This window comes from Crotalus tigris, unplaced genomic scaffold, assembly GCF_016545835.1.
Source record: "Crotalus tigris isolate CLP2741 ecotype Arizona unplaced genomic scaffold, ASM1654583v1 scf7180000020484.104847, whole genome shotgun sequence".
Lineage (NCBI taxonomy): Eukaryota > Metazoa > Chordata > Lepidosauria > Squamata > Viperidae > Crotalus > Crotalus tigris.
The window spans coordinates 1-104,847 of NW_024098041.1; the positions used below are offsets into that span (position 1 = coordinate 1).

General features: G+C 37.6%; 1 protein-coding gene across 1 annotated transcript; it reads left to right on the forward strand.

The window, feature by feature from the left end:
- The first annotated feature begins 11,870 nt into the window (after nt 1-11,870).
- COMMD10 (COMM domain containing 10) lies at nt 11,871-74,624 on the forward strand. The gene is made up of 7 exons (XM_039366934.1): nt 11,871-12,066; nt 16,693-16,783; nt 19,566-19,676; nt 20,629-20,784; nt 27,513-27,623; nt 70,719-70,778; nt 71,341-74,624. The coding sequence occupies exons 1-7, from the start codon at nt 12,032-12,034 to the stop codon at nt 71,377-71,379; spliced, it is 603 nt and encodes a 200-aa protein (XP_039222868.1). The 5' UTR covers nt 11,871-12,031; the 3' UTR covers nt 71,380-74,624.
- The last annotated feature ends 30,223 nt before the right edge of the window (nt 74,625-104,847 follow it).

A 104,847-nucleotide genomic window follows, 5' to 3' on the forward strand; every position in this document is an offset into this window, starting at 1 on the left:
GAATTTTCCTCCAATGGGATTTTCCCATGTATTTTACCAGGAAACATAGATAGGGTAGTCTAGAAAGGTCAGTGCCCTCCTAACCATACCTAAGCACTCCGAATTCGTTGGTGATGTCCATTTTGCTCTATGAGTTCATGGTGACTTAACCCTAACCCTAAGTGGAATTTTAATCCAATGAGATTTTCTTCCAGGAAAAATTAAAAAGGGTAGTCTAGAATAGTCAGTGCCCTGGTAACCATACCCATGCACTCCAAATTTGTTGGGGATGTCCATTTTGCTCTATGAGTTCATGGTGACTTAACCCTAACCCTAAGTGGAATTTCCCTCCAATGGGATTTTCCCATGTATTTTACCAGGAAATATAAAAAGCGTATGCTAGAAGAATCAGTGCCCTCCTAACCATACCCAAGCACCCCGGGTTTGTGGGTGATGTCCATTTTGCTGTATGAGTTCATGGTGACGTAACCCTAACCCTAAGTGGAATTTTCCTACAATGGGATTTTCCCATGTATTTTACCAGGAAAGCTAAAAAGGGTAGGCTAGAATAATCAATGCCCTCCTAACCATACCCAAGGAACCTGAATTTGTTGGCGATGTCCATTTGACTTTCCATGGTGACCTAACCCTAACCCTAAGTGGAATTTTCCTCCAATGGGATTTCCCCATGTATTTTACCAGAAAACATAGATTGGGTAGTCTAGAACAGTCAGTGCCATAGTAATGATACCCATGCACCCCAAATTTGTTGTTGCTGTCCATTTTGCTGTATGAGTTCATGGTGACTTAACCCTAACCCTAAGTGGAATATTCCTCCAATGGGATTTCCCCATGTATTTTACCAGGAAACATAAAAAAGGGTAGTCTACAAATGTCATTGCCCTCCTAACCTTACCCAAGCACTCTGAATTTGTTGGTGATGTCCATTTTGCTCTATGAATTCAAGGTGTCCTAACCCTAACCGTAAGTGGAATTTTCCTCCAATGGGATTTTCCCATGTATTTTACCAGGAAACATAGATAGGGTAGTCTAGAAAGGTCTGCACTCCTAACATAACGAACACTCCGAATTGTTGGTGATGTCCATTTGCTCTTGAGTTCAAGGTGTCCTAAACGTCACCGTAAGTGGAAATTTTCCTCCAATGGGATTTCAATGTATTTACAGGAAACATGGATAGGGTAGTTAGAAAGTGTCAGTGCCACTCCTAACCATACCCAGCACTCCGAATTCATGGTGATGTCCAATTTGCTCTATGATTTATGGTGAACTAACCCTAACTCTAAGTGGAATTTTCCTCCAATGGGATTTCCCCATGTATTTTACCAGGAAACATAAAAAGGGTAGGCTAGAATAGTCAGTGCCCTCCTAACCATATCCAAACACCCTGATTTTCTTGGCGATGTCCATTTGACTCTCATGTTCATGTTGACCTAATCCTAACCCTAAATGGAATTTTCCTCCAATGGGAGTTCCCCATGTAGTTTACCAGGAAACATAGATAGGGTAGTCTAGAAAGTTCAGTGCCCTCCTAACAATACCCAAGCACTCCGAATTCGTTGGTGATGTCCATTTTGCTCTATGAGTTCATGGTTACCTAACCCTAAACCTAAGTGGAATTTTCCTCCAATGGGATTTTCCCATGTATTTTACCAGGAAACATAGATAGGGTATTCTAGAAAGGTCAGTGCCCTCCTAACCATACCCAAGCACTCCGAATTCATTGGTTATGTCCATTTTGCTCTATGAATTTATGGTGACCTAACCCTAAACCTAAGTGGACTTTTCCTCCAATGGGATTTCCCCATGTATTTTACCAGGAAACATAAAAAATGGTAGTCTAGAAAGTTCAGTGCCCTCCTAACCATATCCAAGCACTCCAAATTTGTTGGTGATGTACATTTTGCTCTATGAGTTCAAGGTGACCTAACCCTAAGTGGAATTTTCCTCCAGTGGGATTTTCCCATATATTTTACCAGGAAATATAGATAGGGTAGTCTAGAAAGGTCAGTGCCCTCCTAACCATACCCAAGCACTCCGAATTCATTGGTGATGTCCATTTTGCTCTATGAGTTCTTGGTAACCGAACCATAACCCTACGTGGAATTTTCCTCCAATGGGATTTCCCCATGTATTTTACCAGGAAACATAGAAAGGGTAGTGTAGAAAGGTCAGTGCCCTCCTAACCATACCCAAGCACTCCGCATTCATTGGTGATGTCCATTTTGCTCTATGCGTTTATGCTGACGAAACCCTAACCCTAAGTGGAATTTTCCTCCAATGGGATTTTCACATGTATTTTACCAGGAAAAATAAAAAGGTTAGGCTAGAATAGTCAGTGCCCTCCGAACCATACCCAAGCACTCTGAATTTGTTGGCGATGTCCATTTGACTCTCCATGGTAACCTAATCCTAACCCTAAGTGGAATTTTCCTCCAGTGGGATTTCCCCATATATTTTACCAGGAAAAGTAGTTAGGGTAGTCTAGAAAGGTCAGTGCCCTCCTAACCATATCCAAGCACTCCGAATTCGTTGGTGATGTCCATTTTGCTCTATGAGTTCATGGTGACTTAACCCTAACCCTAAGTGGAATTTTCCTCCAATGGGATTTCCCCATGTATTTTACCAGGAAAAGTAGTTAGGGTAGTCTAGAAGGTAAGTGCCCTCTCCTATCTTGCCCAAGAACTCCGAATTTGTTGGCGATGTCGATTTTGCTCTCCGAGTTCATGGTGACTAACCCTAACCCTGTGGAATTTTCCTCCAATGGGATTTTCCCATGTATTTTACCAGGAAATATAAAAAGGGTAGGCTAGAATAGTGAGTGCTCTCCTAACCATACCCAAGCAGCCTGAATTTTTTGGCGATGTCCATTTGACTCTCCATGGTGACCTAATCCTAACCCTAAGTGGAATTTTCCTCCAACTGGATTTCCCCATGTATTTTACCAGGAAAATTAGTTAGGGTAGTCTAGAAAGGTCACTGCCCTCCTAACCGTACCCAAGCACTCCGAATTCGTTGGTGATGTCCATTTTGCTCTACGAGTTCATGGTGACTTAACCCTAACCCTAAGTGGAATTTTCCTCCAATGGGATTTTCCCATGTATTTTACCAGGAAACATAGATAGGGTACTCTAGAAAGGTCATTGCCCTCCTAACCATACCTAAGCACTCCGAATTTGTTGGTGATGTCCATATTGCTCTATGAGTTCGTGGTGATTTAAGCCTAAGCCTAAGTGGAATTTTCCTCCAATGGGATTTCCCCATGTATTTTACCAGGAAACAGAAAAAAGGGTAGTCTAGAAAGGTAAGTGGCCTCCTAACCTTGCGGAAGCACTCTGAATTTGATGGTGATGTCCATTTTGCTCTATGAGTTCAAGGTGACCTAACCTTAACCCTAAGTGGAATTTTCCTCCAATGGGATCTTCCCATGTATTTTACCAGGAAACATAGATAGGGTAGTCTAGAAAGGTCAGTGCCCTCCTAACCATACCCAAGCACTCCGAATTCATTGGTTATGTCCATTTTGCTCTATGAGTTCTTGGTGACCGAACCATAACCCTACGTGGAATTTTCCTCCAATGGGATTTTCCCATGTATTTTACCAGGAAACATAGAAAGGGTAGTCTAGAAAGGTCAGTGCCCTCCTAACCATACCCAAGCACTCCGAATTCATTGGTGATGTCCATTTTGCTCTATGGGTTCATGGTAACCTAACCCTAACCCTAAGTGGAATTTTCCTCCAATGGGATTTTCCCATGTATTTTACCAGGAAACATAGATAGGGTATTCTAGAAAGGTCAGTGCCCTCCTAACCATACCCAAGCACTCCGAATTCATTGGTTATGTCCATTTTGCTCTATGAATTTATGGTGACCTAACCCTAAACCTAAGTGGAATTTTCCTCTAATGGGATTTCCCCATGTATTTTACCAGGAAACATAAAAAATGGTAGTCTAGAAAGTTCAGTGCCCTCCTAACCATATCCAAGCACTCCAAATTTGTTGGTGATGTCCATTTTGCTCTATGAGTTCAAGGTGACCTAACCCTAAGTGGAATTTTCCTCCAGTGGGATTTTCCCATATATTTTACCAGGAAATATAGATAGGGTAGTCTAGAAAGGTCAGTGCCCTCCTAACCATACCCAAGCACTCCGAATTCATTGGTGATGTCCATTTTGCTCTATGAGTTCTTGGTAACCGAACCATAACCCTACGTGGAATTTTCCTCCAATGGGATTTTCCCATGTATTTTACCAGGAAACATAGAAAGGGTAGTGTAGAAAGGTCAGTGCCCTCCTAACCATACCCAAGCACTCCGCATTCATTGGTTATGTCCATTTTGCTCTATGAGTTCTTGGTGACCGAACCATAACCCTACGTGGAATTTTCCTCCAATGGGATTTTCCCATGTATTTTACCAGGAAACATAGAAAGGGTAGTCTAGAAAAGTCAGTGCCCTCCTAACCATACCCAAGCACTCCGAATTCATTGGTGATGTCCATTTTGCTCTATGGGTTCATGGTAACCTAACCCTAACCCTAAGTGGAATTTTCCTCCAATGGGATTTTCCCATGTATTTTACCAGGAAACATAGATAGGGTATTCTAGAAAGTCAGTGCCCTCCTAACCATACCCAAGCACTCCGAATTCATTGGTTATGTCCATTTTGCTCTATGAATTTATGGTGACCTAACCCTAAACCTAAGTGGAATTTTCCTCCAATGGGATTTCCCCATGTATTTTACCAGGAAACATAAAAAATGGTAGTCTAGAAAGTTCAGTGCCCTCCTAACCATATCCAAGCACTCCAAATTTGTTGGTGATGTCCATTTTGCTCTATGAGTTCAAGGTGACCTAACCCTAAGTGGAATTTTCCTCCAGTGGGATTTTCCCATATATTTTACCAGGAAATATAGATAGGGTAGTCTAGAAAGGTCAGTGCCCTCCTAACCATACCCAAGCACTCCGAATTCATTGGTGATGTCCATTTTGCTCTATGAGTTCTTGGTAACCGAACCATAACCCTACGTGGAATTTTCCTCCAATGGGATTTCCCCATGTATTTTACCACGAAACATAGAAAGGGTAGTGTAGAAAGGTCAGTGCCCTCCTAACCATACCCAAGCACTCCGCATTCATTGGTGATGTCCATTTTGCTCTATGCGTTTATGCTGACGAAACCCTAACCCTAAGTGGAATTTTCCTCCAATGGGATTTTCCCATGTATTTTACCAGGAAAAATAAAAAGGTTAGGCTAGAATAGTCAGTGCCCTCCGAACCATACCCAAGCACTCTGAATTTGTTGGCGATGTCCATTTGACTCTCCATGATAACCTAATCCTAACCCTAAGTGGAATTTTCCTCCAGTGGGATTTCCCCATATATTTTACCAGGAAAAGTAGTTAGGGTAGTCTAGAAAGGTCAGTGCCCTCCTAACCATACCCAAGCACTCCGAATTCGTTGGTGATGTCCATTTTGCTCTATGAGTTCATGGTGACTTAACCCTAACCCTAAGTGGAATTTTCCTGCAATGGGATTTCCCCATGTATTTTACCAGGAAAAGTAGTTAGGGTAGTCTAGAAAGGTCAGTGCCCTCCTAACCATACCCAAGCACTCCGAATTCGTTGGTGATGTACATTTTGCTGTATGAGTTCATGGTGATTTATGCCTAACCCTAAGTGGAATTTTCGTCCAATGGGATTTCCCCATGTATTTTACCAGGAAATATAAAAAAGGGTAGTCTAGAAAGGTAAGTGCCCTCCTAATCTTGCCCAGGAACTCTGAATTTGATGGTGATGCCCATTTTGCTCTACGAGTTCATGGTGACGTAACCCTAACCCTAAGTGCAATTTTCCTCCAATGGGATTTTCCCATGTATTTTACCAGGAAATATAAAAAGGGTAGGCTAGAATAGTCAGTGCCCTCCGAACCATACCCAAGCAGCCTGAATTTGTTGGCGATATCCATTTGACTCTCCATGGTGACCTAATCCTAGCCCTAAGTGGAATTTTCCTCCAATCGGATTTCCCCATGTATTTTACCAGGAAAAGTAGTTAGGGTAGTCTAGAAAGGTCAGTGCCCTCCTAACCATACCAAGCACTCCGAATTCGTTGGTGATGTCCATTTTGCTCTATGAGTTCATGGTGACTTAACCCTAACCCTAAGTGGAATTTTCCTCCAATGGGATTTTCCCATGTATTTTACCAGGAAAGCTAAAAAGGGTAGGCTAGAATAGTCAGTGCTCTCCTAACCATACCCAAGCAGCCTGAATTTTTTGGCGATGTCCATTTGTCTCTCCATGGTGACCTAATCCTAACCCTAAGTGGAATTTTCCTCCAATGGGATTTTCCCATGTATTTTACCAGGAAATATAAAAAGCGTATGCTAGAAGAATCAGTGCCCTCCTAACCATACCGAAGCACTCCAAATTCGTTGGTGATGTCCATTTTGCTCTATGAGTTCATGGTGACCTAACCCTATCCCTAATTGGAATTTTCCTCCAATGGGATTTTCCCATGTATTTTACCAGGAAACATAGATAGGGTAGTCTAGAAAGGTCAGTGCCCTCCTAACCATACCTAAGCACTCCGAATTCGTTGGTGATGTCCATTTTGCTCTATGAGTTCATGGTGACTTAACCCTAACCCTAAGTGGAATTTTAATCCAATGAGATTTTCTTCCAGGAAAAATTAAAAAGGGTAGTCTAGAATAGTCAGTGCCCTGGTAACCATACCCATGCACTCCAAATTTGTTGGGGATGTCCATTTTGCTCTATGAGTTCATGGTGACTTAACCCTAACCCTAAGTGGAATTTCCCTCCAATGGGATTTTCCCATGTATTTTACCAGGAAATATAAAAAGCGTATGCTAGAAGAATCAGTGCCCTCCTAACCATACCCAAGCACCCCGGGTTTGTGGGTGATGTCCATTTTGCTGTATGAGTTCATGGTGACGTAACCCTAACCCTAAGTGGAATTTTCCTACAATGGGATTTTCCCATGTATTTTACCAGGAAAGCTAAAAAGGGTAGGCTAGAATAATCAATGCCCTCCTAACCATACCCAAGGAACCTGAATTTGTTGGCGATGTCCATTTGACTTTCCATGGTGACCTAACCCTAACCCTAAGTGGAATTTTCCTCCAATGGGATTTCCCCATGTATTTTACCAGAAAACATAGATTGGGTAGTCTAGAACAGTCAGTGCCATAGTAATGATACCCATGCACCCCAAATTTGTTGTTGCTGTCCATTTTGCTGTATGAGTTCATGGTGACTTAACCCTAACCCTAAGTGGAATATTCCTCCAATGGGATTTCCCCATGTATTTTACCAGGAAACATAAAAAAGGGTAGTCTACAAATGTCATTGCCCTCCTAACCTTACCCAAGCACTCTGAATTTGTTGGTGATGTCCATTTTGCTCTATGAATTCAAGGTGTCCTAACCCTAACCGTAAGTGGAATTTTCCTCCAATGGGATTTTCCCATGTATTTTACCAGGAAACATAGATAGGGTAGTCTAGAAAGGTCAGTGCACTCCTAACCATACCTAAGCACTCCGAATTTGTTGGTGATGTCCATTTTGCTCTATGAGTTCAAGGTGTCCTAACCGTCACCGTAAGTGGAATTTTCCTCCAATGGGATTTTCCCATGTATTTTACCAGGAAACATGGATAGGGTAGTCTAGAAAGGTCAGTGCACTCCTAACCATACCCCAGCACTCCGAATTCATTGGTGATGTCCAATTTGCTCTATGAGTTTATGGTGACCTAACCCTAACTCTAAGTGGAATTTTCCTCCAATGGGATTTCCCCATGTATTTTACCAGGAAACATAAAAAGGGTAGGCTAGAATAGTCAGTGCCCTCCTAACCATATCCAAACACCCTGATTTTCTTGGCGATGTCCATTTGACTCTCATGTTCATGTTGACCTAATCCTAACCCTAAATGGAATTTTCCTCCAATGGGAGTTCCCCATGTAGTTTACCAGGAAACATAGATAGGGTAGTCTAGAAAGTTCAGTGCCCTCCTAACAATACCCAAGCACTCCGAATTCGTTGGTGATGTCCATTTTGCTCTATGAGTTCATGGTTACCTAACCCTAACCCTAAGTGGAATTTTCCTCCAATGGGATTTTCTTCCATGAAAAATTAAAAAGGGTAGTCTAGAATAGTCAGTGCCCTAGTAACCATACCCATGCACCCTAAATTTGTTGGTGATGTCCATTTTGCTGTATGAGTTCATGGTGACCTAACCCTAACCCTAAGTGGAATTTTCCTCCAATGGGATTTTCCCATGTATTTTACCAGGAAATATAAAAAGGGTAGGCTAGAAAGGTCAGTGCCCTCCTAACCATACCCAAGCACTCTGAATTTGTTGGCGATGTCCATTTGACTCTCCATGGTGACCTAATCCTAACCCTAAGTGGAATTTTCCTCCAATGGGTTTTTCCCATGTATTTTACCAGGAAAAATAAAAAGGGTAGGCTAGAATAGTCAGTGCCCTCCTAACCATACCCATGCACCCTAAATTTGTTGGTGATGTCCATTTTGCTGTATGAATTCATGGTGACCTAACCCTAACCCTAAGTGGAATTTTCCTCCAATGGGATTTTCCCATGTATTTTACCAGGAAATATAAAAAGGGTAGGCTAGAATAGTCAGTGCCCTCCTAACCATACCCAAGCACCCTGAATTTGTTGGCGATGTCCATTTGACTCTCCATGTTCATGGTGACCTAATCCTAACCGTAAGTGGAATTTTCCTCCAATGGGATTTCCCCAGGGCAGTCTAGAAAAGTAAGTATCCTCCCTGTTTCGAAGCTATTCCGCAGTTTATGTGGCAATGTCCAATTTTGCTCTATGAGTTCATGGTGACCTAACCCTAACCCTAATTTCCTGGTAGCGAGCCTATGGCATGCATGCCACAGGTGGCACGGAGAGCCCTCTCTGTGGGCCCTCGCGCCCTTGCCCCAGTCATAGGTCTTTAGCTGGGTTTTATAAAACCTTTTTGCTTTAGGCTTCTGCCACCATGTGCAAAAAAAATATGGTTCAATTAATCAATACATTTCAACTTCTCCCGGGAAAAAAAAGATCTCGCAAAGTTGGGATTGTTTGAACTTTTTAGTCCCACTGAATCTTCCATTACCACTACAGCCATGCCCACCCAATGGGCCACACCCACCCAATGGGCCACGCCCACCCAATGGGCCACGCTCACCCAATGGGCCACATCCATCCAATGGGCCATGGCCTCCCAATTGGCCACACCCACCCAATCGGGCACGCCTACCCGGCACCCGACGATATATAAGTGGGTTTTGGGTTTCAGTTGGGCACTAGGTTTTCAAAAGGTTCGCCATCACTGCTCTATACTGTTGCTTCAAGTCAGAGCAGAGTTCAGTTGGAGATCTTATCCTTTATCTAGGGCAGTGTTTCTCAACCTTGACAATTTTAAGGCATGTGGATTTCAATTCCAGAATTCCACAGCCAGCAATGCTGGTTGTGGAATTCTAGAATTGAAGTCCACATGCCTTAAAATTGTCAAGGTTGAGAAACACTGACCTAGGGAATTTAATTGTAGTAAGTAGACTTCAATAAGAACACACACAGAGAATAAAATAATTTGGTCAGTGTTCTTTGTTTTAAAAAAGAAACAGGGTTGGAAATTGTTTTCCTCACTTGTTTCTCTACTACCCACAGCATAATCCTCACCACTGGAAACAGTAAAACTTGTAGAAATTATAGTCAACAACATCTGGAGAAACTCAGATCACCTTTGATCTAGGCCAGGGGTGTCAAACTGCCGGCCCACGGGCCAGACACGTCATCCGGAAGCCGCGCCCATCCCATTGCTAGCAATGTCAAAACTATCCTGATATGTTGTACGACATCACGTGACGTCGCGAGTTTGACATGTCTGATCTAGGCCCATTTTACAATCCTAAACAAATTTAGCTAGATAAGATAAATTGGGGTTACAATTAGATATACATGATCAAGACTGAAGCACTTCTACACTGACCTGGCGTTAATCTGAAATTATCAGATAAATTTAGCTGGAATTATTTATTCCTGAATAATCACAAATAGAATGTAAATAGCTTTTGTTGGGCAGATGTAGTATTTTCACCAACTAGTGGAAGCAAAGGAAAAAAGAAAAAGTGATTGCCCAAGACTTACAGTATTAAAGATCTGGAACTCAAGGGAGGCAGATGGGCAGAGAAATGAGAAAAAAAAAACAATGAGTTGTTTTGATTCTTGTTTATAATCATGAAGGCAATTTGAAAAATTAATGCAAGAACTATTTTCTCCTTTTTCTCTGCCCATCTCTTTCCCTTGAGTTTCAGGTCTTTGAAAGTGTAACCTTGGGCAATCTCTTTTTCATGACTAGTATCTGTGAATTGTACAGAGTTGTACAAATTGAATATCAAAACTTGCTCTGGTTGCAGAAGTGTTTTGCAGAGGTATGTTCAAAGGGAGCCTGATTACCAGCTGATAGCTAGGAGGCTTATGTATATGGGTTCAGCCATATTCTGGAACAGCTGTAGCCTGTGATCAAATACACCTTTTAAATACATCCTTACCAACACTTGCAAACTCATAATGAGTTTGATAGGCAGCTAAATCTGCTTCTCTTCTTTGTGCAAAGAGCTCCAATGTTTCCTGCCAGCTAATGACGCTTGGAATGGGGAGAGAAAAAGAATGCTGGAGGATTGAGAATTCCTTTCTTTAAGTGCTCTGCAAACTTATATTAGGGCATCATTTACAACTTCGTATCTGTTTGGAAATCCCATAGAAACCTATGGGAACAAAAAAAATGTTATGCTGGCATAGTTTTGTATAGGCTCAAAGACATGGCACAGCACTTTAGTTCAGTCAAGGAGACTTTTGTTTTTTGAGAAAAAGCCAGTGCTTGGTAGTCTGGAAAAAAGCAATAGAGGCAGGATGGGGGCAAAAATGGAGATGACACATTTTATGTCAATGGGCAGGGTTATTGGACTACAGTCCATTATTAAGTCAGTGAATATAACTTGATTCACAACCAGTGCTGATTCAAAGGCTTATAGTGCCTCTAGGCCACAGTGTCTGATGGCATCACTTCTTGCCAATGTGAACATTTCATTTTTAGAATACTATGTTTTTGGAAGGAGGGAGCCATAAACAATTAGGACAGTACCTACTGTGCCTTAGCCTAACCTTAAGAAACCTACACAGCATACACGTATACAAGATAAAATGCATTTTAATCATTCCTTTTTTGGCAAAGAAAAAGACCAACGACAAGATACAACCAATCTGCTCGTTAGGAATTAGTAATTACCAAAAAAAGCTGTCCCTTTAATTTTTTTGCAAGAAGCAAGAATCAAATTATCTTTTGCAGTTTCTGATTTGCTCCAACATCTGAAGATAGGCACCTAAAAAAGGATCTACACAGTAGCGTCGCTGCAGGGCATGTCCAAATTTGTCCTGCTTTGCTGTGAATAGCCTCGCCAAAAAGTGTCATTTTCTGTGAACTAAAGGATGGATGAGCAGCCACGTACCTCGGAAATGAATAAACACTAATCTCTTATGCAATGACCTAAATGATTATGACACTTAGCCAACGGAAGACAGCCAACACTTTGCAAGCGGCAGCTATCCACGCGCACGCTCGTGCTCCGTTGCGTACTATTCGCCGGCTGTGACGGCGGCAGCAGCAGCAGCAGCAGCAGCACATCCACTATCCGGGGTAGGCAACCTAGGCTCTTTTATGACTCGTGGACTTCAACTCCCAGAATTCCTGAGCCAGCCATGCTGGCTCAAGAATTCTGGGAGTTGAAGTCCACGAGTCATAAAAGAGCCAAAGTTGCTTACCCCTGCACTATACGCTCCTTCCTGCCCCTCTCCGGCGATAAACACCCGGAGAAGGTTTAGAAGGCGAAAGGCGTAGCTTGCCTGCCTCGCGCCGCTAGGATTAGCTTTTCCGGGACAAAGCTTTTTGAGCCCGCTGATTGGCTCTCCAGGAAAGGGGATGGTATGATTGACGGGGCTCAAAATGGCGGCGCCCATGGTTATTCCGGATACCGAGAGGTAAGGACGAGACTGTTCTGGTGTTTCCCCTCTTGCATAAAAGACGCTTCGGGTTAATACCATCTTGGCTGCGTTTGGATAGAGGACGCCCTTTAAAAATATATAAGTGATGCAGGATAAAATGTAAACGGAGGAGGAGAGGCGAGCTTCTCTTTCAATGTTAACGTTTGAACAAGGAGCAAAGAGAATAAGGAGCCAACGCAAAATCATTCCTGACTTTCTAAGAAGGGGTTTCCTTGCCTTGTGTCATCATATTTGATGAGCACAGTATTTTCCAGCTTTAGCAACTTTGAAATGTGCGGACTTCAAGTCCCAGAATTGCGGGACTCGAAGTCTGCAGAATTTCACAGTTGCTAAGGTTGAGAAACACTGGCTTAGCAGTTGGCTCTGCAGAGCATCATCAGAGTTACTTCTGAGGAGGCTTGTTTTCCTTTGCAAGACTAGTAAGGGAAGTAAAAATCACTTGATTTCTGTTTAGCTGGAGGTTGAGGGCTACAGAGGATGGACTTTGTAATACTTGAAACATGGTTTTTATATTACTGTTGCACTGGCTAATTAACATGGGTTTTCTTGTATTTTAATTTTCCTCTTTAATTTCCCATAAACCTTAACGTTCAAGAAAAAGCCCCTCTTTTAGAAACGAGGACTGGCAAGAGAACATTCAATACATTGTAAATAATAGTTTCGTTTTTAGCTGTTCTCAAGCCTCCATGAACAAATAGTCAAGGCAATCTTGAGAAGCACTGAGAATGTAATCCATTTCTTGAGGTTCCCCCTTTTCATAGGGAGACAACACTTTATCAGAGTACTCTAATAAATTGCTTTTAAATGATTTTCTGACTTGCTTCCTTATTGGAAAAAGTAAAACGAGGCAGAAGTTAGGGCCAGATTTGGGCTTCTTATCAAAGGGGCCTAGTCCCTTTCAGTCTGGGGGTGGAGGTCAACACACAGGCATGCAGACTTTTTACCATCAACGTACACATTTGTCCTCCAATCAGACTGCTTGTATGAACAATTTCACATACAAAATTTTCATTTCATGTTTTCTCCAGGCAAACCAATCATAATTGTTTCAGGGAGCTTTTCACAAGCCAATGAGCTCCATTTTCCAAATCTTTTTTTGAATACATTTTTTTGTATTGTTACTAGAGCAGTGGTTCTCAACCTATGGGTCGCGACCCTTTTGGGGGTCAAACGACGCTTTCACAGGGGTTGCATAAGACCATCGGAAAACACATATTTCCGATGGTCTTAGGAACTGAGACACTAGTGAGAATTTCTGCTCAAGGCTAGCTCTGCCAGCCAGCTCGGGCAGACAGGAAAGCAGCTGCCTCAGCAGCATGGCGGGGCTGCGCTATCCATCGCAGAGCAGCTACTGCCGTGTTGCCACGGCTATGAACCTCATGCTTGGTGTCTTTCAGGTCCTCTTGCCTGGCTTCTGTCTGGGAGAAGTGCAGGGCCAAGGTAAAAAACAAAAGCCTGGCGAAATACTCCCGAGGGGTAGCGTTGATCTGTAGCAGGAGGTGAAGGGGTGGATGGGTGGGTGGGAGTTGACCAAAAGGGAACAGGGTCTGATAAGGGCGAAGGTTGAGTGAGGTTTTCTCCCTCGCCACTCTCTCCGCCTCCTTTTGTGCAGCGGCATCTCTGGCTGCTGCCTTCCCAGTCGCCAAGAAAGGCAAAAAAAAAAAAAAAAAAAAAAAAAGAGCCATGAGCGAGTTCCCCTTTCTGCCTCGTTGCTTAAAGCTTTTTTTTTAAAAAACGACTGCTTGTTCAGAACTCCTCAGGGCCAGTTTGCATGAGCTTGTGGCAGATCAGTAAATAAAGGGATGGGGGAGCCAAACCATCCAAGACGTTTGCATCCTGAACGTGTGGACGCTGCTTTCATGACTTGCCACCACCGCCCCCTCTCTTTCCGCCCTGCTCTAGCAACGCGCTGCTGCTGCTGGCTGAGCTGAGCTGTGGTGCCGAGCCGGTCCCCACGCCTCCTGGTTACCCGGCCGCACTCCGCCCCCGGCCGCCCTCCACGTTGCGCTGGAGCCTTCCCCGCACCGCCCGGCCCGCCTCCCTCGCCGTCGGAGGGCATCTGTGTGTGTCTCCAGACCTTACTGGACTACCATCCCCAGCAGCCCTAAAAAGCACTGTGGAAGAATGGGGAATGCTGGGAGTTGCAGTTCATCACCATCTGGAAAAACATGACTCTCCAAAGATCAATCCTTCCTTCCTTCCTTCCTTCCTTCCTTCCTTCCTTCCTTCCTTCCTTCCTTCCTTCCTTCCTTCCTTCCTTCCTTCCTTCCTTCCATCTCTCCTTGCTTGCTTCCTTTCTTCCTTCCTTTCCCCCTCAATCTCCTTCCTTCTCCATCTCCTTCCTTTCCCCTGCAAGCTTCCTTCGTTCCATCCATCCTTCCGTCTCCATCCCTTCCCCTTCAATCTCTCTCTCTCTCCTTTCTTCCTTTCTTCCTTTCTTCCTTCCTTCCTTCCTTCCTTTCTTCCTTCCCCTTCAATCTCCTTCCTTCTCCATTTCCTTCCTTTCCCTTTCAATCTTCTTTCCTTCCTTTCTCCTTCAATCTCCTTCCTTCTCCATCTCCTTCCTTTCCCCTTCAATCTTCCTTCCTTCCTTCCATCCATCCATCTCCTTCCCTTCCCTTTCAAGCTCTCCTTGCTTGCTTCCTTTCTTCCTTCCTTTCCCCCTCAATCTCCTTCCTTCTCCATCTCCTTCCTTTTCCCTTCAATCTTCCTTCCTTCCTTCCAGCTCCATCTCCATCCCTTCCCCTTCAATCTCTCTCTCTCCTTCCTTCCTTCCTTCCTTCCTTCCTTCCTTCCTTCCTTCCTTCCTTCCTTCCTTCCTTCCTTCCTTCCTTCCTTCCTTCCTTCCCCCTTCAATCTTCCTTCTCCATCTCCTTCCTTTCCCCTTCAATCTTCCTTCCTTCCATCCTTCCTTCCATCTCCATCTCCATCCCTTCCCCTTCAATCTCTCTCTCCTTCCTTCCTTCCTTCCTTCCTTCCTTCCTTCCTTCTTTCCTTCCTTCCTTCCTTCCCCTTCAATCTCCTTCCTTCTCCATTTCCTTCCTTTCCCCTTCAATCTTCCTTCCTTCTCCATCTCTTTCCCTTCCCCTTCAATCTTCCTTCCTTCCTTCCTTCCTTCCTTCCTTCCTTCCTTCCTTCCTTCCTTCCTTCCTTCCATCCATCCATCCATCTCCATCCCTTCCACTTCAATCACTTTCTTCTTCCTTCCTTCCCCCTTCAATCTCCTTCCTTCTCCATCTTCTTCCTTTCCCCTTCAATCTTCCTTCCTTCCTTCCTTCCCCTTCCCTCCCTCCCAACATTTTTGAGCAAGGAAGAGTAAGCTTCTCCAGCGAGCATTGCTATATTGTTTTTGTGATTAATCACTATGCTTTAATTATGTTCAATTAGTAACAATGAAAATACACCCTGCATATCAGATATTTACATTACAATTTATAACAGTAGCAAAATTACAGTTATGAAGTAGCAATGAAAATAATTTTATGGTTGGGGGGTCACCACAACATGAGGAACTGTATTAAAGGGTCGCGGCATTAGGAAGGTTGAGAACCACTGTACTAGAGAGTCTCATTCTTCCTCCAGATCTTGGAAATAACTATACACAGAAACATATACAGACACATACTGTCAGGTCTCCAAATTCTTATTGTCTTTCTTGTTCTCTTGTTTTGGGGCCTGCAATTCTGGGGGGGGGAGGGGGAATAATTGCTTTTGCCTGGGATAATTTTCACTTTCTCCCGTCTCTATCCGCTTGAAAAAGGAATGTATCTCCCTTATCAGGGTGATGAAACTGGAGAAGACCTGGAGATGCGTGCCAACTGTGCCAGTTGCCCGCACATTGTGCCACTGTGGATTGACTGGATTTCAAATGGACATTATGACTCTGGTGGGAGGAGGAATATTGCTGGTTTATACCGTTTAAGCGGGATTTTCCCTAGATCTTGCCTTGACTTCCCTACTTTCACTAACCCCAAGAAATGGATTACATTTACTTTTATAGTTAACACAACAAAGAACTTCAAAGCAAAAGTTGATTGGTTTAGAAATAGTCACCTGTTACATCACAACAATTACAGCATAGCCATAGAAAAGAGCACTGTATTCTGAATAAAAGTAAAAGAAACATTTGTAAACTAAAACATCAAAATCGGTTTGGGTAAGATACATTCTCAGTGCTTCTCAAGGTTGGCTTGACTATTTTCTTTGCTCATGGAGGCTTGAGAACAGCTAAAAATGAAACTGTTATCTACAACCTATTGAATGCTCTCCTGCCAATCCTGGTTTCTGAAAGAGAGGCTTTTCCTTGACGGTTAAGGTTTATGGGAAATTATTAATGATACAATTAAAGAGCAAATTTAAAATACAAGAAAACCCATGTTAACTAGCCAGTGCAACAGTATTACAAAAACCATGTTTCAAGTGTTACAAAGTCCATCCTCTGGCCCTCAAGGTTTTCAGATTGCCTGAAAAAGCAGTCAACTACTTCATTTAATATTAAATTGCTGTTTGACAACTTGGTAAAAGCTGAGGAGATAAATTCATATATCTGCTGTTATCTATCTGTAAATGACTCGCTTTTAAAATTTTCATTCCTTTTTTAAGAGTTCAAAAAGCTGTGATCTTGATCAATGCTCTGGATACAGGCAGATTCTCTCGCCTTCTCTCCCGCATTCTTCAGAAGCTTCACATAAAGGTTGGTGTAGAAAGTGAAAACGACTCTAAATCATTGAATATTATCTGGGCAGCTTCCAAATATATGAGCTTCAATTGTCAGAATTCTAGAAGTAGCCATGCAGGCCAATAAATTCTGGGCATAGTTTACATCTCTGGAGGATTACCTGTTAAGGGAACGAGGTAAAATGATTATAATCATTAACTCTGTTTCAGAGTAGTTTAACATTCTTTTGATCTATTTTTGATTAAAACAGAATAAAATTTGTTCAAACATCAGATCAACTTCTGTCTCATGTTAAATGGTAATTATGAGTCATTAGGGAGACTAATAATAATTAGTCAGTGGCGTTCAGTGACTCTGGACAGTTTATAAACTGTTTAACATATTAAAAGCAAGAAAAACAAAAAGGAGGGTAAAGATGGCAGAATGACAAGACCAGATGGGAACAAAGGAAAACAACCTAATTAAACGGAGGCTTTGGGCATCCTTGTCTAATGCCTGGGTGAAGAGTCAGGTCTTCCAGGTCATTCAAAACCTCAGCAGGGTGAAGGGTGTTGGGATCTTGGGGGAACCTCATTCTAGAAGGCAGGTGCTACTACAGAAAAGATACTGTATATCTCCAGGGTCTTGGTAGAATGCATTGTTTAAATGATGGTTCCCATACTAATCTTGCCAGATTGAATTGGCTGGGCATGTACAATGGGAGATAGGAGATAGGTATTTCCTCAACCACGCCATTCCAAGTTTATAATATGATACAGTAATTCTAAAATTAAAAATGATAGCTCTCTGGAGACAACTAAACTGAAGGAGGTCCTCCTTTTGGGGTGCCCAAGAGTTGCATTGTCTAAGTCATCATAATATTAACCATTTCTAATTTACATTGCAAAAAATCCCTATTGTATTCAGCTAATATTTGTATTCCCGATATATTATTTGTATGTCCTAATAATGTAATAAAACAATTATTTGAAAAAAAATGAAAGGGCAGGTTTTTTTTAGTGGCAGCAGTAAGTTTTGTTTGTTTATTTTATAGCAGTGTTTGGTTTTTCACATCCAAATGGCAATTTTAGCAGTGTTTCGCTATCATGATCATAAGTACCTCAGAGAGCTGCAGAAAACAGATTTATATAAACAAAGAATACAGATAACAATATTTTAGTCAAGGATATTAGACATTATATAAAGTAAATAAGGAGGCTTCTTCATCTATAAAGAATCAAATCAGCACAAAGGAAATTCTTGTAAAGCATTCTGTTCTCTTGGATCTTACTTTTTATTTTATGAACATTAGAGAACAGACCTTTCTCCCCTAGTGACTTTGAAAGGAAAATTGCTAGCAAAGGAAACTTATTTATATTTACAGGTAAACTGTTTGCCTTTGCCTTTGTATTTAAGTTTGCATTTGTTTGTTTTTTATTCTTTTCATATTTACCTCGGGCAGCAGTTAGGCAATAGGGCATGGAGCAATCATTTAAATAATTTCCTTATTTAAAAAAATTAAACTGGAGAGTTTTTATAAGGTGACCAACTTTTTTACAACAAAAAGGAGGACACGAATAAATTGAAGAAAAAAATATCGTAAATAAAAGAAACATTGTATTTATTGCAACAATAATACAGAATACACTATAATATGATAAATGCATAATAAAAACCATTTGTAACAATAACATTTTATATTGTAATTATGCTTACATGCCTATTAATTATTTAAATGAGTACTTTTCCATTGAATGAATATTTTTTGTCAATGTATCATTTTTTAACAATATATTGGAAATATCTGAACAAGAAATATCCTTCATATTGAATTTTATAGCAAGTGCTGCAGCTAGAGTATCAACATTCTCGATTTCTCACTTGTCCAAAAATCCACACGGCTGGATTGCGTGGGGGTGGGCGGTGGAGACAGGTGTTGTGAGCCAGGTGCTCCAGGATGGCCATGTAGGTGCACAGGGTGAGGTGGTGGCAGCGCAGGTCAGCACTGTGTAGACCACCAGCTGGCGCAGCCCATGGAAGGTCAACTGCCCACCACGCCTGCGCCCATAGCCGTCCCGCCAGCACTGCTGCCCTGCCATGGAGAGCCGGCTCCGTGGCTCGCAAAGCACCAGCTGAGCCAGCTCTGGCCCTGCAGCCTCGCCCCAGCACCACCGCCCACCCTGCGCATCCCCGTAGAGCCGGCCCCACGGCTTGCAAAGGCAAAGCACCAGCCGCGCCGGCTCCGGCCCTGCAGCCACCCCCCCCAGCTGCCCCCCAGCACCACCGCCTACCCTGTGCATCCCTGTGTAGAACTGAACAGGGAAGATCAAGAGAAACTTACCACTCCAGTCTCCTCCAGCTATCTGCAGAACTAAGTAGGAGATGGTGTAGTTGGGTAGCAGTGAGGGGTGCAAAGTTCCTGCAACTTGCACATGCAAAGTTTGCCACCCGGGTGTTTTGGTGCACTCAGCAGCAATTCCTATTGATTTTCGAAAGCCAATGGGGGAGTAGCACAGCTCAGGCAAAAGTTGAAAAAAAACATCAAAAAAAGGTCCCAGAACGCCTTCTGAGCATTCTATGAGGAAAAAAAAGCCCTGCAGATAAGTCTTCAAATATAGAAAAAAGAGGACATTTAGGAGGACATTTTCGAGGGAGGACAGAACTCCCAAAAGGAGGACTGTCCTCCCAAAAGGAGGACGGTATATGGAAAAGGAGGACATTTAGGAGGACACTTTTTGAGGGAGGACAGAACTCAAAAAAGGAGGACTGTCCTCCCAAAAGGAGGACGGTTGGTCACCTTAGTTTTTATAAATTTCAGACAGAGAGTACTTTCACAGAAGAAGAGGAAGAAAAACTTCAAGCTGCGTTCTCAATAGAAAAACAAGACCTTCATCTTATACTTGAAACCATAACATTCATTTTGGAACAGGTATCCACTTTTTAACGTTATAATTTTGATATGTTTGTAAATATTTAACTTGATATAGAGAAAAAGATTTTTGAAAGTTTGACATTAAAAGATAATGCTCCAAATGTTTTTGTTTTGTTTTTTTTACATGGATGTGTTGATATATTGGAAAAAGTAGAGATTGTCACTATGCATTAAATAATTATTGCTACAGTCTTAACCTTTAGTATATAAAGAAGTATATTGCTTACAATTGAACTTCTAAGAAAATATGATTTGGATTGAACTGTATATTAAGATGATATATGGTTGAAATACATAGCTATGCAAGAATGCAAGCTTCTTGTTTCTTAGATTGCTGGTATAATTCTGTATGTGTCAGGATTTTCATGATTAGCTGAATTCACACAACATGATAAGCCAGAAGCAGACAAAGGTCATTAGATGTGTGAATCCATCCACTGTTGTTTCAACTATTTTTAAAGGCTTAAGATGTAAAGCAAATCTATAACTGCTGTGTCTTAAACCATAGCTTAGCATGGATCATAGCCATAGTGTAGCACTTGAGATTCAAGCAAATAGAAATCACAAAGAAAAATAATAGCATTGGAATCTCTTCCTTTGAATTACTTGAAGAGATATTATACAAGTCACATAATTTATAATTAATGTCATATTTTAGTACAGTAGAGAAATAATTTACAGACTGCTATATTTGCTATACAAATCAATTTGTCCTCACAGAATCAACTTTCTTTCTTTTTAGAACTAGCCTTCCTGTTTCGGGGATATTATTTTATGGCCATTTTATTAATGAACAATTTCCATTTTTCAATCCTATGCTCCTGTTCTTACTGAAAATCCTAGATCGCATTTGCACAGTTGTTCAGTGTTCTCTGGGTTCTTCATAATTGTCATTTAAAACAACATTTATGAAAGTATGTGCAGTACATTGAATATCTTTTTTTTACAGGCCATATATCACAACTTGAAACATACTATTTTTCAACAGCAGCTGCAGCATTCCAACTTGAATCATGATAAAATAGAAGTATTTGTTACTGTATGGACAGTTGCAGGTCCAGAAATAGTGGAAAAGTTTAGACAAAGAATTTTGTCACCACATAAGGTAATTATGATTGAAATTTATGCAACACATTAAATAATCAGAGATATAGATAGTTTCTTCTGAGCACAGAAGAGTTTGGGCAGAGTTATAGCAAGTGAGTATCATTTTCAGCAATAACTATCTGTACCAAATTTCTATTGAAAAAAGCTTATATTAAAAAGAGTCGAGCAATATAAAAATGTCTATGAATATAAATACATTGCCCATAAATCAGTTTGACAAATTTTAAATTCATATTATGCTTAAAAGAAACAATTGTGCGCAACATTTGTGATATCGGAGAGGTTCCCATTATTTTATTTATTGCAGAATTTTCTATTGAATAAAACCCTCTCCTAATATAAATATAATAACTTTATATTACTCATAAGACATTGAAGCAATTTCTGTAAAGGGAGTAGTTTTTGTACATTGTTTTGAATAATTTAGTTATTGGTTGAACATCTCACAGAGGACATACTTCACAAACTGTAGATTGATTCAAGTGTATGCTAAATCATTATTTAACTTTGTTTTTCCATGACATGCATGATCATAGTTTGAGGCAAACTGTGACTTGAAACTGGGTTTAAAAGCTGCCCAGAATTTGTTTAAATTAAAGTTTGGACCATATATAATGAAAAATCAGTTTTCCTGATATGAAAGAGTAAACTCTATTTGAATGCACCCTGGTGAACCATTATTTGCTTTTAAAGTGGAAGTAAAATGTACAATTAGAGTGAAGGATGCTGTGCATTGTGAACTGGTGGATGATTTCCCTTTTATTGCTGAGGACCTTATTCTCCATTGTACCTTGTCTTATTTTAATTGGTTGCCACTGTTTGAAGATTTACAGTTTTTTATGTGTAATTAAAAGATGTACACATCAGAAGAATACATTAAAGAGGTGGCATAAATTAGAATGCACTCAGTTAAAAATTTACATTCTAAAAAAAGAAACTCTGTGTAATTAAGATTGCAAATGAGGTTAGTTGGGAAGGTGATAGCAAAATTGAAGGTACTTATTTACTGTTTTTCCATATAATGCTTACTTATATACTGCACAGTCTGTATTTTGGTAGTCCCTATATAAGTTGGATCTGACTTACCATAAAGCTCACACTGGCTGAGGTTTATGGTTTATGGGTGGGATGGGTAGTGTGGTGTGTTCTATTCGTTATTGACATCAAATGTTTGTGGCTGCAATACATAACATTTTAAATATTTCTGTCAAGCAGAGGAAATTTTGAAAGTTGTGTTAATAGCTCCCTTGAAATTAATTGGAAGAAATCCAGGGCATTAAGCTTCATATTAACACCTTAATTAGAGCACTGTTAATGTCAGAAGTGTCAGAACTACTAGAAATAGCTCCTGATATGAGCCAAGATCTAACAAGTAAAGTTGCTTTTTTTCTACATTTTATTTAAATGCAGGAGTGACATCATGTGGGACTAGAATGGGCTGACTCATAGTGTATTATGAGATACTGTAATTCAAGAAACTTTTATTATTGTGCCCTAAACAACTTTTGCTGGTGGTTGTTTCACTTCAGTGCTGTACTGCATTAGGAAGCCCTTTTCCAAAGGAAATTATTTATTTGTTGTAAAAGATAGATTTAATCTATATTTTTCTTTTTTTTCTACTGGCAAGAATTATCTCATCACACTGAATAATAATCTCCAAAGCAAATATGCAACATTCTGAAGTTTGTTGATTTTAAAAATCTTATTACTGTATGTGCGGGATTTATATGTAAGCAACCAGATGTAAAGCCTCTTCATAGGGCATACAAGTAGTTCCTGCTTACCGAGAGCTTACTTTAGTGACTATTCAAAGCAGGGGTGTCAAACTCAATTTCATTGAGGGCCGCATCAGCATTGCGGTTGCCCTTAGGGGGCTGGGTGGGTGTGACCAGGGTGGGTGCAGCCTACTGGGTAGGCATGGATGGAGTGGATGTGGCCTACTGGGTGGGCGTGGCCAGGTCTACATTGTTCACATCAAGGGGGCTTGTGGGGGCCTGGGCAGGAGTGGGACAGATCTGAGGGTCTCTGGCAGAAGGAAGTGGGACCAGGGCAAGTGCCAAGGCATGGTCCACTGGAGGAGCCTCACTGTTCCTCTCAGGCCATGCGGGGGGGGCTGGATGGTGGTGTGGGCTGCCCGGAGCCCTGGGCAGCAGAGGTCAAATGCCCAGCTTCACCCTTGAGCACCCACGGCACCAAGCCTAGCCTCACTTCCTCAAGGCTGCTGCTCACGGTTCTCCTGGTTCCTTGCTGTTTCCAGAAAGCCTTGTGGAGCTAAGACTGAATGCGTTTCAGCATAGATGGCCACCACAAAATTGTACATTGGCTCCCGGCTGGCCTGGGCCAGGGCCAAGGCAGACGGGGCCATTCCCTCACTGTTTCCAGGATGGCTTTGTGGGCCACATGAAACCACTTCAGGGCCACATCCAGGCCCCGGGCCTTGTGTTTGACATGTCTGATTCAAAGTAACAAGAGTAAAATATCCCAGCTTTGTGACCAAAGTAAAATTGCAAGTCACAGTCATGTGTTGTTTTGTTGCTTACTGACCAAGTAGGAAGTGATATAAGTCTGTCGCAGTACATGGTTTTCACTTTATCATAGCATTGTCGTTGTGGTCGTGAAGTGACCTCTAGAAATACTGTATGATCCAATGGCTGGAATAATTTCATTTTTTTGACACCAGTAATTCTGGAAATAAGTTGTATTTGCTCAGATAAAATGCAGAACTTTTTAGTGCTAGTATAAAACATACGACTGATATATTATTTTCACCTTCCAAATATGACAGTGAGTTTATTGAATTGTTTTCTGTTTAACATAGTTAAAGTTTTAAATATTGTGTCATAAACCATCCTATCTTGATTCTTTTGAGAAATATAAAAAAAGACAAGAACTGAAGAAGTTTCTTGGATGGGAAGTGAAAGATTTTTCAAGATAAAAACCAAAGTCCAGTTGCCTTTTGAAAAACATCTTTGGGACAATTGTGACCTGGATGATTGAGAATCTCCATAGATATAAAAAAAGAAAAGCCTAGGTAAACACTAAACTTAGCGGAGAAGTGAACTTATCATCTGAGAGTGAATCTTCCACCAGAAAAGGAAATGCTAGTAGGTTTGGTTCTGTGCAAGTGAGTATAACAACAAACAGTCCCGAGTATATTAATTTGTTAATTTAGGGGCATAAAAGTTATTCATATTTATTAAAGATGTAAGGCCCATTCTTAATAAATTAAGCATTTTACACTTTTCAGAAATTATAAAGATATAATGTAACATTATTCCTTTTGGGAGGCATCTTTTTCCTGAGAAGACAGGATGTTTACTGGAGACTGAACATTATTGGTCTGACTTTTTTGTTTTCCTACCATCCTTCCCTGGTTATGTGATCTTTTAGGAGCTACTGGCCTTAAATGGATATTCCTGCTGTAATTTTTCATGGTGACTATCTTTAAGAGCTGCATGGAGCTTCAAAAGAATAATTGGATCAAAGTATCACTTAAACTGATTTGAGATATCAAATGTAATCATGTGGCTTCAAGCTGGAGCAATTTGTAGATGGTTTCAAGCTTTGAAGATTTTCAGTACTTCTAATTTTATAGACTCCCTCGGATTACTATCATGTGTTCAGTGACTGTTTGAAACTATGATGGGGCTGAATGAATGGTAATCATGACCAGTCTTTAATGTTCTGGCCGTTGCAGCATCCCCATAGTCATGTGATTTGGCTGCTTGTTGACCAGACTTCATTCATGACTAGTCACAGTGTGCCACAGCCATGTTCTCCTGCCCTGTGCAAACTGCCTCTACTTAAACTCCCCCTACCTACCTATCTTTCCTCCACCTCTGCCTTTTTGGCACTCTGCACTCCACTTCCTCCCTCTGCCACGGCAGCCTCCAGCTAATCTTTGGTATCTTCTTCCCCCTCCTGTGGGTCTGTGTTGTGGGCACCGGCTGAAGATGCAATTCAAGGACGTGCTTGGTGAACTTGGTGAAATGATAGAGAGGTGGAACCTTGTCTGTTAAAAGCAGTTTGCTGGCCTAGTCAAAAGTGATAGCCCACAGGCTATGGAAAGCACAATGGCACAGGATGGTGAGGTGCAACATGCTCATCATGCTGGCTGGTGTTCTCCAAGAGGCACTGTTCAGGCTGATGGCAGAATTGGATGAAGTGGAGGGTCAAGGGTTTCCTGCAGTTTATTTTGGAAGTGCTCCAAGAGAACTGGCTTTGGGCCTTCAGCAAAGGACGAAGCACCAATAGAGGCCATTCAGAGGCCATCTGTTCGCTTGACCCAGCTGTTCTCCTACAAAGCCTTCACCTGTTCAGCAGTTGAGACTCCGTTGTACTTGCCACACATATTGCAGGACTTCTCCCTTGATGGTTGCCTGAATCCTGAGCAAGCAAAAGAAGGGAGAAGATGACTTTCAGCTGGGGGCTGTAGTGGAAATGCGAGATAGGCAGGTAGGGAGAGTTGAAGCAGAGGCAGTTCATGCAGGGCAGGAAAAACATGGGTCCCTAGCCTAATGACCATGTAGTCCTGGCCTAACAACTGCAATCTGGATTGCTGGGACTGCCATCGTTAAGCGTTATGACCACATAATGTTTTGTTTAACAACTGCTTGCTTAAAATTCTGATCCAATTAGGGTCATAACCCAAGGATTACCTATATGGGCCAAGCTAAGAAGAGTGTATGGCTTGAATGGTAAGATTGGCCCTCCAGTAATTTAAAGTAACTGCCTGATGAATTTTATCAGCACGACAGATCTTGGTTGGTGGCTTGTTCTGGTTGTGGGTTTTTGTTTTGCTTTTTTCTACATGAGCCTCTGCCTTACACATATTTTTATCCTTATATTTGCCACAATTATTTTTAATACCTTCTGTTTTCTTTTACTGCATTTGTCTTGATTTAGTTTTGAGTTTTGTTCAAGGCATGAATTGGTATGAGAAGTGTACCTGCTGTTAGACTAATGCAGATTATTTATTTCCATTATACCACAGGTCGGCAACCTGCGGCTCCGGAGCCGCATGCGGCTCTTTGAGTCTTCCCCTGCGGCTCCCAGCCTCCTCTGCCTTTGCAGACAGAGACAGAGAGAGGCAATTGCGCTTCCCTGCTTCTCTCTCTCTCTCTCTCTCTCTGTGTGTGTGTCTGTGTGTGTGTGTGTGTGTGTGGTGTTTTGTGTGTGTGTGTGTGTGTGTGTGTGTGTGTGTGTGTGTGTAAAAGAGAATGCACTCATAGTGTTCTCCGAGGAGCTGAAAAGCTTACTGGGCGGAGCTCCTCCCTTTGCTGCGTCTCTGCAGGAAGCAGGAAGCAGGAAGGGCAGGAGAGAGCTAGCTAGCCCAGCTAGGCTGACTCAGGAATTCTGGGAGTTGAAGTCCATGAGTCATAAAAGAGACGAGGTTGTTGTTGGACAACAGCTTGAAGCTTTCCAGGTGAGCAGCAGATAGGAGGGGGGGGAGAAAGAGAGAGAGAGAGGAAAGAGAGAGAGAAAGAAAGAGAGTGGGGGAAGTGGCAGACCAAGGGCAGATAGAGAGGGAGGGAGAGAGAGAGACATAGAGAGAGACCCTTTTGACATCTAAAATGAAGATAACACTGCATATATCCTTTTTTTACCTGTGTGTGTATGTAATTTTATTCTCTTAAAGCATTCTCTTGGTGATCATTGTTTTAATAGTATGAATAGTTAAAAGGAAGAAACAGCTAAGACCACACATTGCTGCTCAAAGCACGAAGCTGAAAACACCAGCCTGAAGATGACGAATGGGACTTCGTCAAAACGTCGCCAAGACACTTCCAATTTTACGCGGGAGAAAACCCGAACAACCAAAGACCTACATATACATATACATATACATACACACACACACACACACACACACACACACCTATAATAAAGGTAAAAAAGGATATATGCAGTGTTATCTTCATTTTAGATATCAAAAGGGTTTTGCGGCTCCCAGTGTTTTGTTTTTGGTGGGAAACCGGTCCAAGTGGCTCTTTGAGTGTTTTGGGTTGCCTACCCCTGCATTATACCATACTAAATAATAGCGATACTGTGTACGCTTCTCAGGTTTTTTTTTTAGTTAGTTGTGCATTTAGTTGCACAATCAGCATGTAATGTATTATTTCCAAAAGAGGCTATTCTTGCCAATAAATCACGCCATCAAATCTTTTGGGCTAGAAATATAAGTAGTCAGGAAATCATAGCTTCTATAGTTTTAATACAAGACTACTTTTTAAACAGGTTTTAAAGCCGATTCCTATTATTTAAAAATTGGAATGCTTCTGTTTTATGGCTAAAGAAATCAGGGTCCCTTCTATTTATTATTGTCACAAATCGGTAAGGAGCACTGTTAAGGAGCAAAATCTACTGACTTAATAAGACCTTTCTTTACTCTGCAATAACTTCACCCTACTCACTTATTTTATGGCCTTGGGAGTTAATATGTATAATAACTGGAAATTTAAAAATATTTGTAGTTTGTGGGTTTTAATAACAACGATAATTGTAATTCACTTCATAATCATAAGTAATATTTGTTCTTTAACCTGATTGTAAAAGTAAGCCTGGCAGACAGTACAGAGAAGTGAAGTAAGATGGTAGAATTTTTTTTTGTTCCTAGTCTCCGTGCTTCATATTGGCTAACAATTGTTCCTAAGCAGTGTTGAAAAACAAAATACTGTCTTTCTTTATTTACTACACTAGTAATCGGTATGATACTGTGTTTTGTAGCTTGAGACAGTCGGATGGCAACTCAACCTTCAGATGGCTCAGTCCATGCAGGCAAAACAAAAATCTCCTCAAGCTGTATTAGAACTTGGAGTCAGCAGTGAAGATTCAACGGTAAGAGCAATATGTCACATATTTTTTTTCAATAGTGTTCTGGCAGCTTTGCAGATAATGAATGAATGAAGGATCGAGCAGAATTCTCTAGCACTCCACCTGTCATTCGTAGATGGTTGCATAGTTGTTGCATTCATACACCTGTGAATTTTAACATTCTGGCCAGGGGCACTCAAACAGCAAAGCCCAGAACAGGAAGTTGGATTGACCAATCAGCATGCAAGATGCGCACCTCTGCACAATATGCAGTTGGGATTTGGGAGGTGTTTGCATCTGCAAACCTATGGTCATCTGCAACCTATGCTTACCCATCAACCTCTTCGCAGCATAGGTATGCGGCAACAGTTATAGGCAGTTGTGGGCAATCCTAAGTCAGTCTTTATACTTCAGGAATTAGAAGCAAGGTGTAAATTTAAATAGGCCATTAAGTTATAGACAGCTGAGGCTACTTCTAAACAAAAGATTTACACTATTTTGGTCTAAACTTATAGTGTTGGTTTGTTTTGGGAAACTAAGATGATTTATTTCAGGTTCATTGGAAATTATATCAAAGGTAGTCTTTTGAAATGTTTCTTTGCAGAATTTTGTGTGGTCTTTTTTCTCATTGGTAGAACTTTTCCCTCATTTTGTCTCCATGCTCCTGGACTTAAGCTACTCATTTGGTCCTCTCTTTTAACTCCCTACCACATTGAGGTTCGGTGTCTTGTTCCTGAAACTGGTCTATTATCCATTGTTTTGCCACCTTAGCAACATGCAAAACTGCTTTTAATTATTTATTGAGGAATTTATACCTATGATCCCCTGGCATGCCGGCATATGGTGTTATAATTTTAATTATATTTATTAATGAAATTGCTGATATGCTGGTGTTTTATTTTACTTTCACAATTCTTTGGAGTTTTTAAATACAGTGGAATCATGACTGGGTAATTTTAAAACTTTCCCCTCTGCTAACTTTTTTTAAACTACTAGACAAATATATAATGGAAACTATATATACTACTAGGAATTGATTTGCCTTTTATGTAGAGAAGAAATGAGGAGATTTTTGTTAGTCCAGGATTGTGAGTAGAAAAACATTTGTTTGCATTCACTTATTAATATGTGAATATTGACAAGCTCATCATATTCTCTTTTATGTTTTGGGTGATCTGAGGTCAGCAGAACTGAGGATGATTGAGGGTCAGTTTCAGATTTTTTGACAGATTGGGGATGGAAACATTGATGTATGAAAGAGCCAACAATTAATATTGTCGTAGTAAAGATGGATTTTATTACACAATTTTCCCCAATTTCATCCCTTCTTTTTTAAGAGCAGGCAACAATTGTTCAGGATATTAATAAAATTATATAAAATAATGAAGGTTATTTTGTACCTGTTCCACCCTAAATACTGAATGTTGAGGAAAGCAATTTGATTTAAATGTTGATGGATGTTTATGCAAAAAAAAAAAAAAATCTGCAGATGTAGCAATAGCACTTACACTTATGTACCACTTTATAGTGCTTTACAATCCCTCTCTAAGCTGTTTACAGAGTCAGCATATTGCCCCCAACAATCTGAGTCCTCATTTTACTGACCTTGAAAGGATGATAGGATGAGTCAACCTTCAGCTGGTCAAAATTGAACTCCTAGCAATTGGCAGAATTAGCTGATATAGAGGAATTGGCAACACCTGCTCCATATTTACTATTTGAACTTGGCACACAGCTAAATCAAGAATCTTACCATTATAATAATGGTATGACTATAGTTGAACCTAAAGATAATGGAAGAATCTAGGAGTGAATCAGTATCAAAGTGTTACGTATAGTCCAAATTTTTAAAAGCTTTGTAAGTGAAATCATTTTAGGTTATGCCTGTGGCAGACAGAAACTTGTGCCAATAGTGGATCGATGGCATAATGTTCCCTATAACGTTTATTTGAAAAAATGAACAATTGTGTTATGAAGTCACAAAGAACAGCTCTACATGTACCTTCTTATTATATTGTGGCCTCAAGGGTTTTTTTTCATAGGTTGAAAGAAATTGCACTTATATGTAGCTATCACTGTAACTTGAACACCTAAAACATCTGTGGATTCAAAACATCTGTGGGCTAAGAATCTGATAACAAATGGCATGATGCAAATGTGTAGGTACTAAAGATTAATGACACATAGAAAGAAATCAAACACAGCAGCAGCTGTTAGTGCATATCCTTAACTCCTGACTGAAGGGGTAATAGTGAAGGTGGATAGCTGTATTTATTACTCTGATTGATTAAATAAATAATTTGATTTTGAGATTGCTTGTTGAGATTGATTTATACATCCAGAATCAAAAGGCTTGGATGGTAGAGAAATTATGCAAATGGAGACATTGTATTAAGTAGAAAATATTTTATTTTATTTTTTACTAATTTGTACTATGGGAATATCTTTGCTCAAAATCTTAAGATAAATGGACAGTGTAGCAACTTTGGTCTCCAAGGAAGAAAAAGCCCTAAAGCAGATTTTTCCATTATGCACCATTGGACCAAAAGATGGTCTTTGCATTATTGGCTGCGGCTTTGCTTAGCTCACTTATGCCTTATTGACACAGATGCTGATGATAAGCAAATAGAGCCTCTTGATTTGTACTCACATAATGGCTACTTTAAAGGGACTCTGCAAATACCAATTTTTAGAAATGATAAGTTACTTTATATTGGGAAGTATAAACATCCTAAATAAGTGGATTTACAGATTTATCAGCATTGGTGGATCATCACCTCCCCCAAGGGTGTCACTGCAAGTATTTTGTTTGCAAATGTTAGTAGCATCCCTTTGGAAATAATTTTTTCCTTTGATTTAATTCTTGCTTTTATGGACCATACACAACTTGTTTTCATATGTTCTTAGATACCTTTATCTTTCTGTAATTAAGATTAATTCTACCTCAGGGATATATTATAAATTCTAAAATGCATGGATTTACTAATATTGTAGTAACTTTTGTTTCAATACTCCTTGACTTAAATTCATTGCATTGGCTCACTAGAGGGCGATAGAGCTCTTTAAAGTTTCTTTGATGTTTTGGGTGTGTTTCCCCCCCCCAATAATATTGACTCAGTTGTTGATTTAAGTAGCTGAGGGAAACTGTATTTACGTTTCTAATCTGCATACAATAGGACAGTTGATAGTATTCAGATCTAATGTCTTTCGTTTACATGAAATTAAAATAGTAAATGTTTGTTTAATTTTTATTTGTATTTGAAATATAATAAATATTTCAAAAGATATTTAAAATTAATGTCTGAAAGGCAAAAACATTTTAATGTCTGAATTATATTTGTAAAAGGAATAAACTCTCTAACTGAAGGAATATCAAGAGATTGCAAATCTACAAATTTTTATTAGCTTAGATTTCTTCTTTTAAAAAATCTGTCATAGTTAATCTAATAAAATCAGTTTAGATTATTATTGCTGGATGGGAAAGAAAGGAAGGACCCTGCATCAGGCAAAGACAGTGAGTACTCTAAATCTTTGTACTATGCCTTTTTGGCATTGATATTTCCAAATTATGGTGGATAAGATATTGCTCACCCTAAAATACCTGAATCCTTTGAAAATGTTTTTGCAAAAGCAAATAGAGAGCAACACTTGTGTCTTTTGTTAAACCCCATCAATGGAGCAGCATTTTTGAGATGTGATGGTTGCAGTTTACAGTATGTATATTTGTGTGTTTTCTTTTCTGTTCCATTAGTGGGCCACTACTAAACTGAATAGTCTTAATACCAGAGATTTCTCCTCAGATGTATAATAATAATAATTTTAAAATCCAACATTGTCCCTTCATGGCTCACCTGTCAATAATCTCCCTATTTAAGAAATGTGAATTTGAATAGTTATGTGATAATTTATCCTGGCTCTATTGATAATAATTATTAAATGTAGATCCAAATGAGGAAACTAACTCCATGATAGCGTCTCTCACATGGTATTCCACTTCACAGTGTGACCACAAAAGCAGAAACTAACTATAGGGGTATTGATTCCCTTTCCTCTTTTGTTTTTGATGGGGGGACAGGGGACTTTAAGTCAGTTTTGATCCTGGGTGACTGCCTGCAGTTTTTTTGGCAAGATTTTGGAAGTGCTTTACCATTTCCTGCTTTTTAGAGGTGAGAGAGAGTGATTGCCTAGATCAGGCAGGTCAAACTGCGATGTCATGTGATGTCGCACGATGTATTGCGACCTTTTCCCCATTGCTGGCAATGGGGTGGGCGCGGTTTTGGTGTGATGCATCCGGTCTGCAGGTTGGCAGTTTGATATGCTTGCCCTAGATCATCAAGCTGGCTTTGTATCTAAGGCAGAACTAGAACTCATAGGTTTCTCAGTTTCTAGCTTGATGCTTTAACCATTACACCAAACTGGCCCATAGTTAAATTCCTAAAATTGGCCTTTTTTCATTTAAAACAAGATTGGTTGAAAATAGAAATAATAGCCCTTACTATGATATGGGAATTTGCTACTTTTTGATATATTCCATTATTGGAAAAAAATGATCAAGTTTTAAATTTATTTTTTTTGGGGGGGGGGGAAACCAGAAATTGACTGATTGAGCTGAATTATGAAAGAACTGAACTGTGTGGACTAGTTGATTAACACAAATACAATAATAATAATAATAATTAATAATTTGTGCCCTTCAAATGTATTGGACTGCAGTTCTTTGCTAGTGTGATCCTCTCTAGGAGTTTATTCCAACTTACCTGGAGCTTAATATTATCAGTATTATTATATTTGTATCACAAGGCCAGAATCCATGTAAAATTTAACTGTAAAACTAGCACTGATGATGAAATGATGAATAGCAATTTTGATAAATTCAGATCTAATACCTTCTGGTAGAAATAATTATGATAAAATGCTCTGTTTTGTATTTAATCTACATTTCCCCAAGATGCTTTCATGAAATCATCTTAATGACAAAATATAATTTAGTTTTCTGAAAATTATATTAAATAGTGACAGTACAGGAGTCTTTATTTGTGGGAAGAATTTTAAACAGAAGACAAACTAAGTCACTGTAAGGTTTTCCAGAGCAGAAAGCCAGGATGTAGAGCAAATAAATACAAGAATAAATAATCAGTTTTCTATGTTCAAAATTATTGTTTTCATTTGCACAGTTTCTATTTTTTTATATTTCTTTATCTTTAATGTAAAGTTATTGCTGTTAACTCACAAGTAATCCTTGCAGTTCAATTCTAGACATGTTTACTTGGAATCTTTGTGTCAGATTTAAAGTAAACAGACATGACTTTATTAACATTTTTTTGTGTTATGAAACAAAATTTTCTTTAGCCAACCTAGGAATAATTTGGTAATAGACATGTGCAAACAATTTGTATACACTTCAAATTACAAAACACTATTTTTTTAGTTTGAAACTAAATTTTGAGAGTGAAAGTTTGTCCTAGTTCAATTACTGCGGAAATGTTTCAGGTCAAAACAGTTTCAAAATAACTGAAAGAACCTTTTTCACAGTTGTTGGACCATGCTGTAATGCAGGGGTGTCAAACTGCCAGCCTGCAGACCGGATGCATCATGGCTAAACCACGCCCATCCCATTACCGGCAATGGAAAAAAAGTTGCAATATGTCGGGATACATCACGTGACGTTGCAAATTTGACACCCCTGCTGTAATGCAACAGTGAAAGTGGATGTCTAACAGTGATGTTATTCCTTCCTTGATTCCAAAGCCTTAACATCATGGCATTTTGTATTTCAACCATATTGAACAATGAAAACACGTTTTTAAATGAAAAACTTGACCAAATTAAATTTATCATTAAAGTACAGTTTTCTTTTGCCCTAATCTCATTTCAGTTCTGTTGGGTTCTGTTGACATTTCATTACTCAACTAGGTAAGTCAGTACATTGCAATTACTGTGCCTAATTGGTAATGAAATCTCTGCAAGCAAACATCTAAGCTCAGCAAGCACCATGACTTCCACAATTCAATCCTGAGCTACAGATAATCTCTTCTATTGGGATCACTTCAGTTCTTCAGAAAATGTGAAAGTAGTAAATATCTGCCACAAAAAGAGATGTACTCCAGTTGTGGCTGCCCATCTCTTAAATCTGGGTGTTAAGTGACTCTGGGTGGTTAGTTGAAGTTAAAAACTCAAGTTTTAGTCAAAAATTTTAAAGGCCTATATAGCTTCATTCGATAGATTCTCATTATAATTATACATTATAATTCTGAATAAAATTTGAAAATCAACAGTTTATTTCATTGAAGTTTTATATATTTCATTTCTAATAATATTAGAAATGAATATATATACACACACACACATACATACATACATACATACAGAAAGTTTTTCAGACAGACGGTCTGATTGATTGCGCCTTTGGCATTTTGACTGTTATACTGCAGTTCTATTTTTTATGATCTCTTTTGCCTTGCAGCCGCCCAACTAGGCTCAAGTTGCTACTGCGATACATTACAAATTCAGATTTCTTTTTGCTGACAAGAATTAAAGATTTAAGTGGGAGACTAGTATAGCTATTTCGGACTCATTTGTCCTCATCAGCTAGCCACAAGCTTATGGGATTCTTTAATTCTTGTCAGCAAAAAGAAATCTGAATTTGTAATGTATCGCAGTAGCGACTTGAGTCTGCTTAATGCCCCTAGTTGGGGGGCTGCAAGGCAAAAGAGATTATAAAAAGTAGAACTGCAGTATAGCAGTCAAAATGCCAAAGGTGCAATCAATCAGACCATCTGTCTGAAAAACTTTCTATATATATACTCCCTTGACTCGGCTGACAAAGAGGGGAGGAGAGCCTGTGGCCTGGTGGTTAATAAAACTGCCTAGCATGTAGACGGGCCAGGTTCGAATCCCATAAAGAGTGTGGCTAGCTGATGAGGACAAATGAGTCCAAAATAGCTATACTAGCCTCCCACTTAAATCTTTAACGCTTGTCAGCAAAAAGAAATCTGAATATATATATATATATATATATATATATATATATATATATATATATATATATATATATATATATATATATGTAGCTATATAGAGATAGATAGATAGATAGATAGATAGATAGATAGATAGATAGATAGATAGATAGATCTTAGTCTCCCAATTTAATTCTTTAACTCTTTGTCAGAAAAAGAAATTTGGATTTGTAAATGTTTTGCAGTTGCGACTTGAGCCTGCTTAATGCCCCTAGTTGGGGGGCTGCAAGGCAAAAGAGATTGTAAAAAGTATAACTGCAGTATAGCAGTTAAAAAATGCCAAGGTGTAATCAATCAGACCGGTCTGTCTGAAAAACTTCCTGTATATACTCCCTTGACTCGGCTGGCAGAGAGGGGAGGACAGCCTGTGGCTTGGTGGTTAAATCACTGCCTAGTATGTAAACTGCCCAGGTTCGAATCCCATAAAGGGTGTGGCTAACTGAAGAGAGCAGAATGAGCTTGAAATGGCCATCTTAGTCTCCCAATTTAATTCTTTAATTCTTTGTCAGAAAAAGAAATTTGTGTGTGTGTGTGTGTGTGTGTATATATATATATATATATATATATATATATATATATATATATATATATATATATATAATAGTAGTTCATTGTAATCAGTAGTGAGTCTATTAAAGATAAAAACTCAAGAATAGAACCAAAATAGTAATGAATATACATGCAGAGGCGGCTGAGGACAACAATAGTTACAACACTAGCACCATCTCATGGATCTGACTGCCTTTATTTGTACTTGATAATATGTACCAGAAGGTGAAATCCATTATTCTGAGTAATTTGATTTATTTCAGTGGAATTAGTACAGGACTCCTTTATCTGAATGATAAAGAAAGTAACAGTATGTTACTAGACAGAGCGCTGGGTATCAAATTCAATTACATCAGATGACATATAGTTACATATTGTGATGTTTTTTTCCTTTATGGAGTTGGGGTGGGTGTGGCCTGCATGTGACGCATCCAGCCTGTGGGCCGCCAGTTTGACACCCCTGAGATAGAGCATTGCAATGGAGAATGAATAACTCATTAAAGATGAGCTAATTATCTTATACAGTCTTCTTGATGGTTTTGAATCAAATAAAATCAGATAAAATCAGATTACAGTGCAAATACAATGAAGCAGTATGTTTGGTCAGTACTTTTTTTTAGTTACTGCCTGATAAAATCTAAATAATCATATTTACTAGAAATGAAAATTAATATTTTGCTCAAATAGCATTTTAAAACATATTTTATAATCAGTGAGAATATGGTAACAGGACTTTCTTTTGGTGGGAGGTTGCTATAAGTTCATTTTTTCTACTGATAAACATATTTTATTTTTAGATAGTCAAAAAACTATTTCAGATATAATATTCATAATTAATAATGAACATTAACTGAATTGATAAGAAACATGACAATTATATTTTAAATGAGAATTACATTTTCCTAAGTTTGTAATTCCTTTTTATCTTGCTTGTATCACTTACTAAGAGTTATAGTGAGTCTTTGTATAAACATTTTCTCAATATGCTGCCTTTTGAACTATTTCATCATACCTTCACTATATCTAATGACAGCTAGCAATGAAAATAATTATTTCCTCCTGTGTTTTCTCTACCCCCTTTAGAAGCTAATTTGCTTTGTCTTGTTTCTTTTAAGAAAGCCAGTCTAATTACAGTTTCATACATTATGATTTTTTAGAAAATACAGGAGCCATTATTAGGTAGGATATTGTCAAAATCAGTAGGGTTGACAGTATAAGATTATAGGTGGTTCTTCATAATTTCTTTAATTCATTTCTGTCAAAATACGGAGCTCCTATACTGTTATAAGTGTGTCCTTGGGTATAATGTTGTCATAGTATGAGTTTTAATGGGTTTCATCTGCAGTACTTGTGAAATATCCACTGATGGCAAATCCATTTGCCTATTATGTGTGCCCTCCCAATTGCCTTATCCTTCCAAAATAATATTGAAATCTAGAATTCCCTTCAGAGTAGATCTGGAGCACACAAGGGACAATGTGGGGAGGAAAAGAAATAAAATGCCCCATCCCCAAATCTGTTCCCAGATGAAAACTGTAGTCTCATAAGGAAAAGGATTGATATCCAGCTGAATAGATAGATTGGATTTTGTCTATTACATGCTGGGCTACTCTACTCACATGGATCTCTGCATATAGAGGTTATGTTGTTTCTCCTAGAGAGGCATGAGGTCAGTGATTCAGCATTATTCTATATGCCCTTTTCAGCCAATAAACAGGCTGAATCTGGAGAAATTGGAGGCATTTATACCAGAGCAAGTACAAAATGTTACTTGTGTTTGCTTAGCAGTTGTCCAGTTAAAAGCAATAGGGGGAAATGAATCACACCTTTATCCTTGTTACTTTTCAAGAATGATGAAAGTAAAGTGTAAGAAGAGCTAAGGGCTAAACAATCTCCGCTACCCATTGTGATGAGTGTTGGTTTGAAGGTATTTAAAGCTAGAGAATTGGCATTTGATCTCTAATGTAGCCATACGATTTGGGGCTATCAGACATGGTTCAAAAGAACTCTGCCTAGAATCTGACAATGATGTTTTACCAAAACAGGAACATTTTAAAGCATCCCTTTAACTCTTTACAGTTCCCAGCTTTATCTTTTCTTTTACTCTCACAGTATATAGCAGGGTTGGTTTTTTTTTTTTCCACACAAAGTAAAAGCTCAGAAAGAAGGAATAAATAGCTTTGATCTTCCCAGCGGATAAGCTATTTTTACAAAAATGTTGGCTTTACGTTTGTAATATTGCTGCTGTTGTACAAATAAGCAACCCTCCCAAAACATATCTTCAGATATTTTCAATATTATGTTTAACAGCAAATCCATTCTTCCATTGCATACTATTAGCCATGGATTCTTCATTGACAGGTAGAACTTTGCAGATTCCTTATTATTATCTGGCAGTATTATGGAAAGCAGTGCCTTTTTATTGATACATAATTGAAGAATAGGGAGAAAGAATACTCTCAACTTGTTTTAAACTTGCATACCTGTAATTTGGTCAGAACGTCAAGAGCCTTTAAGCAAGTATTATCTCTATCATAGTTTCCTTTTCAAATTGGGAATTGGTGCCATTTTGTGATTCTTCCATTCCTACTATGATGGTTCATGTTAGTAGTGATAGGGAACGAGTGGTGAAGCTTAGCAATTTACGCTTTTCTCCTTAATATCTATATGAAGCAGCTGAAGAGGTTTGGGATAAAGTTTCATCAACACGTTAATGGAACTCAGTTGTACATTGCCATCTCAGGCCAAACCAGAGATGCTGTGATAGCTTTTATTCAGTGCCTGAAGGCTTAGCAATCTGAATAGATAGAAGAAAACTAAAACCCAGCAAAACAGTGTTCTGGTTTGTCCAAAAATGCATTGGCTTAAAGATAATACCAGTAATAAGCCAGGAAACAATAATTATTGTATCATGCTCTTCATGGGGCTGCCCTTGAAACTGACTCAAAACTATAGTTGGAACAAAATGCAGTAGCCAAATATGAGAGCTGCTATGTGAAGGTTAAATACTTATTCTCTGGCAATGGTATTGGTTACCAGTAGGCTTTCAGGTTTAATTCAAAATACTAATTTTGACCAAGAAAGTCTTATGTGGCTTAAGGTCAGGATATTATGGGGCCAACTCCTCAAGCTGAATCTACCTGGCTTCTGTTGTGAACACAAAGGGGAAGTCTTATATTCCCAATGAGAAATAAAAGGAATATAGGCCCAAAGGCAATTTTTCTCTGTAAAGATGCCTATGATATGGAACACCTGATGGCCCTGTTTAAAATATTCCATTCTTTTTGTTTGAAATAGTTTATTTTTCTGTCCAATTGAAAATCTTATTCCAGATAAATTAACATATTTTTCTTATTAACACGATCATCCTAGTTTGATGACTATAATTTAAGAATAACAGAAATCTAGCATGGGTTTCTTTTCAAATGAAATATTATAATCCATGTCTCACAAGCAAGCATATAATTACTGGCATTCGTAGGCATCTTCTTTGAAGTAATACTTTTTTCAAAAATATTATACAAAAATGTGTATAATAGGAGAATGTTGTAAGAAAAAGAAATGTATATACAGAATTTTAAGTGAGTTTAATGGTTCAATATATATGATATTCACAACAACTAGGAGAAAACCTCATTAACTGCAATGGTGAGCATTGATTTCTGCAGAAATATGTGTAAAATGTTCTATTAATCTTATGTTTCTAATGAAAATAATTTGTTGTTTTAATTATTCAGATATTCAATCTGGATATCATAAAAACACTATATCAGTGCACAGTAACTATTTCTTGTCCCTCTACCAACACACACACACACAGAATATCTGATTGCATCAAAGATTATTCATTTCAGGCCAGCATTTATCATAATTTCTTCTCAAAGAACAAAGAAACTGCAGACACTTCTCATGGTAGATTTAATATGATGTATATTTTCTCTTAAAGCTCTGGTTCTTAATAATGCAGTCTCAAAGCCTCAGCAATTTATATTGCATTGTGATTTATAGAGATAAAATAACAGCAAAATGACTTCTCAGTAGTTGCTTGAGTAGTTTGAGAATTTCTGACCCAAACCTTAAAATGGTTGCTGGTGTATCAGGTCAAACACTTTGTATTCTGAATATAATCCACATAGACGAAGAATATATTTTTTGTAATCTAGAATTTATACATCGCTAGAAACACTGTCTTATTTCTTGTACCATTCCAAAACTTTTCTATTTCACTTTCCTTTTTCATTAGGTGGATGTTCTGGCTTCAAGACTCACAAACTGTGTTCTGTTCTATGTGTAAGTTGTACATGAATTTATTATATTCATGTCAACAGCGATAAATAAATTCTGTATTTTCTCCAATCTGCAGCAGATAGCATTTACATGAACTTTTGTTTTCTTTTTTTCAAACTGATTAATATGGACTAATATGTCCTCATGCATAACCACATTTTCTACAGCGGCAGTTTCTTACATTTTTCATCAGCAGGACAGGTAATCTAAACAGCATGATGTTTAACTTGGGAAATAAGAAAATAAAATACCAACTTAGGATGGAAAACTATAATGTGTGGCTCATAATAGATTAAACAGAGAAGGTTAAAACATCAGTATCCGGGCATTCTCTTTTGATTTAGCTCATATGTGAATGGCATGAAAATTAAAGTTGATCTGATAGTATTTTGTCTTGTTTAAAACATTCTTAAAAATAGTATTCTGGTAGAAATAGAAGAAAAGCATGTTAAATAATATAGCATAAGAAGAATGTGGGCAATCCAGCCCAATCCATTCTAATGAATTCAGAGGATAAGATAGTAAAGGTAAGTCTAGAAGTTTTGCAACAGACGTCTGTGGGAAAAAGTATATATTTTGTAAACCCATGGTAGGCCAGAAAGCCTGTTGAACCCTATGAGGCTATATCTGTGTCTCATTACTTCCTCTGTGAAATGTTTGTTTTCTTTGATTGCTTGCATTATAAAACCTTAATGGAGCCTCCCATTGGGGTTGCATGCCATTAAGTAGAAGAGCTTCATTTAATGACCCCTGCCCCTGTTCTCCCTGATAAATGAGTGTATGGATCATTACATGGAGCAAGGGGTGTCTTAGGGGGTGAGGAAGTACTTGGGAGGTCCAGTGCAGGCCATGTCCAAATGTTGGGAGTGCTGCAGCAAGGCACAAGTGCAGGGAGGCCAGGGAAATAAGCTGTACAACAAAAAGGCACTTCGCCCAGGAAGCACAACATGCATGAAATAGTAACCCCTCCGCCCCCTCACAAGGCCAAACACATGGAAAGCAACTGCCTTGCAGGAAGCTTCAAAGGGAAGCTTCCAAACACTTGGGAGGGTGTGAAGCAGCCACCCCCTTCATGAAGCTCTGGATGCCTGGGAAGGTCCAGCCCAGCCCCCTTACTTTGCCCCGCTCCCTGACAACTGGCATTTGCCATATTCTTTCTCCCACAAGATCGTCCAGCCTAGCTCTTTAGGAGAAGATGAAGAAAAATGCTAAAGCGAGCCCTCAGTTGCATTATTCTACACTCCTGGGTAGGGCTGGAGTACTGGGGCTGGCTTCATAGAGGAAAAAAAGTTTTTTTTAAAAAAAGCTGCCCTCATTTTTCTAAGGCTCTGCAAAAAGAATACAGGCTCCCAAAGCTGTGCAGAGAAACCCCAACTTGAAAAGCAAAATTTGGCATTCTTAGCAAAGTCTTCTTTGGGCGTGACTATTTTCAATGAAATAACTACTTCCATTGAAGCCAATCTCCTCTATAAATTGTGAATTGTGCTTGATGGCTTTAAACCATGAATTTGGGTGGGCGGGCCAATGGACGGATGGACGGACAGATGGACAGACGGATGGATGGACGGACAGGTGAGATAGACAGATAGGTGAGAGAGAAAGAGAGAGAGAGAGAGAGAGGGTTTCATCGTTTTGCTCTGTGGGATTATTGACTGGATTAGAAACAAATGAACAAACATGGACAAGACTTCTGAGTGTTTCAAAATCATTTTCTATGATAATTAGGCCAGCAATAATTTCCTTTCTCAATTGTGTCCAAACTAGTATCATCTGAAATCATGATCATCCAGAGGGAAGACCTTGGATGCCAGCCTAGTCATACAAAATCTTAACTGAAAAGTCATTTATAAGTGATAATCCTGCCATGAAATATCTATGATTACAGCTGCATTATGATCGCAACATTTAGTACAGTATTGGACATAAAATTGCTATGTAAATAAAGCAGGATTATGTTGAATTATGTACTTAGATGAAATTTGTATCCTGTTAAAATAGTGAGCCATTGTAGCTATGTTTATTCTTTTGAGGCAGTTTTTCCTCCCTAAACACTTCCTTGCCCATTCACATTCATGGGAATTTGTTCTGCACTGCTTGAACTAAATAAGGCCCTTTTGTAAAGCATTTAAATGATGGCCACCCAGGTAAAAAATGTACTAAGAGGCCAAAGTAGGATAAATTCCATCAGGGGGCTTATTAAAATGTAAAAAGTAGTTTAAATTAAGTTTGATTGTGAGCTAAACAAGCTTTTTGCAATTTAGGGAACAAGATATCTTTGTATTTCTTTATCTTTTTTTCTTAATTGTGGTCTCAGATTCTAATTTGAAAGGAATTTTAAAAAAGCTATTCCAGAGATACGATTTTGAAACTTTAAGAAGGTATATTTAAGCATTTTTGGCATTATTCATTGTAAACATAGTACTCTTATTAGATCATTATTTGGCATCCTAATTAAACTCTCCATTAAAAATAACTGATCTTGGCCTTATCAGCTGTGACTTTTCAGATTAAAAACAGGTAATGAATTGTCTCTGTGGAAATCTGAGATGGATTACAAATAGAGGAGTATTTAGCTGATCTCTGAGTAGAAAGTTATACTCAGTGTTGTTTCAGTTCTCCTGAACCTCAAACCCATAAAATAATTGCTTTGTCTCCATGTTTACTTTAGTACTGATTTATTTATTCAAGGATAGGTTCAACTTGGTGCTTTATGATTGGAGTAATGGCCAGTTGTGTCTGCAGGGTTTGGTAAAACAAGCCAAGATGCTGGCTGTAGTGCTGCAATTAACATTCTAGTTCAGTTTTTCATTTTTTTAAAAATAAACATTCTGTCAGCTTTTCCAGTATTATTCTTTTATTAATTATTCATCGGATATGTATACAACAACTTTTTTTCAAGAATGCAAATAAATTAGCACAAATAAAATCTTTTTCCTTGAAGCATTAAAGCAGCTGCATTCTTTGTATTTTTCTGTGGCTACTTCTAAGACCATTGTTTGCTGTTGGTTCATACTCACACAACCACTTCATTTCTGACAATCTCATCATGTTGCTGTGTTAATACAAAGACAGCAAGGGATAAGCTTGAAGCAGTCACCCAAGCATTCCAAAGAATACAGTTGCTTTAGTATCTCTGGATTCACTTGTGCTAACAAGCTTTGTGAAGCACCTTTTTGAATTCTTTTCATAATCCTATTCAGTGCTTTTTTTGTAAAAAAAAAAAAAAAAAAAAGGTACCAGAACTCATTCACATTATACAACCCGCCTTGCCTATCCTACAAGGTTCCATCCCAAAAAGGTGCCGGAACTCCGTTCTGGGTGTTCTATGACAAAAAAAGCCCTGGTCCTACTACATAGCATACAAATACCCTAGTATTTTCCATAACAATAAATTATAAAATGTAGGTTAGGAAAATGATGGCGAACCTTTTAGAGACCGAGTGCCCCAAAACTGCTCCCGCTCCGCCCTGCCCACTGGGCCACCCACCACTTTCACGGCCCGCCACAGATGACCCAGGCAGCCCAGCAGCGTCATAGTGGCCATGTCCTCCGCCCCTGCCCCGCAGCATCTGCGTGTAACAGGGCGCAAGGGCGGAGTCTTGTTCCTGCTGCCCAGCTACCATGTCCTTGGCTCTGCTGCTTTGTGTGGGCCGCACCCCGGGGCAACTCTCCTCCAGGGGAGCTGCTGGTGAGGAGGATGCCGTGGGGGGAGGCGGGGCTGGGGAGACGGTCCGTGTGCCCACAGAGTGGGCTCCGGGTGCCACCTCTGGCACCCATGCCATAGGTTTGCCACCACTGGGTTAGGAGATAGTGATTGGCCAATTTTACCCAGTGATCTTCCATGAATGAAATTGGAACCCATTCTGCATCTCTCCAATCCTAGGCCAACATCTTAAGCAAGGCCTCATGTATTTAATCAACCACTGACCTTTTTTAATGACTATACTCTCTTCTGTTTTTCAGTCCACCTTATTTTAGGAGCAACTATGTTGTGATGAACATTTTTTTAATGTTAATCATTTATATTTAGTAGTACTTCAAGTGGGATCATGTGCAAATTGATCCTCATGAGCTGTGGGCTCATGAGGATCATTTCTAGTAAGATGGAGGACAGAGGGAATTCCTGTAAAAAAGTTCATGATCTGAACATGAGCTTTACATGTTCAGATTTAAAATCTTTAATTGAAAAAAACATAATAATAATGCTGGGTCAACTCTATTAAAAAATCTATTTGTACTTCAGTTCCATGATTAAAAAGAGAATTATATTTCAGTAATTATTATTCCATTCCTAGATTAAGTTTCTTCGTATTTAAATAATTTGCTGAGATGCACAATTTTGCTGTAAAGATTCTGATTCTTGAGAGATACAATGATCTTATATAATTCTTGAGAAATATTAACTATCAGGACAGGACGCCACCTCTGTCTTCCAGTACTGAATGCCTATTGCTTGTTTAGAGAATACATACTGCTACACTATTAAATTAGCACATTTGTAAAAATTATTCTTTCATTTCAGTTAATATAAAATCAGCCTATAGATTTCAATGTTAATAGCCTAGAAAAGAGCTGTTTTCAGTTTATAGTATATCAATAGGAACTTTAATGCCTTTGTCAGTTACCCTGTATTAGACATGATACAGGGCAATTATTATGAGAATATACTTAAATATGCATTGTATCATGACAATGTGCTTAAAGATGAATAATAGATTTTTAATTTATTAACAAAGTTGTATGATTGTGGCTGCATCTAAATAGAGGTTTATGTTAATTACCTTGATAATAGATATATATTTTAAAAATACTCTTATTTAAAAGAAAGGTTCAGCTTTCTAGATTAGACTTGTTAGTACTATTATTTTGCCTTCTTTAAAATTGCACAACATCAATGTTCCCCCCTTTTTTCTGGAATTGTCTTTGAAGACAACAGTATCTTTAATTGGTACAAATTCAGCTCTGTATATTGGCAAGCAAGAGCCATTAAAGCAATGCTGCAACAGTGCTACATCAATATAATTTCATTGGTTGCTACTTTGGGGTAAAATTAAAAGTGCTGGTTTTTACCTATAAAACCTTATTCTCTCCTCCAGACAGTTCTACCCATTATGATATCCTTAAAGAGGTAGTCTGGGTTCTCTCTCTTCAGCAGATCAAGTAGAGAGGCATTTTACACTGATTGATTGAGTGATTAAATCCTATCAAGTCATTGTTGATGCTTAGGAACCATGTAGATAATCTCCCTGATGATTATTGAATACCTGTATTGTGTTGCATTAAATTTGTATTGCTTTATAACAGAGTGAAAGAAATGATTGCAAAAATAAAGGAATTGTGCCTTGTTTGTAAGAAAAAAGTAAAATTAAAATTAAAAATACAAACAATTATGTAATTATTTAGGTAATAAGCACTGTGAAAACATCATTATAAGGATGTGTGGAATTCTTTGTAAATTAGACCCACAGTTAAAGTTGTGTAGTGATTAGAGGAATTCTCCAAAAGTTTTTCCCACTTTCAGATATGTGGATTCTGGTAATATATGGGTTCCAGAATTCTTCAGCAACAATTGGGTCGTTCTGGGACAAAGTCTACATATCTTCAGGAAATGCAGATGGGGAAAACTCTGTTAGAGTGTTGAAACACAGCAGGAAAGATGCAAATTAAAATTCTTACCTTGGTCAGGAAGCCATTGACCTCTATTTCTCAATTTCAACTATCTCAAACAGCTGTTGCATATTCATATATGCAACCTTGAAATTTCGAAGAAAAGTAAGCTTTAAAAAATGCATATAAGCTAAAACTTTTCTTCAGTATCAAATGAGTTACAGCAGCAAAAACAACAACTTTATTGTCACTTTGGATGTTAAGTCAGTATCACATTGGTCATTATGTAAGGATATATTTCAGTGTCTGATGTATAATGGAAGAGGTTTCACAACTTTGTCTTTTCAATTCAGTGTCCTGAACCTTTTCTAACTGAATTTCTGCCAATTTCTGAGAGTAAATGTTGGAATAACTAACCTTCTCCAACCAGGGACATCAATGCTTGCATATTGTTCAGATAAGACATTGTGTCTGGTCAACATTATTCGTAATACTGAAGATAGTTTTTCACTCTAATAATTTCAGCCAAAGTAGGTCATTCAATAAATGTCAGTAAGGCAGAACAATAAGTTAAATGTCACTTAAAGAGCCATCTATGCATAAATTTGTGAGATACTTTAAAAGCTTTTATAGGTAATGTGCTAAAGATCTTTTTATTTCATTAGTTTCTAATGATGGATGAATGAATGAATGATTGCATTAAATAATCTAGATATTTTCTTCGTTGCCTACTTGCTTGTATTCAGAAACTTAATAATTATGAATACTGGAGGAAAAGGGGTGTCTATCTTTTTAAAAAGGTAACTAAATTAGCAAAGCTCTCCAGGTAAGTTATCATAATTCTTACTGGTTTATTAAATATAACTCAATATAAATTGCTGAGGGTTTTGTTTTTGTTTTTGAATTCTTTCTGTACAAAGTCTAACAAGTTTCACACAATTTCATCTCTGAGTGAGTGCCATGTTTATCCTTGACACAATGTAAAATAGTTTGGCTTTATTTCAATGTGCACATATCTAATAAAATCTTGGGTATAGGTCTTATAAACAAACACTTAATACATAAACTACATCTCTCCTTTATACATATTTATTTGGAAAAATAGCGAAGTATTTATAGAAAAGAAAAATGTTGCTTTTTAGAAAATAAGTTACTTCAAGTAGAAAATGTACGATTCAAGTTGGCAATAACTTCATTTGCAGATATCCTTTACTTCCTAGCTTCCACGAGGAGAGCTGAAAGGGAATTGTGCTTGGTTATGAATCCAGGTTGTCTGGAGAGCTGATCCCAATTACAAGGTCCCTCTTTTAGATCCTTTGATTGAATGCATGAAAATTGGCAAGAGTAAGGATCAGAAAGAAGAAAGTACCAGAGAAAGGGCTCCATCAAAATTCATAGATTTCTATAGTTTTCTATGCATAGACTATACAGTTTTCTATTTATGGACTAGTCCCATAATTTGGCATTTCAGATAGCATTTTAATATTCACTAGTATTAAAAATGTGTGCTGTCCAGGTTTTTGGTAAATACGTCCTTCAGCTTTTAGATATCTAAACTGAGAATCTAGGAATTGTTCAAACAAAACTATTCTTTTCTCATTGTATTGCTTTACCATATTTCACATGAATTATAGGTAACAAAATTTGAAGTCCAAGATCTGATGTTTAATATTTGCACAGCCCAGGGTTTTATTAAGATACAATTATTCAATGTATGGAAAGGGATAGGGAGAGGAATCATGACCAAAACATTTGTTTTGGGAGGATGAGAGTGTTTTTTTTTATTTATTTGATTTCTTCTCCTGCTACTTTGTTACTTTATAAGTTAAATGTATTTTATTTCTTTTAATAAATAACTATAACATAAATATTAAATATTTTATGTTTATATTTTATTTATATATTTAATGAAATAAAATTTAATTTATAAAAATATTTTATAAATTATAAAATAAATAAAAATAATTTAAATATTTACATGTATATTTTATATTTAAAATATAAAAAATATTTTATAAATTAAATGTTGTCAATGTTAGGAGAATCTCATTGTTACTACCACCAGTTTGTGGAGGGAAGCCATTCATTCCTATTTCTGATCTCTTGCCTCTTTAAAACTAAGTCTTTGTTGGCACCATCTTTTCTTTACTGGGGGAGGGGGGAATAAAATAATTAAAAATGTGCCTTATTTATCCTGGAAAGTATATTATAGAGTGTGGGAATAAGATTTTCTCAATTACAAAGAGTTTTTAAAAGATTCAGGCCAAAAATTGATAACAAAACACAGACCGATGATGTTTGAATAAATTTGATTATTGAATAAGTTTGATTTTCTCTTTCTAACTTGGTATTCAGGCCTGTTCATTCATAGCAGAGTCTTATAGCTCCCAGATATCTTGATTAGAAGCTTATGAAGAAAAATATTCTTTTAGCAGAAACTCAAGCAAAAATAGTGTGTTCCACCAGAGATGCTGTGTAACAGATTTGGTACTGTACAGCACAAAATATATATGGCTATGTATTTTATTAATGCTTATGCAAAATAACCTATTACCGATCAAAGGCTTAATGTATTTCTATACTAAGGAGCCATTACAATGTAAAACAAGTCTCTTGAGAACAGTTTCTAAATATGTCTGATTGGAATAAATGCACGAGAGATGTAAAAGTGTTATATCTGTGTTCCTGGATTGTCTCCACTTTTAATTAGTCTCCTTTAAAAATCCCTACTTACCCATAATCTTGCATGGAGTGCTGATCAAGCGATTAGTTTGGCTGGGTTCACACATTATACTAAGCCATAATTTATTTTAAATGTGGTTTGTTGAGCAAGTCATAGTTGCATGGTCTGCATACAATTAAACTATAATTTTCTTTAAACTATAAACCAACTGGCTGGATTCGTATATCATGCTAAGTCAAAATAAAGAATTTAGCCTCCCAATGTTTTAAAATTCTTATTTTAGAAAAGTTATCTTTTCAGCAACAGGTACAAAAAAATCAGATAATGGTGGTATATTTTATAATTTTGGATAGACAAGTTTTTAAGTATTTTCAAGTTTTAGGTTGAATCTTTGCTGAATGCACGGATAAATATTTTTTTAAAAAAATGCTACTTTGTATTGACTGTCATGTAGTAAAATAAGCACATAGCTATTGGATAATGATAGCTCTACAACAGTACATTCAAAGCATTATTTAAATGCTGCTCTGGGCACAATGCAAAGAAACATTTTAGTTTAGCACAAGGATGTACACTAATCCTGTGGGATTTCAACAGCAAATTGATCCTCCCCTGCCCCAATAATCCTTTTTGTTTTCATTTCAAGCATTTTCTTTTTTGCTTTTTGAAATGGGGGACAGCTGTTCACAAAACAGCTTTGGCACATGGTAGTTTTTGAATAGGTAATTGAATCTTTGCTATTATGTAAAATAAAATAGAATTTATTTTGTCTTAAAAGTACTTTTGATTTTTGCTGTGAAATAATTACATTTCTAACTCCTTCTTAAAGAAAACAAAGAAGGAAAATATGTTTTGAAACCAAAGAATATCACGACTGAAATAAATTCATGATGCCATATATTGGTATGTGTAACGCCTATAATATTTTGAAATTTGAAAGCCAAGAAGGTACAATATAATAGCTCTACATAGGAGCCCAAACAAGGGGACAAAGATAAATATGTTGAGCTGTTGAATTGAGCTTGACTTATGATGACTCCCTCCATGCAACTTTTTGACAACCTGTCAGAAATGGTTGTTATTCCCTTTGGTGATATTTTTCCCTGGCGTCCTAGTTCATCCAATTACCTTAGCATTCACATTCAAATATTAACCTGAGTTGACTCTGCTTGGCCTCAGAGATCCACCAAAATTAGCTGGGTGCTTCCCTTTGCTGAAGTCAAGGCCACTAAAGCGAAATAAATGGTCAATCAAAAAAAAAAAGTTATAATTCAAAATTATTAGCCTCTAGCATTTCTAACTAACATATTACAGTATGAGCTTCAATGTGAAATATTAGGCTTATGGAAAATCAAAATATGTTGTTTATTTTTTACATTGAGTCCTAAATGGATTTACTTGAAAACAAATCTTACTATATCTGTGTGCTATACTATTAAAACCTTAAGCTAAGAACCAGGAAATTCTTTCTGTATCGTTAGGTTAGCTACTGTTAACTCAGTGAGATTTATCTAAATTATTACAAAGAAAAACATATAGGGAACAGAGTTTTGTGCTCCTGGAACAAAGTTGGAAAATGTCATTCAGTGCATGCATATAATTCATGCGGGCACATGTATGCATATCCATATATGTCTATGTGTTTATATCATATTTGTGTGTACATATATGTACATTATATGATGCAGATCTAGGACATATGAGATACTCTGTTGCTAAAATCAACCATGCATCTAGTCCAGTCCAATTTAATTATTCCTAATCAAGTGGCATTTTGAAAAAACGACAAATAGATTAAAATAACCTTCCCACATATCTAAGATGCTATGCTACCAGGAACATAACTTTAAAAATGGAGGTAATCTCTGTAGGATAGTGACATTGAAATTTATTCATTGCCATTTCCCCATTTGCTGCAAGTGTGGCAGGGCTGGGGATGGCTGCTACTGGGTAGAGGAGGGTCCACATGGGGCCTATAAGGTGGAAATGAGTGCAGCAGGGGCGGGAGTGCTTGCTGCATGTGGGAAAGGCTGCAAGTGACTTACCAAAGTGACTTGCAACTTTCCCTGTCAGCTTCCCCATTGACTTTGCTTGTGGGAAGCTGGCAGGAAAGGTTGCAAATGGTGATTATGTAACCACGGGATGTTGCATTCATTATAAGTGCAAACTGATTGCAAAGTACCCAGATCACAATCACATGACTATGGAGGTGCTGGAGTGGCCAGAACTTTGAAGACCGGTCATAAGTACCACACTTTGTAACCTTTGAACAGTTGCTGAATTAGTGGCTGTTGAACAAGGACTGTCTCTACCATCATCCTGCTCCTGTCAAAGATCATCTAAAAATGTGACCAATGCTATTTCATCCCATACCTAGGTCTGAAAGGGGGCCAGATATCCTATTTCAACCAGAATTCTCTGAAACTGTGCTATAATCATCGTCTCCACAAACTTACCTAAAACAGGAATGTTGGATACTGTACAAAAATTGTCTGACATGGTTGGGTCTTGTGGTTGGTCCAGTAATGGCTTGTTGAAGAGGGAGCTGACCAACACCTCTGTAAGGAACAATGGAATCAATCCCTCTCTTTACGAAGAATTTACTATTGCCCAAACCCAACCACACAGGAAGCCTTCACCAGCCAGGAAGATATGGATCTAAGCAGGTGGTCAACCTCACAGTCACAAGGACCACGTCCACTTCCTCAGGTCCAAAGAGTTCAAACACGTTTTTTTAACTTATATCTGTTTATCCCCAAATAACCTTACAGGAAATTATGCTACACTGGCAAAGGAAGGAACTGATATATCTATAATAAAACAGTAATAAATAAAAGATTTCCCCCATGTGTGTGTCACAATAGTTTCACATGCAAGTAAAAATGTTTTTACAAATATTATTGCAGATATACTTCAGTATTTCTTACCATTAAGGAATCTGCAATGGGAAGTTTAAGAATGCTGTATCCTGCTGAGTAGCTGGCGATTACTATACTTTGTACTTATTTCTTGGTTGGGTGACTTATAATTGGCAAATCTATTGAAAACAGGAAAAGCATGTCTTTGAGCCATACAGCAACTTGGCATACATTTTTAAATCTCCTTTTTTCAGGACCTGCTTCCTAGGTCCTAGAGAAAGAGAGAGAAGATGACCTAATTTGATAAGAGCCAGTTTGGTCTAGTGGTTAAGGTACCAGGTTGGGAAACAGGAGACTATGATTTCAAGACCTGCCTTAGCCATGAGAACCAGTTGAGTGACTTTGGTGTGCAGCTAATGAGTAGGCTGGCTTGGTCACTCAACAGTGAGAAACTGGTGAAGCGGGCACAGCAGCGCCTGCATTTTCTGCGTCCCCTATCCTGACCACTTTCTACAGGGGGACGATTGAGAGCATCCTGTCATACAGCATCACAGTCCGGTTTGGGAGCATCAATGCTTCAGTCAGGAAGGCAGTGCAGAGAGTGGTGAGGCTGGCCAAAAAGATCATTGGCAGCTCCCTCCCTCCAATCCAGGACATAGCACAGAAGCGTTGCTTGAGCAGGATCTGTAAGATCATCTGGGACACTACGCATCCTCTTCACAACCTGTTTTCCTTGTTACCTTCTGGGAGGAGGCTTCGTGGTATCTGTAGCAGAACATCCAGATTCAGCCATAGTTTCATTCCATACAGCATTAACCTTGTGAACTCTCAGACTTCCTGCTTCCATTATATATTCAGGTTGGACAGTATTTAATATTTATTTGTTATGTATATGTAGGGGTGTGGGTCTATACATATGTTGTACATAGTATGTTTAGGTGTTGTGTCATGTATGTGTTTTACTTTGAGAGCGGGCAAGTAAATTTCATTTTTGATGTGTGCTGTTGTGCCCACAGTAAAAAAAAATGACAATAAAGGTTTATCTTATCTTACCTTACCTTACCTTACCTTACCTTACCTTACCTTACCTTGTTGTGGGAAAATAGGAGGATGAAGATGTGTTGAATAAGTTCGCTGCCTTGAGTTAATAAAAGCAGAATACAAATTAAATAAATATTTCTCTCACCCCAAGATTCTAATAACGACAAGCATATGATAATACCATGATGGCCTAGTGTCACTTGGTTTGGAATAATGTTAGATGGCATACGCTTACTTAATTACAATTGGTCTGGAATCTAGCTTTATGCCAGATTGGTTTGGTCCTGTTTTATGCAGCTTTTTTTGAAGAACCAATGGCACTTTGTTCCTTTGCAGTTAGTAGTAGTTCAAAAGGGATATTGTGTTAAAGATTAAGTATTTAAAACGTTTCAATGTATGCAATGGATTATTTAATGTTCCGATTAAATCATATCTGATCAGCCAAACTTACTAATATTGGTACCTTGAAATATCTCACGAAATAGTTTAAAAATCGAAGAGAAAGATAACATTTGCTTAAGGAACTGAGGGAGAAATGTCATAACTCTTGTCAATATTATTTTGTAAAAACAAATATTATATTGTTTCCATTCTATACTTTCCTGAAGGCATAGGCAGAAGGGATTTACGTTTGGAGTATTTAAAGGTTTAATGTTTTTTTAAAAAAAAGTTTTTGAGAGAAAGGCTGATAATGGCCCACAACTATGCCTGTTAACAGAGAAGTTTATACAAGTAGTCTTTGACATACAACCATTTATTTAACAACAGTTCAAACTTGCAATAGCCATGGAAAAAGTGACTTATGATGCATCCTCATTATGACCATTGCACCATAGCTGTGGTCACATGATCACATTTTAAGTACTTAGCAACCAGCTCACATGTCATGGCCTAATCGGAGCCTAGTTCAGAGGAGGAGGAGTTGGAACCAGGACTGTCTGACGGGGATGACATGTCTCCCTTGGAATGTTTGGAGAGGCCAGTGGCTGAGGAAGATGCTGTCTCAAGCCCCTCAGGCATTGGGGGAGGTGGTCGACCAGACTTACCTTCACAGAGACAGGGGAGAATCGTCTACAGCACGGGTGTCAAACTCGTCATGTCACATGACGTGTCGTGACGTATCGTGAGTTTTTTCGCATTGCCGGAGCTGGGGTGGGTGTGGCCTCTGCATGATGCAACTGGCTTGCAGTTTGACACTCCTGGTCTACAGACAGGCAGTGATGCTGATAGGCAGCAGATCCCCTCTGATGAGTAATAGCTACCTCCCCAACTTGAGGCAAGGGCACGGAGAGTCAAATGGAGGCAAGCTCAAAGGAGGGCTGTCCTCCTCACAAAGAAGACTTGCTGTGGGTTGACTTAAGGAGAAGCCGGGTGGGGGGGAAATTTTCTTTGTCAGGAACAATTGTTTATTTTGGTTCACACTCCCCTGGCTTTGACTTGTGCTTCTGCTTGTGCCTTTCCTTTCCCTTGTGGACTTGCCTTTTGCCTCGTGGACTTCCTTGCCCTTTATACCTTGACTCTGAACTTTGCCTTATGAGCTTGCACCTTCTCTTTGGACTTTTTTTTATAGCTTACTAGCTTTTGTTTGGGAGACTGAAGGTGGCTGCCTTCAGGATAGTGTGAGGTAGAGCCTTACTGGCCGTTGTAGGCCCATTTGTTGTGCCCTTTAATCAGAGCAACAAAGGTCTCCATCAATACCTGCCTCTATCTTGGTAACCTGAGTCATAACATCACATTTCTGATGGTTGCTGCATCTTCTAGTCTTGTGGTCATGATTTGTGACATTCTCATGTGTATTCCGACAAGGAAAGTTGATTAGGGAAGCTGGATTGAGTTAACAACTGCAGTAAAAATGGTCATAAAAATCAGATCCAGTCATGTGGCTTTATGACCACATTGACTTGGGAAATTCCAGTCCCAGTTGTGGCAGTAAGTCGAGGACTGCCCGTATTGAACTATTAGTGCCATGAAAAAAGAAAGAAAGAAAGAAAGAAAGAAAGAGAGAGAGAGAGAGAGAGAGAGAGAGAGAGAGAGAAACGTTTCTTACAATAGTGGTCTGTTTGTTAGAAAAGATAGCATCCAATTCCACAAGCAGATGGGAATCCCCCCCCCCACAAACTATGAAAGTGGTCAAAATAAACTAACTTTTCAAGGACACTTCCAGCAGGCTTCTATGCCATCTGCAATTGTTTATTGAACACACATTTACTCCGCTTTTCAGCTTAGAGTGTCTCATGTTAGGGTAGTTCTTGCCAGAAGACTTAATATGTGAATTATCAAATCAAAAGATAATCAGAATGGAGGAGGAAAGAAGAAAATAAAGCTTTAGGCATAGCTTCTTAAAATTACAGTGACTCACTGAGATGGAAGCTTTTGAGAGGAAGCAAAGTCCAATATTTTGAATTCTTAAAATCTTTTGAAATCTGAGTTTAATATATATTTTCTCTTTTTCTGTCCCCCCTCCATTCCCCACTTTCTATGGTTTTTTGGGTATCTTTGAATCCCTGTTGACTCCTGTTGACTGCCTGAACAAGTCCCTGCAACTTTCTTGGCAAGGTTTATAGAAGTGTTTTGCTATTGACTTCTTCCCTTGGCTGACAGAGAGAGACTGGCCCAAAATCATTTAGCTGTCTTTATACCCAAATCAGGATTAGAACTCACAGTCTGGTGCCTTGCCCACTATACCAAACTAGGTGTCTTTCTGTTTTTGTTACAAATACTTTAATTGGAATGTTGCTTGTGAAAAGGAAAGTTGGACTTAATGGATTCAGTGGTTTTTCTGAGTCTATAAATATAATAAGCATAGTGCAAAGTTGCAGCACAACATAAAAATGTTACCATTTTTGAATAGGAAAACCAAAGATTTCTAACTGATCTTGGTGCTCCAGCAGAGTTTGCCATAGTAGCGAGCACATGGCATTTGGAAGCGACAGGGCAGGAAGTGAGCGAGCAAGCGGCATTGGACCCCGGGAATGCCCCGGAAATGGTGCTCTGCAGCCACGCCCACCCAGTGGGCCCTGCCCCCCCCGAGGGCACCACAATGTTGATGCAGCCCTGGCATTTTGTGATAAATAAATGGGTTTTGGGTTGCAATTTGGGCACTCAGTTTGCCATCACTGTGCTATTGTTTTCCAAAAGCAGCTTGTTCATATGTAAGCCTGCTCCTTATTTGACTCAGCTTTTTTGTCCTCTTTGTCAAGTGGGAGCCAGATGATAGTCCTCAAAAAGCCATATTTGCCTTAGGCCAGGGGTAGGCAACCTTGGCTCAGGAATTCTGGGATTTGAAGTCCACGAGTCATAAAAGAGCCAAAGTTGCCTACTCCTGCCGTAGGCATTACTAGCTTCTGATCTCTAAGTCATTGACTACTCTGCCTGGCAAAACTGCCTCCATTTGTTGAAAAAAAAAATCAACTGTTAGTATAGTGTGCATCTATGTAATTTTGTACATGCATTTACAAACATGGATGTTAATATACCGTAAATATAAGAAGAAATAGTTGAGTTTGATCACAGGCCTTTATAGGAAAAGTTAGTACAATTTGTTTTGAAGTTGCTATTCCAAGTTATTAATTCCAGTTCTTACATTTTATAAACCTACCAGCAGAAACCTCAATATCAGAGCAGTAGGTAATTATTGTTTGGCTGATTTGAAATCTATTCAAGAGTTCATGCAGCTTTAAACTGTGGTCATATATTCATAATGATAGAGTCCTGTATGGAAAAGAAAAGAATTAACTGTAGGAGTCCTTCCTAAGACATATTAGTGAATGCAAGCCCTTGCTGTGAGAATGAATTTCTAGGTGTGTTCCTTTGTGCCATTACCTTATGTATCCAAACTAAATAATTAGTTCATCTTTTATACTTTTATCTTTTTTATTCCAAGCCATGAATTATAATGATTTAAAAGCATTATTAAAACTTTTTAAACATTCTTTCCATCTGTTCAACTGGGATTTTTTTAAAAAGAAAATCATTCAGTATGCTATAAAGAGTACAACAGAGGAAGACTTAAATTATTAGAAGATTTTAAACTGTACTGTTCTGCATGTTGTTAATCTCAGCTGATGTGTCAGAATATAGTGTGCATTTGTCCAGTTCTCTGTATGGGGTCATGAAGATGTAACACAGGTAACCTACTTAAAAGCACTATCGCTTATAGCATTTTTTCTTCTCAGCCCACAGTAAGCTATTACCAGATGATTTTTAACTCTGTGAGGTTCCCTCTAGAAATCTAAATGTATGGATGTAATTTTAATGGTATAAAGTCATTTTAGCAAATGGAAAATCTAAAAGATATTGAAAGAGTCTTTATATGAAATACTTTGCAGGGAGGGATGGCTGTTATGCTGAACTGATAGAAGAATAATATAACGCAGGGGGATAATACACTATTTAGCAACACAGGTAGATGACAAACTATTTAGCCAAGATCAGGTTTTGTATTGTTCCTTTTTGGTCATGCTTAATACTAAATTTAAATCAAAGCCATTTCCAAAGGCAAAATCAATACAGACAGTCCTTGACTTACAACAGCTCATTTAGTGTCCATTCGAAGTTACAACAGCATTGCAAAGAGTGACTTACGACCATTTTTCACACTTACAACCACTGCAGCATCCCCATGGTCACATGAACAAAATTCAGATGCTTGGCAATTGATTCATATTTATGACGGTTCCAGTATCCCAGGGTCATGCGGTCCCCTTTTGCGACCTTCTGACAAGCAAAGTCAATGGGGAAACTTCTTTTTTTTCCCTGGTTTGTCACTCAAGGATGAGCTACACAGACACTATCATGAGTTGATATGAATCTTAAGATGAAATATTTGGTCGCGGTGGGTAGCATGGTTTAGTTTTCTCCAACCTGGTACCATCCAGTGGTGTAGGATTACTGTGGGTGAAGCTATGGGAAACGATGGAAGTTGTTTTTCAGAACAACTGGACACTTCATTTTTAAATGCTTCTAATCCTAAAACAAGCAGGGGGAAACCCTGATTGGAATTGAAACACGCATGCATAAGGACTGCATGCTTCCTGTGTGTTTGGCAATGTGAATATACACACAAGATGATGCATACTTGCTGGCTACGAGAGCCAATAATTTGCTAGAAAAATAGTTACGAGTATGCAACCCAGAGTATGGATGGATCTTAAAAATTAACATCTCTCGGATCAAGATAGTCATGTTTGCAGGAAATTGGAGGAAACAATTGGAAGCTATATATATTTGACAAAACAACAACAGTGAAAATAGGTAAAATTTGTATATCCTTGTAGACTGTTTACTAAAGATTGGACGATGGGTGGAGAAATTTGCTTGGAGAAGGAATTTAGTTGTGGTTTGTTGATGAATGACCATCATTTTTTTCTTTGTAACACAGGTAATCCTTGATTTATAATGGTTCTTTTAATGACTGTTCGTAGTTACAGCAGCACTGAAAAAAGTGACTTTTCACACTTAACAACCGTTGCAGCATCCCTGTGGTCACGTGACCAAAATTCAGATGCTTGACAACTAGTTCATATTTATGACGGTTGCAGTGTTCTTTTCATGACTTCTGGCAATCAAAGTCAGTGGGGAAGCCTGATTCACTTAACAACCATGTTACTAACTTAACAACTGCAGTGATTCACTTAACAACTGTGGCAAGAATGGTCACAAAATAGGTCAAAATTCACTTAACAACTATCTCACTTAGCAACATAAATTTTGAGCTCAGTTGTGGTTGTAAGTCGAGGATTACCTGTAATGAAATAACAAAGCTAGATGCAAAATTGGAAATAAAAATTTGAGTGGTCAGTATTAGTATAATAACTTTATAGTTAGCTCCCTAATGTGGTATCTGCATTTGCCAGGTCCTCTGCAGCACATATTAATTTTATTTGGATTATTTTAATTTTAAATGCCGATCTGGCATATTGAAAACAAAATCCCAGCTTCTGGCATTATTATTTGCAGGAATGGCCCCATGAAACCCCTTCAGAAAGCTTAGAAAATAAAAGTGGAAAGCCTAGGTTGGGTGTGAGTGTTGTTGTCTTGAAAGTTTATCCACCTGCCAAGAAAAGAGGCAAAGATAGGTTGGCGGTGAGAAGAAGCATCCTGCAGACTAGAAGAGGTGGGTGAAAACATTCTTCAGCAGTTCACTTTCTGGTAAATGGAGGGTTGGGGACCGGCTTTATAGCAACCATTTTGTGAGAGTATCTGTGATATGAGTCCACATATCCCCAGTGATTCCAAAACATACAGACTACAGTTACAGTGTGTCATTTAAAGAAAACTGTCCTTTCCTCTTTTGATGATGTACAGTTAATTTTTTCCAGTATTATTTTAGTAATACGGCAACAAACTCTCAGGCTTTTATTTATGAAAAGGAAAGATAATTTATCTGTGGATAAAGGTTGCTCTTTAATCTAATCAGTATGTATTATACTAGAGGGTGGGTGTTGTTAAGAGGCACTCCTCCAAAGATTTATTTAAAACTTTTGTCTGTTATCTCTGGGAGAAGTTCTTGTTATAAAACCTAATGCTATAAGACCTGTGATAGACTTTAGAGGATGTTTAGAAGGAAAAAAAATGGTCTGAGCAATTGCTCATGTTTTACCTGACCTTTTTAAAATGCCTGTGCATTTCTGTTGGTACAGGATTTTGGTATCACTATTCTTATCACAAATCCTAATGGATGAAATAGTGGCAAGTAAAGAATAAATGCCATTCTCATCAACAAACAGTGTGTATTATTTTTATAGTTATTTGTGTGGCAATATTTTGATTACAGTACTAGAATGCTGTTGTTTTCACAGTACAGTACAGAACAATACAGTGAGGAGAAGGAGACATGTAAGAGTAAACTATGCCGTAAAGCCAGATGCATTTCATTTAATGCATGTTAGACATCAGAGAAATCAACCCAGCAAATATTACATAGAATGTTTGGACATCAAAAATCAGTACTTAGTTGGAAGAACTAATGCATTGAACTATTATACTGGATACATTTTTACTGTATCAGTTTAGACTTATAGTCTGAAATTGCCTTATTAGAGATAAATCTTAGTTAAGATTAAGCATATTGTAAAGTTCAATCAAATAACAATCAAAACCAGAAGCTATCTCAGGGCTGCATTTGAAAACAAAAGAATATGCAGGGAAGCCTGTGAAATACTCTGGTTCATTTCTTGTCATGATATATTATGATTTATTGGGCTATCTGAAGCACTTGTAGGTCTCCACAGATGTGGAAGCCAATTATGTATTTTGAACAGCAAGTGATTTATCACATGTGCAAAGGGAAGTTTATTTTATCCTGATTTTCTGTTTTGTATGTGTTAAAGGAGCAAGGGCTGAATAATAAATGCATATACTTTGTATAGTTGACTGATGGCATAGATTTAATGCTTCATGTCTGTATAAATATTTGTATAAGAGATTGCCCTTTAAAGAGGAGCATGAAGCCAAATTCCTTCACTAAATCAACCTCAAAGAAAAGTTTTTTAACCTCTTGGGTTCAGTCATGGAAGGGGAGGGCTCAGAATGTCTTGCCTGACTTCAAAATCTTGTTAAACATTATATAATCTTTTCTGGAATCTTCCACTATTCCTCATTTCTTTAATTTATTTTAATGTATTTAATATTTAATTTTTTAGAGATTTCCATTTTATCCTTTGTCTATGAATGCCTTTTAGCAAGTTTGGAATGTTAAAAACAGTGTAAAAAGGGGGAATTAAAATTGTCTCCATATTAAAACCATCAGGGCAGCAGAGAAAAGAAATATTGTTATAACAATCTGAATTCCTGAAAAAAAAAACATCTTTACTATCCTTCTAAAGTCAAAAAAGGCCCAAAGGAGGAACTTTTGCAATTCTGGCACAACTGATCAGTTTATGTTTTTCATTACTACTAGCTATGCACGTGAAGGGCAGCAGAATACAGAACATGGTCTCTGAAGGACAAAATAACCTTTATGGTAACCTCTTGTGTAGGAAAAGAGTGTCTTGTCAGCTGAGGTATTCTGGAAGTTGAAGTACATACATTTTAAAATGGTGAAGTTTGAAAAACACTGGTCTATGATTTTATTGGTAGCACAAGTAATACTTGAAATAAAGTAGAAATGCATTTAGACAGCCTTTATTGATCCTGAAAACCAAACAGGGCTGTACATGCAGGTAATTATTGCTTAACAATGGTAACAACGATGTCGGACTGGAAGTTCTGACACTAAATAATGTGATTGTAAAATGTCACACACATGACCATGCTGCTTAGTGACACCAGTTTCAGCCCTTCTAATTGCTGTTGTTAAGTTAATCATGCAGATTAAGCATGGTGTCATGAGGTTACCACTTGTGATCCCCTTCCAGCTTTCCCATTGATTTTGCCAGCAAGGAAGGTGGCAAATGATGATCACATGACTGAGAGATGCTGCAACATCTGTAATTGCAAGCTGGTTACCAAGCACCCAAATTGCAGTCACATGGCTGAGACCCTGCAACAGCTACAACTACTTGTTCAGTACTGTTGTAAGTTCGAGGGCTCACTAAACATATGGTCATTAAGCAAGGACAACCTGTAATTAGCATTTGGATAGGAATTGCACTTGTCAGATTAGAAATTAGAATAGAAAAAAATGTCAAGAGAAGACATTAGCAAACCATTTTTATATGTTTACTAAGAAAGCTACATGGATATATGTTCATGAAACCACTGAAAAATAAATTTGACTTAAAAGACAATTTTTTTACTTCAGTACTACAGACTCAAAAATGGTTTAAAACACTGGTGTCAAACTCATCGCATGACGTGTTGCAATGTATCACGACTCTTTTTGCATTGCCGGCAATAGGGTGGGCATGGCTTCTGTATGATGAAACTAGCCCACGGGGCGGCAGTTTGACACACCTGGCTTAGAATCTTTTGCAGGATATGTCATTACTGCTTGTTGAAATCTAAAGTGCTAGTGAAGAAAGAAAAATGTTGTTAATGAGGTCCAACCCATTTGAGATGGGCACCTTTTTCAAGAACACTTTGCTTAATACAGGTTTTCCTCCCTGGCTTTCCTTTCTCCTTTTGTTGTTTGATCATTAGAGCTTGCCTTCCTTTTCTTTGAAGACTAGAATACTCGTCTGATGTTTGTGATGTTACATACTTCATGGCAATTGCTTCATATAATTTAAATGGCCAAGAAAATAATACAGTATCTTCAGTATCTTTTCCTTTTCCCATATTGCTAGGAAGATCTTTGATGTATTATAGGCGTATATGTATAGAATAATAACAGTATAATCACAATTGATTTAAAATAATCATTTGAGCTGAGTTTATCTGAGGAAGATTCAGACTGACATTTTGAAGAGAACGATTAGCAGTCCTTTTGCTTTATAAATGTGCAGTCTCTTCTACAGACAGTCCATACTAATAACATTATTTTTTAATATATCTTGTCTGCTACTGGCCCACTTTGTTTAAAATATATATTGACTACAAAGTACTATAAGTGTTTTGATTAAAAAATTAATTCAAAATCATGTGTGCCTAACATATATTTTAATAAAGCTTATAGAACAAAGGTATTGTCTTGTTTCCAAGATCTAGTTAAATGTATTTAATGAAATGCCAGTTTTCTTATTTTCATGTAGAGGAATTGATATCTGGTCACTGAAATTAACTTTCTTAGAATGGATAGATGGCTTACTGATTGACTTCATTTCTGAAAGGGAAAGAGAAGGGTGTCTATGGAGATTCTCAGTCATCCAGGTCATAGTTATCCCAAAGATGCTTTTTCACGAGGCAAGTGGACTTTCTTGTTTTTCTCTGAAGACATTTCACTTCTCATCCAAGAAGCTTCTTCAGCTCTGACTGGATGGTGGGAAAGAGAAGTAATTCAAATAAGACTGTAGACTCTGTTTTAAAAATAGTTTGAAATTTAAATTTAGTGTATGAAATATTCTGTGAACGTTCATCTGCATTAAATTATGTGTCACATGTACTTTTTAAAATGTGATTTGTGCCTCGTGTTCCATACTGATAAATAGGAAAACAAATTTAATAATTTTTCTCCTGAAACATAATCATTACTTGAACTGTAAAAAACATAAGCCATTTGATGATTAGGAATAACACTTATTTTCTGTTTGATTTTTTGACAGCATTTTGTTTTTTATTTATTTTAGGAGACAACAAAATAACACATGCACACCAAACTGTCATAGTATTTGTTCCAGTATCAGGTGTTATTAACACTTGTAGCATTAAGCTAGCTGTATAACATTAGCTTGATGTCAAAATAATGATCAATTTAATTAAGAAAACTTCTTTGCTCACCTTTTATTTATAATAAAATTCCAGTACTTTTGTTTCCTTTCTAAAAACCTTATTGTGATTGTTTCAGCAAAAATAAAAATCTGTTTTGGGTTCAATATTGGCTTAGACCAGGGGTGTCAAACTGCCGTCCCACGGACTGGATGCGTCATGCTGAAACCGCACCCACCCCATTGTCGCCAATACATCGCGATACATCATATGGCGTTGCAAGTTTGACACCCCTGGCTTAGACTAAATATTTTTAATGTGTAAAAAAAATCCATGTGCCAAGTTTACCATAAATTCTACCCACTCTATCTACTGTATCCAAATACTAGCCAGAACTATTTAGTTTCTGAGATCAGCCAAGATATTAGAAAATATATTAATTACAATACTGTTTTTCTTCTTCTTTGACGAATATATATATATAATCCTGGCTTGTTTTTTAAAAATGTTTTACTTTGGCTTTTAATGTGTTATTGCTTGATTTTACTATTGTTTTAATTTTAGATCTATACTTGACAGACAGTGATGTATTTTATGAACACTTAAAATAAATAATATTTAATAGATGGGTTTTCTAAAAATTTTTTTTAGATAGAAACAGACTTTACAGCTTTTTCCATTTTTTTGTTGTGAACATTACAACTAAGTATCATTCCACTGATAGCCTTTCTGATTCCATTTGCAGACTTCATGGCACACCTGCTCATTAGCCTTGCACTTAAGACTTTCAAGGATTCCATTAGTTCCCTAACCTAAGATGTATGTCATCTTTCATGATTTACTAGAAATGACTCAGAAGACACAGTTGCTGATGCCAGAGTTCAGTTTGTCATCTTTATTTTCTTCTCTGGACTTTTTCATTCCTGTTTTTTCATGTCAACTCCCACTTAACTTCATAGAACTTGCTGCAACCAGTGCTTAAGACTTCATCAATTCACATTTATTACTCTTTTAATAGAGAAGTTACATCCTTTAAAAGTTGATGCAGTTATTCTGAACCTGTAAATGAAGTTCCATTTCTTTGAATAAATGCAGTATTATTTGAGTATATAACTCTGTAACACTGAGTAGATGGAAACATTAGTTTATGTAAATTTGATAACAGCCACTGCCCAAAGATGGTATTAATGCATCGCATTCCTATTTCCACATTTGATCTATTTTTCTTAACGAAGCTGTTGTAGAACAATGGAGCAGATGCGAGAGACTGTGGGAATTGCTTCCTCTTCTTCCTTCAAAGAAGGAAACTTAGATTGTTCAAAGGCTCTGCCTTGCCAAAGCTGACAATTAGCATGGGCCACTGTTTGAGATTGTTCCTACAATATGGGAAGATGAGGAAGAATCTGGAAACAGAACTGAGCACTGAGAAATTGGTTGGCAAGGGCTTCTTTCAACCGTGCCCTTTAGTTCCTGCTTGACTTGTCAAAACTTCTAGTTAAGGGTTACATGGGACTTCTCATTGGCACTATCCCACTACCTGAAAAAAAAGAAATGTCCATGGTTGGAATCCTACCACTTGGGTCATTTACAGTCTGACCAAATTTTTCACCAGTAAATTGGGAATCAATTTGGGAATCTTTATGATGATAATAACAATAATAATAATGCATTCTATTACTTTCTGAGCCTGGTAAGCTTAAGGCATTTGGCCAGCGAGTAAAAGGCTGGTGTCCTTTTGAAAAAGATGAAACAGAAATGGTAATCTTATAATTGAAAAATTATAAGATTGTATAAAAATTGTACAATTGAATGAAATACTGTATTTAGCATTGATAAGATCATAACTTATCTCTTCTTCCAGTCTTCACAGAAGGTTATGGAGAAATTATGCCTTGACCCAGATGGGAAAGATTTTAGGTTCAAATAGCTTTGGTGCAACAAAGCATATAAAAATGAAGTTAGCACAAAGACAGTAAACTTATGGTACAGAGATCAGAGACATTAAAAATAACACAATCTATGAATTGAACTAGCATACCTTAAAACAAAGATCCATGATAGCAAATAACTTGCCTATTACTTTTTTTTTAAACTTCAGAGGGAAGAGATTTCTCCAGTTTACTTCCCCAACAATGCTTGACTTGATGTACCTGATGGTCATATAGTCCCACCTTCAATCAAAGTTTTGGGAGCATTTCCTCTTAGTTTTTGGCTCTCTAGTATTTCTCGATCATAAATTGAAATTTATTGGTCCCAAAGGTTAGCTTTGCTTTTTTCATAGTTCCCAAGTAGTCTCCTCTGTTTACCTAGAGTTTTTGCTGTCCTGCTTGAGCACTGCTTGCCCCTGTGCTTTTTCTGGAAATTAAACTTTGTAGCTTCTTTATTATTGCAGTCTTTTTGAGTGAGATATCAATATCAGTGGCTAAAATTCCTTTTTGTGGAGTGCCTCTAGCAGTCTTGGCTGCTGCTGTTTGAAAGAGTTTTGAGCACTGGAAACTGCTCTAGCCTTCTGGAACTAAAATAATATAAATTGAGTAAATAAATAGAACTGCATATTTTGTCTGAGTGAATGTTTCTTTCACCGATTTTCAACTAATTTACGATGTTGTCATAACATTTTGAATTTTAATTCATGTTGCCATATGATGCATTTATTATATTGTTTCATTTGTTAGACTCATACCTTTCATCAAAGAATCTGCTCCCACAGCAGTTTTGATTTTTTTTTCAAATAGTTTTATAAACAGTTACAAATAGAATAAAAACTAATCCAAAACACAAAAATAAAAATACAAAAAAAGCAAAAAGAAAGAAAAGAACCTTCCCCCTTCATTCCAGCAAGTAGAAGTGATTTAAACAGCTTATTGCTATCTCTAAATACAACATAAACTCTCTTCTCCCCATAACCCTCATAACTAAAAAACAAAGTCCTCACCAATCATTCTTTAACAAGCAGGGCCTGTAAGAGAAAACAGATGTACCTAATTTTCTGTTTTAGCCTTGATTGAACAAACCAACTTTGTATTCCTTTCCTAAATTTTTAAGAATATTATTTCTTAACTCTTTCAAAGATAACAATAGTTTTGTGAGGTGTCTTGAACTAAGAGAACATGGCTGCCCCAAAAGCACTAGTGTGCTTCTATGGTTGAGGGTAAAGTCCCAGTCCAGGATCTTAATCAGTACAGGACACTGAAAAGACACATAGTGAAGAACCTACTAGGTATGTCTCTTAAATATGATGAAATAACACGGGAAGCTTCTGATTCCACTTGGATACGGGTCAATCCAGTATCATCTAGTAATTGTGCAATACCTTTCCCGGCAGTTCCAAGAAAAGGCAAGCTGATGAATCTATTTTAGTCCAAATTTTACATCAATTTCTGTCAGTATGTTAGCAAATACTACGTTTTAAAGCTGAGTCATATACTTTCAATTGATTTTGATCTACACTTATTTTATGCCCTGCTTTAGAAATAGGTTATGCATTGATTTGTTTGCCTAATTGACATCATCTTAGAATGTCAAGCTTTGGCTACTCCAGAGCAAGCTAACCTTGGACCCCTAATTGTAATTTAGGGAGGCACTATATTCATAGACAGTTTTCAGATTTCCACTTGAAGATTGAATAGCTTAGCAAACATTTACAATATGATTGACAGATATATTAGAACTGATAAATATTATTGAACTAAACTAAACTAAACTGAACTTACTGTGTGTGTGTGTGTGTGTGTGTGTATTTTGTATGGTTTGGTTTGATTTAGTTTATACATAATGTGAAATGTTCAGGGATGTACTTTTCCTTTCATCTAGAATGATGACAACATTGTTGAAAAGCATTAGCTTGCCTTTTTACTATAAATTCCTTCATTACTCTTGAGTTTAAGTAGTAATGTCCTTTAAAAGATGAAGTGGTGCCTTAATTCATTCCTCTAATTAAAATATTACTGTTCCAGACAAATAGAACATTGCTGAAGTAGGCAGTTTGTTGTTTTGACTCCTTTCTCTCTTTCTGATTTCTAGGTAATGTAATTAAGTTTCCATGCTTTTATAGTTGATACAAGATGCTTGGAGAGAGAGAGAAAAGTCCATTAAAAAGTTCAGTTTTTAATCTGTAACATATCATTGGCGAAGATGAATGTTGATACAAGTATACCTGAATCACTGTTTTTTATACTTAATTGAAAGAACCAGTATTACAGAACAATGACAAGCCTTAATGATTTTCAGAAGCAGTTCTAATCAATATATTTCACAGGATACCCACAGCTAAGCTTTTTCCTAGTGATTTTTTAAATGGTATTGTTATATTTTGCCACTAATGAGTCTTTTATTCAAATCAAATAAAGTAAGTAGTAACCTGATTTGTTCTTTGTGTTCTAAGAATATGAAAAAAGAGAAAAATGATGCCATTTGAAGGGTCTGGTAAAAAAAAGAAAGTAAATTGGCTCATTGTTTTGCTTTGATAATATCTGTAAAATGTTTGTGTATTCTATTCACAGTGTAAGATCCCATCTAGTAGAAGTATTATAATCTTATAAACTCAATGTTTACTTACTTAAACCTTTGTACAGTTTCCCATAAAGCCTCTTGTAGCAATTTACAATCATATTTGAAAACAATAAAATAAAACAGTTACTATCAGACATGTGTACTAAAAGACAACAGGGAAAAATATTTATTTTTACCCTTCATACAAAAAGGCCTGGATAAAAGGAATGATTTAATAGTATTCTATGGACCAAATAGAAAAAAGAGATGGCACTAATTGAAGAAATAGTGTAGATAAGAAGGTCTCACAAAATGCTAAATAAAAAAAAATTAGATCTACATGTTGCCCAGATTCCTATGATGAAATGGATGTCTAAGAGATGCTGATGTCCCGTCAGCTTCATAGTTGAGTTGGGATTTCAGCTGACATTTTCCTGCTTCAAGTCTGACACCTGTTCTACAAAATCATCTTTCCAGCCTAGTCCGCTTTAAAATAAAGCCAGTCAATCAATTCAGAAAACTGAGTTTGCAACATGGATGAGTAATATGCAAAATGGAAATAATTCCATTGAGATGAAACCTAGCTAAACAGGTTATCTGAAGGAGCACCTTCTCCTGTATGTATCTACCTAGACCTTAAGGTCACCTAATGAGGCTCTCCAGGTCCCCCACCAAAGAAGACACGGTAAGGCTCTACAAGGAAGACAGCCTTTCTATCTGTTTAGGGCTTTAAGGTTAAAACCAGCATTTTCAATTGGATCTGGAAAGGACAAAATAATTGTCCTTTTTGTCATCATTGCAATGGAAAAATCAAGGTCATCTTCCTTATTCTCTGCATAAGAATAAGGAAGATGACCCTGCTTTTCCCATAACCAGAGTGATGATGAATGAAATATAACTAAGACCATATTCAGAAGATGCTTAGACAGATCTTTCCTACTTCACAGGAGTATAAGAAAAGTAAAGAGTTGCAGCACAACCAGACATTTAATATTCTGTTATTACAGCAACCCGAAATAGAGAACTGTTCCTTTAGAATAATTGGAAATCTCTCCATGACAGGCAGGGCATTACTCAGCTGGACAGAAATACTATTCACAAACAGTATTTCCATTTTGTCTAAATTATCTCTCTGTTTATTGGCCTTTATCCAGACCATTCCCCAGCTGAAGCATTAACACCAACCACCTCACCTGTGTTAGATGAAAAGGAGATATAGGGCTAGGTATCATTTTTCTATTGATGACACCTGAACCTACTTCTGGATAACCTTGCCTGCAGTTTTAGAAAAATGTTAAACAGCAGAGGGCGTAAAGTGGAGCCCCGAGGGACTTTATAACCCCCTATAACTCCACAAGGCCGAAGAATAATCTCCTGTCCTACTTTTTGGAACTGGTCACCCAAGTAGTAGGTGAAAGCATTACAGTATAGTATGCATTACCCCATATCCCAACTCTAATAGTCTACTCATCCTTGATAGTATAGAACAGTGTTTCCCAAACTTGACAATTTTAAGGGATGAGGACTTCAAGCAACGCTGGCTGTGGAATTCTGGGAGTTGAAGTCCACATGCCTTAAAATTGTCAAGTTTGGGAAACATTGGTATAGAAAGCTGATGGTACTCCCCCTCTCTTTTATCCCCATACAACAGCCAATATGGTTTCTGTTCCATAAGCAGTCCTGAAACCAAATGGAAATGGATCTAGATAATCATTTTCATCCAAGAACAAATGTTTTTCCCAATTCACTGTTTGACCAGCCAGATTTAGAGACATGTATGAGAAGTTTTAAATTTCCTAATTGTCAGGTGGATCCCACCTAATTCTAATTTAAAACATAAAGCAAACTTTTATGTTAGCCTTTCAAATAACAGCATTCCTGTTGTATAAAAATGACTTGTCTGAGGTTTTTCTTTTCATTTGTTATATGTATAAATTTTAAGTTATTTTCTTTTATAAACTTTTACATTTATAAACTGTCAACTTTTTGGCAGCTTAGGAGTACATGCTATCCAGCACCAAAATTCATTTGACAGTTAGCAAACTGGTTACATTTTTATTTAGTATGAATAAATAGTAATATTTCCCAAAATAGAGAGACAGTTTTGTTTTTGGAATTATATGAATATTGACTCAGATGGAGATGACAATCCATGGAATTTTTTTTAGAAATGTATTCCCCTTTCCTGCAAGTAGCACTTGTTAACTTATTTTTGGAATGAATAAAGAGTTTATTATGGTCATAGACCAACATAAACTTGTTTTCATTTTGTGGGCTATCAGAATCTTTTCCATTTTTCCTTTAAAAAACAAACATTTTATGTTCTTTATTACAGAGGATCAGCAGGAGTCATTACAGACTGCAACTCTAGCCTTTCTATTTTTTATTCTGTATCCTATTTTGAGCGTAATGCTTTATTTCCTTCTTTAGGGTAAGACTAGATTCTGACATAGATATGAATTTTCTTTAATTACTAGAATGGGACCTTTTTCCACAGAAAAGAGGAGGAGGCCGTGTGCTGAACATACTGAACCCAGTGATTTTATTATCTCTTAATATCAATTTCAAAGTATATATGTTGTTTGTTTATCCCACTACTTGGAAATCATTGGCCTAGTCGTAGAATTGAATCCATAGAATCCGGTTTACTTTTTTGCCATGAACAAAATGCCAAATATGCATGTACAGTACATCATATAACTCTTCACTGGGAGGAATTGCTTTAGTTTCATCTTTCAGTCTTTCATATCCACACAATGGATTTCATATTTTAGCATTTTCAACTTACGACCATTCATTTACTGACTCTTCAAAGTTACGATGTTGCTAAAAAAGTGATTTACCATTGGTCCTTACATTAACAACCGCTGCAGCATTCCTGCAGTCACATGAACATAATGTGGGTACTTGGCAACCCTCATGCATTTATGATGGTTACAGCGTTCTTGGGTCACATGATTATCATTTGCGACTTCCCAGCAGCTTCCAAAAAACAAAGTCAATGAAGGTAGGTGGATTTCATTAACAACTCTGGCAAAAAAGGTTGTAATATTGGGTGCAAGTTACTTAATAACCATCTTGGCTTAGCAACAAACGTTCTCCCAATTTTGGTCAAATTTGAGGATTACTTGTAGTTCTAAGTTCCTAATCTTTATATAAACCTTGGGATGAAGGTTACGTGAATAGATACTTTAGGCTGATCGAATGAAGTGACCCTTAATATGCCCAAACTCTGTAAAATCTTATAATTAAAATGAAAAATGAACATATTTAAGGAAATAAAAAATGAAAAATAAAATTGAAAAAGCTGAAGCAACACCAGAAGTGTAAGATGAACAGATGTCCAATGTTACTTGACTAAGAAAACTTGACTAGCAAAAATTCTGTTAGGAATAGAAGACCTGACATTATGTAAAGGTTAAAGTGTTGAATCTGAGTGAGAGGACATACAGTATGACCTGTACGATTCCAGATAAATTACTATCTGACCTATTGATAGAGTTGTTGAGATGCTAAGATAGGTGCGCTGTAGATGTCCTGAGCAGTTATGATGAAGAATATTGTATAGTTAGTACAGAATTACTGTCTTTATAGAAAAAGTAACACTTCTGAAACGTACTTCTTTACCTCAAATGAAATATGGCATAGGCAAAGGATATAGAAAATGAAATAAATACAAATTTAGAAATGCAAAACACCGTGTTTGCGTAGTCATGAGCCAAGAAATCAGGGGATATTTATTGGTGCAGAAAGTTATTACCTACCATCTGCCTCATCCACTGTGTTTCCCATCATGAGCTGATTTTGCCTTTAATGTTTAAAAATAGTTTTAAAGCACATTTTTGGTTGGAGGTCTAGGTAAATGTCTATAGAGAGCTCAGCATGATAAGATATTAACAGTTAAATTAATGTGAAATGTTAAATCTATGCTTGCGTATCACTGTAATGGATCAGTGAGTTCAGTCACATGCACAGCCTCCAATGTCTTGTTATAATGGCATTTACTGACTGTCAGAGGACATCTGGGAGAGATGAAATATCATTTAGCGTTTTATAAATGTTACAAAAAATAATAATTTTTTTCTAGCCATTTATTTTGTTATGATTTAGAGAATAATTTCCAAAGAAACAGGTAAAAATGGGAATGAATTTTTTTTGTAATCATTCATATACAGTGTGAAAAAAGGTTGGGGTTTTGCTATTTTTACATGTTTTATACAGGTTAAATTATCCCTTGAAGGAAATTACTGAACTAAGTAACTGTTTGCCATAGGCTGAAGGTACAGACAGCATTATATTGTGTGGACTAATTTATTGCCCATCTTTTTGTCTTTCACAGAATATGGAGAAAATATTTGTGGAATTCAATCATAAAGAACTATTTGAGTTCTATAACAAGGTCTGTATTGGTGTTTTAATAGATTTTCCAGCATTTGATAACATTTCCTTTGCTTTAATAAGACTTTATTTAATCAACTCTATGGTTCTGAGTTGTTCTTGCTTAGAGCTTTTCTTGTAAACACATAATGCCTTCCTCCCCCAAAGCAAAGCTCTTCTGAATTATATCTTGTAAAAACAAGATTTACATTTGCTGTTTCAAATGACTTTGAACAAAATGGGTGTTTGCTATAACTTGTAATTAACTCTAACAAGAACCAAAAGGGCAAGCAATTCTGAAAAGCTTAAATCAGTAAAACATATTTATTTACATTATACAGGTGATGAATTCGCCCAGTCATAACCATAGGTTTCCAAATTGCAAACACATATTTATACATGATAAATTGTCATTGGGCAATTTTTTAAAAAGTCAGCTTTAATAATAGGATAATGATTTTTTTGCTTTATTAATGAAGAATTATCTCATCAATGTATGGTTATATTTAATTTGCATATTTTTATCATTTCTCTTCCATTTTCATGTTCCTAAATACCTTTTTTGTTTTATTTTGATCAAATAGTTGGAAACAATACAAATGCAACTGGATTCGCTGACGTGATACTATGCAAAGACTAATTTCTCCATCACATTCCAACTGTTTTGATACTGAAGATATATCGACTGAATATATTTGTTGAAATACTCAACTGTCAATAAATGATTTAGGTTTCTTTGATCATTCATGTTAGATAAATGAAATCATTGTTAAGAAAGTTTTGGTTTCACATGACTACATCGTATTCAACTTTAAATGAAGCAATGTACTATATTATTGTGCAGACTTTTGAATGATAAAGTCTGCAGTTTTTGTGTTTTGTATTTACATTGTGGATAGCAGTTTATGTAATACTGTAGCATAATAAACTTCACGTAATCATTATCCAAAGTATGCTTAAACAGTAGAAAAAGATAATTAAATTGCTAAAACATTGGCTCTCATGCTGATATCTTACCCATAAGAACAATAGTATTCTAACTTTGGACTATTTTGGTTTATTACTTAATGCTTTTGAATTTGCTGCCAGATTTTCCATCTATGACAAATAGCAAGGTTTGCTTGTTTTTGAATGCTTCAGTGATTGCTAAAATGCTTTAAAGGACAATTGCCCTCTCACGCATCAAAAAGAGAATAATGAGAATTTCTTAAGAAATTCAGTTGTTTACTTGATCAACATTTTACCATTTGATTTTATAGTTTCCCAGCTTGAAAGAAATTAAAATTAAAGTTAAAAAAACAAGGCCCTTTTTAGTAAATCCAAAGCAGTGAGGATGAGGTCCAGTGCTGCAATGACGGCGGAAACGGTTGTTGATGCAGATTGTTGATGGGCATTTTAGGGTGCCTTAATGCTAGGAAGCCACTGAGTTATAATGCACACATTACCTTACTAATTGGAAAAAGGAACGAACTATGGATAATATTTTGCATTTCCTAGCTTTTCCTTGCTTTCTCATTTTCATTCAAAAAGTAGCTGCTGGGTACACCAATAAGTGCATTTAACAATGCCAATCAAAAGTCCTGGTAGGAGGTGTCTCTGCCAAGTGTCCTTGGTGTAATAATTAATTGACATTGCTCTGGTACATTTACAATATCATACTTAGAGTAGGATTGAGCAAATTTCAGAAATCATATGGAAATGTATTGTGCCTCAGGTGAGCACAGCAGCACCTTTGTGGTATTCATTAGGGGAACCAACTTTTTTCCCAAGAATTCATGCATCCCTTAACTGGATCAGTAAAAGGAAAATGCTTTTTTAATTTGTTTACTCACAAACTCAAGTAGTTTATTATGGTTGTGCAGTTTACTTGGAGAAATGCTTAATTGAACAATGTCAGAAACAAAATGCTATTCAAATATAAAGTGGACCCAACAGCAGGTTTAACTTCACCTCTTTGATACAAAAAGTAACTCCCTCCAGGTCAGTGAGAGAGCAATGTGAACAAATACAGAGTACTTTGTACTAGGAACCGAAGGCTCTCCCTGTGAACAAGGAGCTTTGGCACACACACAAGCGGACAATCAAAGCCAATGGAAAAGCTGCCCAGCTGCAGCGATCAGGCTTCTAGCACAAGGAGAAGGAGTCATGAAAGCTATGAAGTATTTTTTTTTCCTCTTCAGAGCAGTGAGCAATTTTCTTCGTGTCTTCTATCTAGCGTCACAGTAGATGGCAGAGCCCAGTGGAGAGATAGTAACAATAGAGAAACCACATAGATTTCAGAGTGACACATCTATCTTTGTTGCAATCATTACAGCAGTGAAGGATAGGCAAGTTGAGGAAGCAGATGTCTTAATTATATCTTCGGGCAGGTCTCCGTCTTCTTTTGACAAAAGATTCAGAAGGGTTTGAGGCCAAAGCTTAAAAAGTTCTGGTGGCCTTCCAGACAGGGCCTTCCAGACAGATAGTAACTGATGGATTAAAGTGGATGATTTCTGCAACAGAGATCTTCTAGCCATCTCTAACCCTGCTAGGAGATTATCAGTGACTGTATAAGTCACTTGCTTCCTCTTATTAATGTGGTGACTGGAGAACTACGGATCATGGACTTGAATCTTGTCTGAAGAGGGAACCTAACATTGTGTCTAATTTGTTGGCTCAGGGCAAAAAGGAAAAGGAGATCTCCAGGCACTAACGATGTAGTAGCAACCTCTTCACCACCAATGTCTTAGGTGTGTGTATACACAGATGATATGAGAAAATCATAAAAGAATCAGCACAAAACTTTGGGCAGAAGTGGCTGCCTTGATATTTGAGTGAGCAGTACTTCCCTAATGGCATTGCTATGACTTACATAGCCTGTGGATGATTTAGTCATTTATAAAAAAACTGGAAAGGACTTTGGGGCATAAATGCCTTTGGTCCTATTAATGTGCAATTGAATTAACCCCAAAGTTTTGTTTTTCTTTGCAAGTTTATTCTATAAATAAACTTAATGTAGGTCAGTGTAAAGCAGTGTAGGGTAACTGAAAAATGTTTACATTGTAAAACCTTTAAAGTTGTATTTATAGGGAGAAAGTGTAATATCAGATTATTATGTGACTAAATTAGAAATTATGATTCAGAGAGAAATTAGTTTGTAATGTTCAAGTCAAGCCATTATTGATTGGCACATTAACACACACTTCTGCAACTTTCCTCTTTTGATTGAAAAATACCCAAACGTGCACTGCAGAATGACTTTTTGCTTACATTAAAAATCAGTCTAAATAGTAATTTGTGCAAACTCTTAAACTCACTTCAAATTCACCCCTGTCAATTAGGAGTAACCTTCAGTTTTGCTTTACCTATTTGTACACAATATGGATATGGACAATCATTAAGCAAAATTAATTTTGAGGCATAGTTGAAAACAAGCACAAACCATGCTGTTGATTCATCTAGTTTAATTTAGCTTGGAGACTATGATAAACTGGTAAATTTATCAGATTATTAAACCAATTTTCACCTTTCCAAATTGTTCATAATTTTCAAGCTGTCAGGACTAGAGTCTCATAGTTCATGTACATTTAGGTTAATATACTTTAAGAGTATTGCAGCTCAAGACGCTAAATTCTGTTAACATGGCTGATATTTTTTTTTTTAAAAACAGGATGTGTGGATGGAAATCTTACAATAACTTATATTGTAGATGCTTTAGATAGTGGGGATTGGTACTTCCATATTCCTGCATGCTTTAGCAATCTGTGCAGCATTGACTATAACGTTACTGAGGAATAAGGGGCTAAAACAATTTCAGATTTCCAAAGGCTCTTAAATGTTGAAGTATTTATACTGCCTGAATGTTAAAATAAAACAAGTCAATACAAGATTTTGCTGCACAGTTATCTTTACGGATCTGCTATTTATTTATTTATTGTCTCTTGCCTTTATTACTTTTTTATAAACAAGTCAAAACAAACATACCTAATATTCCTTCCTCCTATTTTCCCTACAATAACAACCTTGTCAGGTGGGTTGGACTGAGAATGACTGGCTCATGGTCACCCAGCTGGCTTTTGTGCCTAAGGCAGGCTTGCAACTCAGAGTCTTCTGGTTTATAGCCTGGTGTCCTAACCACTAGACCTGTGGTTCTCAACCTTTCTTCACCATGGACCCCCTTTAAATCCCTTGTGTAGCCACAGTCCATGGTCACGAACCCCCAAGAACTTAACTCAAGATTTAAATCATAAAAAATCTTCAAGCCTTCGTGAACCACCTGTGACAACATCATGGACTCCCAGGGATTTGCGGACCACAGGTTGAGAACCGCTGCACTAGACTAAACTAGTAAAAAAAAAAAACAACTAGACATAATTTCATGCAAAACACATTGCATTCATTTCCAGTAACTAACAAACAAGTTAACTAGCAAACAAGTTAACAAGAGGATGTTGAAGTGCTGAAAATATGGCACTTTCTGCTTTTTATCTTTTTATTAATTTTTCAGGTTGTTTCTGTTTTTTGTTGGCTATTAACAAATTAAATTTGGCTTGCTGGTTGGTCTGAAACCTTGGAAAGCTGCTGCCAAGGTAAGAAAAACTGGATTTGCTGGCCAAGAATTTGGTCATGTTCTTCATCAAGAGTTCCCAGTCTCTGGAAGCCAAATGAAACAACATAATTCTGTACAGAAATGCTAATGGTAAAAGCACAGCTATAATTTTAAGGAGCTTAATGCCAGTTTTGTTTAAGCAAGACTAAAATGGAATAAATACAGCAGATAATTGTATTCTATGATTAAGTAGAATTTATGAAATGACTAAAGCAAAACATCTGCCCAGGCTGAAAAATATGAATTATTTCCAGAATTTGTGGTAATTTATGCTGTAAGATGAATTGATGTCTTCTCCAAAAGGCAGTGGAAGCATTTCTGCATTAAGCAGGCTTGAATATAAAATTTTAAAATAGTGGATACTTTATTTTTTACTTTTGCTAAGCTAGGTAGATACAACGTGATCAAAACTAAAATGGTACAATTTGTACTCACTGAGCACATTACAGGATTCTTCGTGATAAAGATGCTAAATATGTATACCTGAGAACTGAAGAAATTCAGTTATTTTAAACATTTGGAATTTATCTGAAATATTCACTAAAAGTGTTTCGCCGTTGTGCCATTATGAATGCGGTGAGTCTTGAGAAAAGAAAGAATACATTTTTCAGGAGTTTTGTTTAAGCCAGTGTTTCTCAACCTTGATCATTTTAAGGCATGTGGACTTAACTCCCAGAATTCCACAGCCAGCATTGCTGGCTGTGGAATTCTGAGAGTTGAAGTCCACATGCCTTAAAATGGTCAAGGTTGAGAAACACTGAAAGCAGTCCTTTTAAAACAGCTCAAGACATTGACTTTGAAACAGATGACTAGGCATAAATGTTTTTAGCATGAGTGTCTTGCAAAAGAAGGGATTTTCTAACCTGCTGCAAGGCCACATTAGACCTAGACCTACACTTAATTATTGCACTTACAGTAGTGGCCAAAATTGTGGAAACCTTTTGGGAAAAGTGTACAGTAGAAATGCCACCTTTGGTTAAGTTTCCACCAATTTTTCTTCTAATTTCTTTATAACTGTAGCCTTGTTCACTTAATAATACTATTTTACATCACTTTCTGGGCAACCAGTCAACACTTTGCACCATTACTTTAATTTTATTACCTTTTATAAGCTCACTAAATGAAAGGGAAAAAAACCCCAACCAACTTGATAGCGATCACATAACACACTGACAAATGTCCTCCTCTCAGCTTCAATACATGACATCAATAACTGAATCCTACTGTAATCTAATTGGCTCATTGCCAAAACAAGACACCTGATTGGCTCTCTAAACACTCATGCTCATTGGCTAGAATCAGATGAAGGAAAGCTACCTGATAAGCAAGTTGTGCTTCCTTTTTCTGGTTATTTGGCTATAACTTTTCATAGAATACAGTACAAATAATTGAACAGATTTTGTTGCATTACATTCGTGATTAAATTATCTTTCCATTGATATATAATTTTATGGTACTACTCCAAAAAAAGTCATGTTATTAGCCATCAAACTCAAAAACACACTTTCCCAGAAGGTTTCCACACTTTTGGCCACTACTGTACTATCAGTTTGACTGGGGCAAATCTGGAGAATATTTGATTCACTCAGCAATTATTATAGGGCTTTTAAAAAGCCTGCTTAGTTGTGCTTAGAGTCTTTTTATCTTACTCTTTTTGCCTTTTTTAAAATATTGTATGCTTCATCTTGTTATCCACTCAGAATCCATTAGTATTGGGCAAGCTATAAATACTTGAAATAAATAAAAAATGCTAATTGTGTGATCTGCAAAGGGGAAAGTAGGCTTTTATTGTGTTAATAGTCATAGTCCAGTTTCACTGACCTGAGTATCCACTTGCTATCTGTGCTGGAAAAGAAGATTCTGTTTATGCATATGAAAAGTCTTCCAAAGCAGATTAAATTGGAAAGATTCCCTCAGTATAGTAGCAGGAGACAACAAATTAAATCTCTAACCAATTCCCATCCCATTTTACTGTACATAAACTGGGATCCCTTGCTTATTGTGCTTCTGTTGGGTTCTGTTTCTGTAAATTATGTTTTGCCTAGTTTGGCCATGGTATTTGTCAATGAAATTTCTAGAATTTGTCGATATTCACAATATCTGGATGACATACCAGCAGTATCTTCCAAATGAAACAAGGAAACTTACATTGTCTCAGAATGTTGCATTAATTCAATTAAAAGGTTAACATCAATTTTATTACTTGATATTTTCTGGCTATATTTTCTGTCTATAATTAGATTAGTAAGGAAGCAATCAGCACAAGAATATCAGAGCTTGCATAAAGCAGGTATCTTTGTTGCATAGTTATTTAGACAATTGGCTTTATTTAGTTACTGTAATTAATTTTGCAAAATGAAACTTTCAGTGTTTTTTATTAAATTGTTCTTTGTTAACACAGTGTTCTTTCTTCAGACTTGATTTGTAACTCTTAAGAAGCAATGCTTTAAAAACTCAAAAGGGATTGAAAGCTGTAAATAAGAAAGATTATAGGTTGAGAGCTTTTGCCGATGATTTGGTTGTGACATTATCTCGATTGACAGATTTGGTAAGGGATTTGGTGGAAATCATAACCCAGTATGGGAAAGTCTCTGGTTTTAAGGTAAATAACAATAAGACTAAAATACTATCGAAAAATATGTCTATGAAGGAAAAGGATATGTTAGTTAAATTAACAGGTTTTGAAATAGTGAGAAAGGTTAAATATCTGGGAGTATATATTACAGCCTCTAATGTTAAATTGTATAAAAATAATTATGAGACATTATGGCTGAAAGTGCAAAAGGATTTAAATGATTGGAAAAAAATTACAGTTATCTTTGCTGGGGAGAATCTCAGCAGTTAAAATGAATATTCTTCCAAAGTTTCTTTTTTTGTTTCAAATGATACCTATTTTGAAAAAAGATGCCATCTTGGAGGAATGGCAGAAGGGGATTAATAAGTTTATTTGGGCAGGGAAAAAACCAAGAGTTAAGTTTAAGATTTACAAGATGCACGGGAAAGAGGAGGACTTAAGGCGCCTAATTTAAAATTGTATTATGATGCGGTGGCTTTAACATCGATTAGTGATTGGCTTAACTTAACTAATAAAAATATACTTCTTCTTGAGGGATGGGATTTATTATATGGATGGCATGCATATTTAATTTATAATAAAAAAGTAGATCAGGTTTTTAAATCTCATATTTTAAGAAATGCTTTATTACATGTCTGGAAGAAGTATTATTATAGGTTAAATTATAAAATTCCAATTTGGGGAATTCCTGGACACGCGATAGAGGGGGTATCTAGGGGAGTGAATCTGGATAGGATTTCTTATAAGTAATTACTTAGTTTGGTAGGGAAGGATTCGCAGTTAAAATCTTTAGCTGAGTTGAAGCAAGAAAATATTGTACACTCTTGGTTTCAGTATAATCAATTGTTAGTTAGGTGGAGTTTAGATCAGAAGGTTGGTATTACTGTAGAGGATGTGAATTTGGTAGAACAGATTAAAGATCAAACTCGAGCCCATATAAAGAGAATTTATAATGTTTTAATAGAATTGGATTCTGAAACGGAGTTAGTTAAAGATTGTATGGTAAAATGGGCTCAAAATATTCATGAGCCGATTTTATTGGACACATGGGAGATAATTTGGGTTAGAAATGTAAAATTTGCTCAAGCTCAAAATTTAAGAGAAAATTTTTATAAAATGTTTTATAGGTGGCATTTGGATCCTCAAAAGTTGTTTTGTAAGTATCCTAATTTACAGCCCAAATGTTGGAGATGTGGATTAGATGCAACTTATTTTCATATTTAGTGGACTTGTAGAGATATAAAAGCTTTTTGGATTAAAATTTGGTGGAATATTCAAAAGATTTTAAAGAGAAAGATAAAGTTTACACCGCAATTATTTTTGTTAGGTATTATTGTAGATTTTGATGTTAAAGAAATTAATTTGATGTTGAATCTTATAATAGCTGCAAGATTATTGGTGGGGCAATATTGGAAGAAAAATTTTTTGCCTACTGTGGAAGAATGGATACTTAAGGTGTCTAATTTAGCAGAAATGGCCAAAATCTCCGCTTATTTAAAGGACTATTCACAAGAAAAATACATTTCGGTTTGGAGAAGATGGATTGATTATATTCAGAATAAATATGAGACTGAAAAGTATTATTTAGCTTATGAGTAAATTTTAGATTATCATTAATAGTTTAATATATTATTTTTAGTATTATGGTTTAATTATATTATTATTTTTGTTTTTAATTTGTTAATATTTATCTTGAAAAGGAGTTAAAGTATGTTATGGATTTGATTGTTAATATAGTTGGGTAATGTTTGTTAGATTATGATTGTTTATTTTTAACCCTGTAATCAGCTTTGGGAAGTAGGGGAGGGGTGGGAGGGGTGGGAGGGATTTGGGATATATATTGTGTAAAATCTTTAAAACTTTTAATAAAAAGAAAAAAGAAAGCTGGAGCTTTTCCCCAGGTACACTCACCTATGAAAAGCCTAACAATTCAAAATATGTATTTCTATTTAAATAGGTTTCAGGGCCAATTTTAAAACTAATTGGGTTTTCTCGGTTTTGGACATTCCCCTCTCCCTCCCCCTAATTGTTTTTGTTGTTACATATTCTAATTTTCAGGTTCAACTAAATAGGCCTTTTTCTCCAGCAGTGAAACATTTACATCTTTTTATTGGATTATAGCCACTGGTGGCACTTAGCTTTTTGCTCTGTTTATTTCTCTGTATTGTTATCTCCAATAATGTGTAGCTGCAGATGTTTATTATCTGAAGAACATCCTTTGTGCTTAAATTCTTCTCAAACAAGAAAACATAATGGCCTTGAGCAAAACTTCATCACTTTCAGTCTAATTTATTTAAGAGGAGAGTGGTAGGAATAAAACAGTAGGTCGCTATATGTCATCCCAAGGTTTTTTGGGGAAAAAGCAAGATATGGGAATGGCAGGTGAAGAACACATGCAGCTATATGATGCTTCAGATGAGGATTCAGTAATGAAAGAACAAAAGCCCATCATTTTGGAATAAGATTTCCTGTTTTGATGATCACAAGAATCAAGAGGAAACAGCTTAGGATAATGAAGCATGAAATGCTGGCATATTGTATCTTGGGCCTCACAGTCTACTTGCTTGCAGTTCTTTTTCTTTAACTTGCTGCCTATGGAATTGAAACTAAGCATGAATGAGAATTTTGCTGATTAGGTGACGAGATCTGTGATTTATTAAATTCTGCTTAATGTGGAATAAAACTTAATGGAGAGGAGTTCATTGGGAGTGTTGAGAAATATAATCAGGAGGAAGAAAAAAAGTCCTAGTGAGCAAATCAAACAACAAAAAAGGTTGCATCCATAGTAAGCTTTATTAATACATTAAAATTGTGGTGGCCTCGGTTTCAAAACCTCTCTCTCTCTCTCTCTCTCCCTCTCCCTCTCCCTCCCTCCCTCCATCCTTCCCTCCCTCTCCTTCTTGATACTTGATAGATCCTATCTATGTGTGCCTTATCTCTAGTTAATATTGTTATGGGTCTGTGGATTGATCAAACAGCAAAGACTTTCTTATGAAACAAGGTTGTGTTTTTCTGTCTTTATTTGTTACAGATAATTGTAGTTATGAGATTGAGTATTTCAAGTAGATAATTAGGCAGGTAGCATTCAACAAGTGTATATAAATAGAACTTAAGTTCTCCCTTCCTCTTCTGGCTTCTGCCTTCAACTAATTTATGCATAACTGATCTACAATTCTGGAATTAACTATTTCCCTGACTCAAGAAGTATCGTCTCCTAACATGTAGCTATGATTAAACTTCTTAAAGAGTTAATAAAGAAGTTCAGTTAAAAGTTAGCTGTCATCATCTGGAAGTTGATACAACCTCATTTTTGATGTCTTCAGTTCCTTTAGATCCCTATGCAGATCTAGGATAGATAGATCCCATTCAAAAGGGTTTTCCTCAGTGGTGGGATTCAGCCAGTTTGCACCACTTTGGCAGAACCGGTAGCTAATTATTTGTTGCCCAGGCCCAGAAATGGCATCCACAGAGAGAACCAGTTGTTCACATATTTGAATCCCATCACTGGTTTTCTTTCTCTTTGGTGATCTTGAATAATCCCAGAACCTCTTTATCAGTCTGAAATTGTCGACTTCCATCTTTCTTTTCTAGCTTTTTTCCCCTCTTTCTCTTGAATTGTAATGGGCCAATGCTCAGGATATTGTGTTGGGGGTTAGACTCATCTCCAACACTATTAACTTAGCCTTCACCCATTTCAATTCTCCTCATAAGATATTGCATGTACATGAAAAACCTTATCCTTTTCTCAGCTATTTTCCCAGCTTCATGTTTTTACTGTAACTACGTTTTTTCTGGGAAATCACATGGCAAGATGGCCAATTTGTTTACTTTCTCCATTGTGGTATAGACATACCTTTTTCAAATGTTTTATCTTTTCTTGGAATATTGCTATTTTACATACATGAACTTTTTTAATAGTTATATTCAAAGTAATGAGACCTTCTTTTGTAGAGAATTTAGAATCAAAAGGGGGTAATCTGAGATATTGGTTCATTTATGCTGATGGCAATTTAGTCCTTGGTAAGTACACAAAAGATTGTAGATTGAAATGTGTAAAATTGTGGGAAATACAAGTTTATTCACTCCCTCAAGTTTTCTAACAGTTTAATCATACAGCATTTTACAACAAAGTATTAGTTTTTCAAAAACTTCATAAATGAAGCAGTAGCATGCAGAATGGTTGTTTTTCACAGATGATTTTTTACACTGGGACCATAGTAATTTTAATATGCATTCTGGGAATTAAATACATATTAAATGCCATGTTCATATTTCTTGATCTCTTCACAAATAGGGAACTATTTACTGAAAATTATCCAGTGAGCAAAGCTTTAGATAGCACAGTTTTGTTGTCTCAGTTTTAAATATTGAATCATAGTGATTTCTATACAAGCATCTTATTCCTTCACAATTATTAATTATTCACATACTGTACATACTGTATAGCATATAATTTAAGGCCAGCAGTGGCCTATACAGTAGGTGGCTTGCAATTCTCTGGTCTCAATTCAATCCCCCCCCCCACAAATGTTGGTGGAAAGTCCATGATATTGACAGGATGATTTTTTATTTTTATTTTTCATAAAAGCAAGACTGAAAATAGATGCTATGCTTATTACACCCAGTTAAATAATTTTGAGCTTTAAATATTTGAGATGTATTAATCTTTCATCCTGAGAGGAAATTTTCTACTGATGTTTCTCCTGTCATTTATTTATTTATTTATTTATGAGACTTATATACCGCTTTAAGTGCAAGCACTCTCTAAGCGGTGTACACCAGTAAGCAATGTATATATATATTTACATTGCCCCCAACAATCTGGGTCCTCATTTTACCTACCTCGAAAGGATGGAAGGCTGAGTCAACCTTGAGCCGGTGAGATTTGAACCGCTGACCTGCTGAACACAGTCAGCTAAAGTGGCCTGCAGTACTGCACTCTAACTGCTGCGCCACCTCGGTTCATCAATTGTTCTCAGCCACCAAAACCATGGCCTTCTTATGTACCTTTCTCACTACGGGATGCTACCTTTAATGCACCTGTAACAACTGAATCACAAGATTAAATTTTTCACTTTCATGTAAAGTTTTCTAAAGTCTGTAAAACATGAAAAAGCAAAGAAGGTTTGGTGATGTTGTCATCAAGACTAAGCTGTCATGAGGTGAAGTGCTGGTTCAAACACCTTAATCATCTATGAATTTTAATGATCGGAAGGGGAAAAACATATTATTTCTGAGTGAAATCTTCCTCACAAGATTGCCATTTACAGAGCTTATTGGAAAAAGGGCAGGCAGAGTGATAATACCACTCTAATAATATACTGCTGAATAATATCCTTCAGTAGTGGAACAGACCGTCCTCCCCACCTTTCCTGGATTTCTGAAAACAATTTCCTCTGCCTATAATATAGTGGATAAAATCCACTGAAAAGTTTGCATCACCCACTTCTTGAACTGAATGGGCCTTTCAAAAGAACAGCATTAATTTTGCTAGATTGAATGAGAAAATTGCTCAGTGGATTCAGCCCCATATTAATCTCTTATTTGTCTCCCGAGATCCCTGCTTAAAGGACTTGCCAGTTTTCCTAAGCGCTTTTCCCCCCAGCTCCACTCCCCCCCCTTTTAGTGGGACAGTTTGTTTAGCACTTCTTGAACTGACAAAGTGTTTCATTTTCTTTCTAACACTTCACTTCAGTAGTCTGTAAAATGCATCTGGGAAAAGAGCCTTGTCTTATCCATCAGCCTTATTACAAATAAGATTTTTAAATCAAATATCAATATTGTTTAAAGGAAAGATACAAGTGGGCAGTTGTCAGATTGTACACACGCATTCCCTGAATGTGTTGCTGAGAGGTGAAGAGTCATGTGGTTAATCACAAAAAGAAACAAAATTGCTGAGCTCTGGGTATAGCACATAGGAGACAAATGGCATTGTATTTTACTTTCCAAACACCCATATAAAGAACAAATGAGAGTCTGTGTTATCTTTTTTTCACACTTTATCTGAACAGCAATTCAACACATAAGAACCTTATTTCTTACTTCATTTGATACTATAGATCCTTGTTTTCAAAATGCACAGTGTAGCAAAATAGGAATGTTTTTTTTTAACAGACCTACATTTTCACCCTGCAACAAGCCTTATTCATTTGACTTCCCAAGCTGCCCTACATTTTCCTTTTTCAGGATAGCTGAGAGCAGGAAGTAGCTGTTCCATGTAGGGAATTCTGTCTAAGGAAGGATGGCCTCCATAAACCTAGGAATAATGCATCATTCTTCACAACATAAGCATGAGTTAATAAAATTCAATATGTCTGAGTGATAGAACTGTCAAAAAAATTCACACAATCATTTTTTTCACCCCACTGTAAGTTAATTCTTCCATTTATGTCCTGGTCTGGGGCCATCTTTTTCTCCTTGTTATGTGGTTTCTTGGCAGAATTGGAGCTAACTTCAGGTTTATTGTGGTATTTGGATCAGGGGCAGCTGCCATTTGGAATTTGTGGAATCCAGAAATTGAAACATATAGATTTCATGAGGTGGAAAGGCTATAGGCTATGGGGGGGGGGACAACTGCTACTTCACAAGGGCTTTTGACATAAAAAAAATGGTGCCTTTTGGAACTATAAATGCGTCTGCAGCCTTTTAAAGATCAATGGATAATATGTTTCCTAGAAAGGTTTTGCAGCTTTTGGAGATGATTTTATTATATGCAGCCAAACCTGGATGAAGGTTTGAAACAGGACTTGAATAAACTGGTTGACTATGAACATAACTTTTTTTTTCTACAGTTCTGGGGTTTAAAATATGGATAGGGCCAAGTTATCTATGGGACAGCTTCTCCCTAAGGACAGCTACTTGTTCTACCAGGTAAGATAAGGTGGGCATACTCCTAGTACTTTCCCTTAAGAATCAACATCTTGTGGAAATTAGGAAGTGTGCTTTTCCAGAGCAGCTGCTGTCCTATGGAACTCCCATCCCCTTAAAATTTGGCAGATCTCTATCCTTCTAGCCTTCTGAAAAGCACTTATGACCCAGCTTTTCCTCAGACAAATGATAGTGATATGGATAAGATAATTTAACAAGGGACTGCATGTGGAAGCTTAACTTTAGTGTGAGGTTTTTAATGTGTATGATTTTAATAGATATATGTATTACCCTTGACTGAAGATAGGTACACTCCTTCTATATGGGATGGTCGACCTCTTCCACTGAGCTCGCAGCTTTGGGAGGGATGCACATGGAGCGGTGAGGGAGGAAGGGGACACCCGCCTAGTCAGCCAGATCAGCCGAATCAACCCTGACGATCAATGGGGTGACAGATGTTGCAGCCAGATCACCCTCACATCCTAGATATATGCAGTGCTTTTTTTCTTTAAAAAAAAAGGTGCCAGAACTCACACATGTCATACAACCCATCTTGCCTACCCTACGACATCCAAAAAAGATGCCAGAACTCGGTTCTGGGCGTTCTATGAGAAAAAAATGCCCTGGATATATGTATTATTTTCTTTTATTATTGAGGTTAATTGTTGATTGGGAGCCACCCAGAATGGGGTGATATAAGATAATATAAGATGGACTGCTATATAAATGTTCTAAAACAGAAAAATAGATAAATAATGCTATGTGCTTCAAAATCCAGTTTTTGCAAATACAAAATGGTGACCATTTGCGATTCAAATGATATCACAGTCCCAAGATAAGCTTCCAGTTGCAGCTCATGATTTTCCTGTAATGAGGTCAGATGGCCTGAGTATCTCTGATTGGTAATAGCTGTTAGGTAACAGGAAAGGAATGGTTAGACTTGTTTATATAAATAATTTTAAATCCAGAGGAAAAGGACTTTCATCTTAATATCAAAGACTGTTTTACTATAATATTTCTCAATTTAAAATATTTCTCTAAGACTATAATGCAGACTTAACAGCTACCAAACCTGCAGGTGCCTCTAACTTCTGGCAGAACATACCTTTGTAATTAAGCAAAATGGCTGATTTATGCTGGTGACCTCTCAAGGCCCTGTGGAGGAAGAAAAGGATTATACCTCATCAAAATTAATTATCCCATTTGTTTTCTCAGTGCTTAATATTAAAAAAAATTAAAAAGTCCAATAGCAAAGGCAAAGAATTGTATGGTCTGAAGAGAAATCAGATTAGGAAAATGCCTAAAATAACATATGAATACTTAAGAAATTTATAAAAAAAAGTCAGAAAAAAGAAGTTGAATGTGACATAGTTGTTGAATTTATTTTGGTTAATTGCATGTTGGATACTGGTTTCTTGATGACTTGTATTCTGTTTGTCAATGGCATAATCTATAAACTGGATCATGTAGAGTACCTGAATGATAATAAAGTTAAAACAAATAATTTTTTTATTGATTACAGTTAAACACAGGTATTACTGGAAAATCTGGATCCAATTAAAAGATAACCAGTACCATCCTTCCAATCCATCTGCTGGTATACTGTTGGCATAGTTGCTGGCATTGCATTTTGGAGAGTAGCAAATTCATCTTCTCCTTATGCATTCTAGTAACCTGCTTGTGCTGCTCTATGCTAAATAGATTTATTCTGGTATTTCACTGCAGAACTTGTACTAACCTCATTCCTGTATTCTGTTCTGAAAAGTGAATCTGTTTAGGCTTAAATAGTTTTCTTTTTACAATATAAGCCTGCTGTCAGAATGATGATTTGAAGCACTCCAGGTTCTTGTTGGATATACCGTATTTTCTGGCGTATAGGACGTCTCGGCGTATAAGATGACTCCCGACTGGCGCTGAGTTGCATGCCTAGAAAGTCATCTTATACGCCGGAAACTTACCGTAATTTCCGGCGTATAAGATGACTCGGCGTATAAGACGACTCCCAACTTCGGCGCTGATTTGAATGCTTTAGAAAGTCGTCTTATACGCCGGAAAATATGATACTTCCTTTTTAATATCAGCCATTTTAATATTATAAATAAAAAGACCAACATTTTAGAAGATTCTTCAAGTGAATATAAAAGTTAAACCAGAGACTTTTCTTTTAGGCTTCATGGATAAAGAACTTGGGAAAAAAGATGAAATTTTGCAGTTGTTGACATTAGCCAGAATGCTTGATGCACAAAAATATAAAAATACTCTAATTCCCACAATGGATGAATGAGGGTGAACATTCATTCTCCGAGCTTGTGGGTTGGTTTATGAATGTTTCATTACTAGGCTAGGAAACATCTTCAGTGGAGTTTAGGGGATGTCAGTGTCAGTATTCTTCTGTTTATAAGGGCTTTGTGTGGTCACTAGGTCTTTTGATGAGTCTGAATGTGTCAAGTGAGGGTCTTGTCTTGGGTCTTGTGATGGGTCAGATGTTTGTAGGTCAGGTGTGGATTTGTGTGATTAGTAGATCTTGTGATGGGTCAGTTGTAGGTGTATCAAGTGAGGGTCTTGTGATGGAAAGGTTATATCAGGTGAGGGTCATTGGGAGGTGAAGTGCTGGTTGAGGGGGCTTGGGTGGGTTGGTTGAGGATCAGTACTGTCTCTGGTTGGCTGTGCAGTTGATTTGGATTCTGAGGGGTTCATAGGATGGTTGTGGGTTAATGTGTCTCTTGATTGAATTGCTTGTGGAGTGCCAAGCTTCCATGACCTCATAAACAGGATGGATGGTAGTGTGGCCATTGATTTTTGTGTTGCTCCAATTGAACTGGTGATGTTTGGTATCAATGTGGGTAAAGATTAAGGATTTGGAATCATGGCATTTGACTGCCCGTTGGTGTTCATGGATCCTGGTTTTTAATTGACATGATGTTTGTCCCACATAGAATTGGTTGCAATTGTTATAGTTTATTTTGTAGTTCACATTGTTTCTTTCAATCTTCTATATCTTTGGTCCTGGATGATTCCTGGCAGAGTGTGGCTGTGGGTTTGTGGACTATTGCTGTTCCTAGAGGTTGGACAATTCTGGCTGTCATTTCTGACACCCTTTTAGTGTATGGTAGGATTAGTTTTTGCATGGTGGTTGGCTTTGTGGTGTGTTGTGGTTTGGGTGCTGTGTGTAGGAATACAAACTTTTTTGGATAATTGTTACAGAGAAAGATGTCAAGTAGCCATTTCTCTTCCATTTTTCTTAGTGTTGTGGTGATGCAGAAAAACTGATGGAATTAGGGATGGCTAATCAAAGAAAAAAGTACATCCAACTTTGTTTCTACTTGGAAAGCACTTTTGGATTTTGGTGCTTGAGATGGAAAAAAAATGAAACTTTGACTTTCAATTTTTCTGATTAGATATATTTGTTGTTATAGAAATGGCTAATACAAATTAAGTATGTAAAAATAAAAAGTTGAAGCTGCAATGTTATGATTTTATTCTACTGTGTTAAAAAGAGGCAGAAGTCAATGCTTTTCTTTCTTTTTTCTCCTTTACCCTAAAATTCTTTTCCTACCCTTTCTCTTCCCAATTTACCCACTATTTTTATTTTTCATCTACGTTTTATAGTTTGATAAGTTTAATAAAATTATTAAGAAACAAAAAAAAATTAAATTAAAAAAATACCAACATTTTAGAAAAATGAAATCCACTGAGTGGACTTGTTATCAGCTGTAAATATAATTATATATTTCATTGCACCAATAGGGCCCAGTCTAATCCAATCTTCATGATTTTCTAGGCCTTGGAATCAAAGACTCTTTTAAATAAATAAAAAGTGTGTATGTATGTATGTATGTATGTATGTATGTATGTATGTATGCATGCATTAATGCAGAAGGACCTTTTTTCTCCCCAGGCTTAATAATAATAATAGTAGTAAAGTTGGAAGGGACCTTGGAGGTCATCTAGTCCAACCCCCTGCTCGGGCAGGAAACCCTACACCATTTCGGACAAGTGGCTGTCCAGTCTCTTCTTAAAAACTTCCAGTGTTGGAGCATTTACTGCTTTTGGAGGCAAGCTGTTCCACTGATTAATTGTTCTCACTGTCAGGAAGTTTCTCCTTAGTTCTAGGTTGCTTCTCTCCTTGATTAGTTTCCACCCGTTGCTTCTTGTCCTGCCTTCAGGTGCTTTGGAAAATAGCTTAATTCCCTCTTCGTTATGGCAGCCCCTGAGATATTGGAATACTGCTATCATGTCCCCCCTTGTCCTTCTCTTCTTTAAACTAGACATACCCAATTCTCGCAACCGTTCCTTATATGTTTTAGCCTCCAGTCCCCTAATCATCTTTGTTGCTCTTCTCTGTACTCTTTCTAGAGTCTCAACATCTTTTTTACATCGTGGTGACCAAAACTGGATGCAGTTTTCCAAGTGTGGCCTTACCAAGGCATTGAAGAGTGGTATTAATACTTCACGTGATCTTGATTCTATCCCTCTGTTAATGCAGCCTAGCACTGTGTTGGCCTTTTTGGCAGCTGCAGCACACTGCTGGCTCATATTTAGGTGATTGTCTACTAGGACTCCGAGGTCCCTCTCACAGGTACTACTATTGAGCATGGTGCCACCTATGCTGTACTTGTGCATTTGGTTTTTCTTGCCTAAATGTAGAACCTTGCTTTTTTCACCATTGAATTTCATTTTGTTAGTTAGTGCCCAGTGTTCAAGTCTGTCCAGATCCTTCTGTATCTTAAGCCTGTCTTCTGGAGTGTTGGCTATTCCTGCCAGCTTGGTGTCATCTGCAAATTTGATGAGTTCCCCATATATCCCTTCATCCAAATCGTTGATGAAGATGTTGAAGAGTACTGGGCCCAGAACAGAGCCCTGGGGCACCCCACTCCACACTTCCCTCCATATAGATGCAGTTCCATTGAGGACCACTCGCTGAGTACGGCCGGTCAGCCAGCTACGGATCCATCTGGTGGTGGTTCTGTCTACCCCACATTTTTCTATCTTGTCAAGTAGTAGGTTGTGATCTACTTTATCAAATTCCTTACTGAAGTCCAAGTAAATTATGTCCACAGCATTCCTCTGATCCACTAATTTTGTCACTTGGTCAAAGAATGCAATAAGATTTGTCTGGCATGACCTATTTTTGACAAACCCATGTTGGCTTTTAGTAATTACTTTGTTTGCCTCTAGGTGTTCGTTGATTCATTGTTTGATTATCTTTTCCAGGATCTTCCCAGGTATTGAGGTCAGGCTGATAGGTCTGTAATTTCCTGGATCCATTTTTTTTCCTTTTTTGAGGATGGGAACTACATCAGCTCTTTTCCAGTCCTCTGGTAGTTCCCCTATGTTCCAGGATCTTTGAAAAATATAGTTCAGTGGCTCCGATATCACATCTGCCAGTTCCTTGAGAACTCTGGGGTGTAATCCGTCTGGTCCTGGCGATTTGAACTCATCTAGGCTGGACAGGTGCTCACTAACCATTTTCTTGCCTATCTTAACTTGTGTTTCTATTTTGTTTTTTATGGCACTATTTTTGATAGGTTGGTCTGTTTTTTCCTTTGTGTAAAGACAGATGCAAAAAATGAGTTAAATAGTTCTGCTTTCTCCCTGTTGCTTGTCACCTTCTTGCCACTTCCACCCACTAATGGACCAATCATTTCTTTCACTTTTTTCTTGTTTTTTACATGTTGAAAGAAGCTTTTTTTGTTATTTTTGACTTCGGTCACAAGCCTTAGTTCATTTTGAGCCTTGGCTTTCTTCACTTCATCTTTTCAGGCTCGGGCTATTTGCTGATATTCTGACTTAGTTATGTTCCCCTCTTTCCACTTTCTATACTTGTCCTTTTTATCTTTCAATTTGTCAGAGAGTTCTTTATGCAGCCATGCTGGTTTCTTTTGGGAGCTGTTGTTTTTCCTCTTTGTTGGTATTGTGCTAGACTGTGCTTTTATTATCTCATTTTTCAAAATTTCCCAAGCTTCTTGAGTTGTTTTCCCCTTGAGGATTCTCATCCATGGAATCCTTCCCAAGCCCTCTCTAAGTTTATTGAAATTAGCTCTCTTGAAGTCCAAGACTCTAGTTTGACTGTGTTCTATTGCTTGTGCTTCTATAATGTTGAATTCTAATATTGCATGATCACTTCCTCCCAGGGTTCCTATGGCTTCAACACCGTCTATCATTTCATCTCTGTTAGTGAGAATTAGATCCAAAATGGCTAATCCCCTAGTTCCATTCTCTACTTTTTGGGAGACAAAGTTGTCTGCTAGGTTTGCCAGGAACCTGTTTGATCTTCCACTTGGTGCGGAGTTTGTCTCCCAGTTGATGTCAGGGTAGTTAAAGTCCCCCATTACTATTGTGATGTGCTTCCTACATACCTTAGTTAGCTGACTAGCAAAAAGTTCATCTATTTCCTCTGTTTGGTTGGGTGGTCTGTAGTATACACCTATGGCAATGTCATTTCCCCCCCCCCTTTTATATTGACCCAAATGCATTCAAGACAGTTTTTATCATTGTTGTGCTCTATTTCTGTGGAGATGTAGTTATTTCTTATATAGAGAGCAACTCCACCTCCTCTTTTATTTGGTCTGTTTCTTTTAAATAATTTAAATCCCTCTAGCTGTGTGTTCCATGTGTGGGTTTCATCCCACCATGTTTCCGTAATGGCAACAATATCGTATCTGCCCTCATTAACCTGAATTTCTAGTTCACCCTGTTTGCTGTTCATACTCTGTGCATTGGTGTATAAACATTTGAGTCCTTTGTGGGTGGCCCTGTGTTTCCTTTCTACATAACCTGTGTGGTGCCTGAGTTCCCCTATTGTCTTACCACCTATTTGGTTAGTGCACTTTATGTAGCACTCGCTATTAGAGGCTTCATTTTGCTTGATAGCAAGGTTGATATTCTTGTCCACACACACATCTATGCTACATGCACTGATAGCCCTATAGTTTTTAAATTGCCGGGGACAGGGTTGTTCCGTATCAATTAACTCCCTGTCCCCGCTGTTTAGTTTAAATTTCCCTCCAGAAAATCTGTGAATTTATAGCCGAGTAACTCAGTCCCTTTTTTTGATGGATGCAAACCATCTCTTTTGTACATCTTTTGATTGGACCAGCTACTGACATCGTGACTAATATATCCAAAGCCTTCCCCTTTACACCACTCCTTTAGCCACATATTGAATTGTGCTATGTGCTGGCCTTTTCCGTTTTGCTCCTTATACACTGGTAAAACCTCTGAGAAAGTAAGCCTACAGCCTATTCTGCTAAGTTCCTTCCCCAAGCTCTGGAAATCATTCTGCACAGAGAGTACATCTTTTTGGGACAGATCATTAGTGCCAAGATGTACAATAGCCTCCACATCCAAGTCCTTGCTGCCATTCTTGATTATTTTAGAAATACGCTTCTTGTCCCTACTAGCAGTAGCACCTGGAAGACACCTGACCTCTTTCAAAGCCTCTGTGTCCTTCCCTAAATTTACATCCCTTATAATTGAATCACCTACCAGAAGGTAGCTTCTCTTTTTGGGAGCCTTTCTATTCTTGCATGACTGATGTGCAATATCTGATTCACACTTCTCCCTGTCAAAATCTAGTTCTTCATCTCGGACCACAATCCCCTGCTTATTTGAGTTATCTTCACAAATACCTTTACCTGTCTCCTTAATGTCCCTATTAAGGTCAGCAAGGGCACTGTAACTGTTGTGCAGGGACACAGCGAAAGCTTTGTGTTTATGGTTCATGGAACCTTGAAAAGTCAGACTGTTTTAATGAACACAATGTGCTTTCTTGCACATCAGCTCTCAAAAACATATTTGAGGTCATTTTCGGAGGGAGCACAGCCATATCTTGTGTTGCTACAATTTTTGTGCTAATATCTTTCAGTCACATTCAAGATTCTGGAGGTTAAATGATGATCTAAACGGTACCATTTTAAATCCTAGTATATCCTGCCTCAATAACCTATTAAATAACTGGTGATAAAGAGAAGGAATAACATTCAGTGTTATATCCTTAATTATTTGTGTTTAGTAAGGGTATCAGTCTATTTAAAAACCAAAGTCAGTAACAACAGCAATTCTGACTGAAGAAAAAAAATGAGGCTGTTATATAAGGAGGTGCTATCTCTTGTTTTTCCAGAACAGAAATGTGCTTTACTTCCTGGCATCCAGTAACAGCAGCATCTTTATATAAAATTATTTTGTGTACATCCTCCCCCACTTATAATAGCTGCTCTTTTGGAACTCTGAAGATTATATGGGAAAAAATTCTAAATGTATTTGTACAGAATGTAAGCGAGGGGGAGGAATTAGCATTTGGATGTAAATCTGCTTGTTAATAAGAACTCTGTTCAGATGATATCTTCACCTGTAAGACTTAGCATATGGGCAGTCCTTTTCTTCTCTAAGACACGCAGTGATGTCATTGACTTACTGGTCATTCACACAGATAGTGTGATTATCTGCAACAAAGAGTAGACAATAGTTAACCTACTATGAGCATTAGTTTTTAATTGTTTTTAGAGCTTTATTGAATATTTGTAGGACACTTACTGGATGATTTTAAGACTCATAACATACTTGAGACCTCCTTAGTCTGCTCTTTCCAGATGATCTTTGGATACATTGGTTAGGAATTATTATAGTTACAGTTCCACTGCATTTCTAGGGTGCCATACTGAGGAAAGTAAATGTAACAATAATGTCAACAAATCATTGTTTTAAATTTGTGATTGCATGCTGTATTATATTAATAGCATTTTATTGTTTATAAACAGAAAATAAAAAAGCATAAATCTAAGTATGTAAAAAGGTCATGAATTGAGAGAGAGAGAGAGAGAGAGAGAGAGAGAGAGAGAGTGATTTTATTTATTCTGAAAAAATATTCATATGTATTTGAGAATATACAGATACCTGGTAGATGTTATTCTCATTTTTCGTGTAGTAGATCTATCAGATAATGTTATAAATTAACCATTAAGCCCAATGCGAATTTGCTTGATATTACAGTAAATTTAATTTGTTTCTTCCTCAAATATTTTATTCATATCTTCAGTTGGATAGAGATTGTCTGACCTCATGCAACAATTTAAAATTTTGAAATTGAAAACAAATACTTGAATATATACTAGTTGAATATATAAAGAAATGTATAGTCTCTAAATCTGCCTGCAATTAAACTGACATTAATACCATAGAATCAATTATAGTAAGAATAATAATTTAGCTTTCATGGTTCTGACAGATGAAACTCTTCAAAGAACTTCGAGGCATTGTTTACCTTAAAGAAATAAACTCTTTATTTTGAGTAACATAGCATCGGCAGTGCATAATCAAAGCCAAAAACTAAATTCCCCTCCCCTGAGCATGAACTATCAAAGCACAATTCCTTCCTCCAATTAACAGTCATAAATCATATTCCCCAATTAGCATGAAGCACAGGCTTCCTCTCTCATTCTCCAGCCTGCCAATTTCTTATCAGCTCTGGTTACAATAACCTTGCTTCTGTTGCTGGGTCCAGCGTTGTTCTGTCTAGCTGGACTCGCTGGACTCTCGCTCACATTCCCCCTCCCAGCATCATCTAACTCTACAAGCAAAAAGTAAAAGATGGCTAGATTTCCATTTGTTGTCAATGCAAAAACATCTGAAGTTAGCAGCGTTGACATTAGCATTAATTGGGATTTGCAGCATCAGAAGATTTTTACATGTCAGAACAGATGACTTTAAGGTACAAAAGACAATTCTGTTCCTTCCCAGGCAAATGTTGGTTTCTGCCCATGAAGATTGATAACCTATTAAGAGGATTGAAACTGAAGTTTGTTGTATTTTTGAAATAAACATGAGGAACAACTGTGAATAAACTCTAGGATTATTTCCTTTAGAATAAGGAAATAGGATACATATATAGAAAAAAATATGGCTTTAAATGCATTTGTTCCTGAGAAATAACACTATAGCTCTATTAACATAAAAGGCAACAAAAATAATCAGACACCGATATTTATCTTGCTTAATTGATGCTTTATTTTGGGGCATACAGTATTTTGATATAATTAACTGTTTAAACAGAAACAGAAAAGTCAGAAAAGTTCATTGGGTTAACATCCTTGATGCTCTGTTTCTCATCCAGAAATAGAAACTGAGGTAAATTTACCACTTATGACCTCAGAGCAGCATGATATCTCTTCATTCCAAACTTCAGGCTGCTGATCCACACAGCAGGAGAGAGATTCATTTTAAATTAAATTCCACATGCCGAGAACCAGAGTTCAAAAGCAATGAAGCAAAATTGTTGCTTTGACACTGCAAGTTCTAGAAAAGTCTGCACTAAGGGTCTTTGGTCCCCTCTATTTTCTATAAAGATTATTTTTTTCCTCTTAGAGAAATTAATCTAAAAAAAGAAGTGTAGAAGATCTTTGAAAGGGGCTCTGTTGAAGACCAACAATGCTTGTTAAAACACTGTCTTTCTACTATTAGACAGAAGACAAAATAAGGGCTATACAGAGCTTAGCAAAACAACCCATTTTTTAAAAAAGTAAGCAGCTGTTATGCAGGGTCCAACTACCTTAGTGTGTGGAGAACTGTGGATTATACTATGGAATGAAGGACATATGATCTGCCTCAACATGCCTCCATTAGCTGTAATTAATTTTGTTGCCATAGAATTGCCCACTCCTGCTGCTGCCTCTATGCTTATAATTAGATGAGGAACACTCATTTTTCAAGAGTTTACAAGGAAAAGCTATTAGCTTCATGCAGGCGATTGGCTGATACTGTCTTTGCTTCTCAAGCTTTTCTTAGGAGGGGAAGGGGGAGGGCAGGGAGACCAAGGGCAAATTAGTCCTTTAATAGAAAAAATGGAATCACATATAAATAGCAATAACAAAGATATGGGTCTTGTATTTGGACACAAGTTTCTTAGAGCCAAAGTATTGTATCCTTTAGAGAGGGCTGCTATTTCTACTTGGTTATTTCAGATGTTTAAAATAAGAACCAAACCAATGTGTGAAAATGTAGGATAATCATACCACATCTTTATACTATAAAATCATGTAAGCACCATTCATATATTCATTCATATCATATTGTTCTACCCAGAGGACATTCAAAGTTTAAAAGAGCATAATTAAAATCTGATCAAGCTTGAGCCCCATTATATTCCATTATATTCATTAATCTGTGCTTTAGTGGTTTTAATTTGTGTTTGAAATTCAACTTGTGCTGCTTTTCACCTACTACCTATATGTTTCTCCTGTAAATATCCCCAAAGAATATGATAAAAATATGCACTCTGCATTCCTGATGTGCACATATGCCTAATTATATGCATATCTTCCAGTTATTGTTTGAAATAAATAAATACCAATTTTATTAATTTAAGATTACTGTACCATTAATGTGAGCATACTGAAAATAAGTAATTCTGAGTTGGAATTCTTAATTTTTAGCCCAGTAATAGCACAGAAAATGTTTCACTTGCAAGCATATTATATTTAAGAATATGAATATTATTACCAGCAGTGAGAAAATATTATTTCCCTTAACTTGCTGTGAAGAAGTGTGAGGATAAAAATGAAGCTGTAATTCCGGCTTCCGGTTTTGCACAGTAGTACAGCAGCCAAGGGATTGCAGGGCTCCACACCTTACGGCCAATTTCTGCCTGCTAGGGGACCCTAAATGGGCCTGAAGTTGCCCCGTAGAGGTAACAAAGAAGAAAGGAAGTCCCGCTGAAACTGGCAGGAGAAAGGCTAGCTAATGTTTAGTCCAAGCTATAAGCAGCCAAAAGTCCAAAAGCACTATTTTAAGCTGATTCTAAACAACGTGTTTGGAATTGGGTAAGAATAGTGATTTTCTCTCTTCTACTTGAAAAAAAAGAACCCCCCCAAAAGCAAAAAGCCTCCAAAAGTGAGAAGGAGGGGGATCTTGGCCCCTCCCTCCTAAGGATGGAAGCGGTGAATTAAACTATTTAGGGGGAACAGAAATATATTGAAATGAAAGGATTATAAGACTTAACTTGGATAAGTTTGAAATTGGTGGAATCTGTTAAGATTTTCTTTTTAAATCATGAAAACAGAAGTAAACAATTGTCTATTACTGAAAAATAAAAAAAATGAACTGGTGCTGACATCTAGTGGTGGATGAAAATATACAACAGCAGTTGCTCCACTGTGTTTCCCCGAAAGTAAGACACTGTCTTATATTATTTTTGTCTCCAAAAGAGGAATTAGGTCTTAATTTTGGGGATGTCTTATATTTTTCATGAGAAGTTGGAAGGTCTGACTGAACTTTTTTTAGCCCCAAAAAATCCGTTTCCCTGCAGCAGAAGAGAAATGCACCAGAGCAGGAAAGCAGGTTAGCAAAGAAATGCTTTCGGGAAAGGGAAGAAGGAGGAGCTGTGCCAGGAGGAGAAGTGGCAGGAAATGGGGCTGCTGTTTTCAGAAGGGAGAAGGGAGATGTGGGGGAATGCAGGGCAGCAAGCAAATGCTGTTCTCTGCTCTGCATCCCTGTGCAGAGCCTCTCCATTCTCCATTCTCCATGATACAGGTGACAAAGTGCTGGCAGAGGCAGGCATCTGGGAGAGTTGGCGGCAGACAAGGAAGCAGTGGCTGCATCCGGGAAGCTTAAAGAAAGCCCCTCCAGCGGTGCATAGTGGAAGTGGAGCCATTTGCCATCACTCCCTCCTGGTGGAGGGGGACTGGGCCTACCCTGCCCATCCCATTTGCCGTAGCATGGTAGTCTGGCTTGGGAGGGGAGTGAGAGGTCACCAATCAAGGAATGGCCTGGCCAGGGGGGGCTAAAGTACTGGTGAGTGCAGGGCACGTGGGGCAGCTCTACCCCCTCTCCCAACTGCTCGACTCGTTGTGGCAGCAGTAGTGCAATGTGCCATGCAGCCTCCTGCTCCATTGTGGCAGCGAGGTGGGACAGAGTGGGCAGGGTCTTAATTAGGGCTTATTTTTTCCCCAAAAAATCACGGTAGGTCTTAGTTTAGGGGAGGGGCTTATTTTCAGGGAAACATGGTATTACAAGGATTGGCAAAGCCCAGGAAGAGATAACTGCTTCTTGATGACTTTCAATGTCTTAATAACAGACAACAGCTATAACAAAAAGAAAAAGAAAACATTTGGGGCTATCTACAAAGTGAGAATTATAAACTCTAAAAAAAAAAAAAGACCTTTCTGGATTACAAATACTAACTCAACTGTGATTCTAAAGCTGTCTGCAAAGAAAGGAAAACCCTGACTTTTGGCTATCATGAAAAACCAGAGATCTGCAGAAAGAATGTACCCCCCCCCAAAAAAAAACAAAAAAAAAAACCAACCCAAATACTTTCCAGAAGGAGATCTATGCTATGTTGCAACTAATTCAAACAACAATGATCTCAAACCATGAGGAAATCAAAAATAACTTTGAAAATATAAATGGACACATCTCCAATTTAACTTTGCAACACAAAAATTCTCAGAAAATAAAAATAGAGAGTGAACAGAAAAAAGAGACAATAGAATACGAGACCAAGTAGAGAGATTTTAAGAAGGAATTTAACAACAGAAGAAAGTATGACCTAACCCAGAAGGAAAAAAACTTACAGGAAATACTGGATATGGAAAAGATAATCTACACTCTAAGATCACAAAATAAGTTTGAGGACAAGAAAAAGATTTGACAAAATGGATTCTGTCAGGAGAACTACGAGAACTTGAGAGACGAAAAATGATAAATAAAATCAAGAAAGAAAGGAAAAGACTCTCAATGAATATGAAGGGGCAAAACCTTCCTATATAAGAAAAAAAAGATTTAAATACTTAACTATAACTAATTTTGAGAAAATCTTAACCAGTAAGAATGCTTTGAATATTGTGGGTAAAACAAATTTTAATAAGAACTTTGCAAACAGGATCTATGATGAGATAACCAAGATGATTAATTAGAAAAGAAATTTTATATTGACGTGGTTATTATTTGCAGAAATATGAGCAAAATGTTTATATTTAACTGTCATTTATTCAAATAATATGAACTGTATTAATTTAAGGTTGGCCAAAGAGAATATTATTGGAAGAAGAGATAATCAAGCAAAACCATAATATGGACTATAGAATTATAGAAATTAATTGTCATTGATTGCTTTTTAAATACTAACCCAGACAATATGCTGTTTACCAAATAGTAAGGTGATTATGTTAAACATCAATAAAACATATTTTTTTTAAAAAATGAAGCTGTAATTCCACCATGGAAGTTACTAAATGTAAACAGTATGAATAAATAATGATTGTCCCTTAATTATATATGGACCTCAGAAGACAGATGAAAATTGCTGTATAAAAATTAGTATGGAAGAAAGGGAGGATTCTGAATGTTCATTTCTGATCATATGGAGCATAATTGATTCCAATGTAGTATTAACCTTTACTAAATGAACTGCAATATATATATATCTCTTCATAAATAGGAACATGAATGAGACAGAGAAGAAGAAACATATTGTAGATCTTCTAAGAATACAGAGGGCTATTTTCTTAATATGCCCTTTCAGTCTATAACAGATGCTGCAAGGTGAACCCAACCTCTTTGATGGGTTTGATACATTTAGGCATTTTAGGCAGTGGTTGTAGCACATTAAAATTCTGTGTCAGCATGAATCATCATTGAATACAATCACCTTCCCATTAGCATTTTAAAATTGCTACAGTGCACCTCAAATCTATACTTTTATCTATATTTTTTTAAAATTAAACTTTTCTGATATCCCACTTGCATCCCATAATGCAAGTCATGACTGGGATGGATGGCCATAGAAATTGAACAAACAAACAAACAAACAAATAATGCATGGCTGTATTATATTTGTACAACTGTATAATTATAGAATTGTATTGAATGGATCATATTTTATACTGTATTATAACTTTCCAAAATCTAATAAAGTACACAAATCAATCAGTGTCCAAATGTTCAGACAGACATGCTTCAACCATTCTGTATGAATTCAAAATATATGTAAAAGACTGATGTAATATAAAGCTTTCATACTGTCCAAGTGAGTGTCAATACCTGATTTTTCGGTTCAGGAAAAAGCATAGATCGATAACCTTTAGTCATTGTTTGATTCTTGTATATTATAAAACATGTACAATTGACAACTGGTGGATTATGATTATAGGGGGAGTCAGTAGGCACTTTATCACCAGCAATTCCTTCAACTTTAATCCCGTATATCCACAATCAAATTACATATACTTTATTCTGTGTAAATCTTTGCAAAAATGCCTTATCTACTATTTCTTTATGTCTCTGGTTGTGATTTGATTACATGTAACATTGACAAATGCCTGTGATACATTCCAGCTGAAAAGAAACATGAAGCAGTTTGCCTGCCTTTTAAATGAATGTGCTATAATCCTTTTGATTCAAAAAGTTCAAAATTTGTCTTACTCTACGTACTTTGGCTACACTCTACTTTAGTTCATCTGGCCCACTGGGAGAAGTGAAAGAATTAAATCTGGTCTGCACTCTTGATTTAATTCTCTACGCCTTTTAAAAATGCAACAAGATTCCGTATTGGCAATGTTGAGCTTCAAACTTTCAGATTTCCTGTGTAAGGACCCACCCCACTTTGCATCTTAAGAAGACAGAACTCTTGGAATAATTCTTCCAACAGGAATCCTTTATTAAGAGAAAATGGTTGCAGGCATGCTAGACAGGACTTGGGGTCCAAGCTCTCCCATTCAAGGTTTTAAGGGGTTCCCCAGTAGTCCCACCCAATCAACCCCCCTTCCCAGTGATAGTTTCAAGGATCACAATTCCACCCCGTTTCTTCTTTCTTCCGTCTGGATGGAGACTTCAGATAACTACATGAAAGGCAAATACTCTTCTTTGTTAATGCTAATGTTCTCTGGATGCTAACGCTTTGAGGTTACAATAGGTTACAATAAACACACATTCAGCTCTTTGAAGTCTACTGAAGGAAGTGAGGGCCATAAAGCCCCTTTGTTCTCCCCCTTCTCTCCCTCTTATGGCAGAATCCAAAGAAGGCAGAATTGGGAGTTTCTATATTTGATAATTAAAGATGAAATATGATTGGATTCTGACATCTGGCCCCTCTTAACAATAAGAGAGATCCACCTGAAAGAAAACACACGTAAAAAATTTAGTTAGGCTTGTTAGGATACTCTGTGTGAAACTTCTTCAATAGCTTCGGGGCTCTGACGTGACGTTTATGGACCCACTCATTTTGTGAGGCAGGGAGGTGTTTCCAGGCAACTAGGTACTGAGTTGTTCCACGATATCTCCTAGAGTCAAGGATCTCTTTTATTTCGAAGTGTTGTTCCCCCTCCACCATGATTGTAGGTGGTGGGGGGGGGATTTTTGGCCGTAGAGGTGACTGATGCTCTCTTTTCAGCAAGCTGCAATGAAAAATTGGGTGTATTTGCCTGAGGTTTTTGGGTAATTCTAATTCTACTGTTACCGGATTTATGATCCTTTTAATTGGAAAAGGTCCTACATATTTTGGTCCAAGTTTTTTACAGGGTTGTAGGGACTTTAGGTATTTTGTAGATAAGTACACCATTTCTCCTATAATGAATGGTGTAGGCTCAACCCTTTTTTTATCGGCTTGTGCTTTGTAGGCCCGCCTAGCTTCATCTAGTGATTTTCTGACTATTGGCCAGGTGTTTTGTAGGTTTTCCATCCATTCTTTCAGTGAAGGGATCGTTGGTTCTTTTGGGGTTAACTCTGGCATAGGGTTGAAACTTTGGCCGTTGGCTATTTGAAAAGGAGTGTATCCTGTGCTGGAGTGGACTGCATTATTGTAGGCAACTTCTGCAAAAGGAAGTAAGTCCGTCCAATCACTCTGTTGGAAATTTAAAAAGCATCTCAAATAGTGCTCAAGTACCGACTGGCACCGTTCCGCTTGACCATCTCCTTGAGGGTGGTGGCTAGATGTCAATCCCTGAGTGGTCCCTAAAAGGGATAAAAATTCCTTCCCAAATGCAGACGTAAATTGCACTCCCCTATCAGAGATGATGCGTTGGGGTGCCCCGTGCAATCTGTAAATGTGCTGGATAAAAAGTTTTGCTACGGCCTTTGCAGTGGGAATTTTTTGGCAAGGGATAAAGTGCACCTGTTTGGAAAATAGGTCCGTGACTGTCCAGATAACAGTATTCCCATTGCTTTCAGGCAATTCCACTATAAAATCCATTGCTATTTCCCTCCAGGGGGCTGAGGGACTTGCCACTGGTTGTAACAGCCCTGGCGATTTCCCTTGCAACCTCTTTGCTGATGCACAGGTTGGGCAGCTGGCAACATAACTTTCTATTTCCTTTTTTATTGATGGCCACCAAAATTGCCGTTTAATTAAGTGTAAAGTTTTTACAAATCCAAAATGCCCTGCTGATTTTGTGTCATGGCAAAGTTGCATGAAAGTTAGTCCTTTGGAGTTGTTGGTAATATATAACTTTTCCCTACCCAAAAGGCAATCCCGTCTCTCATTGGTGCACACAATGTTGTTTTCTGGAACCAATCATCTGTTTCAAACTTTTTTCTGAATTCATCCCAGTTTTGGCTTCCAGTTGTGGTTTTATTTTGGCTTGGGTTCTTGTTGGTTACGGGCGCTGCCCATTGTGACTCTTGCTCTGCCATTATTGGTCTAGAGTCTGTGGTTTCGTGCGCTGTTATATTGGGGCATGCGAGATAGTGCATCTCCAGGAGTTCTTTCTTCTGTAAATGGTTTGAGCTTAATTGGAATTGGTGAAAATGCTGGGACCAGCGGGCTTGTTTGGGATTGAGTTTCCTGGAAGTTTTCAGGGCTTCTAAATTTTTGTGATCAGTCCATACCTGGAAGGGAATTTTGTTGCCTTCCAGGAACTGTCGCCACGTGAGTAATGCCCAACGTATCCCATAAGCCTCCTTCTCCCATACGGGCCAGCGCTGTTCTGTTTCCGTGAGTTTCTTAGATGTATATGCACAGGGCTGCAATACTGCATCATCATTTTCTTGTAATAGCACAGCCCCCACTGCCACATCACTTGCATCTGCCTGTATTATGAAGGGTTTGTCCATGTCTGGGTGCCTTAGTACTGGTTTGGCAGAAAAAAGTCTCTTTAGTCTCTCAAACACTGCTTGGCACTCCATTGTCCATGTTAGTGGCTGGCTAGGTTTTACTGAGGATGTTCCCTTCGTTTTTAGTAAGTTGGTGAGGGGCAAGGCTATCTGTGCAAATGAGGGGATGAATTGGCGGTAAAAATTTGCAAAGCCCAGGAAACTTTGTCGTTGCTTTCTTGTGCGGGGTGGTGCCCATTCTAATACTGCTCTGACCTTCTCTGGGTCCATTTCACTGCCCTGTGGGGATATGCGCTAGCCTAGGTAGTCTATCCTTTCCTGGTGGAATTCGCATTTTGAGAGTTTGGCATATAGGTGAGCGGCTCGCAGCTTCTTTAAAACCGCTCTGACAAGTTTGACGTGTTCTTCTTTTGTTTCGGTAAAGATAGGAATGTCGTCCAAGTAAACAAGGACCCCCTTAAACAGGTGCTCCCTTAGAACGTCATGATTGTTGCATAAAGAAAAGAAAAGGAAAAAAAAGAAGAAAGAAAGAAAAAGATAAAAGAAAGAGAAAAAGAGAAAAAAGAAAAGAAATAAGAAAAGCAAAAAAAGAAGAAAAAAAAAAAATAGAAAGCTTGCAGGGCCCCCTTGTAATCCAAATGGAAAGACTTTGAATTGATAGCACCCCATGGGGCAGTTAAATGCAGTCTTCCATTCGTCCCCTTCCTTGATTCTCACTCGATAGTAAGCTTCCCTTAAGTCTAGTTTAGAAAATTTTGTCCCTTTCGATAGGTGTGACAGCATGTCTTTCATGAGGGGCAGCGGGTATAGGTTGCTTTCACTGATTGTATTCAGGGCCCTATAATCCACGCATAAACGTAAAGAGCCATCCTTCTTCTCTCTAAAAAGGACCGGGGCAGCCACTTTAGGTTTGGCTGGCTCAATGAAACCTCTCTCTAGGTTTTTTTTTTATAAATCTTTCCATTTCCTCCTTCTCCTTTGGGCTCATGGAGTATAATCTGGGCTTTGGGAGTTTTGCCCCAGGCTTGAATTCAATGGTACAGTCTGTGGGTCGGTGGGGGGAAGCTCATTCGCCCTCTCCTCACTGAAGACTTCAGCAAGGTCTCTATATTCCTCTGGTATTTCTGTTAATCTTTTTTCCTCTCCTATGGATGCTTTTTCTATTCTTGATTCTGGTAGCCTCCCTTGGGGTTTTATAAGTCCATAGGGTCCCCCTTCGGGAATTTGATTTCTGTCGTCCTCCAATTTACCCAGGGGTTCCATTTTTTCAACCACTCCATCCCTCGAATCATTGTGGCATTCCATACCTGGGGTCACCACAAACGTTAAGTCCTCTTCATGGTTGCCCAGGGAGAGATGTATTGGCCAAGTGGCTAGGGTAGCTGGCACCCCCCCTGCTATGGATCCATCTAGCTGGCCAAATGAGATTGGTTGTTCCAGTCTCCTGGATGGGATGCCCAGATTCCCCACTAGTGTTGGGCTAATGAGGCAGCGGGTACAGCCAGAGTCTATTAAGGCTTTCACCTTCACAGCTTCGGGCATGGGGGGGATTAATATAGTCACTGTTTTGAAGATTGGTGTGATGCATCCACTTACCAGGGGTTCGCCCTCCGAGCTGTCATCTGAGGCATCCACCGGCCCTATGGTGTAGGCTGGAGTCCTTTCCCCTTGGTAAGCAGAGGTGGGGTTTTCTGCAATTTCCATCATTCTCATGGCCGTTTCTTTTGGCTTAGCTGAATACTTTCCGGGTTTGTTGATTTGGGATCTGTCTGGGTTGTGCTGGGGGGCCTTTGAGCGGCATTCTACAGCTCGATGCCCTTCTCTTCCGCACTTGAAACATCTCATTTGCTTCTTGGCTGTATCCGATGATTTCACCGGTTGATGTGTCAGCTCAGGCGGGGGGCGGCTCCATTGTTTTCCTCGGCGGTGCCTCTTCAATATGTCGATCTCTGCTTCCTCTGCCAAGACGTACCATTCCTCAAGTCGATGTGGGTCCCCTCGGGGCAGGCAAGCATCATA

What these genes read in the sequence shown, in the direction of transcription:
- COMMD10 (XM_039366934.1), top strand. Translation starts at nt 12,032, where the DNA reads ATGGCGGCGCCCATGGTTATTCCGGATACCGAGAG. An exon ending in TCAGCAGTGAAGATTCAACG is followed by an intron (nt 27,624 to 70,718) that starts GTAAGAGCAATA and finishes TGTCTTTCACAG; the next exon opens with AATATGGAGAAAATATTTGT. An exon ending in TATTTGAGTTCTATAACAAG is followed by an intron (nt 70,779 to 71,340) that starts GTCTGTATTGGT and finishes TTGATCAAATAG; the next exon opens with TTGGAAACAATACAAATGCA.